A 139,645-nucleotide genomic window follows, 5' to 3' on the forward strand; every position below is an offset into this window, starting at 1 on the left:
AATTGATTTACATTTGCAAACCCCGTACTAATTCCTGATAAACTTTCAGTCTAACATTTCTTCTAACAACTGATCCATGTGTAACTGATTCTTGTTATAATAACTATTCTGTTCTGGCTGTGTCTGAAACTGACAGGGGTGGCTGTGGGTTTATGCTGGCTGTTGCCATGGGAACTGCAACGGACCCGTGCCCTGAGTCATCCTGGCCACGCTCCGTCCCTGCCTGCGTCACCCTGGGGGTGTGGATGCTCCTGCTCTGGTCCCAGCCGTGCTTTCGCCTAACTCCGGCTCACACTGCCTAGTTCAGAGCCACTGCAGTCCCCCCCGGGTTGATGTAATCACCTTCCTGTTCCCATTTCGGCCCCGATGTCTCCCATCTCGCTTTGCCCCTCTCCTGACTCTGTTCCAGCACCCACAGCCCGCATGCGCCGGCCCCGCCCTGCCTGTGCCCGTGCCACGCATTCCAGTTGCGAGAAATCCCCTCCACCCGTGGCTCTCGGTCTCCACTCAACCTTCATGCGCGTGCCCACTGCCTGAGTTGCAGCAAGGGACGCCTCTCGCTGTCCCTCTGCTATTTCCTCAGCGGGACTGGCTGCCGCGGTCCGGGAGCTGCCCCTCGCCTCTTGGGCGGCCGCTCTTGCGGCTTCATGGATTCTCGACACCGAACGTGCCACGGGACGCTCGGGATGCCTGGCCACTGCACCCGCGCCCCTGCCGCCCTGTGTCTGCGCTGTTCCCGCTGCCCCAACTCTCGCCTGCACCGCGGGCTGTTTTGAATTCCCCACCCGCGCAGCTACAAAGGACTTCTCCTCTCCCCTCCTCTTCCCTCTCTGCTCTGCACTCCCTCTGCACCCTCCCTCACCAGAGACGCCACCGCCGCTGACCCTGTCGCCGCGGGTTCGGACTCAAGCAGCGTTTGGTCCCTTCCCCCACCAGGGGCTGCGGCTGTGCTTGGCTTATCTCTCTGTCTGGGGGATTTGCATTGGAGGAGCTCAGGGATTGAGGTTCGAGGCAAACTGAGGAACAGTGGGAACCCGGAGACACAGGGCATGATGACAGACCATCCCCTGATTCTCCACAGGAGGCAATCCTGCTTCCTCTGGATCTGTGGTGAGGAAAACTGCCCCAAGCTGCTGGCTGGGCAATCTTCCCCCTTTGTGTTCCCATACGAGCCCCAGCTGTCCGGCCGGACGTGCCGTGCTGTAGAGCTGTCCTTGTTAAAAGCAAAAGTTTTGCGGCAGTCTTATATTTTTGTCCTTTTGTGGCTCAGTAATCAAGTTACTTATTGATCCTTTGCCAAAAATTCAATCCCAAGAAAAAATATACATCTGTGTGCGAGTGACTACACCACACCTATGATAACAAAGCTTTCATTTCATTTGGGCTGTCTCTACCTGATGGGTAGACGTTTCACCCTATAGGGCTATGTCTCTGGGTCCTTTCGGTGGTTCCCCTGTGGATGGGGATTCCGAGGGGCAGAGACGATGGAATAAAGAGATCTCCAGCCGTAGGCGGGTTGGCTCCGAAGCAGCTTTATTCTCTGAGGGCTAGGTGTCAGGGACTGAGCAAAGGGGTGCAGGAAGACAGCCTCACAGAAGGGGAGCTGGCTCCAAGAGCCCCGCGCAAGGGGCGGGCTGAAACATATATCTGGTCCAGGGTAGGAGGGTCAAGGTATGAGCTGTCCAATGGGGAACAAACTCGGGAGTGGGGTAGGGGAAGATAGACGGGGGAACATCCAATGTGTGTAAGAGGAAGGAGTGGCAACTGGGGAAAGACCAATGGGGTTACATAGAACAAGGAACTTTCCAGAACAGAAGGTGGATACCGCTAATGATTGATGCTACAAAGAGGGGCGGTAACACATAACTGACAGTTTGAGGGGCAGGGACTTAAACTACTTCCCATGGCATTGTTGGGGGGCTACTCTCCACACCCCCTCCCACATCTCCCCCGTTTTTATTTAATAAATAAATGTCCCCTAAAGTTTTAACTAAAGTCTTCTTAAATATAACTAATGCAGCAGAAATAATTAGGATGATAACAAAAATCCATAAGAGTCCTTTGATGACTGAGGCCGCCGATCCAGGGACTCCCCACTGCGTGAACAGTTTGTTAACTGGGTCCACAGCCGAAGTCTCAGTCTTGATGTCTTGAATTTGAGTTTGGATCCGCTGGATATTCGCTTGTATGGAGGTACTTCTCGATGTAAGGTTGAAGCAACAAAGTCCCTCAAAGTCCTCACAACTGTGGCCATGGACTAGTAGCAAGAAATCAATTGCTGCCCTATTTTGTAGGGTAGCATGCCTGGTGGTTTGCTCATCTGCTAACAGATGTGAGAGGGCAGCAGACGACGCGTTGGCATGCTTGCTAATCCAACACTCCAGGTGAGAAAGCTCACCGAGGGCTTTGGCGACTGCATACCATGGTAGGAAAATCGAAGCCGCAACCCTCTTTGTCTTGCCCGAATTATAAATTTCTGAATCACAATTTTGATCGAATTGGTCATAAGATCTTTTAGAGCAAGCCAATTGTCTTTCCTTTTTCCAATCCAAAATTTGAGTTCTGTTGGGAGTGAGGGTAGCGAGCTTGCCAAGGCTGCATGGACCTCCCTGGAGCCGGGACGGGATTCCCGCCCATACTCGGTCCCCACAGATAAGGAACATCTCCCGGGGCAACGACTTAGGGCGAGTGGAGGAAATGGAGATAACTTGGCTAGTATAATTGCACCATGTTTGTGAATTGTATTTTTTACTCCAAGGTGTCACATCTTTCCTATATGTATTTTTGGCCAAGTCAATCCCATGCCAATTTTGACTCGGCCGTCTATAATAGAATTTCACACAATACCTGGCGGAGGAGGACCCCAACAGGTCCAATTCTTGGGGCTCCTCTTTGCTGTTAGGTAAGATTTTCGTCCACTCATCCCAAGTGTCGACAGGGTTTGGTCTCCTACCTGTGGTTCGGAGCAGGTCGGAATTTGAGACTGGCCAGTCCTCAGCAACCAAGGGGACCCCCACCAGGCATGTGGACAATGGGTTGTCCACATTGCCCATGGCCAGACAGAGATTGTCTTGTTGCAAGGACTTTGCCAGCGTGACCCAAACATTCTCCTTCGGCTGTGGGACAATCCAGCCGTCTGCCGTTTGTAGCCACAGGATGATGACAAATGTGGTGATGACGGTCAGCTGGGCGCAGTGGGGTGAGTGGAGTGATTTCTGTTGTTTCTTCTGGGTTGGTGTTCCTTGGGCAGCCATCCTTAGATAGCTAAAGTGCAGAAAGAAAATTTTTAAGAAAAAATGTGGTCTTTTCCCCCAACTCCTGTAACTCCCCCTTTAATTTTAAGTAAAATAACATTTAAGTGGGGTAGGAGCGACGGGTAAGGTAAGAGGGAAGAGGAAAAGGGATGGAGGGAGACGGAGTGTTAGGGAGGTCATCAGCCAAAGGTGGTGCGTATAATCGGGTGATGAGTGTTCTGGTGACAATGTTTGGGTATTGTTTTGCTGCCTTTCTTTTCCTCCTCTTCCAGGCGGCCGCGGTGTCTGGCGGCACTGGAGCGGGTGCTGTTGAGGTGTTCCTCGGTGGGGGATCCATATCGGTAGAGCCTTCTAAGAATGGTTTTACATATCTTGCTGGAATCTACTTGGGGCCTTGTCCTGTGGAAACACAAGCATACCCTCTCCCCCAAGTGATGAGCGGGTATGGGCTGCTCACTTGCTTGGACTCCGGATCCCTTATGAGTACCGGTGGGCGTTCTTTCAGTTGGGCTCTTGTGTTATTATAGAAGTGTCGGAGGACTGGTGGATTTGGCCCTTTTTCCGAGCAGTTTAAAAAGTTTAAAACATAAAGTGCTTTACAGACCCTTTCTATCGGGGTCATGGCAAGTGCTGAATCCTGTTGTTGTTCTAGCAGCTGTTTTATATTCTTGTGAGTCCTCTCGATAATGGCTTGGCCCGTGGGATTGTGGGGAATGCCGGTGGTATGGGCAATTCCCCACTGTTGTAGAAATTGTTCAAAATGGGCAGATGTGAACCCAGGCCCATTATCTGTTTTAATGGCTCTTGGGACCCCCAAGGTCGCGAAAGCCATATATAGATGTTTGATTGAGTCTTTTGTCTTCTCCCCCGTATGGAGAGAAGCAAAAACAGCACCTGAGAAGGTGTCTACCGACACATGCATATATTTTAGTCTGCCAAAAGGGCTGTAATGGGTGACATCTGTTTGCCACAGCTCCAAGGCTCCCAGTCCTCGGGGATTGACCCCCATTGCCATAGATGGTAGGGCAAATGTCTGGCAGCTGGAGCATGTGGCAACAATTGATCTTGCCTGAGCTTGTGATATTTTAAATTGGCGAGCGAGGGCCGGTGGGTTCTGATGGAAAAACGCGTGGCTGAGCCTCGCTTGGGCAAAAATGTCAGGTAAGTTCGAGGAAAGTGCTGGTGCAGTAAAGGTAAGGGGCATGGCAAGTTGGTCCACCCTCCGGTTACCCTCGGCAACAGGGCCTGGCAGGTCTGTGTGGGCTCTGACGTGCATTACATGATATAGTTGCTCTTGGTGGGAGATCAGCCAAATTAAGTCCAAGAGCAAGTGGAATAATTTCTTGTTTGAGATTTCTTTAAGTAGGGCGTGTTCCGCCCTTTCTGCTATCCCAGCTACATATGCCGAATCCATGACTAAATTGAATGGCTGTGGAAATTTTTTGAATGCTCTCACGACTGCTGCAAGTTCAGCAATCTGGGGGGAGCCTTCAACTATTTGGATGTCAGACTCCCACTTCTGACTATCTGGGTCCTTCCAAGTGATCACCGACTTGTGGGACTTTCCTGACCCATCGGTGAACACCGTGAGAGCACCTTTAATAGGTATTTTACTTTTGAAAGACTTTGGGGCCAAATAGTGTGTCTTTAAACAGCTTGTGTTTTGGATAATGAATAGAACTCTGACTGGGATAGCTGTCAACTGCAACTTGCAGATTTTCATTTGTTTGCAAAAGTGACTCTAATTGCTCCAAATTTAAAGGCATGTATATGCACGCCGGGTCACACCCTGCGAGGGTCCGGAGGTGTTGCCTAGCCTTGATGATTATCTTTGCCATCAACTCTACGGGAGTCGAGATCGTTTTTGCAGGCTGGTGTGGAAGGAACAGCCACTCAATGACAAGGAATGGGTCAGTCAGCCCAGCATCCCACTGAAACAGCAACCCATGGAAGTTGGGACAATTACCAAGGATGGCAAGCTCTAAAGGGAGAGACCGATCGACCCGATGTGCCTGGCGGGACCTGATGGCATCCGCGACGCTCTCCAGAGCTCCTTTCGCGGCAGGTGTCAGCTCGCGTGGAGAAGCCAGGTCGCCGTCTCCTCGCAGAAGACTGAAGAGCGGCGCCAGCTCCTCCGTGGTGAGTCCCAAGAGAGGCCGGATCCAGGTGATGGTTCCACAGATTTGTTGCAGGTCCCGCAGTGTCCGTGGCTTGTCGTTGATGGTTAACGACTGGGGTATGATGGTCCTCCCGGAGATGACAAATCCCAAATACTTCCACAGGGCTGACAGCTGTATCTTGTCCTTTGCAATCTCGAATCCCGCAGCCTCAATGGCTGCAATGGTCTTGTTAAGTGTGGTCTTTAGATAACTCTCAGTTTTTGCACAAATTAAAACATCGTCCATATAATGAAGGATTATGGCTTCGGGGAAAATCTTCTGGACAGGGGACAACACCTGTGCCACGAAGATCTGGCAGAGCACCGGAGAATTTTTCATTCCCTGAGGCAAAGTGGTCCATTGATACCTCTTATACGGTTCTGCCCGATTGATGGATGGTACCGAGAAAGCGAACCTGGGAGCATCTCCAGGAAAAAGCGGGATATTGAAAAAGCAGTCCTTGATGTCGATGACTGTGAGCTGCCAATCTCGGGGAAGCATGGAGGGGGAGGGAAGGCCGGGCTGAAGGGGGCCCATATCTTCAATCACTTCATTGACCCTGCGTAGGTCTTGGAGCAGGCGCCACCTGTCTTTGCCGGGTTTTTTAATCACAAAGACAGGTGTGTTCCAGGGACTGGTGGAGGGTATTAAATGTCCCTGGCGCACCTGCTCCTCCACTAGGTTGTTGAGCGCAACCAATTTTTCCTTCGGAAGGGGCCACTGGTCCACCCACACCGGATCATCTGTCTTCCAATTCAACGGTGGGGAGGTGCGCTCCGCAGTGGCCCACACTAAAAATCCCACGCAGGGCAAGGAATATCCAGACGGGCACCCCACTGGGACAAAACGTCCCTGCCCAATAACATAATATTAGACGAAACAACAAATGGCCTAATTGTGGCAATCTGTCCCTCCACGCTTACCAGGTGACGACTCTTGAAGGAGTTGACAGCTCCTCCCACCCCAGAGATTGTGCCGCAAGGGGGCACCAACTCCCAGTCGCGGGGCCACTTTGCTCGGGGGAGGATGGTCACATCTGCTCCAGTGTCTGCCATAAGCTTGAGTTGGATAGATTTTCCCTGCTGAGAGAAGGTGGTGTCAATGAGTGGTCTGTCCTTTGATACGTTTTGTGTGAGGAAAACGTATTTGTTTTCCTCGTCTAAATCTGTGGAGTCCAAAAGGTACATCAGAGCGAGGGGAGACCCCTTATCCAGGGTATACGGTGGATGATGGCACACTACCGACACAGTGATTTCCGACCCTGGTGGAAAACTCACGACCTCTGGGATAATGTTCAGTTCGTGAGGGGTGTACCTGCTGTCGCTGAGAATCAAGATGGTGGTTTCAAGGCCAGAGTAAGGGGGCTCCAGGAACCCTGCAAGAATACGTACTAGGTCCTCGTCTCGGAAGGTGACTGTGATGGAGCTGACGAGGACCCGGCGGCGGCCAACGTCTATATTGCCTGTCCTTCGGAGGAGGCGGAGTCCATCCTCGGGGCTCTGCCGAACCTCTGGAATTGACCGCTGGGCCACTGATCCTCCCGGATGGTAGGGAGGGCAGGGCGCTGAGAGGGGCCACTTGTTGTCCTCGTGCGGCCCCTCCTTGCGCTCCACGGCCCGTTTCCCGCCGGCAGATGATGCTGCAGCTGAGGGTTCCTGTAACCTGGTCTTGGGGAGGAAGCATAAGGCTGATGAAAGCATTCGGGGGGCCAGTAGGGACAGTTGACTTGGATATGTCCAATCTGGCCACACCCGAAGCATCGCACGGTGTTTAAATTCAGCATGGCCTCCCCAATCCCCTTACTCACGGCCAAGGCGACTGTCGTTTCGGTGGATGTCGCCTTCGTGCAGGCTTCCACCATCTTGGCGATCGTTGGCTCAGGGTCTTGGGGTAGTGTGCGTAATACCTTTTTGGTTTCAGCTGTGGCGTTTGTAAAAGCCATTTTTCTTAGCAGTTCTTCCCTCGCAGCCGGATTATCAATTTGCCTGTCGATGGCTTCTTTCAGGCGATCCACAAATTTTATAAAAGTCTCTTCTGGCCCTTGCATCATACTGGAAAAGCTCTGGAGGGGGGTTTTGCCGTCCGGTATTTTGAGCAGGGCGACCCGGCCGGCCTCACGGATGTCATCAAGAATGTTTGTTGGTAACAGTATCTGGTCCTCCGGCCGGCTAAAGTCGCTTTCCCCCGCCAGTGCTTCCAGACCCTCCTCGCCATCTCCCAGAGTCCGCCTCAAATCATATTTTTGTAGGAGAGGCTTAAGCAGCTTTTTCCAATGAATCTCCCATAAAAGAAGTTCAGTGGGAGTAAATAGAGATCTAGCTATGTATAGCAAATCATGCTGCACGAGGGTGTGGCCAGAAAAGGTGAGGTCAAGTATGTTTTTGAAGAATGGTGAGTCTCTGCCATAGTCCTTGGCTGCCTTACGGAGTTCTTTTACTTCAGCGTAAGGCAGCTGTTCCCATTTTACCCTGTCCCCTCTACCCTTTATCACGGGTGCTGCAAATGGTCCAAGGTCTTTTGCGAATTCTAAGTCCCCCTCCTCGATGGCCTTCTCCCTTATCCGTGCCCATCCACCTCCCGACCGAGGTGGAGGCCGGGGGCTGTCGCTGTCCTCATCCTCAGAAGAGGATGAGGCAGGACGGGTCAGGGCCCGGATCTTCTCCCTGACCGAGGGGCCTCGATGGCGAGAGGCCCGGCAGGCCAAGATGGCCTGCTTCCGGTCAGGCCTACTTCCGGTTCCGGTAGCGTGGGAACCGGAAGTGGCTGGAGAAGGGGAGGCGTGGCCGGATCCACCCACCGGGGTGTGGTTTTCTTGAGGGTTGATCCCTCCCACCGGGGGTGTGGCCTTGGGGAGTGAGGGGGCGGGTCCCGACGCTGTCACAGTCGACGCAGGTGGAGGGGTGGGACCCGACGCAGGGGCGGCACCCGACAAAGGAGGGGCGGATGGGGGGGGTGGAGCAGGTAGAGGAATGGCGGGAAGGGAGCCATTTTTTGAGTCAAGAAGAGGCTGCTCGGCCATGTGGCCGGCACCATTTTGAATAACATGTTTGCATAACTCGGGGATGGAACAGCAGGGCTTTAAACCAGGAGATTCGGGGTGTGGGACATGGGGGTCGGAGTGGCTTGAACTGGGATGGCCGGTCCCAGCACAAGAGAGGGACAGGGTGGAACGGGGAGCAGCAGGGAGACGGTGGCAACCCTGTGCCGGGGTTTGGCGGGGTCTGCTGCCCGATCCACCCTTAGGGGAAGTGGGAAGAGGATTGGGGGGGTGGAATGAGGGGTAGGTGAACCGAGACCCAAATTCTCCCCTTTTTGTTTAAATAATGTAAAAATAGAATGAAATAAAGGAAAATAATGACCCACCCTAAAATTCCCTTTGACCTGCTGGTCGTACAACAATCTCCCAACCTTTCCCCAAAAAATTACAGAACAGAAATCATCCCTGGTAGCATCAGGGAAATGATCAAAGATAAAGTTAACAAAAGATTTCAATTCCCTTTTCTTAAAAGAAACATTCCCCAAAACAAGGGAGGCTTTAACTTGGGAATAAAAATCCCTCCTGATTGGAGAAAGGCGGTTGCCCATTCTCCTAAGAAAGCAAAAATCCCCCGGAAGCAAAGGAGAGAAATAAAGCAGAAGGGGCTGGGTCAGTGCCAGAAAGGAAGGGCACGAAACTCACCAAATGGATGCCAGCAGAAAAGAAAAGAACCTCAGTGGGGCGGCAGGAGCATTGCAGGTCCCGTTGGTGCAAAGGCTTCACCCGAAGCTGCTGTTTCAAAGCGACGGGGTGTCTGCAGGTCACCAGGCAGCCGATCTCCTTGAACAAAGAGTGGTCGCCGGTGATACTGGACCCGAGCAGCGCTTTAAGTCCTCAAGGAGTGGGTCACGGATCCTATCTTCTCGGAGGAGTCGATCAGGGCTGACACCCCAGTGGTGTCGGCCAGTTCGGGCGCCAGTTGTCTCTAGGTCCCTTTGGTGGTTCCCCTGTGGATGGGGATTCCGAGGGGCAGAGACGATGGAATAAAGAGATCTCCAGCCATAGGCGGGTTGGCTCCGAAGCAGCTTTATTCTCTGAGGGCTAGGTGTCAGGGACTGAGCAAAGGGGTGCAGGAAGACAGCCTCACAGAAAGGGAGCTGGCTCCAAGAGCCCCGCGCAGGGGGCGGGCTGAAACATATATCTGGTCCAGGGTAGGAGGGTCAAGGTATGAGCTGTCCAATGGGGAACAAGCTCGGGAGTGGGGTAGGGGAAGACAGACAGGGGGAACATCCAATGGGTGTAAGAGGAAGGAGTGGCAACTGGGGAAAGACCAATGGGGTTACATAGAACAAGGAACTTTCCAGAACAGAAGGTGGATACCGCTAATGATTGATGCTACAAAGAGCGGCGGTAACACATAACTGACAGTTTGGGGGGCAGGGACTTAAACTACTTCCCATGGCATTGTTGGGGGGCTACTCTCCACACCCCCTCCCACAGGGCTAAAAAAAAATCTTTGGTGTGTCCTTGGGAAAATTCCTTCCCTCCCCATGTTCTTAATTTCGACCATTCTCACCAAAAGCTGAGTCAGCATGAAGTCAGTCCACAGATGGCACTGTCCATCATCCAGCAGGCCACAGGCGAGGAATCCCAGGCGCGCTTCTGGTTTCTCTCCTCCTGGCTGTCCTCCAGACTAAATGCCTTGGTGAAGGTCAGGTTTTTATCTTGAGCTTTCCGCTCCCTCTCTTCTTGAAATTGCGGAGAGTGTGTGCTGCTCTTCCGTTTTTGGTTTTTTTCTTCTTCTTTCTTTTTCTGCCGATGAAGGTTGGAGGTTGTTTGACGTTTCTTTTTCTTCTTTTTGTTGATGCCCACCCAGGGAGGCCAATTGTGAGAACCCCGGCCTTCCTCTGGAATCTCATGTGGTGGTGAAATTCCTCCTCCAACCTGTGCTTCCAAAGAAAAACTCCGCAGGCTTAGCTGTTCGGTCTCAAGGCAGTTTATTGCTAGTTATCTAACAGATTATGTTCTTGGACTGCGGCTATTTGATCAGTGGCCTGGGTAGAGGCACACACACACACTGACATCCTCTCTGTCTGCTGTCTTCTTCGTCTCTCCCTCTGCCCAGGGCTGCTGCTATCTTTTATAAGATACATTATGTATAACATGTTTACAATTATTCCCCAATACCTACTACCTACGTTGCCAAGTGTTTTTCTACTCTAAACCAATCTGTGAGTGCCAACATTACCAAGAACATGCAGGTAAGGAAAAAGAAGGAGGAAGAACAGAATCAGCCCACTTTCCTCCATCTTAGAACTTCTGACCCCCATGTATAAAGTGAAAACACCCCTGTACATGTGTTAAAACCCCCCTGTACAATACTAAAAAAATTTCCCCTCTACTTTGTAACTACTTTTACTATACTATCTAACCTTTTGTGACTGCTTGTTCCACCTCCAAAGTTGGTAATTAATTCCATGGCTCAAACTCAAAATCACAGCTGCTTTTCAGCTGTCTGCCAGTGTCTAGAATGCTTCTGACCAAGGCCTGGAACCTCTAAAAATGTCTGAGAGACATTTTGAGTTCCCACACCCATGGGCTTGTCTTGTTTGGGTGTTTTGAAGAAATGTGAATGTGCCTTTGTCACTAAATTTCTATACTGAAGAGCTCAAGAAAGAAGAGGCCTCTGGAGTAGTAAAGTTCATCACCAACCTCCAAGGTGCTGAGGATCCATCCCCATCAGAGCAGGAATGAACAGAAATGGGCACAGCTTTGTGGCTGCCCCAGCTCTGGGATGGGCCCTGGGCCTGGAGCAGGAGCAGCTCTGGAGGGCCCCAGGGCCGGGGCTCTTGTGATGGCCTGGGCAGATGGGATGGCAGGAGGGGCTGCAGAGCTCTCAGATCACCTGGAGAGGACAGCAGGACACCCAGGGAGCTCCTTTGCCTTGGCCAGGCCCCTTCCCCCATGGTGGGGCTGAGTCCTGGCTGAGCTGCAGCTGCTGCTGTGCCCTTGGCAGGGGCTGAGGCCGTGGGGCAGTGCCCAGAGCAGCCTGGCCTGAGCAGAGCTGTGGGGCCTGAGCCAGCTGGGCTGTGCTGGGGAGAGGCCCTTGGTGCTGCCCAGAGCTCAGGGCAGCTGGCAGAGCTGGCAGGGAGCTGGGCTGGGCTGGGAGAGCCTGGCACGGAAACCATCAGTGTCCATCTCAGCCTGGCTGAGCGGGCAGGGGCCAAGGACAGCAGAACATGGTCGGTAAGTTCTCTGTGTGGGAGCTGAGCTGGTGAGCCCTTGAGCCCTCCAAAGTGCTGGGGCTGCACCTCCAGCTCCAGAGAGGTGACAGATGGAGGCAGAGACAAATCATTCCTGCTGCATTCTTCATTGTGTTTGCCTGTACAGGTGACCTGGATCCATATGTAGATGAGCTGTTTTGTGTCTGAAAACACTGGTAAAGTAAGAAGAATATTATTTTTTAGCTAAAAATAATGCAGTGGCCCTTTGGTTTCACAGGCCTCAAAGTGTCAAAATGGCCTCCATGGTTCCATGAGGCCCTGCAGGGTCACAGTGGTTTTTTGGTTCCATGATGCCCCAGAGTGTCACAATGGCATCCTTTGTCCCACGGAGTCAGAATGGACCCTTCATCCCTTGGACACCCACAGTGTTCACTGTAGTCCCCTTGATTCCATGAGGCCCTGCCGTGCTCTAATGATCCCTTGGTTTTAGTGTGTCCCAAAGTGTCAGAATAGTCTCCATTGTTCCATGAGGCCTCGCAATGTCACTGTGCTCCCCTTGGTTCCACAGAGCCCCACAGTGGAACAATGGACTCTTGGTTCCATGAGGTTCCTCAGTCACAATGGTCTCCCTGGATCTGCAGCGTCACAATGGCACTTTGGCTCCGTGTGGCCACGCTGTGTCACAATGGCTCATGGTTCCATGAGGCCACACAGTTTAACAAGGGACCCTTGGTTCCACGAGGCCTTGCTGTGTCAGAGTGTCCCCTTGGTTCCCAGAGGTTTCTCAGTGTCACAATGATCTCCTTGGATCTGCACTATCACAATGGACCATTGGTTCAATGTGTCCCCAATGTGCCAAAATGGATTTTGGTTCCATGGGGTTCTGCGGTGTCACCATGGACCCTTTGTTCCATGAGTTTGGGCAGTGTCACAGGTGACTCCCGGGTTCTGTGAGGCCCCGCTGTCACCAAATCACAGAAATATCAGAATGAGGCTCCTTAACTCTAATTTGCTATTTCAGGAGGTTTCATTTATTCAGGCCTGAGGGCTAGTGAGGGATAACCCCTAACCTGACATGGACATGTAATTCTACCCGTGTGTTGCTCATATACAGTCACTAAATGCCAATTACAATTTACCCATTTCCATAAAACCCACCCCAAGTTCTCAGAATCAGTCCTTGTTTTCTCTGTCACTGCACCCTTGAGCCAGATGTCTTCTTCTTCTCTTCCAACTGTCCTTGTTGGGAAAGCAGCCCCTGCATGCCTTGTTCCTGTGCTGAAAGTTCACAGGCAGGGTAAAAATGGAATTAACCATTTTTGGTATCAGCCCAAGGCTTTGTGTGGCCAGGCAGGGGCAGCAGGAGGCAGAGCTGCCAGCAAAGGAAGAGGCCAGCCAGGTGGGGCAGCCGGAGGTGACAACAGCCTGCAGGGACAGAGGCGCAGGGCAGGGACACCGTGGGACAGCCTGGGCTGCAGAGGGCTCAGGGATGTGCAGCAGCTGCAAGGCCCTGACAGAGCCAACCTGTGCAGCCCTTTGGCCATGGCTGCTGGCCCTGGGCCTGAGCCAGGAGGAGGAGACAAGTGACCCTTGCAGCCCTGGGGCCTCAGTGCCTCCTTGTCCCTGCTCAGCAGCCTGGCAGGGGCCGCCCCATGGTCCTGCCCTTGGCATTGCACATCCCCACATGCCAGTGCCCATCCTGGGAAGAGCCCTGAGCAATGAGGGAGGGACAGGATCTGCCTTGCCAAGGACTGGGGCTCAGGCCTGGGCCCTTTGCATTCCTGAAACACATCCAGGTTTGCTCAGCACCAGAGACAACTTTGCCTTGTTTGTCCCACCTGTTATCAGTGCCTACAGTGTTCTGCTCTAACTGGAACCTGGGGACACTTTCTCAGTCCTGTCCCTCAGTGGGACCCATTAAAACTTCAGGAAACTTTGGAGTTTGATTGTAACTTTGAATTCTTGAGAGATTTCTGCCACTCCCTTTCAGGGACTGATGGCCAGGGACTCAGCAGCCAACCCACAGGAGAAGTCCTGATGCTGTGTCTGTGCTGCTGAGCTGGGCCGGGCTCCTGGCACAGAGGCAGCTCCTGGCCAGGGCAGCGCTGCAGAGAGACAGCTCTGGCCAGGAGCAGCTCCTGGGCACAGCCCAGCAGGGCTGGGGCACTGCCTGCAGCCAGCCCGGGCACAGCACAGAGGCACAGAGAGAGGAGAGGCAGTCTGGGCTGGGAGGGTGACTGAGCTCTCACTAGGGGAGAAATCTTCACAGCGTTTGAATGAATCATTCTCTGCCTCTAGGAAAATTCCACTTCCATTCCTGGAGGCTTCTCCTAAGGCTGGCCCGTGCCCCACTTTCCATGATCTTTTGCAAGGCCTCTCCCAGTTCCTCTGGGGCAGAGGATGTAGCCATACGGCAGACAGGGCAGTACCTGCAGGCAGCAAGGGCAGGCAGCAGCAGTGCCAAAGAGGTCAAAGGCAGCCTGGGGTGGCAGGACAGGAGAGACCCCATCAGGGGAGAAATCTGCACAGCCCCTGGACATGCTGAGTCTCTGGCTGCAGAGCAATGCAGGTGAGTTCCTGGAAGTGTCTCTGACAATGCCAGCACTGACAGGACCTGTCAGGGTGGCTCTCCTGGATGACCTGGCATGGAGCAGAACAAGCTCCAGAGCGGGGCTTCCCTGCTGCTCCCTCAGAGGCACAGGACATGTCCCTGCACAGGCAGAGCTGCCCCAGGGCCGTGGGGTGGGGATGGGCTCAGTGAGCGCTGGCAGGGAGTGGAGCTGGGCACAGGGAGACGCTGCTGGCAGGAACAGCCCCCTCAGCAGAGACATGGGCAGGGAGGGACAGGGAGCTGCTGCCACAAATGCCGGGCAGGGGGATGTGCCACCTCCCTGCTGTCCCTGTGGCTCAGACACCTTCCCCCTGCAGCTCCTGCCCAGGCTCCTTTCCCATCCCAAGCAGAGCCCCTGACCTCATCCCACACGGGCTCGGCTGTGCAGAGCCCTGCAGCAGCCAGAGCCCAGTCAGGGAAGGACAAGGCCATGATTTCCATCAGTCTCTCTGTCCCTCCTCCCCTGGCAGGAGCATTGTGACATTTCACTGCCATGCCCAGATGCCTGTGTTGTCCCCATTGCCACCATTGGGTTTTCTGAGGCAGTGCCAGGGTTTGGGGGTGGCAGGTGCCCGTCCAGGCAGGGAGCCTTGGGACCCTGCTGTGGACATGTGTCTGTGGGAGCAGAGTGCCCAGGTGCCCTCAGGGGCCCTTCAGCTGATTCCCTGGGTGTCCTGCAGGGCTGCAGGTGCCCTCCAGAAGGCACAGCTCTCCCGTGGTGTCTCTGGGCTGCGTGGGATCCTCATGGAGGAGACAGCTCAGTGTTAGAGCCAGGGAAATGCTGCTGGACACCTGCACCTGGGCAGCTGCAGTGATCCCTCTGTGCAGCAGCTTGGCAGGAGACAGCTGAGATCCCAGTGAGGCACCCTGAGGGAAGGCGAGGGCTCTGTCCATGTGCTGTCTGACCCCAGAGCCTCTGCTCGCAGCACTGCCCTGGTTCTCTCTAGGGGAACTCCTCTGCATGCCTCTCCTGCAGCTCGAAGCTGCCAGCCCTGATGGCCAGAGCTGCTCCATTGTCCCTGCACTGAGAGACCATCCCTGTGCCTCTCAGACCCACACGATTTCACCTGCAGTGCATTAGAAATGTCAGGGATTTCAAACAGCCACAACCACTCCTGATTGTGGCAGCTGCAGCTGGGTGAACAAATACAAGGAATTCCCTCAGCTCAGTTCTTCAGATGGGCAAAATGCAAACAGCAGAGCTGAAAAGATTTTTGGTGTTTCCAAGTTCATTTAATTGGTGATCACCCAGCATTCTCAGTTATCTCTCACTGCTCAAGAAGAAGGAATCCTCCTGAGCCCTGCTCTCAATTCCTGCAAAACCAAGAGCCCAGGTGAGGGGAATGTAGAGAAGTGTTCTTAAAAGGAGAGACCCTAAATGTTCCATTGCTATGAGATATGAAATAGACTTTGCTCATGGAAGTGTGGCCTGACTTAGTGCTGTAGTTTTCTCCTCAGGAGATAATAATTTCCTGTGGCAGAAATGTCCATCAGCAGCTCTGTCAGCCCCTTCCTCCTGCTGGCACTGGCAGACACGCGGCAGCTGCAGCTCCTGCACTTCTGCCTCTTCCTGGGCATCTCCCTGGCTGCCCTCCTGGGCAACGGCCGCACCATCAGCGCCGGAGCCTGCGGCCACCACCTGCGCACGCCCATGTGCTTCCTGCTCAACCTGGCCCTCAGCGACCTGGGCTCCATCTGCACCACTGTCCTCAAAGCCATGCACAATTCCCTCTGGGACACCAGGGACATCTCCTACTCAGGCTGTGCTGCACAGCTGCTTCTGTTTGTCTTTTTCATTTCAGCAGAGGTTTCCCTTCTCACTTTCATGTGCTACAACATCTACGTGTCCATCTGCAAACCCCTGCACTACGGGACCCTCCTGGGCAGCAGAGCTTGTGCCCACATGGCAGCAGCTGCCTGGGCCAGTGGCTTTCTCAATGCTCTGCTGCACACAGCCAATACATTTTCCATGCCCCTGGGCCAGGGCAATGCCCTGGGCCATTTCTTCTGTGAAATCCCACAGGTCCTCAAATGTTGCAGATGATAGATAGATATGATTGTTCTCTCAGCTAGCCGGATGTCACTTCTGCCCTTGGATGAATCCTGGAGTGAAATGGACTCTTCCATCCCACCCCCCAAAAGATTGTGGCTCATCCCACACCTCTGTACCTGCCCCTAAAACATCAAGTCTGTAACCCCATTGGCCCATGCCTTGTCCCGGCCCATCTGGGAGCCCCTGATAAAGGAGCTCCGAGGGGCCATGCGGTCTCTTGGACTTCTTCCCCCCTTGGAACCTCTCCCCACTCTTGGAACCTCTCCCCCTTCTTGGACTTCCTCCCCCCCTGGGGCTTCTCCTCTCCTAAACCCTCCGTCTGTCTCTCCCCTCCCCTGTCCTCTTAAGCTCGGCCACGTGCTACGCCTGACAGCACGAGGCTCGGGCATTCCTGGATCCCCAATAAACCTCTTTCCCCAAGAGCAAGCTTCAGAGATCTCTGCCTCCCTCCACCCACACTGTGCTGGAGCATGATCCCATCCCACACTCAAACTCTCCTGCTCACACTCTAAACTCAGGGAACTTGAGCTCCTTGCTGTTAGTGCCTTTTTGTCATTTGCCTGTTTTGTGTTCATGGTTTTCTCCTATGTGCAGATCTTCAGGGCTGTGGTAAGGATCCCCTCTGAGTAGGGATGGCACAAAGCCTTTCCCACCTGCCTCCCTCACCTGTCTGTGCTCTTCCTGTTTCTTGCACTGCAGCCTTTGCCTACCTGAAACCCCCCTCCCTCTCCTCCCCATCCCTGGATCTGGCAGTGTCAGTTCTGTACTCGGTGGTGCCTCCAGCCCTGAACCCCCTCATCTACATCCTGAGGAACCAGGAGTGAAAGGATGCCCTGAGGAAAATGATGACTGGCTGCTTCTCTGAAGCTACCTATTGCCTGTTTTCTTCTGCCAAACTTTTGGAATGGAACTCATGACACGCCCAACAGGCCTGTCCAGGTCCTTGGGTAATGTTCATTGTTTTTTTCGCTCATAAAAGTATCCTCAATAACATTTTTTAACCCCCACCATTTAATTCACTGTCTACCTCTTGAATGTGACTTATAAGCTCTGTTAACCAGGTTTGTGCTATCGCTACATTTGAACAAAATAAAGTACCCTGCAGTGCCTGTTTTATCTGGGATCCCAGCTCTGAGGCCTGCATGAAATTAGAGGGGAGAAGGGGAAGAGAGTTCCAGCAGAGCAGCACTGCCAGGGAGCAGCAGGGATTGTTCTTTTTGGAGCTGCCCTTCCCAAATCCACCCTCTCCTTGCCAGCCTTGAGGTGGCTGTGAGGCCGCAGTGCTCTGGCAGCTTGGTCACTGTCCTGCTGCGTGTCCATGCTGTGACCACAGGCAGGGACAGGCCGTGGGCACTGCTGGGACACAGCTGGGCTCCAGCACAGCAGCTCCATCAGCCAAGGGCATCTCCTGAGGGCAGGGTAGGAAGGCTTTGCTCTCCTCCAGAGATGCTGTCAGCAATGTGCTCCAGGAATGCCCTGGCACAGCAAAGCCCAGTGCCTGGGCAGAGGGGGAGTGTGCAGGGAGGGCACACAGCAGTGTCCTGGCACAGCCAGAGCTCCTGGCATGGCCCTGATGGAGCAGCAGAGTAGGGCCTGGGCTGTGTCTTTGTTCTGGGGACAGCCTGGGAAAGTGCCCCACGACAATTGTCCCACACCAGCCCCTGCAACCACCACTGCCAGCACTGGCCTCTCCCCCACCTGCAGGAGGTTGTTTGTCCCTGCATGGAGGGACACCAAGTGACCAGGCCAGCAGGCCATGTTTGCTCTGTACTGGGGAGATTTCAGCAGTGCATCCTGTGTGTGTGGGGAGATGAACCTGAGTGAGCACAAACACCATCAGCAGCACTTGGGGGTGGCACAATTCCAGTGGCACAAACAGTACCTTGAGGCCATTTTACTCTGAGAGTAACATCCTCGGGGAAACCACCTGAATTCTTTGCTGGGCTGTGGTTAGGACAGCATAGAGACAAATATCCTGGGCAGGGAGGCTCCAGGACAAAATGCTCAGGGCAGCCATGGACTGCAAAGAGAGACATTGGATGGAGTGAGGGTCTGTGGGGAGAAAACCCTGCTGCCTCCCTTCTGAACCACCCTGAGGACCTGGATCGGCTGTGCTGTGTTCTGGGCACTGATCTGGGACTGAGGGATGTGGAAAAGGCCTTTGGTGTCAGGCCTGTTGAGAAGGCTGGGCAGTGTCACTGTGGGACCTCTCTCAAACCCCCTGGAAAGGCCAGAGCCATCCCAGAGGGTCCTGGGCCCTTGGGAAGGGCAGCCATGGAACCAGTCTGGGCAGGGAGGGGCACTGGGAGAGTCACAGACTGGTCAGGCTCAGCAGGGAAGGGGATGTGGCAAATCCTCCTGCAGCCATTCCAGGCACTGTCAGGACAAGGCAGGGACTGCAGAACCCACGTGGGAGGGAAGAGAAGGGGATGTTGTGTGCCCAGGGTTCAGCAGGCCTGTGACAGGGTCTGCTGTGGTCTCCTCAGAGCCAGACTGGAGAGAGCTGGGCTAAAGAAGTGGAACATGGGGTGGGTGGGAATGTGGCTGAACAATGAGGGTCAAATGTCATCCATGGTACAGAGTCCTCTTGGCAGCCACGCCCTGGTGACATCCCTCAGTGACCAGCCCTTGACCACCACTGTGGATTATTTCTGTTATCTCTACAAGGACATGAAATGCACTTTCAATACTTTGTGGATGCTGCCAAATGGCAGGGAGTCTGTGACTGAACTCATCTAGTTAATGGTGACTGCTAAACATAACTGGGCAAGATGACTGAGTTGGGTAAATTTGTCTTGCCATCAGGTGCCAAGCAAGCCACAAGGAAAGGAAGAAAAAATGTATGCATGAGAAGAAAGGCAGTTCAACAGGGAAAAAAACAAAACCGACCAAAAAAACCCTCCAAACCCAACTAAAAAATGCACAGCAAGACACACTAACAGAAGAAAAGCAAATCCACAGGAAATTGCCTATCAGCAGAAAATGTTTGACAACCTTGTGGCAGGATAAGATTCTGTATGTGTAGGTGCTGCTTTGAAAGAAAAATCTCTTCAAACAGAAATTAATCCCCTACCCCCCTATTCACCCAGTTCTCTCAGTTGATTGCTGATCATGGTGTCACATGGAATGGAACATCCCTTGGGTCAGTCCAGTCCAGCTGCCGCATCCCTGTTTCCTCAGGAACACTTGCCCTCCCCAAGCCCAGAGGTTGGAGGGCTTGCAGACACACCTCATGCAGGGTGAGCACTGTGACAAGGACAGGAGAACAGAACAACATTTACTCTTATGAAGGACAGCAGAAAAATCCTTTTGCTCCATGTGGTGTCTGTGGCATGGTGGCAGAGGAAACTTTTCCTTTAAACATCCACCCCAGCACCAGCAGTCGGGGTGCCAGGAGGAGCTGTGTTTCCATGACAATCACCTCCAAGGTGGCTTGAACTCTTTCATGGGCGGCCAAGATTTCCTTCTCTGTAGGAGTGTAGTTGGTTTCAGACCCTCTGTAACTTTGGCTCCGGAATCCCAGTGGTCAGCCTCGAGTCTTCCCAGACACCTTCTGCCAAAGGCTCCAGGACAAACCATTGCTCCTGGCTACAGAGTAGAGCACATTCTTGACCTCAGGTCCTGTCCTGACTGGGCCAAGGGCTACAGCATGAGCGATCTCCTGCTTGATCTGGGCAAAGGCTTGCAGCTGCGCAGGGCCCCAGTGAAAATCGTTCTTCTTGTGGGTGACCAGGTAAAGAAGGCTCACAATCTGGTTGTACTCGGGAATGTGCATTCTCCAAAAGCTAATGGTGCATAGGAAAACTTGTGTTTCCTTCTTGCTTGCGGTGGTGTGTTTTTCTTTCATTTGATATTTGTTTAATATCTGTTTCCCCCCCCCCAACCCCCCTTTCCCTGCCCCTTTCCCTAGAACCTTCCCTGTCATTCATTCTAGCCCCCTCCTCAGCTTCCAGATGTTAGTTCTGCCCTAAACTCCTCCCCTGCTATTCCCTCATTGGTTGCTGTTCCTACACCCCTCCTCCTGAATTCTGTATAAAACCTTTGCCCCCCCGCCCGCCGGGGTCTTGGGGCTCATGGAATAAAACCATCTCGTTCACCCCCAAGTCCCGTGTCGCCTTCGTCTGTCCCTGCGCGCCACGAACTGAAACTGCAGAGCTTGCGGGGGAAAGCGGCCGCCCGTTCTCTTCCCTCACCGCCCAGCACGGCACCGCTCGGGGTGCCGCGGCGAGGAGCGCATGCCGCGCCACAACATATGGTAGCAGAGGATGGTTCCCTCCTTCGTCTTGTAAAAAAAAACGGGCAAATTCATGGGGGCGCCCGCCTCACAGAAGAAGAAGGAGGGAAGAGGAACATCTACGGCCGTAAAAGCTCTGCCTGATGCTAAGAGGAGCTGAGCGCCGAGCGAAAAACTGACGCTCCGGGACCCTCTTTGTTCTCGCCATCTTCCCGCCCGGGAGCAGCCGCGCTGCACGGGCAGCCGGGCTGCAGAGCTTTTTGGCGGGCAGACTTACCCGAGGACACAGAGAGCGGTTTTGGCAGCGGCTCGGGGGAACCTGAAGAGGGACTGACCGAGAAGAGGTTCCTCGGTCAGCATCTGCAGCGAGACCACCGGAGGCTGATAGTGGCCGAAACCAAGGCTTCGGGGACGAGTCTTGGTTTAACGGGAACACCCAGGCTTCCGGAAGGGCCAAACCGAAAGAGAAGGAACATCCCCAGTTTTTAGTGCGACTTTTCCATCGAGTCGAGGAGAAGATTCAAGCCATCTCCGTCCGAGCCTGCAAGGTAAGGTAGGCTACACGGGGTGGGGATCGCCCCGACGGGCGGCTGAGTCTGCCACTTTTTTTTTTTCTCGCGTTTTAACCCCCGTCTGCGCCCAGACTGGGGCTGTAGCCGTGCATGTCCCTGGCAAGCGGGTGAGTTTTCTTTTTCTGGGGGAAGCTAGCACTGAGTGCTATCCTTCGCCTAGTCTTCTGTGGGGACCTAGATTAGATCGCTTTTTCTTCTCCTCGAAAAAGTTGTCTTCTCTATCCTCCCCTCCCCATTCTGGGCTGGACGGAGGGGGTAGAAAAGACACCAGTAGGGATCAGCTAAGAGGGCGACACGTTAGCTATAGGAGCGTTGTTAAAAGGGGCCCTTTACACCCACGCATTGCGCCGACATCCAGCTGCGTCGGGCGGCCCCCCCCCCCCTCCTATAAATTTCCCCTTTTTGCTTCTGTGAAGCTCCCTATGCCCCCATCCCGTCGGACTTTCCTAAAACCCTTTCCTATCCTCCCTTGGGGATTGCTGTGGCCGAGCCGCCCCAAGTGCCCTGCTGGACACTGCTCAGGCCAAGTGCAGTGTACCCAGCACCCCCTCCCAAGATGGCGCTGGCCACGCCGCTCGGGACCCATTTCCCGCCTTGACCCTTCTTTTCCGCCCCTGGTTTCCCGCCAGTCCCATCTCTCCCCCAATAGCCCTGCACCGTCCCTGCACGAGGCTAGTCCCTATTGTGGGGAGGCGGGGTTGGATATTCCCCCATCCTTCTTCGGGCTCGTCCTCCGGGGGGAGGGTCGGGAGGGATCTTCTCCCGAGGAAATGGAGCCGAAACCCGGGACTGGGGATCCGTCATTTTGTCTTCCCCCTGAAATGGCGGCGCCCCGGTCCACCCCTTACCGATACCCCCTGTTAATCATGGCAATCACTAATTAAGTGATTGTCTGATTCCCCTATCCTATTCCTTAATGTACCCTACCCAATACTCCTTTTTATTTAACTACGAATTCCTCTTTTTGCTTTTGATTATTTTTGAATAATCTGTTTGTTGAGTTATATTTTATAGAAAAAAAAAATCATCCCAGTTAATTAATACTCAAGATATTATGCCCACCTCTCAAACGGACATTCAAATTGAACAAACCACATCGCTATCTGCTAACTCTACTTTAAGACAAGCGCCGTTATCCGCTGACTCTGCTTTAAGAATTTAAAAAGCTAAACATCACAAGCACCGCGACGAAGCAAATTCTAAATCAGATGAAGTCACAAATCCTGCTGTGCTTTGTACCCTTAATTTGGACTTTGATTTAGGACAATTTTATATATTCCAGATAAAGTTTTTATATATTTCATATGTTGTAATCACAATTAGTTTATAATTTTTTAATGTCTTTCAATTTATGGTTTTTTAATAATATGTAATGTTACAATTTGATTTTATATTAAGTTGTTTTGTTGTAATTATAATTAATTCAGTCTTTTCTGATATTTTTTAACTTAAAGGCTGTGTTTAACCATTATTGCTACAAGAATCACTCAGCTACTATATCGCTTCAGGCTTGCTGCATTGCTGCGAAATTTAAAAATTTATTAGTTATATTTAGTTGATCTTTTATTATATTTAATTCCAATAATTCCATTTAATTATTTTATTCAAATTAGATAGTTGTAATTTTAATCATTCTAATTAAATTTTTTAGTTTAATTTCTGTCAATTATTTCATTCTATTTCAATTATTTATATTATTTACATTATTTTAGATTGTTACTCAGAGCAGCAAAACAGCAAGTTTTGTGCAGTCTTGTGTCTAATTTAGGCTGTTACTACTCTTCCTGCCCTATAAATGCAATAATGTGTCTTTCATGTCCTTTAAATAATTTACAATGTTATCATATGATTTTATATTATTTGCATGTTTTATTAATTTGCTTAAACCACAAAATTCTCCTTCTTTTTGTAAAGGAAAAGAGGGAGATGCGGTGGTGTGTTTTTCTTTCATTTGATATTTGTTTAATATCTGTTTCCCCCCCCCAACCCCCCTTTCCCTGCCTCTTTCCCTAGAACCTTCCCTGTCATTCATTCTAGCCCCCTCCTCAGCTTCCAGATGTTAGTTCTGCCCTAAACTCCTCCCCTGCTATTCCCTCATTGGTTGCTGTTCCTACACCCCTCCTCCTGAATTCTGTATAAAACCTTTGCCCCCCCGCCTGCCGGGGTCTTGGGGCTCATGGAATAAAACCATCTCGTTCACCCCCAAGTCCCGTGTCGCCTTCGTCTGTACCTGCGCGCCACGAACTGAAACTGCAGAGCTTGCGGGGGAAAGCGGCCGCCCGTTCTCTTCCCTCACCGCCCAGCACGGCACCGCTCGGGGTGCCGCGGCGAGGAGCGCATGCCGCGCCACAACACTTGCTGCTTGGTGAAGACATCGCAGTGATCTTATTTGTGACCTCAGTGGGAATGTGACTCTGTCTGTCTTGCAACTTTGCTCCCAGGAACTGGATCTCTTGGGCAGGTCCCTTGACTTTGCTCTTCTTGATGGCGAAGCTGACTTCAAGCAGAATCTGGATGATGGGCTATTCTTTCTCAAACACTTCCATTGCTGTGTTCCCCCACACAAATATGCCATCGTTTTACTGCAGGTGTTCAGGAGCTTCTCCCTTTTCCAGTGCAGCCTGGATCAGTCCATGGCAGATGGTGGGGCTGTGCTTCCACCCCTGGGGCAGTCGGTTCCAGGTGCACTGCACGCTCCTCCATGTGAAAGCAAACTGAGGCCTGCATTCTGCTGCCAGAAGAATGGAGAAAAACGCCTTAGCAATGTTAATAGTGGCGTACCACTTTGCTGCCTTGGACTCCAGCTCGTGCTGGAGTTCCAGCATGTCTGGCACAGCAGCGCTCAGCAGTGGAGTCACTTCATTCAAGGCACAATAATGCACAATCTCCATTCTCTGCCAGACTTGCGCACAGGCCAAGTGGGGTTGTTGAAGGGCAAGTGGGTTTTGCTGAACACCCCTTAGCTCTCCAGCTCATGGATCATCCTCTGGATGGGGATCACAGCACCTCGATATATCCGATACTGCCAGTCGTGCACTGTCGAGGTGGCAATTAGTATTTGTTGCTCTTCCACCCTCAGGGGTCCTACTGCAGATGGGTTCTCTGATAGTCGAGGCAAGGTGTTCAATTGCTTAATGTCTTCTGCCTCTACAGCAGCTATGCCAAAAGCCCTCCTGAGTCCCTTTGGGTCTTTGTAATAGCCGTTCCGGAGGAAGTCTATGCCCAGAACACACGGGGCCTCTGGGCCGGTCACAATGGATGTTTCTGCCGCTCCTTCCCAGTCAGGCTCACCTCGGCTCCCAACAGGGTCAATTGTTGTGATCCCCCCGTCACCCCAGCAATGGAAACAGGTTCTGCCCCCACATGTCCTGATGGTATCAGGGTACAATGTGCACCAGGATCAACTAAGGCATCATATGTTTGTGGCCATTGGATCCACACCATCCAGAAGATCCAGTTTTCCTGTGCCTCTCTCTGGCTAGAGGCAGGGGCCTCTAACCCCGTTTATTATTTCTTTCCTAGGCATACATACTAGTGGTAGCTTCAAGGGGATCTGACAGATCATACCCAGCAGCTCGGTCATGGGAGGCTGAGGCTACCTTCACTTTACTGGAATTCCCTTGGTTAGTGTTTCCCTCCTTGAATGGACGCACCCTCACTGCCAGAACAGAAGTGGGTTTCCCATCTCTCCTTCCCATGTCTTCCCCATGCAAAAAAACCCCCACAAGTCAGCTTGTGGGGTGTATCCTCTCTCTCTAGCTGGGGGTATTGGGCTCTGACTATTGGGCCTGTGACTTGCACTGGTGCTGCACTGATCTTCCTCACCTCCTCCTTCATCTTCCTCATCTCCTCTTTAAACTCCTCTTTGAGTTCCTTGATCACAGCAGAGGCATGAGCCTGCATTGACCATACTCTCACAATTTCTAAACTTGTTGGCAGCAGAACCCACTGTCTCTCGGTTGGTATCAGCAGTAATCGTTGCAATGAAGGTGGTGTATTGACATGGCCCTAGATTTGCCAGACTCCACAGCATTTGCCCTTGTGCACCTGACCTTGTCGGGGTCATTATCATGCTGTCCATCCCTCCCAAAGAGTACCTCCAATACTGCCACTTTTCTCAGCTGTTGGATCCCTTCCTCAGGGGTCTTCCAGCTCATTCTATGGTGGTGCTCCTGCATTCTCTCCTCGTAGACAAACCTCTCTCTGACATTCATTAAAAGCCGCTCCCAGAGGAAAAGGGAGCCTGGCTCCCTTACAAAAATCTGATTCATACCTGGCTCCTGGGTCAAGGGTCCCAAATTCCTTGCCTCACCACCATCCAGTCGCATGCCTGTTCCCATAAGGTCCCAGACCCGCAGTAACCAGGTTGTATAAGCCTCATGTCCCTGTCGTACAATGTCTTTGTGCAGATTACAGAGACTTTTGTACGTCAGGGACTTGGTGATGATCTCAACCATTGGCTCCCCCGTGGGTGGCGAGTGCCCTCCTTTCTTATCCTTGTCTGGGTGTTCTGATTTCATCTCAGACCTCCTTGAGTGTGAATGAGGGCAGTGGGCAGTCAGCAGGGGCTGGCCGGGCGAGCTGCAATGCCTGGGCAGGGAGCTGCAGTCCCTAGAGAGGGCAGAACCAGAGACCATCTGGGCTTAACCGAGAGCTTTGGGTGTGCCTATAAGAGCAAATGAAGAAGCAGCACGGTGCCGAGATTCAGACTGTGCCAGAGCCTGGAGCGCCGTCAGGCAGTGCCGGGATCCCAGGTGTGGTTCTGGTCCCCAGAACCAAGGAATGGCAGCCCCAGCCTCAGAGCCAGTCAGAAAGCCAACCAAGTGAGACCAGAGGGAGGGCACCTTCCAGTTTCTCCTGGGTATGGCTGCAAAACAACCCATGCTGCTTCTTCCTCCACCTGTCTTTGGGGTGTGCTGGTGGCAGAGCCAGCCAGGTTGTGCTCTGCCTTCCAAGGCCTGTTGAGAGCAGGCATGAAAAACGCTGCGTGCACAGCAGAGAGTCCTGGAAGGTGCTGGCAAGAGCATCCTGCGGGAACAGGGCTCTGGGCTCTGGTTGGGAACAGCCTGGTTTTGCTGCCATGACCACAGGCTGGAGTTGAGGCAGGTGAAGAGGCAGTGGGCAGCTTGTGCTTGTAGAGGGCCTGGGGCTGCACCTCTGAGCCTCCACCTGGAAACACACTTGGGGGAATACGAGCTACAGCTGGAATGGCTGTCCTGAGAAGACCGGAAATTGTTCAGCCTCGCCAGCTTTTCTTAAGAGTGTGTTGGTGTTCCCCAGGAAAGCTACACATTTGGGGAAATGCCTTTGGAGGAAAGGGGCTTGCTTCTCAAGGACAGTGCTTCCCAGGGAGCTCCCAGTGATGCAGGTGCAAGGGTCCCCCTTTGGTTCTCTGGGGTCCTTTCAGTCCTTGAGGCATGTTGTGCTTGGCAGAGGGGCAGGGCAAGTGAGAAGGCTGTGAAGAGCAGGTTTGGCATCCGCCTCGACCTGCAGAGACCAACCCAAGCAGTAGTAGCAAGGTGTGATCCCCCGCTTTGGACAGAGGTGTGAGCAGGAGCATCTCTGTCCAGCTGTGAGCCCCAAAGCTCTCTGAGAACTGTGAATTAACAGCCTTTACGCACAAACTTTTCACATCTTCCCTGTCTGCTGTGTTTCAACTCTTGGCTACATGCATTTGCCCTTGCTTGGTAGAAGCTGCTGTGGCCCAGGGCCAGCACAGAGCTTGGCTGTGTGGGCCAGGCAGCGTGGAGAGTCTTGGCTGATCTTGGTGTGTGTCTGGCTGCAGAAAAGGCTTAGAAGGATTGCTTCCCAAGGTGTCCTGCTCCTTGGCTCTCCCTGTGCATCTTGAAGAGAACAAGGTAGGCCTTTCTGGCAGCTGGGCATCAGCAGGCCTTAAAATGGGGGCGTGTTGTGGAGCGAGCCCAGCTGAGACACCTTGAGAGGAGCCCAGGGCTCCTTGCTCCCCTCTGCTGACACCTGAGCATTTGTCTGGTTTCGGGATGACCCTGGCAGTGTCAGGGGTGCTATGTGGACACAATACAGGCAGTCCTGTCCTGCTGAGTCCCAGCAGTGCCTCACAGCAGTTCTGCATCCACGTCAGGATGCTGGCCAAGAGACGTCCTGGAAGCTGAGGCAGCAGATCTGAAGCTTGTGCAGCTGCCTACAGGTCAAGGCCAATGTTGTTCCCTCAGGATATAGCAGTCCTGAGGGGTCTCCCTCATTCAAAGAAATTGGCAGGCAAATGCACTGTCCACCAAAAGCTCTTTTATTGACCTGGTGGGAGGGCAGGGTCTGCACCCCACTCAAATATTCCTCCGTCACGTATAAATTTCAGTGGGTTGATGCAGGAATTGTACCAAACATACCATCCATCTTTACACTGCTGAGGCGATTCGATAGGCAGGGGGTTGGAAATACATTGGGTCAGATTCCTATCCTTGATGCTGATGTCCAGGCGCTGGCCAGGAGCGGTCTCCATGCCCTAAAGCAGCACAAAGTCTTCCTCATGGCTTCCCTGCACAGGGCTGTCTTCACACTTGCCCTTAGTTCTTCTGGTACACTATGTCTAAAGCTTTTTGTCAAGTCACTCTCAGGTCAAGTTAGGCCTGCCAGGTTTTTCTTATGCTAACTGGTGCTGTGTACTTATGTATGGCTGTGCTAATTACCTGTTTACTTTTGGGAATTGCTTGGGCTTACTTATGTCAAACAAAGGCTTTGTTTCATTGCCAAAGGTGCTTGAGGCCACCCCTCTCCTTGTGGCATCAGTTGCTTTCCTGTGGAATGTTCTACCTCCCCAAGAGTAAAGAGGGAGCTGGAGAAAGAGCTTGCCAGGCTGCTCTCCGTCCTTTACCAGCACTCCTGGTTTAGTGGAGAAGTCTGAGCTGAGCCCAGAGGTGCAGATGGAACAGCCGTGCACAGGAAGGCTTGGTGGGAAGGATGATCCAGGATCCATAGGCCTGGCAGCCTGAGCTTGCTCCAGGGGAAGGCCTTGGAGCAGATCCTTCCGAGTGCCATCCCATGGCATGTGCAGGGAACCAGGGCGTCTGCTGGAGGGTGGGAAAGCTCTGCAGAGGGACGGGGACAGCTGGGGCCCCTGACGGGGTGTTGAGGGCATCTGTGCAGGAGTTTGGGGGGGTTGATGTTGGTGGGGTGTTGGGGGAGGAGTTGTCTGGGAGGTGAGAGCTCTAGGCTGGAATTAGAGTCACTTTCAAGGCAGCATCTGTGCTTTGGCACAGCTGTGGTTATGGAGGGCAGAAAGAATATTTATGACTTTTCCTTTTCATGGTCCTGATTCTCCTGAAGGGAACAAGAGGGGAGAGCTGTACTTTATTGGACAATTAGGTATCTGTAGCAGGGGAGGATTAGCCCTTTTGCCATCTACTCATTTGTTTGAGCTACTTTTGTACCAAGGAGTGGACTTTCATTTCTTGAGAGCTTTTAATCCTTAAGAGACCTCGGGTATTATCATCCCTTCATAGAAAACCATTTGCAAACCAAAGAATGGTCCTTGGTTTTGCCCTTTTTTGTGTAGTGTTATGTTCTGTAAAGTGACCCTCAATGGATGAGGTTAAGGCAAATGAGTTGTTACTTTGAGATGGGAAGCAAAATTCCAAATCTTCACCTCTTCAGGCCATCCCAAATAATTTGGGAAGTTTTCAGTGTTTTGGAACTACTTGAGTTGAACAATGGGATGTCAAGCTTTCCTGAATTGAGGATTCTTCCTTGCCAGATTTTCCTGTGCCTTTGCCGCTAAGGTGTTTTTATGCTGAAGGCAGTAACTTCAATGAGAAAATAATTTCAGCATGGAGTAAGAGCTTCTGACAGAGAGCAAGCGCTGCCGGCAGTTGCTCCAGGTGCTCCTGCCAACAGACCCTGCAGGCAGGAGCACAGCCCCCAGTGCACCTGGGCTTTGGCTCCCTCTGGCACAGAAGCCCCCGGGGGCACAGGTCTCTGGGGCAGGACACAGCACCAGCGCTGCCAATGCTCGGGGGGTGGCAAGTCTGCTTGGGCAGGGACTCTGCCTCACCTGCTGGTGTCAGCGCTCCCTGGGCCCCAGGGCTCAGAGCAACATTCCTACCCTGGCCGACAGTTCCTTGTGTGTGCCACACCCGTAGGTTTAGGATGGCCAAGGGCTGGGACGTGTCCCAAGGAGGCCGTGCCAGATTCCATGGAAGGCCCTGTGACCTTCCCAGCATGGCTGCGTCGGCAGCCCTGGGGGCTCCTTCTGCTGCCCTGAGCCCACAGAGCAGGGCAGCGTTTGCTGATGGTCTGAGTCATTCCTGAAGACCCTGTTGGGCTGTCTCAGACACTTGGGGTGAGGGATTCCTTCCAACCTGAGCCACTTTGGGTGGGCCAGGGGCGGCCATAGTGCAGGGGGCAGTGTGTGCAGGGGCCCTTTGTGACACGCTGCAGCATGGTCACTATGGCATGGAACAGTGTGTCAAAGGGACCTTTGTGACACGTGGTGACATAGGAGCTGACGGTGACAGGACCATGCCACAGTGCTCCAAGCACGCGACGGGACAGGACGGGACAGAGCAGTGCTGTGAGGAGCCCCCGCACAGGGCACTCGTTCGTGTCTGACCCAGAGATTTCTGAGGCATTATTCCTGCAGCTGTCGAGGCCAGACCACAGGACTTGCTGACCCGTGGCCTTCCTAGGCTTCAATTCTGCAGGTGCCCTCAAGGGCAGAGCGTGGGACTTGGTGCCCTGGAGGCATCTCCCATCCCTGTCACCAGTGCCCTCGAGGCGAGAGCACAATCCTTGACAGGAGTCTCCTGTCCTTGTGGCAGGAGCCCTCGAGACCAGTGTGCAGGACTTGCTGTCTTGAGCCTTCCTGAGGCTTCTGTCTTGAAGGTGCCGTGCAGGCACAAAAGCAGGACTTGCTGACTCGGAGTTTTCCGAGGTATCTCTCCTGCAAGTAGCCACAGATCCAGTCACTGACATGGAGCAGAGACCCCCAAGACTGCCCAAGCTGGCCTGGGTGGAGAAAGAGGAAGAAGGCCCTGGAGCTGCCCCAGTGCACGAGACTGAAGAGATGGTGCCATTCAAGCAGCTGCAGGAGGGTGAGTGGCAGAGCTGGGTTGCTGGGCTGCATGGCTGGTGGCTGCAGCCAGCTTGGCCACAACCCATCCCATCCCATCCCATCCCATCGCACATGCCCATGGATACGACAGAAGCTGGGCTGGGGCTGAACCACATGGCAGCTCCATCCCTGGGGCATTGCGAGGTTCTCCCTGCCGGGCGAGAACAGGGCTGGGCTGTGTTCTCCAGCCTCTCCTGCAGCCTTTCAGCAGCTCTGGCCGCGCTCGCTCTTTACCAGATGCAGCCCTGGACCGGACACAAGAACAGGAACCCGCCCATGGCCGCTTCCGCAGAACAGCGCAGGTACCTGTGGCCATCCCCATCTGGGCTGGGCCTGCTGGCACTGCTCAGCCCAGCACAGAGTGGTTGGAGCACTCCATGCATTCTCTCTCTCTTCCTGCTCTTCTCCTGCAGACCATCTGTCAATTCATCACGTGCATTAGGCAGGAAGAGACCATTGGTGTGCGCACCGGGATCTTGGCAAGCTTTCACCTCTTCAGTGCTGAGACCAGTGCTGCCATGCTGAATTTGCTGGTGGAGAAGGGTGTCTCCAATGCAAAGCAAGTAAGCAGTCTGGGGCAAGGGCTTGATTGCCCCAGGAATGGTGTGGCACATCTTGCTGGGTCTGCTGGGCTTCCTCAGCCTGTGAGGTCCAGCCCAATGTGGTGGAAAGGGAAGCACTCCTCAGGGGAAGCTGGGCAAGTTGCTGCCCTGGCAGCTCTCCAAGTCTCCCTGTGCCTTCTGTAGGTGCCAGCCATGGTGAGGTACATCCACCAGTGGCTCACGGCCAACAAATCTGCTGAGCACAGGCTGGACAAGGCCCTTCTGGAGCTGACCAAGGAATACCCCTGTGACGTGCTGATCACTCTCTTGCGCTGGGCCCCATCGTGTGACAGGCATGGCATCCCCACCTGCCTTGAGGCCTTAGGCTTCACCGGCCCCCCCACCCCGTAGAGCCTGTCCCTGACAGACAGGTGGAGAGTTCCAGGAGCCTCTGGCCCCTCTGTTTTCCAGTCCTGGCATGTCAACTCCGGAGCCTGCTGCCATGCTCCCTCCCTGCCCCTCAGGGCCTGGGCCCACGTGGGCTGGCTGGCTGCTGCCAGCCAGGGCCAGGAGTCAGAGGCAGGGCTGAGGGCCAGTGCAGGCCCCTGCAGCTGCCCAGGCCACGCTGCTGTGGCTGAGACCCCCCTGACACAGAGCTCTGGCCCCACAGGGCTGCCGTGATCATGTGGGGGACCATCATGTCCTCGAGCAGGACCGCGGAGCCGGCGCTACAGATCCTTCTCGATGTGCTGAGCGCCTGGCCAGAGGACAGCGTGTACACCTCCGATGGGGACAGCACAGGGGTCTTTGCCCTGGCTGTGAGTTTCTGGAAGCGGCCTTTGCCAGCCCCCAGGCCACCTCTCCAGCAGCTTGCTCTCTGCCCTGCCCCCAGCTGCATCTCCCTGCCTCAGGCGCTGGGCTGAAACCTGGCTTGGGGGAAAGGTTCTGGGGCACCAGGCTGGCTGCTCCCCATGTGTCTCCCTTGGCCTCTCCCTCACAGGCTGAGGCCATGCCACATGCATGTCTTGGCACTGATTGCTGTCTCTGGCTGTTTTATTTCTTGCAGGCAACCTTGACACTGTGGAGGCTCTTCAATCTGACCTGGTGTCCACCTGTAGTGCTGGAGTATTTCCCCAACCTCTTTCTGCGTCTGCTCTTCCAAGCTTACATCAGCACGCTGAATATGCCAGAAGAGGTGGATACCTTCTGGAAGAGATGCCAGGAGCAACACGGCCTTGCCGCCCACCCCAACAGGTGCTCCATGCCAGTCTTCCCAGTCTCCCCATCCCTGCCATGCTCCCAAGGCAGGAGCCGGGCCTCCCAGCGTGACCTGGGCTTTGCTCTGCACACAGCTTTGCACTGCAGACCCTGAAGGCCCTGCTCTGCCAAATGCAGTACGAGGACGTGGTGCTAGCAATGGAACGCAGGTGTGCCTGGGACACACTGCTCTGTGCCAACACCCACCACTATGCAGTGGGTCTGCTGGCCAGGTGAGACCTCATTCTCCCCACCGCCCCTCTCCTTTGTGCCCAGATCACCCCACGCAGTCCCTGTGCTCATGGGCGGCAGGGCCTTGCCCTCAAGGGAGGGATGAGCAGACTGGAATGGGCTGGGAAAGGAGGGTGCCCTGGAGCAGCTGCCTCCCAAAGCACCCGTGCTGGGGAGTGCTCGGGAGAAGACCAGACTTCTGTGAGTCAGCCCTGGGAGAGGTTTGGCCACTCAGCTCAGGAGCAATGGTGCCTGTTTCTCCCCACCAGGGAGATGCGCCGTGTCTCCATCATCTGGTGTTGCAGCATGGCATCCTGCCTCTTTGACTTACTCAGCCAAGACAATTCAGACTGGGAACTGCCTGCCCTGGCCTTCCTGGTGGAGGTGAGCCCAATGGCCAGCGCTGCCTCGCTCAGCTGCCTCCCACACCTCTGCCCTCTGGTAGCCGCAGCTGCCAGGGATGGTGCCCTGTGCTGCTGCCTTGGCTCAGCCCTGTGCGGTTCTGAGCTCCTGCCAGCTGGGCACTCCTGTCACTGCTCCGTGCCTTTCAGGTCCTGGACTGCCTGGACTTGAGTGAATACGGTGAAAACGTCCTGCAGATCATGACAAGGCACCTGCAGAGCAAGTCCAGAGAGATGCGTCGCGTGGCGCTCAGAGGCCTCGTGGTGCTCAGCCAGGACCCCTCGATGGTGAGAAGGAGGCAGCAGCTGAAGCTGTGCTGGCAGCGTGGGGCTGGGGAAAGCAGCCCCCTGGGCTTGGCTGGCCTTTGGGAGCTGTGGCAGCTGCTTCCAGCTCTCCAGGGTGGCTGTTCAGCGGCCTGAGTACTCTGGGACAGGCCTTCGGTCTCTGAGCCCTGCAGCAGCAGCAGCAGCGTGAGGTTCCCCAGCCTTGTTTTCCACACAGAACGGAAGAATGTACAGCCTGACTGAAAGCCTTGGCAAACTCCTGCTGGCCGTGGATGAAGACATTGTTGAGATGACCGTCGTTGTTCTCAGCTCTCTGCTTTGCAACAAAGACCTTGCAATAGCCAGCCCCATTGCCCTGCAGCTGGCTGAGGCGCTCTGGCAACTCTTTGACAATGTAAGGCTCTGTGCCCCCAGCCACGGGCACCAGGCGCCAACTGGAAGCCTGGTGCCTTGTGCCTGTGCACAGGGGGTCCTGAAGCAGCTGTTGTGGAGGGGTTTTGCTTCCATTCCAACAGGACAACACCCTTGTGAAGCTGCTCTCCGTTCGCCTCTTCCAAGAGGTGATGAACTTGGTGGTGGCCAAGGGAAAAAAGCCCCTGAAGAAGCCTGTGAGCCAGAGCCTGCTCCCACTCTTCTTCAACTGCCACGATGAGAACTGGCGTGTGGCACAGGTGAGGGCTCCTGGGCGCCGGGGTCCCCATGGCAGGGGGCTCAGCTGTCTCCCCACAGCCTGGCTCCTCCTCATGGGCTCCAGCTCCCTCCTGGCCTTGGAACGGGGACGTGGCTCCTGTGCCCTGGGCTGCGGTGCCATCTCTGGCTCTCTGCCGCTCTGCAGGCCTCTCGGGAAACGCTGCTTTCTGCAGTAAGGTTCCTGAAGAGAAGGGATCTTCAGCAGCTGCTGAAGACGGATCAGATGTGGAGCTTTGCCGAGCGCTTGGTAAGCACAGCCCGGAAGCCCCAGCCCCGGCCTGGAGAAGCCGCCTGCCCACGGTGCCCAGTCTGTGCCCTGGCAGCTGCGGCCCCTGCCCAGTGCTGCCCGCAGGGGCACCGGCCGGCGCCCCACACGCCGCTGCCTTCCCTGGGCCGCGCGGGCTCTGCTCCAGGCTCCTCTGGCCCCAAGGCCGGTGCTGAGGGAGCCCCGAGGCAGCCGGGCTCTGCCGCGGGGCGGCACCGCGGCTCGCCGGGCCCTCTGCTCCCTGCAGAGCCCGGCGCCGGCGGCTGCTGGCCGGGCCTCGGCGCTGTGTGGGCAGGGGGAGCGGCGCCGGGCGGAGGGAGCGCCAGGCCGAGGGGCAGGGCCCGCACCAACCCTTCCCTTCGTGCCCCGCCGCTCTCTGCAGCTGGCAGAGGACAGGAGCCGAGCGGCCGAGCACCTGCGCCGGGCCCTGCCCTACGTGCAGAGCCCACAGGAGCCCCTGCGAGAGGCGGCCGTCAGGTTCATGGGTGAGCCACGAGCCCGGCTCCTTCCCCGCCCCGCCGCAGCTCGGCCCCAGCCCCGCCTGCTGCCCCGGCAGCAGCATCCGCGCTCGGCCATCTGGAGCCCCGCCTGGCCTCGGCGCTGCCGCCGCCCTCTGGCAGCCGTGCCCTGGGGCAGCAGGATGCGCCAGGGGCCCGGGCTGAGCCCTGCCGGGCCAGGAGCCCGTGTGGCCTCGGGCCGGGCAGCGCCCGCGGGCGGCAGCTGTGGCTCTGAAGCCAGCTCACGCTCTCTGTTCCCAAGGGATGGCCGGGCGCTGCCTCAGAGGACAGCAGCAAGAGTTCCGCATCCTCTGCAGGGGTGAGTGAGGCCAGCGGGCTCTCAGCGGGGGCTGCCGCTGGCAGCTGCCTTCCCTGGCCCGGCACGCACCAAGGGCAGCGTGGGCACAGCACACAGACCTTTTGGGGGGCCTGTGGCACATTCGTGGCCAGCACCTTCCAGCTCGCCCTTCTTGTCTCCTGCTTCCTCCAGGCCATGGCAAGAGCTGCCTGGCATGGACGTGGCAGGAGGGTCTCCCCATGTTTCTGCAGACGCAGGCTCTGACGGTGGCTCTGTTCCTCTCTCTCGTAGCCCTTCAGGACATGGCGGATGACGTCAGCCCTGCCATCTCATGCCTGGCCCTTCAAACCCTGTACATCAATTTAGCTGTACAGGCCATTCCCTCCTCCCGACTCCAGAATGTGCAGGATCAACTCCGCCGGCTCTGGAAGTCACGGCCTTTCCCGTGCCGCCGTGGCTGGCTGTCCTGCTGCAGCGCTGTGGAGAACTGATCCGCCAGGCTGCGTCTGCTGGGGCCACCTGAGCCTGCGAGGAACAACTGCCCTCTGCAAGCCCTTCCTTTCACCCCAGAGTAGCATTAATAAATTGTTGTTGTCATACCCGGAGGTCCAGGAGCTTTCTCTTGGTGCCCAGATTTTTCAGGCCAATGGGGAGGAGGGGAAAAAGGGCGCTTGCACTCGGCAAGTTGCCCAAGCCTGTGGTGGGCAAGGGAAAGTGGCCAAAAGCCTTTTGGCCTTTGGTGATCCTTTGGTTGAATGTTTTTCTTCCTGCATCAAGTCTTCGGGAGCTATGGGAACAAGTGTGTTCTGTGTCCATGGAACAGCAGAAAACGCCAAGATGTGTCTTCTTCCAGCACTTCTCTTGGCTCTTCCTTCACACTGCTGGCACCGTCATCAGAGACATGGAACAGCTTCTCTCATGCCAGCGTTATCCCAATCTTCTGCACTTCCCCAGGTTCCTCCCAGCTTCAGCAGGGAAATTCTCTGCTCGTGCCTGTCCATTCCCTTGCCCAGAAGGCAGCACCCACTTGTCTTTGGACATGAGCTGCTGGCCACAACCTGACAGGCAGCAACTGGAGCATTGCGCATCAGATGCTGGGCTGATGTTCTTTCCCAGAAAGCAAGAAAAAACAGAAGGACACAAGGAAACTTGACACTATATCTGTAAGAATGTCATTGTCCTCTGGAAGTCAACAGTGGATGGTGTTTTTGTGTCGCAGATTATCACTTCCAAGCAAAAATCATTCTAGGAAGGAGCAACAGCTTTTGACAGATACCAAGTGCGGCTACCAAGTGCTGCTCCAGGTGCTCCTGCCTGCAGCCACCTGCAGAAATGATCACAATTAGAGAACACCATGCTAAATTAACGAGGACAATTAGGGAACAGCATGTTAATTTCAGGAGCACAATTAGAGATCACCATGTCAAATTTCACGAGGACAGTTAAGAAACACCATGTTAATTCAAGGAGGACAATTAGAGAGCATCGTGTTAAAATTAATGAGGCCAATTAGAGAACACTGTGTTAATTTCAGGAGCACAATTAGAGAACACCATGCTAAATTCACGAGGACAATTAGAGAATATCATGTCAAAATTAACAAGGACAATTAAGGAGCTCTGTGTTAAAAATAACAAGGATAATTAGAGAACACCATGTTAATTTAAGGAGGTAAATGAGAGAACACCATGTTATTTTAATGAAGATAATTAGAGAATACCATGTTAATTTAATGAGTTCAATTAGAGAATACCATGTTAATGTAGGAGGACAATTAGAGAACACCATGTTAAAATTAACAAGGATAATTAGAGATCACCATGTTAATTTCAGGAGCACATACTAAAATATCATCAGAGGCTGTGAAACAGCAGGGCGGAGACACAAGAATAAATAAAATAAAAAAGTAAAACCAAAAAAACCAAAACAAAATAAAATAAAATAATATAAAGTAAAATAAAATAAATTAAAATAAATTAAAATAAAATAAAATAAAATAAAATAAAATAATAAATCCTAACCCTCAGGATGTCTTTGAGCCGGAGAGTGAAGGAGTCAGGCAAAGGAGCTCCCAAAACCTCAGAAATTTTAAAGAATGTTTGAAAACTGAAAATCGCAGATTATATGACTGGCTTTTGGCAAATATTAAAATTAATACATGATGTGTTATGTTGGAAAGATATGCAGTATTAATCTCTTAAATTTGGCTGTAATAATATTTTTTAAATTTGGCTGTATTAATCTCTTTTTCATTTTAATAGCGCAGTATTAATCTCTTTTAAGTTTTGCTGTATTAATCTCTTAAATTTGGCTGCATTCATCTCTTAAATTTCTCCTGTATTAATATCTTTTCAGTTTTGCTGTATTAGTATTTTTAAACTTTTTCCTGTATTAATCTCTTTTAAGTTTTTCCTGCACTAATCTCTTTTAAATTTTTCCTGTATTAATCTCTTTTCAGTTTTGCTGTATTAATCTCTTTTAAATTTTTCCTGTATTAACCTCTTTTAAATTTTGCTGCATTAATCTCGTTTAAGTTTTCCCATATTAATCTCTTCTAAATTCTTCCTATATTAATCTCTTTTCAGTTTTTCCTCTATTAATCTCCTTTAAGTTTTGCTGTACTAATATTTTAAATTTGCCTGTATTAATCTCTTTTATTAACCTCTTTTACATTTTTCCTGTATTAATCTCTTCTAAATTTTTCCTGTATTAATCTATTTTAATTTTTTTCCTGTATTCATCTCTTTTCAGCAGTGTGGCACATACACTTTTTAGCCTAGAGGACAATATTAAAAGAACAGCAACAGACACCAAAATCTCAAAAAAAAAAAAAACCCAAAACATTGTTGCCTCCTTCTCTGGAAATCTCAGATTTTCAAAGATTGATTTACGAGTAAAAGTAAAACTCCTAAAATTTCAACACAACGAGTTTTTCACAAATAACAAAATCATGACTATGCACACGCCTCAGCGCTGTCACCCTGCTGGAATTATTCTCCTTTTTTTATCCTATTACTGTTATTCTTATTATTAATAAACTTTAAAAACTCCAAACCGTCAATTCTGTTCCTCACACTTTCAGACCCAAACTTCCTTACTTTGAACCCAAACTCACTTTTCACACCAAAATTTTCCCCCTGCCTCCCTGGGTTGAATTTTTAAGGTCAGACTCCCATTTTTTAAAAATCCAGATTCTCCTTTTTAGGTCCAAACTGCTCCATTTTTCTGCTCAAACCCTGAATTATGGCCCAAATTCTCCATTTTTGGACCCAAACTCCCCCTTCTGGGGTCCAGACTTCCCATCTGGGCACCGAAATTCCCCTTTATGAGGCACAAATTCCCAAGATTTTTTTGTCCAAATTCTCCCTTTTTGAAACCGAATTTCCCTTTTTCGGTCCAAATTTCCCCTTTTTCTTGCCCAAATCCCCTTTTTGGGCCCAAATTCTCTCTTTTTGGACCCAAATCCCCCTTTTTGAGCCCAAACTTTCCCTTCCTGGACACAAATTCCTTCTTTCTGTGCCCAAATTCCTCCTTTTTAGACCCAAACTCCCGTTTTCACCCCAAAATCTCCTTTTTTGGCCCCAAATTTCCCCGCTCGGACCCGCCAGGTTGAGTGGTACTCCCCGCTCGCTTCCGGAACTGCATTTCCCATCACCCCTCTCTCCAATTTCCGGTGTAAACACCGCCTTCTTTCCTTTTCTCTTGAGGCGACTTCCGGCCGGGTGCCGCGCTGGCGCCGCCATGTTCCTGCAGTGCTACGAGAACGAGCGCGGGGAGCGCGTCTACACCCTGCGGGTACTGGGCGCTTTTTGGGGCGCTTTTGGGGGGATTTAGGGGATGGCTCTGAGGGGACCCGCGGTGTTTGGGTGTCCGCGGTGCGGGCTGGGGCCATGCGGGCCAGTTGGACTGTGCTGAGGGGGGGATTTGGGCTCTCCCTGACGCTCTGTCCCCACAGAAGGTGTCCCCGGACGGGGTCCCCACTCGCTCGGCGCACCCCGCCCGCTTCTCCCCCGATGATAAATTCTCCCGGCACCGCCTGGCCCTGAAGCGGCGCTTCGGGGTTTTGCCAACGCAGCGAGGCCGGACCGTGCTCTGAGGCACCGCAGAGATCCGCTGCGGAGCCCCGAGATGGCCCCGAGCTCCTGGGACGGATCTCCGCCATGAGAAAAGGTCAAATCGCCATGCCAGCGGACTGCACGGAAATGGGGGGGAAAGGAACGTTTTAAAGAGGAGGAAAAATGAAGTATTAAAAGTCGAGGGTCTCTGAGTTTTGGTATCCAAATACCTTGGGTTTTTTTTCCTGTTTTGGGGGTATTTTTGTGGTTTTTAGGGTCTGGGGAGGGAATTTAGAGGGGTATTGGGGGAAGCGCTAACGGGGCTCTATGGGGCGCGGGTATAACAGGGCTCTATGGGGCGCGGGGGATGATGGGAGTTGTAGGTGCGGGTATAACTGGGCTCTATGGGGCGCGGGGGATGATGGGAGTTGTAGGTGCGGGTATAATTGGGCTCTATGGGGCGCGGGGGATGACGGGAGATGGAGTCGCTGCTTTAATGGAGCTGAATGAGACCGCGAGGCATCACGGGAAGTGGAGGCATGGCAGTAAATGCGCGCGATGGGCGCCGCGAGGTATGATGGGAGCTGTAGTCCCGGAAGTGGCTGTAGCGGAGCGGTTGGGGGTCCGGGAGGGCACTTGTGGGTCTACAGGGGCACCCTGTGGGGTCGGGAAGCCCCTGGGGGCACCCGGGGAGCTCTGAGGGGTGTCTGTGGGGCGCAGGACGCGACGGGAATTGTCGGGCCTGAACTCGGCTCTGAGGAGGCTCTGTGGCCGCGGGGCATGACGGGAGCTGGAGTCCTAGCTTTAATGGCGCTCCGTGCGTACCGCGATGCATGGTGGGAGCTGTAGTCCCTTTGGTGGCACTCGAAGGCCTCTGTGTGGTTTGCGGCATCTGCGGGTCCGAGGAGCGTTCGGGGGTCCCGAATGGGCTCAGGAGGCACTCGGGGGTCCCGCAGGGTCTGGGGGGCTCCTGTGGGGCGCATGGAGGCGGATAAGGGGCGCCGGGCCTGACGGGACTTGTAGTCCTGGCTCGGTTAGGCCGCTATGGGGCCGCTGTGCACGACGGGACTTGTAGACTCAAAGTCGATAAAATGGTGCCGGCTCCAGGCCCCGCCTCCAGGTGCTGTTCCCGGGCGCTGATTGGTTGCAGACGGTGATGGGCGGGAGGCTCAACCAATGGGAGGCGGCGGAGGCGGGGGACCAGCCCATTCAACCCCTCCAGTCCCTCCCAGTACATCCCAGTTCATCCCAGTACAGCCCCAGTGCCCCTCCAGTTCATCCCAGTACAGCCCCAGTGCCCCTCCAGTCCCTTCCAGTTCATCCCAGTACAGCCCCAGTGCCCCTCCAGTCCCTCCCAGTTCATCCAAGTCCAGCCCAGTCCATCCCAGTACAGCCCCAGTGCCCCTCCAGTTCCTCCCAGTTCATCCCAGTACAGCCCCAGTGCCCCTCCAGTCCCTCCCAGTTCATCCCAGTCCAGCTCCAGTGCCCCTCCAGTCCCTCCCAGTTCATCCCAGTACAGCCCCAGTGCCCCTCCAGTCCCTCCCAGTTCATCCCAGTCCAGCTCCAGTGCCCCTCCAGTCCCTCCCAGTTCATCCCAGTACAGCCCCAGTGCCACTCCAGTCCCTCCCAGTGCATCCCAGTGCCACTCCCAGTTCGTCCCAGTATCCCCCAGTGCCACTCCCAGTTCGTCCCAGTATCCCCCAGTTCATCCCAGTCCTTCCGCGGCCAAACCTCTGCCCCGCCCCCATAGTTGATCACGCCCTTTTCATTGACCACGCCCATTTTCCATTGGCCACGCCCCCTCCAAGTTCTCCCCCTCCATTTCCAGTTCTTGCGGCTGCTCTGGGAAGGTGAGTGGGGCCCCAGTGATTCCCAGTTCATGCCAGTAATTCCCAGTAACCCCCAGTGATTCCCAGTTCATCCCAGTAACTCCCAGTAACCTCCCAGTAACCCTCCAGTCACTCCCAGTCCATCCCAGTAACCCCCCAGTTCATCCCAGTCTCTCCCAGTTTGCCCAGTTCTCTCCCAGTAGTCCCCAGTTGGTCCCAGTCCCCCCCAGCTCCCCCCAGTTTGTCCCAGTTCATCCCAGTTCTGCCCTGCTCAGGAATCCCAGTGACTCACCGGTCCCCAGTTCCCTCCCAGTTCCCTCCCAGTTTGTCCCAGTTTGTCCCAGTTCCCTCCCAGTTTGTCCCAGTTTGTCCCAGTCCCCTCCACCCCCCAGGGATCAAAGGTCACGGAATGGAGAGGGAACAGCTCCAGGCACTGGTGATACTGGGAGGTACTGGTTTGTACTGGGAGGGACTGGGGGGAACTGGGATGGAACTGGGAGGGAACTGGGAGGGACTGGGGGGTTACGGGAGGGACTGGTTTGTACTGGGAGGGACTGGGACACACTGGCACAGAGGGGTCTTTGTAACTGGTTTATACTGGGAGGGAACTGGGGGGTTACTGGGAGGGAACTGGGAGGGACTGGGAGGGTTTCGGGGGTTACTGGGATGGACTGGTCCATACTGGGAAGATTTTGGGAGTTACTGGTCCATACTGGGATGGACTGGTCCATACTGGGAAGATTTTGGGGGTTACTGGTCCATACTGGGATGGGCTGGTCCATACTGGGAGGATTTCGGGGGTTACTGGTCCATAGTGGGATGGGCTGGTCTGTACTGGGAGGATTTCAGGGGTTACTGGTCCATACTGGGATGGGCTGCTCCGTACTGGGAGGATTTTGGGGATAACTGGGGGGAACTGGGCCCAGTCCCAGCCCAAACTGGTTTAACTGTTGTCCCCTCCCCCTCCCAGTTCTGTCCCTGGCCAGAGGCGACACCCCCAGTGAGTGACTGGGATAGATGGGACAAACTGGGACAAACTGGGACGGACTGTGACAGACTGGGACAAACTGGGAGGGACTGGGACAAACTGGGACACACTGGGAGGGACTGGGACAGACTGGGAAGGACTGGGATGGAAAGCCCAAATTGGTTTATACTGGTCCATACTGGTCCGTGCTGGTCTGTACTGGTCCATGCCGGTCTATACTGGTCCATACTGGTTTTTACTGGTCCCTGCTGGTCTCTCTGACCCCTCCCTTTCCCCCCAGATGCCTCCAGTCCCTTCTAGTTAGGTGAGTGCGGGAACTGGGAGGGTCCCCAATGTCCCCAAAGTGTCCCCAAATGTCCCAAAATGTCCCCAAACTGTCCCCAAGGTGTTCCCAAATGTCCCCAAAGTGTCCCCAGCTGTCCCAGTGTCCCTGTCCCTGTCCCAGACTGGTGTCACCTGCGCGTCGGTGGCCTCACGGTGGCTGCGGTGCTGAGCGTGCTGGGGGTCCTTGTCCTGCTCAGTGAGTGCCACCCCTGTCACTGTCACCTGTGTCACCTTCTGTGTTATCTGTGTCACATTGTCACCTGTGTCACCTGTGTGCCACCCTTGTCACCTGTGTCACATTGCCACCTGTCACTTTCTGTGTTACTTCTGTGCCTTTTGTGTCACCTGTGTGTCACCTGTGCCACCCCAGTCACACTGTCACCTGTGTCACCTGTGTCCCCTCAGGTGGGAAATGCAAGTGCCAGAGCAAGGCCAGGTGAGACCGGGGGACATTTGGGGACATCTGGGGGATTTGGGGACATCTGGGGACATTTGGGGGATTCGGGACCATTCGGGGATACCTGGGGACATTTGGGGACATTGGGGACATTTGGGGACATTGGGGACATTTGGGAACATTTGGGGACATTTTGGGGACACTTGAGGACATTGGGGACATTTGGGGACATCGGGGAATGACACTGGGGACACTTTGGGGGATATGGGGACATTTTGGGAACCTTGGGCACACTGAGGGGGATTTGGGGTTGGAGGATTGGGGACATTTGGGGACATCGGGGACACTTTGGGGACATTGGGGGGTCGGGGACATGGGGGACGGGGTGGGTTGGGGACATTTGGGGGATTTGGGGACACTTGGGGACATTTGGGGGATTTGGGGACACTTGGGGACACTCTGGGGACACTGAGGTGTCCCCTCCCCCCCGCAGCCGTCGCCACCCCACCCCAGAGCTGTCACCTCTAGCTGGGACAAGTGAGTGTCCCCTCCCCCCTGGGGACACTTTGGGGACACCGCGGGACAGTGCCACCACCCTGACCACCCCCCTCTCTCCACAGGAGCCTGAGCTGTCCACGGGTGTCCCCAGATGTCCCTGACAGGTGACACCGGACAGGGGGGAAGGGGTGGCGTTGATTTCCCTGAAATGTCCCCAAAATGTCCCCAGGAAAGGCAATGAATAAAAAATGGGTGAAAAAAACGGATTTTGGTCAGCGGGGGAGGGGACATGGCGACGGCGGGACAGCGGTGGCACCGGGAGGGGACACAAGGCCTTGGGGACATCGGGGCCATGGTGGCCTTGGAGACATCGGGGCCATGGTGGCCTTGGGGACATTGGGTGATGGTGGCACCAGGAGGGGACATCAGGGCCATGGTGGCCTTGGGGACATCAGAGCGATGGTGGGACCATGAGGGGACATCGTGGCGATGGCGGCCTTGGGGACATCAGGGCCATGGTGGCCTTGGGGACATCGGGTGATGGTTGCACCAGGAGGGGACATTAGGGCCATGGTGGCCTTGGGGACATTGGGTGATGGTGGCACCAGGAGGGGACATCCGGGCCATGGTGGCCTTGGGGACATCAGAGCGATGGTGGGACCATGAGGGGACATCGTGGTGATGGTGGCACCAGAAAGTGACACAAGGCCAAGGGTGACATTGTGGTGGCAGTGACTCGGGACATAAAGGCCATGGTGGCCTTGGGGACATTGGGGCCACAGTGGCACCAGGAGGGGACATCGGGGTGACAGTGGCTTTGGGGATGTTGTGTCAGTAGTGGCCTTGGGGACATTGGGACTACGGTGACACCAGGAGGTGGCACAAGCTGTTGGGGACTCCGGGTCGCCGGTGGCCTTGGGGATATCGCGCGAGGGTGGCCCCAGGTCCCTGCCAGTGTCCCCACAGCGTCCCTTAACGTCCCATCTCCACATTGGGTTGGCCACCATGCCCACATTCCACCAGATGCCACCACACATCCCTCCAGGTGGCCACCATCCCCAGCTGCCACCACGCGACCCCTGATGTCCCCTGATGTCACCATCTCTATGGTGATGTGGTGGCCATCATCACCACATTCCTCCAGGTGCCACCACATGTCCCCATGATGTCCCCCAATGTCCCCATCTCTATGGTGGCATGGTGGCCATCGTGCCCATGTACCAACAGCTACCACATGTCCCTTGATGTTCCCCGATGTCCCTGTGCCTTCAGGGACATGGCGGTGGCCCTGGCCATGCCCTCAGGTGCCAACGTCCTCGGTGACGTGGGTGTAGATCTGGGTGGCCCCCTTGAAGCTGGAGGCCACCAGGAAGTGGCGGTGGCCAACGACGACGGGGACGAAGGCACGGGGGGTGGGTGCAGGCAGGTCCTGGGCGGGCTCCAGGCGGCCGCCGGCGCCCAGGCGGAAGACACGGCTCGGGGCGAAGTCATTGCCCAGCAGGACGTAGCGCTGGCCGGCCAGCAGCAGCGGCTGGAAGACCAGCGAGCCGCGTGCTGGCACCTGCTGCACCTCACGGAACATGGAGCCCTCCCAGCGCAGCACCTGGGTTGGGTTGGGTTGGTTGGCTTGGGTTGGGTTGTTTGGGTTAGGTTGGGTTGAGTTGGTTGGGTTGATTGGGTTGTGATGGGTTGGTTAGTTTGGTTGGGTTGTTTGAGTTGGGTTGGGTTGTGTTGGTTGGGTTGGGTTGTGTTGGTTGGGTTGGGTTGTTTGGGTTGGTTGGGTTGTTTGGGTTGGGTTGGTTGGGTTGGATTGGCTTGGTTGGGTTGCTTGGGTTGTGTTGGGTTGGGTTCGTTGGGTTGGTTGGGTTGTGTTGGTTGGGTTGGTTGGGTTGGGTTGGTTGCGTTGATTGGGATGGGTTGGGTTGGATTGGTTGGCTTGGGTTGGGTTGGGTTGGTTGGGATGGTTTGGGTGGTGGGAACATGGGGTGGGTGGTGGCACCATGGGATGGGTGGTGGGACCATGGGGTGGATGGTGGGACCATGGGATGGAGATGGGACCATGGGGTGGGTGGTGGGACCATGGGATGGGTGATGGGACCATGGGATGGGTGGTGGGACCATTCGGTGGGTGGTGGGACCATGGAATGGGTGGTGTGACCATGGATTGGATGATGGGACCATGGGGTGGATAGTGGGACCATGGGGTGGGTGGTGGCACCATGGGATGGGTGGTGTGACCATGGATTGGGTTGGGTTGGAGCCCTCCCTGCATTTCTCCTGCACTTGACATCAGGGGTCAGAGGTGGGATCTTGTGGCCCTGATGGGCCCCCATGGCCATGGAGTGGCCATCATGACCCTGGTGGCCCCACATGTGACCACTCGTGGCCCCAGGGCCCCCCCCATGTCCACATGGCCTAGATGGAACCCCATGGACCCATGACCCTGGTGACCCTGCATGACCCTGTGACCTTGATGGACCTCCATGACCACATGACCCTGATGAACCTCCATGACCACATGACATTGATGGAACCCCATGACCCTGGTGACCCTCCATGACCCCATGACCTTGATGAACTCCCACTACCACATGGCCTTGATGGATGTCCATAACCACAAGGCCTTGATGGACCCCCATGGATCCATGACCCTCGTGACCCCCTCATGACCACATTGCCTTGATGGACCTCCATGACCCCATGACCTTGATGGACCCCCATGACCCTGGTGACCTTCCATGACCCCATGACCGTGCTGGAACCCCATAACACCAATCCCTGCTGACCCCCCGTGACCTTGCTTGACCCTCACCAACCTACCCCGACCCCACCACCCACCCAACCCCACCACCCTCACCTTGACGTCGCCCAGGAACATGGTGACCCTCCATGACCCCATGACCTTGATGGAACCCCATGACCCTGATGGACCTCCGTGACCCCATGGCCTTGATGGAACCCCATGGACCCATGACCCTGGTGACCTTCCATGACCCCATGGCCTTGATAGACCCCCATGACACCATGACCTTGATGGAACCCCATAACCACATGGCCTTTATGGACCCCCATGACCACATGACCCTGGTGACCTCCATGACCCTGTGACTTTGATGGAACCCCATGACCCCGTGACCTTGATGGATCCCCATGACCCCATGAACCTGGTGACCCTCCATGACCACATAGCCTTGATGGAACCCCATAACTACATGACTTGCTGACCCCCTGTGACCACATGACCTTGATGGAACCCCATGGACCCATGACCCTGGTGACCCCCCCATGACCACATGCCCTTGATAGACCTCCATGACTGCATGACCCTGATGACCGTCCATGACCCCATGACCATGCTGGAACCTCATAACCCCAATCCCTGCTGACCCCCCGTGACCTTGCTGGTCCCCCACCAACCCACCACAATCCCACCACCCCTTCCAGCCCACCGCCCTCACCTTGTCGCCCAGCAACCTGGTGACCTCCATGACCCCATGACCTTGATGGAACCCCATGACCACATGACCCTGATGGGCCCCCGTAACCACATGGCCTTGATGGACCCCCATAACCTCATGACCCTGGTGACCCTCCATGACCCCATGGCCTTGATTGACCCCATGACTTTGATGGACCCCCATAACCACATGTCCTTGATGGACCCCCATGACCACATGACCCTGGTGACCCTCCATGACCCCATGACCGTGCTGGAACCCCATAACCCCAATCTCTGCTGACCCCCCATGACCGTGCTGGTCCCCCACCATGACCCCACCTTGGCGTCTCCCAGGAACCTGGTGAGGCACAGGAAGACGCTTCCGCGTAGGCGGAAGTGCTTGGCGGCGTAGGCGTCAGGCATGTGGGGGATGTCGGTGAGCGGCGCGAAGGCCTCGCCGCTCCAGCGGTAGACGAGCGGGCGGCGCGCGGCGCCGCAGAGCACCAGCGCCGGCCGCCCGCCCAGCTCCAGGAACTCCAGGTGGGTGTCGCGCTGCCACGGCCGCAGTGCCTGGTGCGGGTAGAAGCCGCCGGCGGCCCAGCGGAACACGGTGCTGGCGCCACCCTTGGAGCTGTCGGCCACCCCCAGGTAGAGGTGCCCGGCCAGGCGTGCGGCGGCCACGGCGTGGGGCCGGCGCAGGCGGCCAGCGCCCAGGGCCTGGTGGCGCACGAAGGCTGAGCCGGGGCCGCCCGAGCGCCGCCACACCCAGGAGCCGCCGCGCAGCTGGGCCACCACCAGCAGCAGCGTGTCCCCCAGAGGGACCGGGTGGCAGGCCACCGGCGAGGAGCCTGGGGGGACAGAGGGGGACGTCGGCAGGGACACAGGCACATCGGGGACAGCAGGGACATTGGGGACATTGGGGACCTTGGGGACACCAGGGACCTTGGGGACACCGGGGACCTTGGGGACACTGGGGACCTTGGGGACATTGGAGATGTTGGGGACCTTTGGGACCTTGGTTATTGGAGACCTCGGGGACATTAGGGAACATTTGGGGACATTTAGGGACATTTGAGGAGCTTTGAGCACCTTGAGGACCTTGGGGACATCGGGGCAATTCCTTTGTTCTCCCCAAGGTCATTTCAGGGACCCTCTGCCCATTTCTGGGGGGTCACCACAACTCCTGGTGTCCTCGGGTCCCTCTTGATGTTCCTCACTCAACTTTAACCATTCCCACCCCAACTTCAACCATTCCCACCCCATTTTCCCCATTTCCCTACAATTTTCCCCATTTTCACCTCATTTTCACCCCATTTTCCCTTTTCCCACCCCATTTTCCACATTCCCACCCCATTTCCCCCATTTTCACCCCGTTTTCCCCATTTTCACCCCATTTTCCCCATTACCACCCCATTTTCCCCATTTTCCCCCATTTTCCCCATTCCCACCCCATTTTCCCCATTTTCACCCCATTTTCCCCATTTTCCCCCATTTTCCCCATTCCCACCACATTTTCACCATTCCCACCCTGTTTTCGCCATTTTTCCCATTTTTTCACCATTTCCCCCGTTTTTTTCCATTTTCCCCATTCCCCCCCTTCTCACCCTTTCTGCCAATTTTCTTTTATTTTTGCCATTTTTCTCCCATTTCCCCCTCCATTTTACTCCATTTTCCCCACTCCCTCCATTTTCTCCCTTTTCCCCCCATTTTTTCACCATTTTCTCCCTTTTTCCCCATTTTACCCCATTTCTCTCACTGTTGGTGATGGTGGGGGAACAGAACCTCCCCCCTATTTTTTCATCATTTTTCCCCCATTTTTCCTCATTTTTATCCCCTTTTCCCACTTTTTTCTTGGTTTTTTTTTCACTGATTTATCCCTTTTCTCCCCATTTCCCCCATTTTTCCCAATTTTTCCCCATTTTTCTCCCATTTACCCAATTCCCTTCCTATTTTTTCCCATTTTTTCACTGTTTTCCCCCATTTTTCCCCATTTCCCCCATTTTTTCATTTTTCAACATTTTTTTTCCATTTTTCCTGATTTTCCCCCTTTTCCACCATTTTAACCCCATTTCCCCATCTATTCCCATTTTTCACCATTTCCTCCTTTTTTTCAACATTTTCTTCCCATTTTTCTCCATTTTCCCCCATTTCCCCCATTTTCTCATAGTTCTTTCCATTTTTTCACCATTTTCCCATTTCCACCCATTTTTACCCATTTTTTCACATTTTTTTCCACTACCTCCTCTTTGCCCCCATTTTTTCCCCATTTCCCCCATTTTTTCCCATTTTTTCCCACTTCCCCCCATTTCTCTCGCTGTTCATGATGGTGGGAACACAGAACCTCCCACTCCATTTTCCCCTCATTTTCCCCATTTTTCCTTTGTTTTTTCCCATTTTCCCCCCAAATTTTCCCACTTTTCCTCCCATTTTCACCAATTTATCCCCCATTTTCCCCATTTCCCCCATTTCTCTCACTCGTGTTGACAACACGCTGGGTGCAGAAGCTCCCCCTGAGCTGCTCCCACTCCCACCCCATTTTTCCCCATTTTCCCCCCATTTTTTCCCCATTTCCCCCATTTCTACCCTGTTTTTCCTCCATTTCCCCCCATTTTTCCCCCATTTTCCCCCATTTTTCCCCTTTTCCCCCATTTTCACCCCGTTTCTCACATTTGACGATGCACTGGGCACAGAAGCTGCCTCCCAGCTGGTCCCACTCCCAACCCATTTCTCCCCATTTTCCCCCAATTTTCCCCATTTCTCCCATTTTTCCCCATTTCCCCCCATCTTTCCCCCATTTTACCGTTTTCCCCGTTTTTCCCCCGTTTCTCTCACCGTTGACAACACGCTGGGCGCGGAAGCTGCCGCCCAGCTGCTCCCACTCCCACCCCATTTTCCCCCATTTCTCCCCTACTTTTTCCCCATTTTTCCCCATTTTCCCATTTTCCCATTTTTCCCCCATTTCTCACTGTTGACGACGCGCTGGGCGCGGAAGCTCCCCCCCAGCTGGTCCCACTCCAGCAGGGCGCAGGCTCCAGCCGCCGGCTGTGCCAGTGCCACCCCCGGGTGCCCCCCGAGCATGAAGGGCTCGGCCCCGAGCGAGGAGAACGGCAGCGCCTGGAACGGCCGCAGCTCTGCAGACACAGGGACAGTTGGGGACACTTGGGGACAGTTGGGGACATCCCCGGAGACACAGCTGGGGACATGGGGACATCCCTGGGGACAGCTTGGGGACATCCCCGGGTGTCCCCCGAGTGATGGGAATGGCAGCGCCTGGAACGGCCACAGCTCTGTGGACATGGGGACAACTGGGGACATGGGGACAGTTGGGGACATCCCTGGGGATATGGCTGGGGACATGGGGACATCCCTGGGGATGTCCCTGGGGACATGGGGACATCCCCGGGGACATGGGGACATCCCTGGAGACACGGGGACAGCTTGGGGACATCCCTGGGGACACGACTGGGGACACAGGGACAGCCCCAGGCCCTCCCCATCCAATTCCCCCTCCAACACAGAATCCTCCGTCCCAGTCCCTCCCAGTATATCCCAGTATGAACCAGTACAAGCCAGTCCCTTCCCAGTCCATCCCAGTCCAACCCAGCACATCCCAAGTTTGTCCCAGTCCATCCCAGTTTGTCCCAGTTCCCTCCCACTTCTCCCCAGTCCCCCCAGTCTCTTCCCAGTTCCCCCCAGTCCCTCCCAGTCCTTCTGAGTTCCCTCCCAGTATAAACCAGTCCCCCCCAGTTCCCTCCCAGATTGTCCCAATCCCTCCCAGTTTATTCCAATCCACCCAGTCCCTTCCAGTTACCCCCAGTCTCCCCCAGTTCCCTCCCAGTTTGTCCCAGTCCCTCTGAGTCCCCTCCCAATTACTTCCCAGTCCCTCCCAGTCCCTTCTCAGTTCCCTCCCAGTATACACCAGTCCCCCCCAGTTCCCTCCTTGTCCCCCCAGTCCTTCCCAGTATAAACCAGTCCCCCCCAGTTCCTCCCAGTCCATCCCAGTCCCATTTTCCCTCCTAAAATCCCATTTTTACACCTAAAATCCCCTGCATTTTCTCCCCCCAGTCCCTCCCAGTCCGTCCCAGTATAAACCAGTTGCCCCCAATCCCCTCCCAGTCCCCCCCAGTCTCTCCCAGTATATACCAGTTCCCTTCCAGTCCCATTTCCCCCCCCCCCCCCCAGAATCCACATTTTTATGCCTAAATTCCCCTGGATTTTGTCCCCCCAGTCCCCCCCAATTCCCTCCCAATTTGTCCCAGTCCCTCGCAGTTGCTCCCAGTCCCCTCCCAGTCCCTCCCAGTTGCTCCCAGTCCCTCCCAGTTCGTTCCAGTCCCTCCCAGTTTGTCCCTGTTCCCTCCCAGTTTGTACCAGTTTCCTCTCAGTCCCCTCCCAGTCCCTCCCATTCGCAGTCCCTCCCAGTCCTTCCCAGTCCCCTCCCAGTCCCCTCCCAGTCCCTCCCAATCCCTCCCAGTTTCCTCCCAGTCCCTCCCATTCCATCCCAGTCCCCTCCCAGTCCCCTCCCAGTCCCTCCCAGTATAACCCAGTCACCGTGGCGCAGGCACTGGAGCTGCCGGGGCCCGAGCAGGGCCAGGGCGGTGCCCGCGGTGCCGGCGGGGCCGTGGCAGCGAGCGCCGCCCTCAGGGCCGGGCCGGGAGCGCAGCCAGCGCAGCAGCCAGCGCAGCGCGCAGTCACAGCGCAGCGGGTTCCCGCGCAGGTCCCTGGGGACAGGGGACAGAGGGGACAGAGGGGACAGGGACAGAGGGGACAGCGAGGGGACAGGGACAGAGGGGACAGGGACAGCGAGGGGACAGAGGGGACAGGGATGGGACAGGGATGGGGACAGGGGACAGGGACACGGACAGGGGACAGGGGACAGAGGGACAGGGGACAGGGAGGGGACAGTGGGACAGAGAGGGGACAGCAGGGACACCATGGGGACACCACGTTGGGGACAGTGGGGACAGCACGGGGACACCAGGGACAGCGTGGGGACAGCACGGGTTGTCACGTTAGGGACACCACATTGGGATCACCGCGTTGGGGACACCAGGGGACACCACAGGGACACCATGGGGTTGGCACATCATGGACACAAGGGTCAGTGTGTTGGGGACACCACAGGGACACCACGCCGGGGACACCGCGTTGGGGACACCACGGGGACAGCGTGGGGACACCATGTTGGGGACACCATGGGTTGGCACGTTGGGGACACCAAGAGTTGGAACGTTGGGGACACCATGGGTTGGCACGTTGGCATGAAAGGGCAGAGAAATGGGGAAGAAAAACAGCAGCAAAATGAGAAAAATGACAAAAAGTGGCACCAAAGTGACAAAAAATGTCACCAGGTGTCACCAGAGTGGCAAAAAGTGGCAGCAAAGTGACAAAAAATGGCACCAGGTGTCACCAGAGCAGCAAAAAGTGGCACCAAAGTGAGAAAAAATGTCACCAGGTGCCACCAGAGCAGCAAAAAGTAGCAGCAAAGTGATAAAAAGTGGCACCAAAGTGACAAAAAGTGGCACCAGGTGTCACCAGAGTGGCAAAAAGTGGCAGCAAAGTGATAAAAATGGCAACAAAATGACAAAAAGTAGCACCAAAATGCAAAAAATGGCACCAAATGGCACCAGAGTGGCACCAAATGGCAGCAAAGTGACAAAAATGGCACCAAATGGCAGCAAAGTGACACCAAAGTGACACTAAATGGTCCCAATGTGACAAAAAATGGCACCAAAGTGGCACTAAAGTGGCAGCGGGTGGCACTGGGGTCACCAGGTGTCACCAGAGCGGCAAAAGGTGGCAGCAAAGTGACAAAAAGTGGCACCGAGTGGCACCAACCCTCCCAACCCCATAATGTCTCCAAATGTCCCCAAATGTCCCCAATGTCTCCAATGTCTCCAAATGTCCCCAAATGTCCCCAATGTCCCCAATCCCCCCAATGTCTCCAAATGTCCCCAATCCCCCCAATGTCCCCTCGATGTCCCCAATGTCCCCAGTGTCCCTGATGTCCCCAATGTCACCCACAGGTAGCCAAGGTTGGGCAGCTCCTGGAAGAGGCCGCGGGGCAGCGACTCCAGGCGGTTGTCAGCCAAACTCCTGCAGGGACAGAGGGGACAGAGGGGACATCGCTGGGGACATTGGGGACATTGGGGGATTGGGGACAGTGGGGACACTGGGAACTTCGGGGACATTTTAGGACATTGGGGACATTGGGGACATTGGGGGGATCGGGGACATTGGGGACATTTGGGGACCCTGGGGATATTGGGGACATTTGGGGACATTTGGGACATTGGGGGGATCGGGGACATTGGGGACACTGGGGACATTGGGGACATTTGGGACATGGGGACACTGGGGACACTGGGGACATTGGGGGATTGGGGACATTGGGGACATTTGGGGACATTTGGGACATTTAGGACATTGGGGGGATTGGGGACTTTGGGGACATTGGGGACATTTGGGGACCTTGGGGACATTTGGGACATTAGGGACATTTGGGACATGGGGACACTGGGGACATTGGGGACATTTGGGGACATTTGGGACATTTAGGACATTGGGGGGATTGGGGACTTTGGGGACATTGGGGACATTTGGGGACCTTGGGGACATTTGGGACATTGGGGACATTTGGGACATGGGGACACTGGGGACATTGGGGACATTTGGGACATTGGGTACATTGGGGACATTGGGGACATTGGGGACACTCACAGGAACAGGAGCCCCCGGAGCCCCCTGAGAGCCGCGGGGGGGAGGGAGCGGAGCTGGGAGTCCTCCAGGAACCTGCCCAGTACGGACCAGTATGGACCAGTTACAGACCAGTACAGACCAGCATGGACCAGTTAGAGACCATTACAGACCAGTTACAGACCAGTATGGACCAGTTAGAGACCAATATAAACCAGTATAAACCAGTACAAACCAATATAACCAGTCCCTCCCAGTTTGTCCCAGTCCCTCCCAGTACAAACCAGTTGAAATTAGTCCAAACCAGTATCCCCAGTCCAAACCAGTCCGTCCCAGTCCTCCCTGTATAAACCAGTCCAAATCAGTATCCCCAGTACACTCACAGCTACTCCAGTGCCCCCAGCCCCATTCCCAGTACAAACCAGTCCAAACCAGTATAAGCAGTCCAAACCAGTATAAACCAGTATAACTCACAGATACTCCAGTGCCCCCAGCCCCATTACCTGTATAAACCAGTCCAAACCAATATAACCAGTACAAACCAGTCCAAACCAGTCCTTCCCAGTCCAAACCAGTCCAAACCAGTTTGACTCACAGGTACTCGAGCACCCCTAGCCCCTCGAAGGCTCCATCCCCGACGCTCCCCAGGCGTCCCGAGGCCACCAGGCTGGGCAGGGACAGAGGGACAGAGGGACATGGGGACATCGAGGGGACATTGGGGACACTGGGGGGGTTGGGAACATTGGGGGAGTTGGGGGCATTGGGGGGATTGGGGGGTTGGGGGCATTGGGGGACATTGGGGACATTTGGGACAATTTGGGGACATTTGGGACAATTTTGGGACATTGTGGGACAATTTTGGGACATTTTTGGGAGATTTTTGGGTCAAATTTGGGGACAATTCTGGGACATTTGACGACATTTTAGGGACAATTTTGGGGTCAATTTAGGGAAATTTGGGACATTTTGGGGTCAGCTCTAGGGACAATTTTGGGACATTTGGGGACAATTCTGGGACATTTTTGGGCGATTTTCAGGTCAATTTTGGTGACAATTTGGGACAATTTGGGACATTTTTAGGACATCTGGGGCAATTTTGCGGACATTTTTGGGACCTTTCGTGGCAATTTTGGGACAATTTGGGTCATTTTGGGGTCAACTCCAGGACAACTGGGGACATTTGGGGACATTTGATGACATTTTGGGGGAAATTTGGGACAATTCTGGGACATTTTTGGGAGATTTTTGGGTCAATTTTGGGGACATTTGGGGACAACTTTGGGACAATTTAGCTCATCTTGGGGTCAACTCTGGGGACAATCTGGGGACATTTTGGGGACAATTTTGGGACAATTTGGGACAATTTGTGGCAATTTTGGGACACTTGGGGGCATTTGGAGACATTTAGGGAGAATTTGGGACATTTTAGGGACATTTGGGGACGTTTGAGGAAAAATTGGAACTTTGGGGGAAATTTGGGGACAATTTGGGGACGTTCAGGGACAATTCTGGGACATTTTGGGGTCAACTCCAGGGACATTTTTGGACATTTTGGAACAATTTGGGAGATTTTGGGAGATTTTGGGGTCAATTAGGGGGAAATTTTGAGGCATTTTGGGGACAATTTGGGGACATTTGAGGCAATTTGGGGACACTTTAGGGACAATTTTGGGGTCAATTTGGGTTGAATTTGGGACATTTTGGGAACAATTTTGGAACATTTGGGGACATTTTTGGGTGATTTTTGGGTCAATTTTGGAGACAATTCTGGGACATTTGACAACACTTTAGGGACATTTTTTGGGGTCAATTTGGGGAAAATTTGGGACATTTTGGGGACATTGGGGACATTTGAGGAAAAATCGGAATTTTGGGGACAATTTTGGGATAATTTGGGGTATTTGGGGGGATTTTGGGATATTTTTGGACATTTAGGATATTTGGGGGGATTTTTTGGGGGATTTTGTGGGTTTTTTTGTTCTTTTTGGGGGATTTTTTTGTGTTTTGGGGATTTTGGGGCTATTTTGGGACATTTTGGGGGGTTTTGGGGATATTTTGGGACATGTTGGGAGTTTTGGGGGATATTTTTGGGGATTTTGGGCTCATTTGGGGCAGTTTGAGTTGGTTTTGGGTGATTTGGGGGATTTTGGGGTGATTTGGGGACATTTTTGGGACATTTTGGGGGTTTTGGGGTGATTTTTTTGGGGATATTTTGGGACATTTTGGGTTGTTTTTGGGGTGACGTTTTTGAGATATTTTGGGGTGTTTGGAGGGATTTGGGGACATTTTGGGACATTTGGGGGTGATTTGGGTAGATTTTGGGATGCTTTTGGGGCATTTTGGGGTGGTTTGTGGTTGTTTTTTGGGGCATTTGGGGATATTTTGGGGATTTGGGGTATTTTGGGATATTTTGGGATATTTGGGGGGATTTGGGGGTTTTTTGGTTGTTTTGGGGATTTTGGGGGATATTTTCGGATGGTTTTGGGGTGATTTTTGAGGTGTTTTTAGGATATTTTGGGGTATTTTTGGGGTGACTTTTTTGGGGACATTTTGGGATGTTTTTGGGGTGATTTGGGGATATTTTGGGATGTTTTTGGGGTGACTTTTTTGGGGACATTTTGGGATGTTTTGGGGATTTTGGGGTGCTTTTGGGCCATTTTGGGATGTTTTTGGGGTGATTTTTTTTGAACACTTTGGGATGTTTTTGGGGGATATTTTGGGGTTTTTTGGGGGGATTTGAGGCCATTTTAGGGCTATTGGGGACTCACAGCAGCGTCAGCGCCGGGAGGTGCCGGAAGCTTCCCTGGGGCAGCTCCTCGATGTCCCAGCGGAGCAGTGAGCTGGGAAAAATGGGAAAAATGGGAAAATTGGGGAAAACCAGGAAAACTGGTGAAAAACAGGAAAGACGGGAAAATCGGGGAAATTGGGGGGAAATGGGAAAAATGGGAAAATTAGGGAAAACCAGGAAAATTGGGGAAAAACAGGAAAAACGGGAAAATTGGGGGAAAAACGGGAAAACTGGGGGGAAAATGGGAAAACTGGGGGAAAACCGGGAGAAATGGGAAAAAATTGGGGGGAAAAACCGGGAAAACTGGAAAGTTGGGAAAATTGGGGGGAAATGGGAAAAGTGGGGGAATTTGGGGGAATTTTGAGGAATTTTGGGGGAATTTGGGGAAAAATTGGGGGAAATTTTTGGGGAAAATTGGGAGAATTTTGGTGGGAAATTGGGGGAATTTCGGGGAATTTGGGGAAATTTTAAGAAATTTTGGGGAAATTTAAGGAAATTTGGAGGGAAATGGGAAAATTGGGGGAAATTTCAGGGAAATTTGGGGAATTTGAGGGGAAATTTGGGGAATTTTGGGGGAAATGGAAGAATTGGGGGAATTTGGGGAAATTGGGGAAATTTCGGGGAATTTTGGGGGGAATTTTGGGGGAAATTGGAATATTGGGGGAATTTTGGGAGGGGAAATGGGGATTGTTGGGAGAATTTCGGGGGAAATTTGGGGGAAATGGGAGAATGGGGAATTTGGGAAATTTCCAGGGAATTTTTTGGGGGGGGGGTCCCAAATTTGGGGGATTTTGGGGTTTGGGGGTCCCAAATTCGGGGGGATTTTTGGGGATTTTGGGTCCCAATTTAGGGGCCCATGGGGTTTTGGGGTCCCAAATTTGGAGGATTTTGGTGTTTGGGGGTTCCCCAATTTGGGGGAATTTGGGTTCCCAAATTTGGGGCATTTTTGGGGGTCCCGAGGAGGTTTCGGGGTCCCAAATTTGGAGGATTTTGGGGGCTTCAGAGGAATTTTTGGGGTTCCAAATTTGAGGGATTTTGGGTTTTGGGGGCTTCCAAATTTGGGGGATTTTGGGGGGTCCCGGGCAAGATTTTGGGGGGTCCTGGGGGATTTTGGGTTTCCAAATTTGGGGGATTTTGGGGGGTTCCGGGCGGGATTTTGGGGTTCCCAAATTTGGAGGATTTTGGGGGGTTCTGGGTGGGATTTTGGGGTTGCAAATTTGGAGGATTTTGGGGGGTGCCGGGCGAGATTTTCGGGGGTCCTGAGGGATTTTGGGGGCTCCCGGTCAGGATTCTGGGAGGTCCAGGGGGATTTTGGTGTTCCAAATTTGAAGAATTTTGGGGGGTCTAGGGAGATTTTGGGGGTTCCAAATTTGGGGGATTTTGGGGGGTTCCGGGCGGGATTTTGGGGTTCCAAATTTGGAGGATTTTGGGGGTTCAGAGGAATTTTTGGGGTTCCAAATTTGGGGGATATTGGGGGTTCCCGGTCGGGATTTTGGGGGGTCCCGGGGGGGGATTTTGGGGCTCCCCAAAATTGGGGAATTTTTTGGCTCCCAAATTTGCCGGGACTGTTCCAAAGGAGGGACAACCGGGGGGAGGGGGGAGGGGGGGGGGAAAGAAGCTCCAGAGAACCCCAAAATCTCTTTTGGGGGGGATCCCTGAATTTGGGGGGGGTCCGTGAATTTGGGGGGGGAGGGGCACTCACAGCGTGGCCAGGCCCGGGGGGAGCCCCCGGGGGACGCCCCCGGCCCCCCCCCGGCAGCGGGCGGTGGTTCGGTCGCAGACGCAGCCCCCGGGACAGGCCACGCCCCCTTTGGGGACCCCCCCAAAAACCGGGACCCCCCCAAAAACCCCCGGCAGCCCCCCAAAAAACGAAACCCCCCCAAAAAATAACGGGAGACCCACAAAAACCCCCGGGAGCCCCCCAAAAACCCCCGGCAGTCCCCCAAAAATCAACGGGAGCCCTCCAAAAAACAAAACCTCCCCAAAAATCCCCGGGACCCCCTCGGGAAGCGCCAGAAGTGCCCCGAGAAGGAGCAGGGGAGACATTGTGGGGGAGGAGGGGGGGGTCCCAAATAAAGGAGGAAATTCCCCAAAAAAATCCCAAAAAAAAGCACATTCACCAAAAAAATCCCCAAAAAATTCCCCAAAAAAAGCACAAAAATTCACAAAAAATCCAAAAAAATCCCCCCAAAATTCCCAAAAAAAGCACAAAAAAGCACAAAAATTCACAAAAAAATCCCCCAAAAATCCCCCCAAAAAATACCCAAAAAAGCACAAAAATTCACAAAAAATTCCCCAAAAATTTCCCCCAAAAGTTCCCCAAAAAAAGCACAAAAAAGCACAAAAATTCACAAAAAACCCCCCAAAAATTCAAAAGAAAGCACAAAAAAGCACAAAAATTCACAAAAAATTTCCCAAAATATCCCCCAAAAAGTTCCCCAAAAAAAGCACAAAAAAGCACAAAAATTCACAAAAAAGTCCCTAAAAAAGTCCCCAAAAAATCCCCCAAGAAATTCCCAAAAAAAGCACAAAAATTCACAAAAATTTCCAAAAAAATCCGCAAAAAACTCCCCCCAAAAAAAAGCACAAAAAAAGCACAAAAATTCACCAAAAAATCCCAAAAAATCCCCCCAAAATTAAAAAAGGCAAAAAAATTCACAAAAAAATCCCCAAAAAATCCCCAAAAATTTCCCCAGAAAAGCACAAAAAAGCGCAAAAATTCATAAAAAAATACCAAAAAAATCCCCTAAAAATTTAAAAAAAACCAAAACACAAAAAAGCAAAAAAATCCCCAAAATTTCCAAAAAAATTCAAAAAAAGCACAAAAAAGAAAAAAATTCCCCCCCAAAAAAAATTCTCAAAAAAGCACAAAAAAATTCCTAGAAATTCCCAAAAAAGGGGAAAATTCCCCCCCAAAAAATCCCCAAAATAGCAGCCAAAAATTCCCAAAATTCAAAAAAATTTCCTAAAAGAGCACAGAAATTCAAAAACAAATCCCCCAAAAGCACAAAAAAAATCCCAAAAATTTCCAAAAAACCACAAAAAATATCCTGAAAATTCCCAAAAAAGCACAAAATTTTAAAAAATCCACAAAAAATGCCCCAAAAAAATCCCAAAAATCAGAAAAAAATCCCAAAAACTCGAGAAAAAAATCCCAAAAAATCACAAAAATTCCCCCAAAGGACGCACAAAAAAAAAAAAATCCCTAGAATTCCCAAAAAAGCACCAAATAAATCCCAAAAATTCACAAAACCCCCTAAAAATTTACCAAAAAAAAAAAATCCCCCCAAAAAACAGAACAAAATCATAAAAATTCCCCCCAAAAAAGCACAAAAGAATTTTCCAAAAATTCACAAAAAACCCAAATTTCCCAAAGAAAATCACAAAAAAACCCAAAAAATCCTCAAAAAGCACAAAAAATTCCCCAAAAAGCACAAAAAATCCCTCAAAAAAAATCCCCAAAAAAGCACCAAAAAAATTTTCCAAAAAAGCACCAAAAAATCCCAAAAATTCACAAAAATCCCCAAAATTCCCCAAAAAATTCCAAAAAAAGCCCCCCAAAAAATCCCAAAAAAATCCTGAAAAGGCACCAAAAAATCCCCAAAATTAAAAAAAAAACCCAACAAAATCCACCCAAATTTGGTTTAAATCCCTTCAAAACCCCCCAAAATAATAATTAAAAACTGCTACAAAAAAAACCCAAAAACACCTCAAATTTGTTTAAATGCCCCCAAAATACCAGAAAATAAAAAAATTCAGTTCAGCAAAAAATCCTAAAAAAATCCCAAAAACCCAACCAGAAATCCCAATAAAATCCCCCAAAATTTGGTTTAAATCTCACAAAAAAACCCAAAAACTTTAAAAAAATCCCCAAAAAAAAGCTCAAAAATTCCTAAAAATACCGAAAAATTCCACCCAAAAAAAAAAAAAAACCACAGAAATTTTTTTTTAAATCTCCCCAAAAATGTCCCAAAATCCCGTCAAAAATTCCTACAAAAAAACCGGAAAATTCCCCCAAAATCCTCCGAAATTTTGTTTTAATTTCCAAAAATCCCCCACAAAAAATCCCCCACAAAACCCCAAAATAGTCTAAAAAATTCCTTTGAAAATTGAAAAAAATTCCCCAAAATTCCCAGAAAAACAAAACAAAATAAAATAAAATAAAATTTAAAATAAGAATATAAAACAAAACAAAACAAAACAAAACAAAACAAAATAAAATAAAATAAAAATGAAAGACCAAAAAAAGACCCCAAAAACACAAAAGCCCCGAAATAACCCCAAAATTCCCAAACCCGCCCTAAATTCGCCCCCAAACAGCCCCGAAAATCCCCCAAAAAATCCCAAATTCCGCTTCCCGCCGCCCCTCCGAGCCCCTCCCGGTCCTCGCGCCCGGAAAGTGACGAAAATTCCCCGAATTTGCCCCAAAATTCCCCCGAAATTGCCGCGAGTTCGGCTCCGGCGGCGCCGCGCGGGGGCGGCGGGGGGCGGAGCTGGCCGAGGAGGGGGCGGGGCTCTAGGAGAGCCCGCCCACTGCGGGCGGGGCCATGTCCAATAAGGAGCGGGTTGCCATATATGGAGGGGCGGCCGCGGCGGGGAGGCCACGCCCGCTCCCGGCACAAAGCGCTGCTTGTCGGGACTGGGACAGAGCGGCTTTGTACTGGTTTGGACTGGGAGGAACTGGGGGGGACTGTGGGGGAGCGGGGTGTGGGGAGTTTTGTGGATGAATGGCTTCGTGAGAAAGGACATGACTACGTGCAGTTAGTGAAGCAGTAGCTGAAAGTTGTGTAGTGCAGCAATAGCAGATGTAGCAGCAATATCTTATGTCCTTGGGTAAGCTGGTTCCAAACAGTAGAATGGTCAGCAAAAAGATAAGTGTAAGGGAAAACAAAGCAAGCTTAGAAAGCCTCAAAGGCGGGGTTGACCTGTTTTTGATACACCAATGATGAGCCTAAGTTTTGCAATATGCATGAGTTTCATTATAACGGGTATAACTGTACATGCGTGCTTGGAATAAACTGAGACTTGTTGACGTTATAGAATGGACTTGTCTCCTTTCATTTTTTCCACACCACAGCATCACCATGGTTTCCTTGGATACGCAATATCTCTATGGACCATTGGTTCCATGCGGCCCTGCTGTGTCACAGTGGTTCCGTGGTTCCATGAAGCCCCACTGCATAGCAATGGAATCTTGGTTCTGTGAGGTTCTGTGCGGTCACAATGGTGTCCCTGATTATGGAGACCCTTGGTTCCACAAGGTTCCATGATATCACAATGGTCTCCTTTGTTCCAGACTGTAACAATGGACCCTTGGTTCCACGAGATTTCATGATGTCACAATGGTCTCCTTAGTTCTGGAGTGTAACTATTGACCCTTGGTTCCACGAGGTTCCACGTTGTCACAATGGTCTCCTTGGGTCTGGACTGTAACAATGGAACCCTGGTTCCATGAGATTCCATGATGTCGCAATGATCTCCTTGGTTCCATGAGGCCTTGCTTTGTCACAATGGACCCATGGTTCCATGAGCTTCCGTAGTGTCACCATGGTCTCCTCGGATCTGCATTGTCACAATGGACAACTGGTTCCATGGGACCCTGCTGTGTCACAATTAACCCTTAGTGCCATTGGGTTTTCTAGGGTCACAATGGTCTCCCTGGTTCAACGACACCTTGCAGTGTCACAATGGCTGCTTGGTTCCCTGAGCTTCCATAGTGTCAGCCATGGTCTCCTTGTTTCTGCAGTGTCACAATGGACGCTTGGTTCCATGAGCTTCCTAAATGTCACTGGTCTCCTTGGTTCCATGTGGCCCTGCTGTGTCACAATGGTCCCATGAGTCTATGTCCCTTGGTTCCATGAGTTTCTCTACTGTCAGCAATGGTTCCTCTGTTCCAATGTGGGCCCACTGTGTCACAATGGACCCTGGGTTCCATTAAGTTCTTCAGCATCACAATGGCCCTTTGGATCCATGAGGTTCCTTCGTGTCACCACGGTCTCCGTGGATCCACATTGTCATAATGGACAATTCCTCCCATGCAGTCCCACTGTGTCGCAGTGACCCCTTGTTTCCATGAGGCCCCACTTTGTCACCATGGACCCTTGGTTCTATAGGTTTTATCCTCTAATAATGGACTCCTTGGTTCTGTGAGTTACCCTGCATTTTACAGAGGTTTCTTTGCTTGCCACAAGGCCCGGCTGTGCCTCAATGCACCCTTGGTTCCATGAGGATCTGGAGGATCACAAAGGATCCTTGGATCCACAGCGTGTTGAGGAGTTTCTCGTGGAACAAGGACATGCTATCCTTGATGCTGTTCCTTTGCAGGAGCTGGACAACCCTGGCCTGCAGATTACAGAATTACTTTAGTTACTTTAAAGTACTTCGGACATCCTTGGAAAGACAATAAGCCTTGCACAAACACAATAGCCAATGCTGGGTGCTGAGCAGTATATGAAAGCTCTAACGTACTATAACCTGATCAGATGCTTGTAGAATAACAGCCAATCAATAAGTGACAATAGCAAATAAATATTCATTGGTTAACATAATATGATTACATTTATTACGTTAACCAATGAATGTTAATTTGCTATTGTATTATGTAAGGTGATAAAGGCATAAAACATGAAAAAATTAGACAATAAAGGAGGATGACATCAAGCCATATTGGTTTGGGTGTCATTACTCCAACTGGGTCTCCGTGGGACCCTCTTCAGATTGTCATCAACAAGAGGTCTTGATTTTCATACCTACTAGAAATGGATTAGGAAATGCTGGGGATCCATATCAACTGAGGATTGATGATATCAATCTATAAATAGGAAAAGTAAAGAGGACAAAACAATTCCCTCTGCACTGTTTTCAATATAGTAGGTTGACTTTGAATACACTTCCGCAATCTGTTGAATTAACCACTGAAGAATTGAAGACTTGAATTATTCCCATGGGCTTGTCTTGTTTGGGTGTTTGGAAGAAATATGAATGAGACTTTGTCACTGAATTTCTATACTGAAGAGCTCAAGAAAGAAGAAGCCTCTGGAGTAGTAAAGTAAATCACCAACCTCCAAGGTGCTGAGGATCCATCCCCATCAGAGCAGCAATGAGCAGAAATGGGCACAGCTTTGGGGCTGCCCCAGCTCTGGGATGGGCCCTGGGCCTGGAGCAGGAGCAGCTCTGGAGGGCCCCAGGGCCGGGGCTCTTGTGCTGGCCTGGGCAGATGGGATGGCAGGAGGGGCTGCAGAGCTCTCAGCACCTCAACCAGAGGAGAGAAGGACACCCAGGGAGCTCCTTTGGCCTTGGCCAGGCCCCTTCCCCCATGGTAGGGCTGAGTTCTGGCTGAGCTGCAGCTGCTGCTGTGCCCTTGGCAGGGGCTGAGGTCGTGGGGCAGTGCCCAGAGCAGCCTGGGCTGAGCAGAGCTGTGGGGCCAGAACCGGCTGGGCTGTGCTGGGGAGAGGCCCTTGGTGCTGCCCAGAGCTCAGGGCAGCTGGCAGAGTTGGCAGGGAGCTGGGCTGGGCTGGGAGAGCCTGGCACAGAAACCATCAGTGTCCATCTCAGCCTGGCTGAGCGGGCAGGGGCAGGACTCAGCCCAGGCCTTGTGGGGCAGGGCCAGCGCCCAGGCAGGCACTGAAAACAGGCAAGAGCCCCAGAGAGGAGGCTGCTCTGTGGCCTTGGGGCACGGACAGAGCAGGGAGGGGCCCAGGACATTTGTCAGCGCCAGCCTCTGTCTGTGCCAGCCCTGGGCAGCCCTGGCTGCTGAGCCCAGCTCTGCCCTGGGCTGAGTTTGGCTGTGGCCCAGCTCCATCCTCCTGCGGGGCTCAGGGCCTGTTCCCGGCCATGGCCAGCCCTGGCCGCCTCTCTGCCAGCCCAGAGGCCGGCAGAGCCCGGGCAGGGCTGTCTGTGCAGCCCCACAGGTGCCACGGGCTCGGCAGGAGCTGGCAGAGGCTGCCCAGCAGGGAGGCCATGGGGCACAGAGCCCCAAGGCTGCCCAGGGCCCCACGGCACAGGGGCCGTTCCCAGCCGCAGTGCTCCTGTCCTGGGCTGGGCTGCACAGGGGCTGTGGCACCATGGCTGGGCCAGCACAGGGCCACAGAGGGGCCACGCAGCCGCTGCCGGGGCTGGCAGCAAGGCCGGGCACAGACAAGGAATTGCTGAGCATGGCCTGCGCTGGCCAGGGCTGCCTGTGCCCAAGGCAGAGCTCAGCTGCCCTTGGGGGCTGCAGGAACACTCAGGAGCCCAAAGAGCCTCCATGGCTGTGCTGGAGACCAAGGCTGGAGCAGGGAAATGCAGGGATGCTGTGCCATGGGTAGAGCATGGAATTCCAGCACACACCTCAGCTCTCTGATGATCCCGGCACCGTGCTGAGCCCTGTTCCAGACTGGAGCAGAGCAGATGTTGATGGCACAGGAGCCCTGCAGGGCTGGCAGGGACCTGCAGCTTGCAAGGTGCTCTGCTCTCCCTCAGCTCCTCTCTGAGAGATCCAGTCCCAGCTCGGCACCTCAGGGCACAAGTGGCACTGCCTGGTCATGGGCACACAGCTGATGCCTGCCTGGAAGTGGGCACAGGTTTCAATATTTTTACTTTTCATATTATGGAAGCAAATTTTTATTATCTGGGTTACTTCAGTACTTTTAAGAAAGACCAAAGTTTTCTGTCCAGGAACAGGAATTTCCTGTACTAATGGCAGGAGGAGAAATACTGACATTGCCTTCTACTTGTGTCGCCAATATTCTGTTTATTCCTTGCTCTCCCTCTTCATTCAGGTGTTTCCAGCTCTCCTGTTTAAGTGGCCATGTCTAAGGACATCACTTCACTAGGCCAGCTGCATCTATGTACTTCCTGCTGCTCCCAGATTTCCTTCATCAGATGCTTTCTGGTCATTCAAATGCCTCTCAAATCATTGGTTTCATGCTTTGAGCTTCCGGGATTTGCCCAATCTTTCCAAAGTTAATATAAATATCATATCAGTCAACATCCTTATTGTGCTTATATCTATCAAAGAACTCCCTTTTCTTATGTCTTTTTCTGAAGCTGTTCCTGTATGGAAATCCCTTGGGGATGGCGAATATGTCAGATGCTGCTGGGACATCACAGAGAGCTGAGGGAAGAGCTGTGATGCTTATTAAACTCTTCAAATGTTCAACTTGTGTTTGTTGGCAAGAAACCTTTCTGTGCCTCTGTCACCAGTCCCTGAGCCCAAAGGACACAAACCTGATGAGTTGTGGTTCCCACTGCAGGGGCTGCACTTGGACCTTGGCTCTGCACAGGAGAGCTCTTCATCCACTTTCCCTCTTTTCCTCCTCTGGCCATGGAGGGAGCTCCTGATTTCAGCCTGTGACTCGGGTGTGCAAAGAGCAAATCTGGGCAGAATCGGGGCAAGGAGGGTTGGGGGGACCTTGGGATCGGTGCTGGGCACAGAAGGTGTTTTCCACTGCTCTGAGACTGCCTGCTGTGCACAGTGGATTTAATAGCCAGCAGAGGAATGACTTGCACTTGATGGAGCTGTGCCTTCCCCAGGCTTTGTTGGCTGGCAAGAAATGAACATCCCTCTGTGTCTGGGGCAGCTCCTTCTCCAAGGAAAGCAGGTGGGAGTGGGAGCCAAGGGGCTGAAAGCTGCAGGTGCAGCCTGGGCTGGAGGGAGCTCAGATTTGCACAAGGCTGCTCTGAGTGCCAGGGCTTGGATGGGCGAAATGGTGGGGTGGGGATAGGGACAGAGTCTGATGGATTGTCAGCCATAAAGGGTCTTGATTTTCATATCAATTTAAACTGCATGGAAAGGTACTTGGATTCAGTGTCAATTGGAGATTGCACATATCAATGTATTAACTAAAAAAATCAAAAAAGGACCTAAAAAATGGTTTCTCACTCCCTGTGTAAATAAAATTCATTCACTTCAACTACACTAATGGAATCCGCCTAACCAACCACAAAGGATTTGAAGGCTTAAATCAAATTATTCCCAGAGGCTTGGCTTGTTAAGGTGTTCTGAATGTTAATGAGCCCTGGGCCACTGAATTCCTGAACTGAAGAGCTGAAGGCTGAAGAAGCCTCTGGAGCAGTAAAATTCAGCAGCAGCCTCCAAGTTGCTGAGGATGTCAGCAGCCCCCACTGAGGCCATCCCTGCCCAGAGACCCTGGGGGAATGGGCAGACAAGGAGAGCGTCCCTGGGGCTGGGGCAGCAGAACTCATGACACCTACCAACCCCTGGATTCCAGCAGTGTCCAGATGGAAATTCCAAGAGGAGGTAGGGTCAAGATGTGTGCTTGCCTTGTGGTCAGCCTTAAATACCCCTTGGTGTTACTGGGCCCTTCCCCCAGGTGGGACTTGGGGTCATTTGGTCACTCAGGAGCTGGGCTGGTGCTCCAGAGGTGGCTGTGGAGCATTGCCTGTGCTGTGCCACGGACTGGCAGACACTGCTGGGCTGGGATAGAGGCTCTGGGGGGATTGGGGTTCCAGGGCAGGGCAGGGCTGGGGTTCCAGGGCAGGGCAAGGCTGGACCTGCCCATTCCTCCCCCTGCACATGAAATATTTCCAGCCAACAATCTCCTCCAGTCTGTCACAACAGTCAACATTGGAGGTGAAATCCCAATATGGCAATTGGCACCTGCAGGAGAAGGACAGTTCTTTTCCATAGGAAGGAAAGCCCAGAGCCCCAGTGCTTGGAAGACAGGGGAGAGCCTCACTAGGCCAAGGCCAGCCAGACTTTTCAGGAATGGCAGATTTTGTCCTGGGTCAGTCTTTGAAGATAGGGAATTTTGGAGACAATCTCAATTTTGGCCATGGCACCTGGAGAAGCAATACAATTCTTTCCCAAAGGAAGGAAAGTGTGGAGCCTTCCCCCGTGTTTTGGAGGCAGATAAGCAGTGACCCTTACCAAACGAATGCTTGCCAGATTTGTCCTGGCAATATGTCCATGGGAACAATCCCTGGATATAAGGAAATGGAGGTGAAATCCCAATTCTGGCCATGTGTGCCTAGAGGAGGAGAGTTCTTTTCCATAGGAAAGAAACCCCGAGCCCCAGTACTTCAATAGCAGATGAGAAGAGACCCTCTAGGTGCCAAGCTGTCAGGGAGTCCCTGGAGGCCAAACCAGCCAGACCTGTTCTGTGTTCCCTTGGTTCCTTGGGGCCTCGCAGTGTCCCAGGGGTCACCATGGTTCCCCAGGCCCCACAATGACATGGGACTCCTCTGTTCCATGAGGCCGCAATGTCACAATGGACCTTTGGTTCCCTGCAGTCCTGCAGTGTCACAAAGGCCTCTTGGTTTCATGAGGCCCCACAGTGTCACAATGGTCCTCATGGTTCTGTGGGGACCCCCGGGGTCACAATGGTCTCACTGGTGCCATGAGGCCTTACAGTGTCACAATGCTTTGTTTATTCCGTGGGGCCTCATAGTGTCCCAATGGTCTCCATGATCCCATGAGTCACCTCGTGTCACAATGGTCTCCTTGGTTCCACGGTGCCCCACAGTCTCACAAAGGCCCCTTGGTTCCATGAGGCTGTGAAGTCTCTTAATGGTGTCTCCATGATTCCATGAGGCCTTGCAATGTCACAATGGACCTTTGGTTCCCTGGGGTCTCGCCATGTCACAATGGTCCCTTGGTCCGATGACATCCCAAAGAGTCAGTTCCCTGAGGCCCTGTGGTGTCACAATGGACCCTTGGCGCCTCTCAGTGTCGCAATGATCCCAACATTCCATGGAGTCACACAGCGTCAGTATGGTCCCTTGGTCCCACAAGGCCGCAGTGGTCACAATGTTCCCTTGGTCTCACAGGCCCCACAGTGTCACAATGATCCCTTGGTCTCACAGGCCCCACAGTGTCACAATGGTCCCTTGGTTCCATGGCTCCTGTGCTGGTGCATTCCCCCCTCCCCTTCTCAGGCCGCCCTGCCAGCTGAGAAATGCTCGCTGGGCCTCAGCCTTGGCCAGCAGCCCCTGGGCTCATCTCCTCTGGAGCTCATCACAAACACGCTCTGCTCCAGGCACTGCTGCTGCCCAGCCAGCTCCTGGCTGCTTCAGGAGCAGCCCTGGGAACTGTTTGTGTTCCCTTGGTGGCACAACATCCCTGTTCTCAGCCTGCCAAAGAAAGCTGCTGATGCCAAGTGCGGCCAGGGTGAAACATGGCTGGGACTGCAGCCCCTCTCTTGGGGCCCTACAAACAGCGCTCCAAAAGGAGCCCTTGGAGCTCTCCTGGGCCAGCGACTCCCTCTGAGTGGGGCCTCTCCGAGCCGGGAACTCTCCCGTTTGCTGCACTCGGGGATCCCAAAAAACGAGGGAGCCTGGGCCGATCCCCCCAACTCCTCGAGGCTCAACCCTTCCCTGCTGGGGAGATGCCAAAACATCCTCAGGGAGCATTTCCCTGCCCTCAGGGGAATTTCTCACAGGTGCCCTGCACTGACTCTCTGTGTCTGTGTGCACACAGGAGTGCCTGTGCTGGGGAAATGTGGCAGAAATGCTGCTCTCTGAGGGGTCTGAGTGCCTTGAATAGCTGAGCCAGTCAGGCCTGTAAGTGAGGTTAAATCACAAGGTCTAAGCTAAGTTAAATGCTGGTAAGAGTTGTTCTTTTGCCAAGTTCCAATGTTTAATATAAGTTATCATCTAATTTGAATATTGTTAAATGCTATTCCTTTGCTAAATTGCAAAGTCATGGGTTATTAATTAGGTTAAATACACTTAACCTCTGTTCTTTTGCTAAATTGTGAAGTTGAAGGTATTAGTTTATGTGAAGGTATAATTACGTCCTCTTAAGTTTGAATACAGTAAAGCTTTTAGGCCATATTCCTTTCATCGTTGCCCTCACTGTCCTTGTGTCACACACACACAGGGACACTTCTTGGTTCATTTCTGGTTTGATTGCGTGGATTTTGTTTGGTTTTGTTGTTGCTTTGTTTCCTTGGTGTGCCTGAAGTGTCCAGTCAGGAGCAGAGTGACTCTTGCCAAGGAACTTTGTGCTGCTCTCACTTTAATATTAAATCTGGTTTTTGCTGATCCCTTGCCAGGGATTTTTGCAGCACTCTCAAACCCTCGTTGGTAACAGGGTGAAAGAGCCCTGGCCCAGGCTCTAGCGCTGGGGGACATGGGGACGCTGCCAGGGGGTCCCTGTCCCCCTGTCCCACCCCCCATGGCTCCAGCCCCCGTCCCTGTGTCAGGCTCTGGGGTCCATCTTGTGGAACATCCTCTGGGGGAGGCTGCAGTGCCGGGGGTGGGGGGACCCAGGTGGACAGGGGACCCCGCTGTGCACAAGCAGTTGGACTTCTGGGGGGGGAACTGGGAGAGGGGCTGGGGCAGAGTGACCTCCCCAGTGACTTCACAGAGTCCCTGTGATGTCACAGAGTCCCTGTGATGTCACACAGGCCCTCTGATGTCATATTTCCCCTGTGATGTCACACAGCCCCTGTGATGTCTCACAGCCCACTCTGAGATGTAACAGGCCACCTGTGATTTCACACAGATTCCCTGTCATGTCACAGCCTGCTCTTTGAGGTCCCAGTCTGCCCTGTGATGTCCCAAAATCTGTCCTGTGATGTCACATCACAGCCTGTGATGTCACAGACACCCTGTGATGTCACAGCCAGCTCTCTGATGGCACAGCTACTTGTGTGATGTTATGCAGCCTCGCTGTGATGTCACAGCCTGCTCTGTGATTTCACAGTCAGGTCTGTGATGTCACAGCCCACTCTATATTGTCTCAGCCTTCTCTGTGACAGCACACAGCTACTCTGTGATGTCCCAGAGCCTTATCTACAATGGCAGAGTCTTCTCTGTGGCCTCACAGCCAGTCTGTGATGTCACACAGCCAGCCTGTAATGGCACAGCTGATTTTGTGACATCACAACCTCCTCTGTGATGTCACAGCCTGCTCTATGATGTCACAGCCTGCTCTGTGATGGCAGAACTCATTTATCAAGTCACACAGCACCTCTGTGTGCTCACAGACCCACCCTGTGATGTCACAACACCTTCTGTGATGTAACACAGCCACCCTATAATGTCACAGCACACACTCTGACCTCACAGCCTGCTCTGGGATGTCATAAAGGCATCCTGTGATGTCCCATCCTGCTTTCTGATATCACATAATAGACCAGTGATATCACTGTTGACTATATGATGTCACAACCTGGTCTGTGATGTCACACAATCACAGAATCACAGAATTACTGCGTTGGAAGAGACCTTTAAGGTCATAAGTCCAACCCACACACTAACACCACCTTCGCAAAATTATGGCACTGAGTGCCACATCCAGTTTTTTTTTTAAACACATCTCATGATGATGACTCCACCACCTCCCTGGACAGACTATTCCAGTACTTTATCACCCCTTCCATAAAAAACTTTTTCCTAATATCCAACCTAAATTTTTCTTGGTGTAGCTTAGGACTGTGTCCTCTTGTTCAGTCACTTGCTGTGAGGAGAAAGAGACCGACACCCACCTGACTGCAACCACCTTTCAGGGAGTGTAGACAGTGATAAGGTCACCTCTGAGTCTCCTCTTCTCCAGGCTAAACAACCCCAGCTCCCTCAGTTGTTCCTCACAGGACTTGTGTTCCAGACCCCTCACCAGCCTTGGTGCCCTTCTCTGGACATGCTCCAACCCCTCCATGTCCTCCCCAAACTGGGGGTCCCAGAACTGGACACAGCACTTGAGGAACAGTGCCAGGACAGGGGAGGAATGCCAAGTACACCAGTGCCAAGTACAGGGGAAGAATGACCTCCCTGCTCCTGCTGGCCACACCATTCCTGATCCAGGCCAGGAGCCATTGGCCTTCTTGGCCACCTGGGCACACTGCTGGCTCATGTCCAGCCTGCTGTCGACCAGTGCCCCCAGGTCCCTTTCTGCCTGGGCACTGTCCAGCCACACCATCCCCAGCCTACAGCGGTGCAGGGGTTATTGTGGCCAAAATACAGGACTTGGCACATGGATTGATTAAACTTCATCTTGTTGGACTTTGCCCATCCATCCAACCATTCCAGGCCTCCCTGCAGAGCCCTCCTACCCTCCAGCAGATCCACACTCACATCCAGCTTGGTGTCACCTGGAAAGATGTCCTTGGTTCCAAGGGGCCCCTGAGTGTCACAATGTCCCTTTGGTTACACCAGGCCCTGCACTGTCACACTGGTCTTCTTGGTCCCATGGGGCCCCAAAATGTGACAATGGACTCCTTAGTTCCATGGGGTTTCTCAGTGTCACAATGTTCTCCTTGGTGCCGCAGTTTCACAGTGGCCCCTTGGTTCCATGGGGCCCCAGGGTGTCACAAAGGCCCCATGGTCACATGAGGTCCCACACTGTCACAATGCTCTCTGTGCTTCCACAAGTTCCCTCAGTGTCACAATGGACTCCTTGTTGCCATGAGCCCACAGCGTCACAACGACCTTCCAGATTCCCTGAGGCCCCAGAGTGTCACAGTGGCCCCTTGGTTACACAAGGTCCTGCAGTGTCACAGTGTCCCCTTGGTTCCATGAGGCCCCACAGTGTCAGAAGGGCCCCTTGGTTCCACTGGGCCCTGGACTCTCCCAATGCTCTCCTTGGTTTGGCAGTGTCACAAGGGTGAAACCCCTCGGTCACACGAGGCCCTGCAGTGTCACCATAGCCTCTGTGGTTCCACCAGGACCCAGTGTCACGGGGACTCCCTGCTTCCATTTGGCCCCAGAGCACCACAATGGAGCCCTGGTTCTATGGGACTGCACAGTGTCACCATGGTCCTCTTAGTTCCACGAGGCCCTGCAGTGTCACAATGGCCCCAGAGTGCCCCAATCATCACAGAATGACAGAATCAAATAGGCTGGAAAAGACCTTTGGGATCATCAAGTACAACCAATGCCCTAATACCGCCTTGTCACCCAGACCATGCCACTGAATGCCACTGGAGAGGGACAGTGACTCTACCACCTCCCCCCTGGCCTGCCCATTCCAATGCCCACTCACCCTTTCTGTGAAGAACTTCTTCCTCTTGTCCAGCCTAAACCTCCCCTGGTGCAGCTGGAGGCTGTGTCTTCTTGTCCTGCCCTCCAGCAGATCCACACTCACACCCAGCTTGGTGTCACCTGCAAATTTGGGGATAGTGGGCTTGATCCCCTCACCCAGACCATCATTGAAGATGTTAAACAGGGCTGGGCCCAACATAGATCCCTGGGGGACAGCACCAGGGACTGGACACCAGCTGGGTGCAGCACCATCCCCACCCCTCTCTGGGCCCAGCCTCCAGCCAGCTCTTCCATCCTCCAGCCAGGAAGGAACCTGCCCAAGCCGTGGGCTACAGCTTTTCCAGGGAATGCTGTCAGAGACAGTGTCCAAGGCTTTGCTGAAGTCCAGATGGACACATCCATGCACGGGTGGGTCACCTGGTTATAAAAGGAGATCAGGTTGCTCAGGCAGGACCTGCCCCTCTTAAATCCACGCTGGCTGGCTCTGACCCCTCGGCCATCATGTGGGTGCCCTGTGGTGGCTCTCAAGGTGATCTGTTCCATAACCGTCCCAGACACCGAGGTCAGGCTGACAGGCCTGGAGCTCCCCAGATCCTCCTTCCAGCCCTTCTTGGGGGTGGGCTCACACTGGCACCTCCAGTGCTCTGGGACCTCCCTGCTGAGCCAGCACTGATGGTAAATGATGGGGAGCAGTTTGGGGAGCTCATCCACCAGCCCCCTCATCCCTCTAGGATGGATCCCATCTGATCCCATACACCTGTGAGCATCTGAGTGGCTCAGCAGGTCACCAGCTGCTTCCTCCTGGATTACAGGGGGCTGTTCTGCTCCCTGTGCCCATCTACCAGCTCAGGAGAGCTCTTGTCCTGAGAACAGCCTATCCTAATATTGAAAATTAAAAGAAACAAGATGTTAAGGAGCTTGGCCTATTCCTTATCTTTAGCTACTATATTTTCCACTGCATCCAATAAAGAGTGGAGGTTCTCATTATCCCATAAATTGCAACTGAGTTATTTGTAGAAAAGTTTTCTAATATTTTTCACAGAAGTGGCCAGGTTAATCTATTATTGAGATTTCACCTCTTTCCTCTTTTTTCCTGCATGACCTAACAACATCCTTAAATGCTTGCTAAGTTGCCTGACCTTCTGTCCAAAGTTAATGCACCCTCTTCTTTCCCCTGAGTTCCCACAAAAGCTCCATGGGCAGTCAGGGCAGTCATTTTCCTCACCAGCTCATCTTTTGCCACACTGGGACAGGCTGCTCCTTCCCCCTTAAGATTACTTTCTCAAAATGTACCCTTTGTTCCTGAACCCCTTTGTTTTTAAGGGCTTTTTCCCTTAAAAATATCAGTACCTGATTTGGTACTCCTCAAGTCAGCATCCTAAATAGGCCAAAGACTGCCCTTCCTAATTCCAGTGTGGAAGTTTTGTTGCTGTCCCTCCTTCTTTCACAGATCATTGAAAACTTGATTATTTCATGGTCCCTGTGCCCCAGGCAGCCTCTGAACCCCACATCTGCCACCAGCCCTTCTCTGTTTGTGAGCAGCAGGAGACAGAGCTTTCCTTGGGAGTGGAGTGTTACAAAAATTGGGTAAAACAGGAAACTCAACACCAGTGCAGCTTTAAGAAGCAGCATTCTTTATTCAGCTAGATGCATGGGGGATAGCTCCTCCCAAAGCCGAGCTTGCTGAGTACAGGAAAGTTTCTGTTCATGTTCTGTATTTTGCACACATATTCATTGATTGTCCTGGACTAAACACACATCTGATAAGCATTTTTCCAGAATCATTAACATATTTCCCCTCCCCATTACCCATGCTGTCTTCTTCCTGGGGATCTTCCCTGGTGGTCTCTGGTGCTCGTGGACCCAAATGTTCCCGTGGGCCTGGCTGAGCTGGCAGGACACTGAGGCTGGTGAACTTCCAGTTCCCCTTCTCCCACAGTTGGCATTGTGTGGTTTCCATAGGCCTGGGGAGTTGGAGAACAAGCTCCAGTTGTCAGCTCACCTGGTGGAGACAATTCATCATCTGGTGACATGAGGTCACAGAGTGGACTGTGACATCACAGAGTGGACATCAAGCAACTACAGCATCATTGACTGTCTGTGTGACATCAGATAACAGGCTGTGACATAACAGCAGACTATGATATCACAGAGTGACATCAGAGACCAGCTGTGTGGCATTAGAGATCTGGCTGTGACATCTCAGAGAAGGCTGAGACATCACAGAGGGGCTGTGTGACATCCCAGGAGGGCTCTGTGAGGTCACTGGGTTGGTCACTCCGCCCCAGCTCTCCCTCACAGTTTCTCCCAACAAGTCCAATGCTGTTCATACCCAGCGGGGTCCCTGTCCCCTGGTATCCCCACGGTCCACCTGGAGCCACAGGCTCCACCCAAGGATGTTCCATAGGATCCACCCCAGAGCCTGACATGGGGACAAGGGGCCAGGGCTGTTTGACCAGGACATCAAGGATGTGGATTTTCCAAGTCCCTGTGGCCTGAGTTGAGTTCCCCAGGGCAGGAAAGATGTCTGGCAGCTGGAGCAGGGCTAGGGAAGGGCCTCCAAGGTGGGGCTGGAGCCCTTGGGCTGTGAGCAGAGGCTGAGGGAGCTGGGCTTGTCCAGCCCGGAGCAGGGAAGGCTGAGAGGCTCCTCATCCCTGCCTGGCAGTGCCAGTGAGGAGGGGATGGAGAACACAGAGCCAGGCTCTTCACCAGGGGCCTGGTGGGAGACAAAAGCCAATGGGTGGAAGGGGAAAGAGGGGAGATCAGCCAGGCCAGGAGAAGATTAAATGAGTCAGGTTGGTTTCAGCATTTCCTCAACACCAAAACCAGCCTGACCTCCCTTCTTCATCCACCACTGACAGCTTTGCAAATCAGGAATTGTTTGAGCTCTTTTGCCCCCACTCCAGGATGAGCATCCTGATGCAAGAACTTAACTGTGTTTATATCTATCAGAGAACCATGTAAGTCTAAAATCAGTTTTAGTATGGAAATCACTTGTGGATGGTGGACTTATCAGATGCTGCTGGGATGTTGCACATAGCTCAGGGAAGAGCATGATTGTTATTAATTTGTGTCCTGTTCTACCATGGTCTGTTGGCCATGAAGAGAAACTTTCTGTGCCTTTGAGTCTCACCAGTTCCTGACTCCCAAAGGACACAAACCTGATGAGTTGTGGTTCCCACTCCAGTGGTGGTACTTGGAGCTCCCTCCATCCCCAGAGCAGAGCTCCCTTGTCCCAGAAAGTCCCTGGAAATGCAGGGATGAAGGAAACAGGACAGGCTGTAGGGATCAGGGGCAGGGCACAGCCAGGGATTTGGGGTGGTTGTGAGCCCAGGGCAGGACCTGGCCCTTGGCCTTGGTGAACCTCATCCCACTGTCCTGGGCCCATGGGTCCAGCCTGTCCAGATCCCTCTGCAGAGCTTCCTGCCCTCCAGCACAGCCACACTCCACCCAGCCTGGGCTCACCTGGAACTGACTGAGGGTGCCCTCGATGGCCTTGTAGAGATCAGCAATAAAGAGATTTCACTGACCTGGCCCCAGCCCTGATCCCTGGGGACACCCCTGGATGTGACTCCATTCCTCAGCTGCTCTGAGTGCCAGGGGGTGGATGAGGGAAATGGTGGGGAGGGGGTAGGGACAAAGCGTGATTGATTGTCAGCCATGAAGGGTCTTTGTCACTGTTGAGGCAGGACGGGAATTAAGAGGCTCTGACTCAGAAGGCTGTTGAGAGTAAACTCCGGTTAATTCAAAATGCACTGCTCTTTTATACAGAGCTCTGCAAAGACCAAATCCATTGGTTCTGAAGTGAAAACAACCCACCACCATTGGTGCAGTGTGGAGAGTTTTGTGGATGAATGGCTTCGTGAGAAAGGACATGACTACGTGCAGTTAGTGAAGCAGTAGCTGAAAGTTGTGTAGTGCAGCAATAGCAGATGTAGCAACAATATCTTATGTCCTTGGGTAAGCTGGTTCCCAACAGTAGAATGGTCAGCAAAAGGATAAGTGTAAGGGAAAACAAAGCAAGCTTAGAAAGCCTCAAAGGCGGGGTTGACCTGGTTTTGATACACCAATGATGAGCCTAAGTTTTGCAATATGCATGAGCTTCATTATAACAGGTATAACTGTACATGCGTGCTTGGAATAAACTGAGACTTGTTGACGTTATAGAATGGACTTGTCTCCAGTCATTTTTTCCACAAAAATGGTGACCCGATCGACGTGATAGACGCCACGCTGGAGTGACGAAAAAGGGTTCGGGTCCTGATGCAGCCAGGACGGCAAAAGTGCTGAAATGAAATAGAGTGCACCGTGCCCCAGGTGACTGCAGAGGCAAGCCTGGCTGATACGTGCTGCCGACGACCTCAGAGGGCTGCAACAATGCTGACAATACAGGTATGGAGAGGCAAGCAGCATATGATTTATTTACAGCATTCTTGCAGAGAAGGCAGATTAAAGGCATTGATTTGCATAAAGATCTGCCAGGGTTATTAACATATGGGTATTCTAAGTGGTTCTTTGTAAATACTCATACAGTACATGAGTTGTCTGAGTGGCGTAAGTTCGGGGATAAACTGTGGGAGGAAGTTTTAGATGATGATAAGACAGCTAAAAAGTTGGGAAAGTGGTGGAAGGTAGTTCACAATGAGTTATTGCAACATCAGGCAGAAAAGAAAGCTGCTGAACAGAGAACTTCTGCACTAGAGAAAAATAGAGGTTATAGCGGGGAGGATTGGTTGCCTGGTGTTTCCATGCCACCTGCTGTATCTACAGTGGAGTTACCTCCATTGCGACCTGTGTCTGAGGACACGGAAACAGAGTCACATTGTGAGCCCACGGCTCCTCCAGCCCCCCCAGAACAGAGATCGTCGGTTTGTCGAGGTTTGTCTGTCAGTAAGCTGATCCCTAGGACAGAGTCTGACCTAACGGAGGCTCTGGCCAGGGAACAGAGGGAAGCTTGGGCAACTCTGGCAAGAGAGGAGCTGGACAAAGGAGATGGGCAGGCTTTGGAGCTAGCAGCGGAACTAGCTTGTCCTGTAATTTTTCAGCAGCAGGCAGGTGGAGGGCTAACAGCTCAGATTACACTGTTAGATTGGAAGTTGTTGTCACAATTGCGAGCCACAGTGAGTCAATTTGGAGTTACTAGTGAACCAGCTAGGCAGATATTGGATTATGTTTGGAGTACTAATATATTACTGCCAGGAGATCGTAGAAGTCTTGCTAAGATTATTTTCTCGCCACATCAGAGGCTTTTGTTTGGTGCACACTGGCAGGCAGAGGTTAATGAAGCTGTAGCTATACAAAGGCAGCCTGGAGATCCTCTTCATGGAGTAACTGTAGATGAATTGATGGGCTTAGGACCATATTTTCACACTGAGGCACAAGCTATGCTAGGACCTGAGAAGTGTCGAGAGGCAATGAGACTAGCTCGAAGGGCTATAGATAAGGTGAAAGACCCGGGAGGTTTGCCAGCGTATATGGGAATTAAACAAGGAAGGGATGAGACTTTTGGAGCGTTTATTGATTAGGCAGCGGCAGCAATAGAAAGAGCTGGAGTGCCTGAGTTTATGCGTGGGTCATTGTTGAAGCAGTGTGCTTTGCAAAATTGTAATGCTTCTACAAGAAGTGTGCTAAACACATTAGGAGCTAATTGGACTATAGAAGATACATTAGAGAGGATGGCTACTATACCAACGGGGCAGCAGACATTTTTAGTTGAGGCTATTAAAGAGCTGGGGGAGGGGTTAAAAGAGCAGGCAAAAGCTTCACAGACACAGGTGTTAGCTGCTCTTGCACCCCTCCAAGCATCAGTAGCAACCCAGGGAAATATTTACGGCAGCCGTATGAGATGTTTCCGATGTGGAGGGACAGGACACGTTCGGCGAGAGTGCTCTGCTGCTGGAGTATGGTGTCCTAAGTGCAAATCGGATACTCATAACATTGCTGCCTGTAAGAGGAGACCGGGAAATGCCCGAAACAGCGCGAACAAGAGCAGCCGCGCTCCGACACAAATAGCTGCTCCAGCTTTTCCAACAGTGACACCTTGCATCCAGCCACAAGAGAGAGCCTCAGGATGGACTTGGCAGCCGCAGTAGAAGTGACTTTAATGACACCTCAGCCGCAGAAGGTCCCCACTGGAGTTAATGGACCTGTTATAATCGAGGGCAGGACAAAGGGAGCTTTGTTATTGGGAAGATGGTCGACCTCTATGTTTGGATTATTTGTGCTGCCTGGTGACATTGATGCAGACTATACTGGTGAAATCATGATTATGGTTCATACTCCATTTCCTCCTATTCAGATTAATATAGGACAAAGGATTGCTCAATTGGTTCCTCTGGAGCAAGTTACTAAGGCTGTATCCTCACGGAAGGCTGTGAGCCGTGGGGGAGATGGATTTGGATCTACAGGAGGCCTGACTATTAACTTTGGATCTGAACGACAGGCCAAGAAAAGAGGTTTTGTTCGAGTATAAGGGACAAAAATGCATGCTTACAGGTGTGGGATGAGTAGGCTCCTCAGCACGGTTGGGGTGTAGAGAGGCAGAGATCTCTGAAGCTTGCTCTTGGGGAGAGAGGTTTATTCAAAGATTCAGGAATGCCCAAGCCTCGTGCTCTCAGGCGTAGCACGTGGCTGGGCTTAGGAGGACGGGGGAGGGGAGAGAGAAACGGAGGGTTTAGGAGAGGGGAAGCCCCAGGGAGGGAGGGAGTCCAAGAGGGGAGGAGGGAGGAAGTCCAAGAGGCCGCACGGCCGCTCGGAGCCCCCTTTTCAGGGGCTCCTAGGTGGGCTGGGACAAGGCATGGGCCAATGGGGTTACAGAATCCGATGCTTCAGGGGCAGGTACAGGAGTGTGGGATGAGCCACAGTCTTTTGCAGGGTGGGATGGAACAGTCCATTTCACTCCAGGATTCATCCAAGGGTAGAAGTGACATTCGGCTAGCTAAGATAACAATCATATCTATCTATCCTCTGCAACATACAGGTTTGTTGGATATGGGGGCGGATTCAAGTATTATTACACCACAGTGTTGGCCTTCACATTGGCCCTTACAGCCAGCTGCTACGGCAGTAGCAGGGGTTGGAGGTTTAACCCTTGCAAGTCGCTCGCTGCCTCTTACTGTCTCGATAGATGGCAAAGTCATAAAGGCAATATTTTCTATTGTTCAGTTGCCACCCACGGTGCAATGCCTAATTGGGTGAGACATTTTGGCACAGCTAGGGGTTGTCCTGACAAATGAGCACCCTTTGGGATAATAGCCATTGCTTGGACTTTCCCGATTCCCATAATTTGGAAAAGTGATGAGCCTACATGGGTAAAGCAATGGCCTTTGAAAAGGGAAAGTCTGAAACATGCTCAATGCTCATGCCCTGGTCACTGAACAATATCAACAAGGATATCTGAAATTGTCTACGAGTCCTTGGAATACCCCTATCTTTGTGATAAAGAAAAAGTCAGGGAAATATTGTTTGCTACATGACTTGCGAGAAGTTAATGAACAGATGGAGCCAATGGGTGCACTACAGCCAGGTCTGCCTAATCCAGCAATGTTACCTGAAGGATGGCCTCTATTGATAATAGATCTCAAGGATTGCTTTTTTACAATAGCGTTGCATGACAGGGATACAAAGCGCTTTGCATTTACCTTGCCAGCTCTGAACAGAGAAGGTCCAGATCAAAGATTTGAATGGACGGTTTTGGCTCAGGGCACGCGTAACAGCCCTACTTTATGTCAACCTTACGTAGATTCTGCATTACAACTATTGAGGCAACAGTGGCCGCAAGCTATTATTTATCACTATATGGATGATATTTTGATTGCTCAACCTAAGTCATTTACGAGTCAACGGGTTAAGCATGTACAAAATTTGCTGGGATGTTTTAAGCTCATTGTGGCCCCAGAGAAAATACAGTTAACTCCTCCTTGGAAATACCTGGGATGGACATTGTCTCAAAGCTTGGTTACGCCTCAGAAATTAGAACTGAAAACACAGATTGTTACTTTAAATAATGCTCAGAAATTACTAGGTGATTTACAATGGCTTAAACCTATAGTGGGCCTTCCAAATGAACTGTTGGATTCTCTTCGACCCTTATTGAAGGGCACAGACCCAACAGCACCAGTGACCCTTAATCCTCAGCAGAAAAAAATTCTTCAGCAAATTACAGACTGTGTGGTTCAGGGTCGCGTACATCGACGAATACTGGGAATCCTGCTTAATCTCACTATATGGTGTGGTGAAAAACATTTGCTGGGGGCTTTAACCCAGCTAGAAACAAAAACGGGGGAGATCAGGGTGTTAGAATGGATATCCCCTCCACTTCAGCAAACAAAGACTTTAGTTCAAAAAAATGAACTGTTAGCAGCTTTGGTAAAACAGGATTGTGAGAGAATTTTGCAGGTTGATGGGCGAGAGCCTGAACTAATACAGCTTCCTATGAAAAAGGACTCTTTACAATGGTATTTGGTCAATAGTGAAGAACTGCAGGAAGCTCTGCTAGGAGTAGGAGGTGCTGTCATAACTGAAAGTATCAAAAATCCTCCATTACAGTGGATTGGAAAATTGAGTTGGATGGTTCGGCCACAGCGAGAAAAGGAGCCGATTCCTGGTGCAATAACGGCATACACAGATGCAGGGAAAAGGTCAAGAACATCAGCAATTACATGGCAGGAGCAGGGAGTCTGGAATCATGAAATTCTTACTGCAAATGACTCAGATACCCTTCAGACCTTGGAGTTAGCAGCTGTGGTATGGGCTTTAACAGTCCTGAAGGGGCCTTTGAATATTGTTACAGATTCCTTGTATGTAGTTGGTGTTGTGGAAAGAATAGAGGACGCTGCTATCAAGGAAGTACGAAATCAGAGACTATTTGAACTGTTCATACAACTTCAAAAAGCAGTAAAAATTCGAGAACATCCTTATGCTGTCATACATGTAAGAAGTCACAAATGGGAAATTGGCTTGGGAGAGGCTAATGCTCGAGCAGATAAGCTCGTCACAGTGACTCAAACTTCTCCTTTATCAGGGCAAAGGCTTGCTAGGGAGGCACATTCTATGTTTCATCAGAATGCAAAAGGGTTACAACGGGAGTTTGGAATATCCCATGCAGATGCCACTGCTATAGTGAGAGCTTGTCCTATCTTTAGTCATCATAATGGGGGTCATGGCATGGGATGGGGAGTTAACCCACGAGGTCTTTCATCTAATGAACTCTGGCAGATGGATGTTACTCATGTAAATAGTTTTGGTCGCCTGAAATATGTTCTTGTTACTATAGATACATATAGTAAATACATCTGGGCAACAGCTCAAGCTGGAGAAAAAGCATTACATGTTATAAGGCATTTATGTAGTTGCTTTGCAGTAATGGGAGTGCCAAAGCAGATCAAGACAGACAATGGTCCTGCATACATTAGTGGCAGGGTGGATAAGTTTTTAAAATAATGGGGAATTAAGCACATTACAGGAATAGCACATTCTCCCACTGGACAAGCAATTGTAGAAAGGGCAAATGGAACTTTGAATAGATACTTGAAAAAACATAGGGAGATTGGAGACGTCCAGGAAAGATTAATGAAGGTGCTCTTTGTTCTTAATCATTTGTGTATATTTGGGGATTCAGAGGCACCACTTGTAATGGTACATTATGGACAAAAAGAAATGAGCAAAAAGGACAAAGAAGTATGGGTCACGTATAGGGACCCTAAAACAGGTATTTGGCAGAACCCAGCAAAGGTCCTATATTGGGGAAGGGGATATCTTTGTGTTTCCACCCCTACAGGTTCACTCTGGGTGCCAGCAAAGTGGACCAAACCAGCTCTGGATGAGTCGTCTCTTAGCTCGCCTGACGGATCAGGACCAGAGGAGGATTGAAGAGAAGCTGATTCGCACAGTGGGACCTATTCTTCAAGAGATAAGAGGACTTTCCCCAGTGATTGATCAACTTTTGCCTTCAGAATCAACTTTTACGGCAATTGTTACAGCTATTGAGGCTTTACAGACTGTTCATATTCCGGGAGCAAAGAATCTTGAGTGTCTTAGTTGTGGGAATTTTAATTGTAACAGTTGGATTGCTTTTGTTTGTGGGGGTTGTGGAAAAACATACTGGGAAAATCAAGTATTCTTAAAACTACATTTTTGGTGTAAACATTGTGATTTTCGAAAACTAGGAGATTCTTGGCAGAGAGATTTAATTCGAGACACAGGCTTAGGAATTGCTATAACTTTATAGTTATTTGAAGCGCCAGAACAAAAGATATTAGCTTTTTATAGGTGGGAAGCAGAACACACTTGTGATAGGTTAATTAGGCAGGCAGATTCAAAAATTTTATCAACAAGGTGTCAAAAGCAAGTGAAGGTATCTATAAGATCTTATTTAGGAAAACCAGTAGTAGGAAATACAGACATAGAATTAGATAAGCTTATTAAATATGTTCAGACATTAAAATTCAAGCAGAAGAAATCATGGGGGTGATAAGGTGGATAATCTATCTTGTTCTTTTGACTAATCTTTGTTGTGGACTAATACAATTTAATCAGCCCAGAGAAAATATTTGGGTAACCTTGGCTAACATGACTAATCAAAGTTCGTTATGTCTTAGCTTGGGAGGAGTGACAAATCCATTTCTTACCTGCGGTGGTGTGTTTTTCTTTCATTTGATATTTGTTTAATATCTGTTTCCCCCCCCCCCAATCCTCCCTTTCCCTGCCCCTTTCCCTAGAACCTTCCCTGTCATTCATTCTAGCCCCCTCCTCAGCTTCCAGATGTTAGTTCTGCCCTAAACTCCTCCCCTGCTATTCCCTCATTGGTTACTGTTCCTACACCCGTCCTCCTGAGTTCTGTATAAAACCTTTGCCCCCCCGCCCGCCGGGGTCTTGGGGCTCATGGAATAAAACCATCTCGTTCCCCCCCAAGTCCCGTGTCGCCTTCGTCTGTCCCTGCGCGCCACGAACTGAAACTGCAGAGCTTGCGGGGGAAAGCGGCCGCCCGTTCTCTTCCCTCACCGCCCAGCCTGGCACGGCTCGGAGTGCCGCGGCGAGGAGCGCATGCCGCGCCTCAACATATGGTAGCGAGAGGATGGTTCCCTCCTTCGTCTTGTAAAAAAAACGGGCAAATTTGTGGGGGCGCCCGCCTCACAGAAGAAGAAGGAAGGAAGAGGAACATCTACGGCCGTAAAAGCTCTGCCTGATGCTATGAGGAGCTGAGCGCCGAGCGAAAAAGATTGAGGCTCCGGGACCTCTTTGTTCTCGCCATCTTCCCGCCCGGGAGCAGCCGCGCTGCACGGGCAGCCGGGCTGCAGAGCTTTTTGGCGGGCAGACTTACCCGAGAACACAGAGGGCGGTTTTGGCAGCGGCTCGGGGGAGCCTGAAGAGGGGCTGACCGAGAAGAGGTTCATTCCTCGGTCAGCATCTGCAGCGAGACCACCGGAGGCTGATAGTGGCCGAAACCAAGGCTTCGGGGACGAGTCTTGGTTTAACGGGAACACCCAGGCTTCCGGAAGGGCCAAACCGAAAGAGAAGGAACATCCCCAGTTTTTAGCGCGACTTTTCCATCGAGTCGAGGAGAAGATTCAAGCCATCTCCGTCCGAGCCTGCAAGGTAAGGTAGGCTACACGGGGTGGGGGTCGCCCCGACGGGCGGCTGGGTCTGTCACTTTTTTTTTCTCGCGTTTTAACCCCCGTCTGCGCCCAGACTGGGGCTGTAGCCGTGCATGTCCCTGGCAAGCGGGTGGGTTTTCTTTTTCTGGGAGAAGCTAGCACTGAGTGCTATCCTTCGCCTAGTCTTCTGTGGGGACCTAGATTAGATCGCTTTTTCTTCTCCTCGAAAAAGTTGTCTTCTCTATCCTCCCCTCCCCATTCTGGGCTGGACGGAGGGGGTAGAAAAGACACCAGTAGGGATCAGCTAAGAAGACGACACGTTAGCTATAGGAGAGTTGTTAAAAGGGGCCCTTTACACCCACGCATTGCGCCGACATCCAGCTGCGTCGGGCGGCCCCCCACCCCTCCTATAAATTTCCCCTTTTTGCTTCTGTGAAGCTCCCTATGCCCCCATCCCCTCGGACTTTCCTAAAACCCTTTCCTATCCTCCCTTGGGGATGGCTGTGGCCGAGCCGCCCCAAGTGCCCTGCCGGACACTGCTCAGGCCAAGTGCAGTGTGCCCGGCACCCCTCTCAAGATGGCGCTGGCCACGCCGCTCGGGACCCATTTCCCGCCTTGACCCTTCTTTTCCGCCCCTGGTTTCCCGCCAGTCCCATCTCTCCCCCAATAGCCCTGCACCGTCCCTGCACGAGGCTAGTCCCTGTTGGGGGAGGCGGGGTTGGATATTCCCCATCCTTCTTCGGGCTCGTCCTCCGGGGGGAGGGTCGGGAGGGATCTTCTCCCGAGGAAATGGAGCCGAAACCCGGGACTGAGGATCCGTCATTTTGTCTTCCCCCTGAAATGGCGGCGCCCCGGTCCACCCCTTACCGATACCCCCTGTTAATCATGGCAATCACTAATTAAGTGATTGTCTGATTCCCCTATCCTATTCCTTAATGTACCCTACCCAATACTCCTTTTTATTTAACTACGAATTCCTCTTTTTGCTTTTGATTATTTTTGAATAATCTGTTTGTTGAGTTATATTTTATAGAAAAAAAAAAAATCATCCCAGTTAATTATTACTCAAGATATTATGCCCACCTCTCAAACGGACATTCAAATTGAACAAACCACATCGCTATCCGCTGACTCTGCTTTAAAACAAGCGCCGTTATCCGCTGACTCTGCTTTAAGAATTTAAGAAGCTGAACATCGCAAACGCCGCGACGCAGCAAATTCTAAATCAGATGAAGTCACAAATCCTGCTGTGCTTTGTACCCTTAATTTGGACTCTCATTTAAGACAATTTTATATACTCCAGATGAAGTTTTTATATGTTTCATATGTTATAATCACAATTAGTTTATCATTTTTTAATGTCTTTCAATTTATGTTTTTTTAATAATATGTAATGTTACAATTTGATTTTATATTAAGTTGTTTTGTTATAATTATAATTAATTCAGTCTTTTCTGATATTTTTTAACTTAAAGGCTGTGTTTAACCATTATTGCTACAGGAATCACTCAGCTACTATATCGCTTCAGGCTTGCTGCATTGCTGCGAAATTTAAAAATTTATTAGTTATATTTAGTTGATCTTTTATTATATTTAATTCCAATAATTCCATTTAATTATTTTATTCAAATTAGATAGTTATAATTTTAATCATTCTAATTAAATTTTTTAGTTTAATTTCTGTCAATTATTTCATTCTATTTCAATTATTTACATTATTTACATTATTTTAAATTGTTACTCAGAACAGCAAAACAGCAAGTTTTGTGCAGTCTTGTGTCTAATTTAAGCTGTTACTACTCTTCCTGCCCTATAAATGCAATAATGTGTCTTTCATGTCCTTTAAGTAATTTACAATGTTATCATATGATTTTATATTATTTGCATGTTTTATTAATTTGCTTAAACCACAAAATTCTCCTTCTTTTTGTAAAGAAAAAGAGGGAGATGCGGTGGTGTGTTTTTCTTTCATTTGATATTTGTTTAATATCTGTTTCCCCCCCCCCCAATCCTCCCTTTCCCTGCCCCTTTCCCTAGAACCTTCCCTGTCATTCATTCTAGCCCCCTCCTCAGCTTCCAGATGTTAGTTCTGCCCTAAACTCCTCCCCTGCTATTCCCTCATTGGTTACTGTTCCTACACCCGTCCTCCTGAGTTCTGTATAAAACCTTTGCCCCCCCGCCCGCCGGGGTCTTGGGGCTCATGGAATAAAACCATCTCGTTCCCCCCCAAGTCCCGTGTCGCCTTCGTCTGTCCCTGCGCGCCACGAACTGAAACTGCAGAGCTTGCGGGGGAAAGCGGCCGCCCGTTCTCTTCCCTCACCGCCCAGCCTGGCACGGCTCGGAGTGCCGCGGCGAGGAGCGCATGCCGCGCCTCAACACTTACCTGCCTAACAGGTGTTCCTGTCTGGAGACCAGAGGAATTTTGTAGGTTGATAAGGAATCAAACACTTTGCAAGAATTTTGCAAATGTGAAAGGGCCAGACAAGAATATTGGTTACACAGAAGCTCAAAAAGATGGCTATAGGCAATGTTTGTTGGTACTGTCACTTAAAGAAACATTGCAATCTCCACCAGAGGAATTAGATCTCTTTGGAAGTGCTAATGCTAGTTTAGGGAATGTTTCAACAGGAGGATGGTTTAGCTTTGTTCCATTGGATTTGCAGAATTTAAATAACCCAAGAGACAAATGGGCTTCTCTGGACTCTTCACTGGACTCAGATAGGATAGCATCACAGTTATATTCTAACTGTGATGGTTCCAAGATAACCAAACCCTTAAGGTTGCCAAAGGATGTGTTTTTGATCTGTGGAGATAGAGCTTGGAATGGAATACCAGTAAAACCACAAGGGGGACCCTGTTACCTAGGAAAACTAGAGCTGTTCCATCCTAATATATCCTTCCTAATGCAATGGGACAGGCTAGGGAAGACGAGGAAAAAGTGTGATATGCACGATTTACAATGTGATCAGGTTGGAAAACCTCAATTTTGGAGTACATTGAAACAGGTAATAGTGGCAACAGTGTTACCAGGAGGAGCTGCCAGAAAGGCTATGGTGTTAGCTGAAAAATTGGGATGCTGGGCTAAAGATGAACTTAACAAAACATCAGAGGTTTTAGCTATGCTTGCTATGGATGTACAAAGTGTAAATCATGCTGTACTACAGAACAGAGCAGCCATTGATTTTTTGTTGTTAGCTCAGGGACATGGATGTGAGGAATTTGAAGGAATGTGTTGCATGAATCTCTCTGATCATTCTGTATCAATACATGCTAAGATTAAAGAACTACAACAGGGCCTTCATCAATTAAAAAAGGAAGATGGTCTAGGGATAGAAGAATGGCTTAAAAGCTTAGGGATCGGTCCATGGCTAAGAACTTCTATTATGTATGCAGTGCAAATCTTGATTGTTGTTTTACTACTCTTGCTGATTTTGACCTGCCTGTTTAGCTGTCTTCAGAGGTTGGTAGAACGCATGATTCAAAAGATGTGGACAAGTAACTTAACGGTCCAAAACAAAAACAGGGGAAATGTGGAGAGTTTTGTGGCTGAATGGCTTTGTGAGAGAGGACATGACTATGTGCAGTTAGTGAAGCAGTAGCTGAAAATTGCGTAGTGCAGCAATAGCAGATGTAGCAACAATATCTTATGTCCTTGGGTAAGCTGGTTCCCAACAGTAGAATGGTCAGCAAAAGGATAAGTGTAAGGGAAAACAAAGCAAGCTTAGAAAGCCTCAAAGGCAGGGTTGACCTGTTTTTGATACACCAATGATGAGCCTAAGTTTTGCAATATGCATGAGCTTCATTTTAACAGGTATAACTGTACATGCGTGCTTGGAATAAACTGAGACTTGTTGACATTATAGAATGGACTTGTCTCCTGTCATTTTTTCCACACCACAGCATCACTATGGTCTCCTTGGATACGCAGTATCTCTATGGACCATTGGTTCCATGAGGCCCTGCTATGTCACAGTGGTTCCTTGGTTCCATGAAGCCCCACTGCATAGCAATGGAATCTTGGTTCTGTGAGGTTCTGTGCGGTCACAATGGTGTCTCTGATTCTGGAGACCCTTGGTTCCACAAGGTTCCATGATGTCACAATGGTCTCCTTGGTTCCAGACTGTAACAATGGAACCCTGGTTCCATGAGATTCCATGATGTCACAATGATCTCCTTGATCCAGACTGTAACAATGGACCTGTGGTTCCACGAGGTTCCATGATGTCACAATGGTCTCCATGGTTCTGGACTGTAACAAGAGAGCCTTGGTTCCACGAGGTTCCACGTTGTCACAATGGTCTCTTTGGGTCTGGACTGTAACTATGGAGACCCTTGGTTCCATGAGTTTCCTAATGCCACAGTGGTCTCCATGGCTCTGGAGTATAACAATGAACCCTTGCTTCTACAGTGTTCCACGTTATCACAATTCTCTTTTGTTCTGGTCTGTAACAATGGACCTTTGGTTCCACAAGGTTCCACGATGTCACAATGGTCTCCTTGGTTCTGGACTGTAACAATGGAACCCTGGTTCCACGAGGTTCCATGATGTCACAATGGTCTCCATGGTTCTGGACTGTAACAACAGACCCTTGGTTCCACGAGGTTCCACGTTGTCACAATGGTCTCTTTGGGTCTGGACTGTAACTATGGAGACCCTTGGTTCCATGAGTTTCCTAATGCCACAGTGGTCTGCGGTGGTGTGTCTTTAATTTGATATTTGTTTAATATCTGTTTCCCCCCCCCATCCCTAATCTCCTCCTCTCCCCAGTGTCAGTCTTCCCTAGCTCTCCCCTAACCCCCTCATCTCCAAGTTGCCAATCCTCCCTTTCCCTGCCCCTTTCCCTGGAACCTTCCCTGTCATTCATCCTAGCCCCCTCCTCAGCTTCCAGACCATTCCCTGTCTATTTAGTGAGGCTCAACACTCTATTGATCCATTTGTACTATTCCACTCCCCTGTTTCCCCTGATAAGTTTGTGATTTGTTAGTTCTGCCCTAAACTCCTCCCCTGCTATTCCCTTATTGGTTACTGTTCCTACACCCGTCCTCCTGAGTTCTGTATAAAACCTCTGCTCCCGCCCCCGAGGGGGTCTTGGGGCTTGCTGAATAAAACCATCCTGTTCACCCCCAAGTCCCGTGTCGCCTTCGTCTGTCCCCGCGCGCCACGAACTGAGACTGCAGAGCTTGCAGGGGGAAGCGGCCGCCCGTTCTCTTCCCTCACCACCCAGCCTGGCACGGCTCGGAGTGCCGCGGCGAGAGGAGCGCATGCCGCGCCACAACAGTGGTCTCCATGGCTCTGGAGTATAACAATGAACCCTTGCTTCTACAGTGTTCCACGATATCACAATTCTCTTTTGTTCTGGTCTGTAACAATGGACCCTTGGTTCCACAAGGTTCCACGATGTCACAATGGTGTCCTTGGTTCTGGACTGTAACAATGGAACCCTGGTTCCATGAGATTCCATGATGTCACAATGATCTACTGGGGTCCACTAGGTTCTATGGTGTCACAATGGTCTCCGTGGCTCTGGATTCTAACAATGGATCCTTGGTTCCATGAGATTCCATGATATCACAATGATCTACTTGGTTCCATGAGGCCTTGCTTTGTCACAATGGACCCATGGTTCCATGAGCTTCCGTAGTGTCACCATGGTCTCCTCGGATCTGCATTGTCACAATGGACAACTGGTTCCATGGGACCCTGCTGTGTCACAATTAACCCTTAGTGCCATCGGGTTTTCTAGGGTCACAATGGTCTCCCCGGTTCAACGACACCTTGCAGTATCACAATGGCTGCTTGGTTCCATGAGCTTCCATAGTGTCAGCCATGGTCTCCTTGTTTCTGCAGTGTCACAATGGACGCTTGGTTCCATGAGCTTCCTAAACGTCACTGGTCTCCTTGGTTCCATGTGGCCCTGCTGTGTCACAATGGTCCCATGAGTCCATGTCCCTTGGTTCCATGAGTTTCTGTACTGTCAGCAATGGTTCCTCTGTTCCAATGTGGGCCCACTGTGTCACAATGGACCCTGGGTTCCATGAAGTTCTTCAGCATCACAATGGCCCTTTGGATCCATGAGGTTCCTTCGTGTCACCACGGTCTCTGTGGATCCACATTGTCATAATGGACAATTCCTACCATGCAGTCCCACAGTGTCTCAGTGACCCCTTGTTTCCATGAGGCCCCACTTTGTCACCATGGACCCTTGGTTCCATAGGTTTTTCCTCTAACAATGGACTCCTTGGTTCTGTGAGTTACCCTGCATTTTACAGAGGTTTCTTTGCTTGCAACAAGGCCCAACTGTGCCTCAATGCACCTTTGGTTCCATGAGGATCTGGAGGATCACAAAGGATCCTTGGATCCACAGCGTGTTGAGGAATTTCTCGTGGAACAAGGACGTGCTATCCTTGATGCTGTTCCTTTGCAGGAGCTGGACAACCCTGGCCTGCATATTACAGAGTTACTTTAGTTACTTTAAAGTACTTAGGACACCCTTGGAAAGACAATAGGCCTTGCACAAACACAATAGCCAATGCTGGGTGCTGAGTAGTATATGAAAACTGTCATGTACTATAACCTGATCAGATGCTTGTAGAATAACAGCCAATCAATAAGTGGCAATAGCAAATAAATATTCATTGATTAACATAATATGATTACATTTATTACGTTAACCAATGAATGTTAATTTGCTATTGTATTATGTAAGGCGATAAAGGCATAAAACATGAAAAAATTAGACAATAAAGGAGGATGACATCAAGCCATATTGGTTTGGGTGTCATTACTCCAGATGGCTCTCTGTGGGACCCTCTTCAGATTGTCTGCAACAAGGGGTCTTGATTTTCACACCTACTAAAAATGGATTAGGAGATGCTGGGGATCCATATCAACTGAGGATTGATGATATCAATCTATAAATAGGAAAAGTAAAGAGGACAAAACAATTCCCTCTGCACTGTTTTCAATATAGTGGATTGACTTTGAATACACTTCTGCAATCTGTCTAATTAACCACTGAAGAATTGAAGACTTGAATTATTCCCATGGGCTTATCTTGTTTGGGTGTTTGGAAGAAATATGAATGAGACTTTGTCACTGAATTTCTACACTGAAGAGCTCAAGAAAGAAGAAGCCTCTGGAGTAGTAAAGTTCATCACCAACCTCCAAGGTGCTGAGGATCCATCCCCATCAGAGCAGCAATGAGCAGAAATGGGCTCAGCTTTGGGGCCACCCCAGCTTTGGGATGGGCCCTGGGCCTGGAGCAGGAGCAGCTCTGGAGGGCCCCAGGGCCGGGGCTCTTGTGCTGGCCTGGGCAGATGGGATGGCAGGAGGGGCTGCAGAGCTCTCAGCACCTCAGGCAGAGGGGAGCAGGACACCCAGGGAGCTCCTTTGGCCTTGGCCAAGCCCCTTCCCCCATGGTGGGGCTGAGTCCTGGCTGAGCTGCAGCTGCTGCTGTGCCCTTGGCAGGGGCTGAGGCCGTGGGGCAGTGCCCAGAGCAGCCTGGGCTGAGCAGAGCTGTGGGGCCAGAGCCGGCTGGGCTGTGCTGGGGAGAGGCCCTTGGTGCTGCCCAGAGCTCAGGGCAGCTGGCAGAGCTGGCAGGGAGCTGGGCTGGGCTGGGAGAACCTGGCACAGAAACCATCAGTGTCCATCTCAGCCTGGCTGAGCGGGCAGGGGCCAAGGCCAGCAGAACATGGTCGGCAAGTTCTCTGTGTGGGAGCTGAGCTGGTGAGCCCTTGAGCCCTCCCAAGGTCTGGGGCTGCACCTCCAGCTCCAGAGACGTGACAGATGGGAGCAGAGACAAATCATTCCTGCTGCATTCTTCATTGTCTTTGCTTGTACAGGTGACCCGGATCCATATGTAGATGAGCTGTTTTGTGTCTGAAAACACTGGTAAAGTAAGAAGAATACTATTTTTTAGCTGAAAATAATATTTCATGCATAACACACTATTGGAAAGAAAAGACACATACGATCAGAAGAGCATCTGAGTTTTTCAGAGGGAGAGAGACTCATTGATGTCTCAGTGGTCAAACCTGTTCAAATACTTTCTTCAGGGCTTCCTTGAGATAAGAGGTGACCACCAGAGGCCAAGGCCAGCCAGAGCTCTCTGTCCTGGCAACTTTTGTCTGGGAGAACCCTTGCATATAGGGATTTTTCAGGAGGAGTATCGATTTTGGCCATGGGCACCTGGAAAGATGGATGGTTCATTTTAGTAGGAAGGAAGGCACAAAGCTCCAGGTCTCCAGGGGCTGATGAGAGGCAGCCCTAGGCATTCCAAGATCAGCCGGACCTGTCAGGTGGTCCCTGGGAGGCCCAACCGGCCAGACCCATTCCATGTTCCCTTGGTTCCACCAGGCCCTGTAATGTCTCAATGTTCTCCTTGCTTCTCAATGTCTCAATGGCCCTGCGCTTCCATGAGGCCCTGCAGGGTCACAATGGCCCTTTGGCTCCAATGGGCCCAAAGTGTCACAATGGTCTCCATGATGCCATGGGGCCTTGCAATGCCACAATGCTCTCCACAGATCCACAATGCCCCGCAGGATCACAATGGCCCTTTGGTTCCACGAGCCCCTTAAATACCTGTGATGACCTCTTGGTACCACCAAGCCCTGCTGCTTCACACTGGCCCCTTGGGACCATGTGGCCCAGCAGTGCCACAGTGATTTCCTTGGTGCCACGAGGCCCCACAGTGTCACAGTGGTCCCTTGGATCAATGGGGTCCCCACCATGTCACAATGCTATCCACAGGAAGAAACCAAGGAGCCCCAGTGTTTCCGAGGCTGATGAACCGCAGCCACCAGGGGCCAAGGCCATGCCTGTCTGTCTGTCCTGGCAGCTTTGTCACACTGGCCTCTTGTTTCCATGTGGCACTGCAATGTCACACCGGCCCCTTGTTTCCACGGGGCCCTGCAGTGTCACAATGGTGGTGTCATATTGGATCCTTGGTTCCATGAGGCCCAGATGTGTCACACTGGCCTCTTGTTTCCATGGGGCTCCATAGTGTCACAATGGTCCCTTGCTTCCATCAGGCCTTGCAATGTCACAAGGGTCTCCTTGGTGCCGCAGTATCACAATGGACCCTTGGTTCCATGGGGACTCACAATGTCAGAAGGGTCTCCTTGGTTCCATGAGGCCCTGCAGAGCCCCTTGATTCAACAAGGCCTCAAGGTGTCACGATGGCCTCCAGGCTTCCAATGGGCCCCGCAATGTCCCAATGGACCTTTGGTTCCATGGAGTCCTGCACTGTTCCATGGTTCCTGAGTTCCATGAGGCCCTGGAGTGTCACAATGGACTCCTTGGTTCCATGGTGCCACACAGTGTGACAAGTGCCCCTTGGCCTGCCATGTCCCCATGGTGTCACAATGGCCCCTTGCTTCCATGAGGCCTTGTAGTGTCACAATAGCCCCTTGGTTCCATGGGGCCCTGAAGTGCCGCAGTGGCCCTTTGGTTTCACAGGTCTCAAAGTGTCAAAATGGCCTCCATGGTTCCATGAGGCCCTGCTGCGTCACAAGGCACCTTTGGTTCCATGATGCCCCAGAGTGTCACAATGGCATCCTTTGTCCCACGGAGTCAGAATGGACCCTTCATTCCATGGACACCCACCATGTTCACTGTAGTCCCCTTGATTCCATGAGGGCCTGCCATGCTCTAATGGTCCCTTGGTCCCAGTGTGTCCCAAAGTGTCAGGATAGTCTCCATTGTTCCATGAGGCCACGCAATGTCACTGTGCTCCCCTTGGTTCCACAGAGCCCCACAGTGGAACAATGGACTCTTGGTTCCATGAGGTTCCTCAGTCACAATGGTCTCCCTGGATCTGCAGTGTCACAGTGGCCCCTTGGCTCCATGTGGCCACGCTGTGTCACAATGGCTCATGGTTCCATGAGGCCACACAGTTTAACAAGGGACCCTTGGTTCCACGAGGCCTTGCTGTGTCAGAGTGTCCCCTTGGTTCCCAGAGGTTTCTCAGTGTCACAATGATCTCCTTGGATCTGCGCTATCACAATGGACCACTGGTTCAATGTGGCCGCAATGTGCCAAAATGGATTTTGGTTCCATGGGGTTCTGCTGTGTCACCATGGACCCTTTGTTCCATGAGTTTGGGCAGTGTCACAGGTGACTCCTGGGTTCTGTGAGGTCCCACTGTCACCAAATCTCAGAAATATCAGAATGAGGCTCCTTAACACTAATTTGCTATTTCAGAGGGTATAATTTATTCAGGCCTGAGGCCTAATGAGGGATAACTCCTGATCTGATGCAGACATGTAATTTTACCAGTGTGTTGCTTCCATACAGTTCCTAAATGCCAATTACGATGTACCCATTTCCATTAAACCCACCCCAAGTTCCCAGATTCAGTCCTTGTTTTCTCTGTCACTGCACCCTTGAGCCAGATGTCTTCTTCTTCTCTTCCAGCTATCCCTGCTGGGAAAGCAGCCCCTGCATGCCTTGTTCCTGTGCTGAATGGTCACAGGCAGGGTAAAAATGGAATTAACCGTTTTCGGTATCAGCCCAAGGCTTTGTGTGGCCAGGCAGGGGCAGCAGGAGGCAGAGCTGCCAGCAAAGGAAGGGGCCAGCGAGGTGGGGCAGCCAGAGGTTACAACAGCCTGCAGGGACAGAGGCGCAGGGCAGGGACACCGTGGGACAGCCTGGGCTGCAGAGGGCTCAGGGATGTGCAGCAGCTGCAAGGCCCTGACAGAGCCAACCTGTGCAGCCCTTTGGCCATGGCTGCTGGCCCTGGGCCTGAGGCCACGAGGGGACATGGGACCCTTGCAGCCCTGGGGCCTCAGTGCCTCCTTGTCCCTGCTCAGCAGCCTGGCAGGGGCCGCCCCATGGTCCTGCCCTTGGCATTGCACATCCCCACAACCCAGTGCCCATCCCGGGAAGAGCCCTGAGCAATGAGGGAGGGACAGGATCTGCCTTGCCAGGGGCTGGGGCTCAGGCTTGGGCCCTTTGCATTCCTGAAACACATCCAGGTTTGCTCAGCACCAGAGATACCTTTCCCTTGCCTGTCCCAGCTGTCATCACTGCCTCCAGTGTTCTGCTCTGACTGGAACCTGGGGACATTTTCTCAGTCCTGTCCCTCAGTGGGACCTATTAAAACTTCAAGAAGTTCTGAAGTTTTAATTTTGAGTTCTTGAGAAGTTTTTTGAAGACACATTCAGGGACTGAGTCTGATGTAAACAACACCAAAGCCCTGAGAGGGTCATTAAAATTTTCCTATTCCAGTTGTGGAGAAAGATTTCTAAGTGCTTGTAAGAAATACACATTCCTATTTTAAAGGGTGTATTTTATTACATTTCTCTTTAGATCAGAGGTGATTGCAGCATTCTGTGATTGATATTGAGCCAGAGTCTCCCCTCAGGAGCTCTGGCCTGCTCAGAGAAGCTGTGCCCTGAGCTCTGGCCCAGCGTGGACAACCTTGCTCCACATTGCCCCAGCCCATCCTGTCTGTCCTCACTCACCTGGGACCTGCTGTGCCTGCAGAGCTGGCTGCACCTAGCCTAAGAGGGGCTTTCCCTTTTTCTATGTTTGGAGCAATCTAAAACTCCTGAGTTTCCCTATGAAAAAGACACCCTCCTTAGGTGTGTGCCAGCCCAAGGTGCCACCAAAACCATCCAGACCAGCCCTCGACCAGCTGTGAGGGTGGATCATCAGCCCCAGCTGCACTGGGCACTGCAAGGAGCTGTGGCCATGGGCACTGCACTGACCCCACTGCTGGGTTTGGCTGCCACAGCAATCCAGAGAAATTAAACTGTCCTTGGAAACACTGGGGAGGACTGGGACATACTGGGGAACACTGGGAATGCTGTGGGAGACACTGGGACATACTGGGAGTGATACTGTGGGGATCTGGGACAGCCTGGGAACATGAGGAATGCTGAGGGGGAATCTGGATGGACTGGGATGGACTGTGGGGGTACACTGGGACACACTAGTACATACTGGGTGTGAAACTGGGAGTGAAACTGGGAGTGAAACTGGGGGATACTGGGACAAACAGGGAACATTGTGGGGAAGACTGGGCAACACTGGGGCATATTGTGGATGACATTGGGAGGAACTGGGAGGGCCTGGGAATGAACTCAGGTGTATTGGGAGGGACTGGGCTGTGCTGGGAGGGCCTGGAGGGGCACTGGTGCTGTACTGGGCTGTACTGGGGATGAACTGGGCTGTACTGGGAGGGACTGGAGGGGCACTGGGACTGTACTGGGCTGTACTGGGAGGGACTGGAGGGGTTCAGCTGTTCCCGTCCCCTCCCATTGACCGAGGCTCCCGCCCATCACAGCATCCAACCAATCAGCGACAGGGATCGTGGCTTTGGGGGCGGTGCCTACAGTCAGCGCCATCTTTCCTTTTGCCTACATCTCCCATCATGCCCAGCAAGCCAATAGAGCCTCATTGGGGCCGGGACTACAACGCCCGTCATGCCCCGCGCTCCACAGAACCCCGGTACCGCCCCCATTTGTCCCGTAAGTGCCCCCCAGACCCTCCGGGATCACCAAGTGCTCCTCCATTCGGGACCCCCCAAAAGCGTCCTCGGATCCCCTGAGTGCTCCCAGCCCCACAGATGCCCGGTACAGCCACTTCTGGGAATTCCTCTCCTCTCATCCCCCGCGGCCCCAGAGCCCCTCAGAACACAGTTCCGCGCCTAAAATTCCTGCTGCGCCCTGCGCTCTAAGGAACCCGGTTAAATCTCCCCAAGCTCCCCCCGAGTGCTCCAGAGCCCCCGAGGACCTCACGTCGTGGCTCGGACGCAAAAGTGTCCCCCGAGTGCATTCCCGGTCCGCAACACCGCGTCCGAGGCACTTCCGGGACTACAGCTCCCACCATGCTCCGCGGCGCACGCCCAGCGCTGTTCCAACCGTGACTTCATCTCCCGTCATGCCCCGCGCCCCACCGAGAGCCGCTGTCACCGAGCCTGGAACTCCCGTGATGCTCCGCGGTCCCGTTACACTCCATTGTACCCGCGCCTACAACTCCCGTCAGCCCCCGCGCCCAGCGAGCCCCGCCCGAGCCCCCCTGGTCTCCCCCGGACCCCGAAGGGCCCCAAATTCCCCTCCCTGACCTCCAGGGCCCCCCTGGACCCCCGAGTGCTCCCCCGGACCCCGAACTGCCCTTCAGAATCCCTGAGTGCCCCTCTAAGCGCCCGCCCGGCTCCCCCAGGTGTCCTCCAGACCCTCAAGTTCTCTCTGAATTCCCTCCCCAGACACAAAACTGCCCCAAATGTGCCCCAGAAATGTCTCCATGGACCCCAAAGTGGCCCCTTTTACCCTGTCTGAGAAAATAATACAAAAAACGACAAAAAGCTTAAAAACAGGAGTTATAGCGCAGAGGGCAAAATCAATACCTGAAAGTGGTCAATGAATTAATGAAGGGAATCGTGATACTTAGAACCCATGACCAAAAAATTTTTTGTTTCCTAAAACATATACATTTTTTGTATAAATTTTAAAAATTACGTGTTAAAGATACAGAATATTATTATTATACATAAGAAAAAATAATTATAACTGTATTTATTAATTAACCTTTATTTATAAAGAAAAATGCACAATTTTTTAATGCTTTGGGCTGTCAGTCCCAAGCAGGCCCTGTCAGACATGGTGAGGCTGGGAGTGAGGAGCAGCTTGTCCAAACAGGGTCAGCCCTCAAGGAGCTCATTCTTCTCCATGCCCAGCCCTCCTAAGGAGCCATTGAGCATCAAGATCACCTGGGAAATGATTCTATCAACTCTTCTCTGAACAGAAAAAGAAAAGAATATTCATGTGATTAAAAAAAAAAAAATCAGGAGGTGGATTTTGAAGTTTCCCTCCTGAACAGAACTGCAAACTGCACAATCCCTGGAGACTTGAAGACAATGGAAGGAAGACAAAGAGCTCCTGAGGGCTTTCTGTATTTTATGGATGTCCAGGGTGGATGTGGGGCTGGGTCCAGGAGCCTCAGGCACTGAGAGAAGGATGAAAAAGCTGCTGAAGGAGTCAGAAGCAAAACTCCAAGTCCTTTGGATCATCCCTGGTCCCCAGTGAGGGCAGGGACTGCCAAAGGCTCCCCAGGCACTGGAGAGAGCAGATCCTGGAGGCCAGGACTGCAGGGAGCCCAAGGCTCAGAGCAGGGAACTGCAATGCTGAGCAAGGCCTGGGCTGGCTGGGGGAAGCAGAAAGGCCAAGCCCTGAGCCCAGCCTGGCACAGCAGGGCCCGTCCCTGACGGGTGGCTCGGGGCTGTTTGTGGGGCAGGGGGATGTGAGGGGCAGCAAGGACAAATGCCATAAATCTGCAGCCCCTGCAGCCTCCTCACGGAGGGCGAGGGAGAATGTGAAAAATGACAATCCACTTCGTTTTTAAAATTTTAAAAGTTTAATACTAATAAAATGGTTATAAAATAATAATAATACAATTACAGTAATAAAGTTTAGAGTTAGGACAATTACAAGACAATAAAAAGCAAAGAATTATGGATGTCTGGGTGCTCTCAGACACTAAATCACGAAAAGCATGCCTTGTGAACAAAGGAATAATGTTACAAGCAACAGCCTGTTGCATATTCATATATCTCATCCATGATGCATAAATTCCTTGCAAATTAAGAACATTTCTGCTTTTTGTCAACTTCTTCTCCTTAATCCTGTTGGTTCCACAAAGATGGAGAGAAGGCAGAAGAATGTTTGTCTTTTCTGATAAGGAGGCTGTGACTTTTTATGGGCCCCCTTCGCTGACATCTCTGTGTGAGGAGTTTCTTGATTATCTCATCTTCCTGCTTGAGCTTTTAACAAATCCTACATCACAGAGTTTCTATTTTAACATTATGTTGTAACCTAAAACTACATTTAACTCACTATGTAAGAAATTAATACAGCATAACTTTCTAACATTACACATATAATATTCATTGTAACATTTGCGAAAAGCCAATCATAAAATATGCAATTTCACAGAGAAGCAAAGTGCAGCCCCTCACAGGGAAGTTCCTTCTGTGGGGCTCCCGAGGCGCTGCCCGAGCCCAGGGACAAAGGCCTGGGTGCCTCTGGCCCTGCCAGCCCTGCCCAGCCCTGCCCATCTGTCCTGGGGCTGTGTCCCCTGTGCGCGCTGCTCCTCTGCCCTGGCCGGCTGCACTCGCCCATCTCGCTGTGCCCCAGCATTTCTCACCCAGCGTTTCTGTGCCCTCCCTGGGCTGCCTGCACCCAGCGCTGCCGGCTCCTGGCACACAGAGCCAGCCCATGGCCCAGCCCCATGCTGGGACACCACCAGCACCAAAATTCTACCCTGGCAGGGACTTTTCTTCCTCCTCAGCTCCAGGCTGAACCTTCCAAGCTGTGCTTTGGGCAGGTTTCCTTCTCTTCCCACTGCCAAGGAAAGCTCTGTCTCCTGCTGGTCACAGACAGGGAAGGGCTGGTGGGAGATGTGGTGGTCAGAGACTGTTTGGGGCACAGGGGCCATGAAATTACTGAGTTTTTAAATAGTCTGTGAAAGGAGGGCCATCAATAAATCTTCTACCCTAGAGTTACAGAGAGCAGACTTTGGCCTATTCAGGATTGATTTGGGGAGTACCAAATCAGGTACTGATGTTTTAAAAGGAAACAGCCCTTAAAAACCAAGGATTCCAGGAAGGATGGACACAGTTCAAGAAAGAAATGTTGAAGGAGCAGCAACAGACTGTCCCTCTGTGCCAAAAAGCGAGTTAGCAAGGAAAAAAAATGGCCTGGCAGGTCATGGAGCTTTGTCCAGGAACTCAGGGGAAAAATTAGGGTGCATCACCTTGGGAGGGAGGACCAGGAAACTCAGGACATGTTTAAGAATGTTATTAGGTCATGCAGAAAGCAAAATAGAGCGGTGAAAGGTCAATTAGAACTTAACCAGGCCACTTCTGTGAAGGAGAATAACAATGTTTTTATAAATACATTAATGGCAAAAGGAGCGGTAAAGACAACCTCCATTTGGCGGGTCAAAAAAAAGGTTCCATGAGGCCTCTGGGTGCCACAATGAATTCCTTGGTGCTGCAGTGTCATGATGGAGCCCTGGTGACACAAGATCCTGCAGTGTCACCAGGGACCCTTGGCTCCATGGGGCAACACAGTGTGACAATTGTTGCCTCAGTTCCCAGAGTCCTTGCAGTGGAGCAATGGCCCCTTGATTCCATTGTCCCCAGGCTCTCCTGCTGGGGAAAGCAACTGAGTGATGAAGCATTTGCTGCATCTGAACACTGAGGTCCATCTTGCCCCCTCTTTTCCTTATTGCCATTGTTCCAACTGCACATTTCTCAGAGGATAACCAGGGATTTTGGGACAAAACCACATTTTTTTGATTGGGAATGTCCCTGGGGATCCCCATTACCAGGGTGAGGTTGCTCTAGAGCAGCTTCTCTCTCTCCTGGCAACCTTTTTCCTCCTCCCCAACCTCCTCCTCCTCTGCCTCCTCCTCCTTCTTGTTACCTTCATCCCCACTGTTCAGAGCATAATTCCAAGAGAAAAGCCAGTGATTTTGGGGCAGAAAACTGCTTTTCTGAGAGGGAACCTCCACAGTGGTTCTGGTCCTGTCAGGGCACCCTTCCTCCCTATCCTCTTCCTCCTGCCCCGCACTGAGGGCACACCTGAGCTTTGCCCAGAAGAGGGGCCGCGCAGGGAGCTCGGAGGGCCAGCGCAGGTGTGTGCACCGCAGCAGCACACGGCGCATGCGGTGGAAGGCCAAGAGCTCGGCCTCGGGGATGTCCTCGAGGAAGATGAGGACGAGGACATCGCGCAGATCATCAAAGAGGCGATAGCTGGCCATCTGGATCTCCAGTGAGCACCATTCGCTGCGCAGGTACCCGTGGCTCACCACGCACACCGTGTGCCGGCTGTTGTACACAGCATCCACGATGTTGTCCACTATGGCGCGGCCGGGGCGAAAGTCACGGTGGTGCAGGCAGAGCCGCAGGGCTCCGCGCTCCAGCTCAGGCACCAACTCCTCCAGCACCCACCGCTCATCCCCAGAGTTGTAGGACACAAAGGTGTCGTAGGTGTAGCGCCGCTGCTCCCGCCGCCAGCGCCCACGTGCCCACGCGTGCAGCAGGAACAGCTGGTAGCGCAACCGACAGTACCCACGGTGGTACAGCAGTGGCAGCACTAGCAGCAGCAGCACGGCTGGTGCTGTCCCTGCAAACAGGTACCGCCCCATGTCCAGGTAGCACACGCGTGTGTCAAAGGAGTGCAGGTACGTGGAGGCCCCACCCGTCTCACCGCAGGTGTAGTTATACAGGTAGACCACCTGCACGGGCCCACCTTCCAGCCAGGCAGGCAGCCAGGCATTGGCACAGCTGCAACTCAGCGGGCACTTGCGCAGGTCCAGATAGTGCAGGGCGGGGAGTCGGGTGGCCAGAGTCACATCCAATGTACGCAGCTCGTTCTTGGCCAGGTGCAGCTCCTGCAGTCGTGTTAGGTTGCCGAAGACCTCGGGGCCAAGGCTGCGCAGTCCTGCACTCTCCAGGTTCAGGCTGCGCAGCTGGCTCAGGTTCTTGAAGACGCCGGCAGGCAGGTGGCCCATCCCGCCGTTGCTGTCAGCCAGCGTCAGGTTCCGCAGCTGTGCCAGGTCATCGAAGGCATCGTCAGGGATGGCTGAGAGTGAGTTCTGTGCCAGAGAGAGTGAGCGCAAGGCACCGAGGCCCTGGAAGAAACGTTGTGGGACTACACGCATCCCATATGGCTGCTGTGCCTGCAGATTCAGGTCATAGAGGTTATGCAGGTAGCGGAAAGGCGGCAGCTGCCGCAGATGTCGGCTCAGGTAGTGCAGCGCGTTGGCACGCAGGTCCAGCACACCCAGCGTCAGCTGCACCGGCTGGAACGTGGCCGCTCTCACCTCCAGCAGCCGGTTGCAGTCCAGGTAAAGTCGGCAAAGCCGCGGGAGGCCCTGGAATGCCTTGGCTGCCAAGTGCTGCAGGTTGTTCCCACCCAGGTCAAGCGTCTGCAGCTGGTCAAGCCCCTTGAAGGCGCCAGGGAAGAGCATGGCCACGCGGTTGTTGTGCAGGTTGAGGTCTCCCAGCTGGTGCAGGTCAGCAAAGGAGCCGGGCAGGAGGTCAGTGAGCAGGTTGTTGTCAAGGCGTAGGTGCCGCAGGTCGTGGAGTCCACGCAGCGCTGCGCGGTCCAGCCGTGCCAGCCCGTTCACATCCAGCCGCAGCTGCCGCAGCGCCGGTGCATTGTCAAAAGCACCCGCACCAGCCACCAGGATGCGGTTGAAGCGCAGGGACATGTTGTGCAGCTGCTGCAGAACTGGGGACCCGTTGCACGATGGCAGCCGCTGCAGCAAGTTGTGCTCAGCCACCAGCTCGCTCAGCTCTGCGCGCTGTGCCTGGTTCAGCAGCCGCCCTACGCAGCCCAGGTGCTGCAGCCGGTTGCCAGATAAATCCAGGGCACCCAGCACCGGACACTCGGCCAGAGCCCCATCGGGCATTGCTGTGAGCCCCATGCGCTGCAGCTGCAGCCTCTGCAGCTGCTGTCCTCTCAGCTGCTGGCACAGGTATTCCAGGCCGCTCGTGCCTACCTGTAGCCCTGACACGTCCACCTGGTGCGGGGAGATTCCAGGCACACGCAGCAGCTGCACTACGTCCAGCGGGTTCCCAGCCAGGTGCAGGTATGTCAGGTTGCTCAGGCACAAGCGAGCAAGTGGTGCAGGGTCTGAAATGTTGTTGTAGGACAGGTCAAGCTCATGCAGCCCTGAGGGCATCACCCCAGGGGTGGCCCCTGAAAGAGCTCCCAGGGAGTTGTTGCAGAGGTGCAGGACCCTCAGCGTGGGTGGCAGCCCCGGGCCCAGTGTCGACAGCATGTTTACACACAGGTCGAGCAGGTCTAGGTGCGTCAGATTCCCCACAGCCATGGCCACGGGCTCCAGTGCTTGGAGCCGGCCATCCCGCAGCCAGAGCGTGGTGAGTGCGGCCAGTGGCTGGAAAGCCCCGGGGGCCACTTTCTGTAGCGGATTGTGGTCCAGCCGCAGCGTGCTCAGATTTCCCAGCCCAGAGAACACACCTGTGGCCAGCACTGACACCTTGTTGTGGGCCAGGTCTAGGTGCACCAGTGCTGACAGCCCCCAGAAAGCCCCTGGGGCCAGGCGTTCCAGCTGGTTGTGGGTCAGATCAAGGATGTAGAGCTGCGGCAGGTGAGCAAAGGCACCAGGGGGCACCTGGCGCAAGATATTGACAGAGAGGTTGAGAGATGTGGCAGTGGAGGGGAGGTCACCCACTGCAGCCCCCACGGTGCTCAGGAAGCGCTGGATGCAGCGGAACAGACCAGGGTCCCGCAGTGCCTGGATGAAGTTACGGAAGCCATAGGGAGAGACCCCTGCAGGTACCATCACCAGTGTCACCAGTGTCACCAGCAGCGGGGTGCACATCCTGACTCACCCTGCGGAGATCCTGGATGCAGTAAGGGAGAGAGGAGGAGGAGGCATGTCCTTGGTACCACAGAGACCACCCTCGAGGCCCAGGGACCACACTTGGGGCTCAGGGATCCCCACCACCCTAGGGATCCCCTTGTGAACCAGAGACCCCACCAGCATCCCAAAGACCCAACTCAGGGCCCAGGGACCCCCGATCCACACCCCAGAGACCCAAACAGAACACCGGGACTCCCACTCTGTGTCCAAGGACTCCTCATCCCCACCCCAGGGATTCATAGACACACTCCAGGGACCCCCACCAGAGCCCAAGGACCTCCCCTAGGGCCAAAGAACCTCCACACGCCTCAAGGACCCCTTGCCCCCCAGCCCCCAAGGATTTTGGGCACCGCCCTGCTTCCCGTCAAGTTCCCACCATGCCACTGCCTCTGCTTTGGGTGATTTTGGGGTTAGAAATGGGAAGTTTGGGGTATTGCTTTTTGTCACAACTGCCCCACCCACCTCCCAGTGACGTTGGTGGGGGAGGCCCCTGCCCAGATGGATTTAGGGGTCCCCAAGGGGCTGGCAGGGCTACGAGTCCACACAGCTGGGTCACCCCGCCTCGGTGCAGACTCCCGGAGTCTGGGGGGCCCCTGGGACACCCAAGCCTCTTTTCCCCTGCCGCGCCGTCCCCCTGCTGCCACGTGCTGCTCTTGGTTCCTATTCCCCTTCCTTAGACCCAACCAGCTGGTTTTGGTTCCTTCAGGGAAAATACTGGGCTGTACTGGGTTCTACTTTCTTATACTGGGCTATACTGTACTATATTGGTCTATAGTGGGCTGTGCCGATTGTAATGAGTTATCCTGGACTCTACAGGCTGCTAGTGGGCAGTACTGGGCTATACTGGGCAGTACGGGTCTATACTGGTCTGTACTTGGCTGTACCGGGCAGTACTGGGCTGTACTGGGCTGTACTGGGCAGTACTGGGCTGTACAGATCTGTACTGCGCTGTACTGGGATTTACTGCTCTGTACTGGTCTGTACTGCTCTGTACTGGTCTATACTGCTCTGTACTGGTCTGTATTGTTCTATACTGGTCTGTACTGGTCTGTAGTGATCTCTGCTGGGCTGTACTGGTCTGTACTGGTCTGTACTGGTCTATACGGGTCTATACTGGTCTGTACTAGTGTGTACTGGTGTATACTGGTCTGTACTGGTCTGTACTGGTCTATACTGCTCTGTACTGGTCTGTATTGTTCTATACTGGTCTGTACTGGTCTGTAGTGATCTCTGCTGGGCTGTACTGGTCTGTACTGGTCTGTACTGGTCTATACGGGTCTATACTGGTCTGTACTGGTCTGTACTGGTCTATACGGGTCTATACTGCTCTGTACTGGGCTGTACTGGGCTGTACTGGTCTATACAGGTCCATACTACTCTGTACTGGCCTGTAATGGTCTATACTGGTCTATACGGTTTATACTGCTCTGTACTGGTCTATACTGGTCTGTACTGGCCTATACTGGTCTGTACTAGTGTGTACTGGTGTATACTGGTCTGTACTGGTCTGTACTGGTCTATACTGGTCTGTACTGCTCTGTACTGGTCTATACTGCTCTGTACTGGTTTATACTGGTGTGTACTGCTCTATATTGGTCTGTACTGGTTTATACTGGTGTGTACTGCTCTGTACTGGTCCGTACTGGTCTATACTGCTCTATACTGCTCTATACTGCTCTATACTGCTCTATACTGATCTGTATTGGTCTGTACTGGTCTATACTGGTCTGTACTGATCTATACTGCTCTGTACTGGTCTGTACTGGTCTGTACTGGTCTGTACTGGTCTGTACTGGTCCATACTGGTCTGTACTGGTCTGTACTGCTCTGTACTGGTCTGTACTGGTCTGTACTGGTCTGTACTGGTCTATACTGCTCTGTACTGGTCTATACTGGTCTGTACTGATCTATACTGCTCTGTACTGGTCTGTACTGGTCTGTACTGGTCTGTACTGGTCTGTACTGGGACAGAGTCGCGGCCCCGCTGCGGCGCAGGGGGCGTGGCCTGATCTGGGGGTGTGGCCTGCCCAATGACGTCACCCGGGCGGGGCCTGCAGGGGCGGGGCCCGCGCAGCAGCGGGGCTGGGCGGGGCCTGCGGGAGGGGCGGGGCCGAGGCTGAGGGCGGGGCCCTGTCGGGAACGGGGGCGCCGGGAGAGTGGGGGTCCGTCAGAACGGGGGGCGCATTTCGGCCGGGGGGTTACGGGCGGGCTCGGGGGACTGGGGGGCTGCAGGGACCGGGGTGCACGGGGCAATGATGGGGGGCGGGCGGGCGGGGCTGCAGGGACTGCGCTGTGCCGGGGCTGCAGCTTCCGCCCCGACCCGAGCGCTGGTGGTGCGGAGTCCTCAGCGAACGCGGGGCGAGCACCCCACATCTGAGCCCAGGAAGGCCTCGGCCCCCCGGGCCATGGGCTGGAGCTGGAGTACGAGATGGTGCCGAGCACCGGGGATTCCTGCCGGGCGCGGCACCTCTCGGCTGATGAGTTCGGTGCGGCCGCGGCAGGGGAAAGGCCGTGCAAGGGGGACTGGTGTGCATCGAGATCGGGGGGTATATTGGGGGTTATGGGGGTCTGAGGAGGCTTATTGGGCTCTGGAGGGGATGAGGGGTTGGTGTACATCAGGGTCTGGGGCTACATGGGGAGTTATGGTGGTCTGGGGGGCTGCAGGGATTGGGGCACTTTGAGATGGCGATGTATATAGGGTCTGGGGGACTGTTTAGGGGTTTGGGGGTTTGTAAGGATTGGGGTGCATCAGTATGGGGGATATATTTGAGGTTATTGAGGTGTGAGGAAGCTGAAGGGGTTGGGGTACATGGGGAATTGTGGTGGGGCTGCAATGCAGGGGTCATCTGTGGATACCCTGGTGGGTATTGGGGGCTTCATGGAGTGAAGCCCTTCTCACCCTGCCCCCCACCTTCCCCAGGTGTCCTGGAGACAGACATCACCCTCGTCCCCATCATCATCCTCACGTTACTCATCAGCGAGCAGCTGGGGGAGATCTGAGCTTCAAGGGGTCTGGGGGAGGCAGTGCTCTGAGAGATCCTGTGCTCCCCCCTCGAGTCCCCCCAGACCTGTCTAGGGTGGCAGCCGCTCCACACCACCTGAAGAGGCTCATGGTGGCTGCCAGCATGGAGCATGAAGGGGGAGCCTGTGGGGCTATGGGCAGGTTTGTGGGGTCCAGCAGCAGCTGCAGGGACTGGAGAGCATCGGGCTCTGGGGAAGTTACATTGGGATTTGGGGGATCTTCAGAGACTGGGAGGTTCAAGGTCCAAGTGGCATATTAAGATTTGATGGGGCTGGAGGTTCTGGGTGGGTTTGGGGGGGCTTTCCCAGCAAAGTATAGGGGGTATGGGGGAGCACAGGGGCACTTTGAAGTCATGGGAGTTAATGAGGGGCTTGGGGGAGTACAGGAGGTGTAGGGGTGCCCAGACCCTCGTGTTGGGGATATGATGAAGGGGGGTGCCCAGCCCTCCCCATACCCCCATGCTGGCTGCTCCCTCCACCCCATCAGCTTCCTCATCTTCCTCCTCGTGCTCATCCTGCTGGGCAAGTGCTTTTCCATCACAGGTACCACGGAGGGTATGGGGAGGTGACTGGGGAGCACGGGGGCAGCTGTGGGTCACTATGGGGCAGTCAGGAGTCCCTATAGAACATTTGCAGGGGGTCTGTGGGGTAGTTTGGGGGTCTCTATGGGGCACCCAGAGGGTTGGTGCTTTCAGAGACCACATCAGACTGGGGAACTCCATCCAGCTCTCCATGAACATCACCCTGTACAGTATCACCCATATCACCCTGCTCGCCTACTAGGCCCAGGTGAGACCCCTAAACCCACCTGTATTTTTGCTGTATATAGAGGGTTTGTGGGTATTTGGGGGGTATTTTGGGATGCAGGGGCAGTTCTTTGCCCACAAGGAGGTACATTTTGGGAGGCAGTTCTTTGACCACCATGAGGTGCTTTATAATTGAGGTTCAGGTGAGATGCATGTGCCCAGCTGTATTTGGGGAATATGGGAGGCATTTGAAGGGATATGGGGTATTTGGATGGTGTTTGCTTTGTGAAGTTTCTCTTTGGGGGGAGAGGCAGTTTTTTGACCCTGGTCAGGTGATGTACCCCTACAAGTCACCTGTGGGGCACAGGCTCATTGTGCTGCAGTTCAGGGCCTTCAGCTGGTTGTGCAGTGCCATTTCCATCACTGTCACCATGGTCCTTGAGCACCGCTACTTCTACCTGCCCTTCCTGGGGGCTTATGCCCTCTGGTGACTCCTGGGGTACCTGGAGGACACCTGAGGTCTCTCACACAAGGGTCTCTCAAGAGGGTCTCATGAGGCTCTCACAGGGGTGTCACAAGGGTCACTCTCATAGAATTCTCAAAGTGGTCTTGCAGTCAGAAAACTCTTTAAGGAAAAATGCCACTCAGTTTCCACTGGGCGAGTCCTCAGGCAGAATTGAAGGGCTGATGTTACTTCAGACCCTCTGGAAGGGACCTCCAGGTCATATTTACAAGAGGCGAGCAACAAGTACCATGATCAGAGCTGGAGGGGCCCTGGCTCCAGCCAGGTGTGGGAAAAGGACAATGGGGTCTGTTGGATTGTGTGGATCCATGGCCTGGCACAGCAGAGCCACAGGAGCACAAGGCCTTAGTTGACATGGGTGGATAATGTACCCTGATGCCATCATGCAGGGGCAGAATCCATCTCTGTTTCTGGGATGACAGGGGGTCCCAACAGGGACTATACTGGGGGCTGAAGTGCTCCTGACTGGGCATGAGTGGCAGAAAAACGCCGTTGTCACTAGATTAGAGGCTCCATGTATCCTTGGCATAGATCACCTCAGGAGAGGTATTTCAAAAGGCCAAAAGGACACCGCTGGGCTTTGGGAGAGCTGCTGTGGAGAAAGAAGAAATTAAGACAGCTGAATCTCTTGTTTGGTCTTTCAGAGGACCCTTCTGCTGTGGGACTGCTGAGGGTTGAAGAACAGCAGGTACTGATGGCCAGCCCAGCAGTGTCCCGTCGGCAACATGGCACCAAGTGGAACTTCAGGAGGCTGTCCATGAGCTGATCCGGGCGCTGGAGAGCTGGGCGTGCTCAGCAAGACTCGCTCACCCCTCAGTAGCCCCACATGGCCCCTGCCTGAGTCCCATGGAGAGTGGACACTGGCAGCGGGCTGTCATGGCCTGAATGAAGTCCCACCATCACTGAGTGCTGCCATGCTGGACGTGTTGGAACTTCAGTGTGAGCTGGAGTCCAAGGCAGCAAAGTGGTGCCACAGCAGAGAAAGCTTTTGAGAAAGGGGATAATTCAGATCCTCCTGAAGGCTGGTTTTGCCATAAAACAGAGTAAAGTCAAGTGACCTGCCCAAGAAAATTCAGTTTTTAGAAGTAAAATAGCAAGATGGACATTGTCAGATTCCAGCGGATGTGGTCAACAGAATAGCAGCCATGTCCCCACTGACCCACAGGAAGGAAACACAGGCTTTCCTGGCACTGTGGTATTTTGGAAAATGCATATTCCAGGTTACAGTCAGATTGTAAACCCTCTCTATCATATGACAGACATCGAAGAAGATTGATTTCAAGTGGGGTCCTTCACAGCAACAAGCTTTTGAACAAATTAAAGAGGAGATTCTTCCTTACAGTAGCCGTTGGAGCAGTCAGGAGAGGACAAGGTATGGAAAAAATGCTCCACACTGCAGCCAGGGAGAATGGTCCACCCTGGAGCCTCCAGCAGAAGGGACCTGGGGAAGTTGGAGGACCACCCTATGGTTCTTGAGTCTGGGATACAAAGGATCTGAGGCCAGCTATACCCATACAGCACTCTGCAGCTTATGAGGAGGTTCCATCTGTTTCAGAAGGGACTGGCACTGAAGCACAGCTCCCACTGGCACCCGACTGCCAGTGCTGGGACGGGATGTTCAAAGGGAATGATATCTTGGAAGTCATTACAAACTGGCCCTGTGGCAAAATTTTCAGATTATCATCAGAAGGGGAAGAGGTGAAGGTGGCACGTGCTAGGGAGGCCCTGACTACCAGGAAATGAAAAGCATCACTCTCTCTTTCCTGATGGTTCCTGCCATATTGTAGGGATGCATCAAAAATGGAAAGCTGCTGTGTGGAGTCCTACTCCATTAACCCCTTTGCCTCCTAAGAGATAAAAAAAAGGGAAAACAATACAAAAAGGTGACTGTCACTAGGCTATACTTGCCACCTTGGTGTGTCAGAAAAAAACTCTCAGAGGAGGTTTTGCTGATTAGACTGGTCCTCAAAGCTTCGAGGGTTGTCGGCCACCCCCAGAGAAATCCCCCAGAAAATTGGGATTTTTCTCTCTGGAACAGTGACTGTGATTTGGAATCCAGAGGAGATCCAATGGAGATGCTTCCAAAAGGCTCAGTGAAGCCTCAAGGTCAGGGCCCAGTTGTGCATCAATTGAAAATGTGGGTGTTAGAGTAGTGGTTGCTGCTGCCTATAATCTATCTCCTGCAGAAAAGCAAGTTGAGATAACCTTCAGGTAATGCAGTCAGACCCTCACTTAGCACCCACCACAGCTGGCTCAGCGACAGAGGCAAGAAAGGCCTTTTTGCTCTTTTTGAAGGGTTTTATTCCAGTGGAGGATATCACATGTGGCTGAAGGGAGCCCAGCAAGGTAAAAGAGGGGGACCACGTGGAAGAGACAGCTTGAGAAGGGGAAGGGGTGGGGGATGGAGCTAAGGGCTGGGCAGAGGGGTTTGGTCTCCAGGGAAAGGGGGGTGGCCACCAGGGCTACCGATCCAGTGAGGGGACAGGGAAAGGAGAAACCATTGGAAGTTGACACAGAGGCCCAAATGCGAGACTGCTTTTCCCCCCAGGAGGACTGGCTCTGTGGTGAGCAGTTACTGCTGTTGCCAGGGCTGAGGACTTGGGAGCGAGGTGGGAGAGTTCATGGGATGCTACATGCTACATGGCAACTTACGGAAGCCACTGAAGGACAAGGTGGCTCCAGGCACGTTACAGAGCTTAAAGCCTAAAGCCGTCTAGCTAGCTTTGGACATGGCTGAATGAGAGAAATGGCCAACTCTGCCTCGGCACTGACTCATGGATGGTGGCAAGTGCTCTGTGGGGTGGTTGGAAGGATGGAAAAAGGACAATTGGCAGCACAAGGGAAACCCATTGGGGCTGCTGGGCTGGGGCAGGACATCACTGCCCAGGGGACAAGCTGGTTGTGAAAGTCCCTCCTGTGGGTGCTCACGTACCCAAGAGTCGGGCACTGAAGAGCATCACAGCAATGGACAGAGGGATGGGGCTGCCAGGATTAAAGTGTCCCAGGTGGGTCTGGACTGGCCACACAAGGCTGAGTTATTTCTGGCTCAGTGGGCCCACGATGCCTAAGGTAGCCAGTGTGTCAGGGGCAGATGAGAGGCTGTCCGGGCGAAGTAAAGACCTTCCTGTCCTGGAACATTTTGTGTGGCAGCAATTCGTGGATGGATCCAAATTTTGAGCTTAGCGCCAAATTTAGGAGGTTGGGCTCAGAAAGTGAATGAAAGCACATTTCCTTGGGAGGAGAAACACTTAGTCTTACTGTTAGTGCTGCAGATGATTGTTGGCCCAGGAAAGGAAAAGGCAAACAAGACCTATCTCTCCAGACACCTATTCTGTTGGAGAAATCCTTGGACATATTCATTAGTAGAGGTGGTTTCCAAATTCCTCATGTGTGCTCCTGAAAGGGAATGACAATATTTTTCCTTGGAAAATAAAGCACTAGTCACAGTGTTTTAGGATGAAAACGTTTTGCTGGCCTTCACCTCTGCCTGGCAGATGATCATCTGCAGCACCGTCAGTCGGACAAGGTGTTTCCCTTCACAAGAATAGGTGCTGTCATTCACGTTGAAGAACCTAGCTGCAGCATTTGGAGCCGAGTTCCAGTATTGAATACATCTAGGGCTCTAGACATTGCTCTCACACCAAACAGACTAGGGCAGGAAACTCTTGCTGGCATTTTCCTCCCCTCTCCAGTTTATAATCTGAGGCTAACTGCTTTCCTTCCCATGCAAAAGCACTGTCATTCCATTTCAGGAGTCAAAACTTTTGTAAACCACCTCCAATATTGAGTATGTCCAAGGATTGCTGCCAAACAAAGGCTCCAGGACAGAAAGGTTTTGCTGACTTGTCTCTCTACTAGGCAGATGATCATCTGTGGCACCAACATTAGGACTGGGAGTTTCATTTTCTAGGAAAGGTACTGTCATTCACTTGGAGGGCCCGGGTTCTGACATTTGGATTCAAGCTCCAGTATTGAATGTCTAAGGATTGCTGCCACACAAAGCATGTGAGAACAGAAAGCTGTTGCTGGCTTTTACCTTCACTTTGCAGTCATGCGAACACCACCAGCAGGACTATGTGTTTGCCTTCCCAAAGAAAGGTACTGTCATTCATGTCCAGGAGCACAGTTACAGCATTTGGAGCCACACGCCAATACTAAATACTTCCAGTGGATGTCTAACACAAGACGATCCAGAGCAGAAAGGTCTTTGTGGCCTTTACCTCCCCTGAGAAGCATATCTGCGCAAGAAACAGTGGGTTATGTCCTTTCCTTCCCATGGAAAATCACTTTATTCCTCTTCAGGAGTCCACCATCTTACTTTGGATACAACTTTCCAACATGACATATATCCAAGGATTGCTCTCACACAATATGTGCCAGGTCAGAAAATTATTACTGAATTCTACCTCCCTGGGCAGCATGTAATCTGCATGTTGAACCCTGGGCCTAGGGGCTTTCCTTCCCCTGTAAAAGTGTTTCAATCATCTTTAAGGAGCTCATCCACTGAAATCTGGATACCACCTCCAGCACTGAAAACATCCAAGGATTGCTCCCACACAAAATGTGGACAGACAGGGTGTTAGCATTCAGGAACACACATAATCACGGGATATGATTATCTGCAGGTGCTTTTATTGAGAGCTCTGGGAATCAGGGGTACAGACCCAAATCTGACTCCAACATGGCTTTTGAGCTGAATGTATTTTATATTCTATCGTTATATAATCTACATATTAATTATTAAACTTATATTGTTCTATTGTATACATTGACATGAGTTTCTCATGATCTTTCTGAGGCCCCTGACCACAGTTTCTCATGATTATTCTCACGATTAAACAGTAATTGTATTTAATTACTAAACAATCATCACATCTAACAGTCATATCATTTATCATGTACTAGCTACACAGGTGCAGTTCTAGCAAGGTACAAAGCCTTCATGTACCTAGGGCATTTTTTTTTTTTTTTCAGGGCCTACAAAGCTTAATTTTCCATTTAACCCTAAATCCCCTTGATTTTAAAACCCCTTTACTATCAAGATCAGTGAAAGCTTTCTGATCTGGCAGCTTTTGTATGAGAGTCATCTCTGGGCACATATAATATGGGAGGTGGTATCCACATTTGAATAATCGCTTCTGGATGAGAATGAGAGTTCTTTTCTGTAGGAAGGAAAGCACGTGGCCCCAGTGTTTGTGATGCTGATGAGAGGCTGCACAGGGGAGCCAGGGAACGCCAGCCAAGACCTCTCTATCGTGGCACCTTTTTGGTGGGATCCATCCTTGGACATAATAATGGAAGTGTTACCTAATTTGGGTAATGGGTAAAATCCCTGGTCATACTCAATTAATTGCACTTACAACTGACAAGCACATGTGGTCTAGAATGCATGTATTAAGTTACCTTACTTCCTAGCTTAAATAAAAGAAGTAATTCTACCCTGTGGGTTGAACGTGTTAATTTAAACTTGTTAAATTTGCTTCCTGCTGGCAGGGATTGCTCCGGCAATAAGGATAAGCTGTCCTTCGATGGTTAGCTTGATCTTCAGTGGGGGTGTGCTGGAATTGTTACCGATACCATTCCTGGTTAGAAACAGTATGTGTCTCCAGGACAGGTTACCCCTTAGTGGCTCAAGTTGTTTAATCACTCAGAATAATGACAAAAGTCCTTTTTCCAACTCAGAATTCCCCTGTTCCATCTCTTTAAATGCGGTTGAGTTGAATGGTGAATATTTCTTTGGTCTTTCATGGTGCTAGGCCTTGATATCCTTCAGGAGGAATCTCAACTTCTATTTTGTGAAGTGCTTGCCCACTGCTGTTGCTGCTTCCAGTGTTTTCAGCGGGGTCTTCTGCAATGGCAATGTCAACAGCAAACACTGGCTAAACACTGGCAAGTTCTATGAGACTGGAGTGTGTTAAAATGGTCACTGGCCACTGTCTCAGACAGGAGAGATAGAAGTGGGACTGAGTGGTAGTTCCTTTCTTCTCTTAACCTGTCACCACCCCCTCAATGCCCAGGCACATGGGTGCTTATATTGTGGCTGTTAGGTTTACAGCATTGGCTACGTCAGCTGTTAGTGGGGACAAACTGGTCAGGACTTCCGAAATTCCACTTCTCCCTGCAGCAGAAATCCAGCACGGGGATACTAGCAGTGCTTGGACCAGGGGTGCAGGTGCCACATGGAGTCAGCACAGTCTCTGGACTCCTTTTAGGCTTTGGGCCAATGTTCAAACATTAACGCTGAGTCCCTGCCATCAGGCAGACAACAGATTTGATTGTTCAGAATATCAGATTTGACTTTTCAAAACACTGCAATATTGTCATTGTGATCCTTGATTGCAAAGCAAGTAGCCAATATCCACATCTCATCCAGGACCTATAAATTAACCTTAGCAGCTTGGCAGATAACATTTGCTCCTTTTAGTAAAATGATTTTGACACTTGGCATCTGGGTCATACACCCAGCTTCTCGGCATCCTGCTTTGTTAGTGCTGAATGCTGTGTTCCTGTATCTGTTAGAAATGTAATTAGTCATTGGCAAGAGCCAGTGTGAATGTGGATGTGTGGGTCATTAGTACGTATGTATTGATGGGGTTTGTATTGATGTGTTGATAGAGATTAGTACATATGTATTGATGGGGTTTTGTATTGATGTATTGATAGGGATTAGTACATATGTATTGATGGGGTTTGTATTGATGTATTGATAGAGATTAGTACATATGTATTGATGGGGTTTGTATTGATGTATTGATAGGGATTAGTACATATGTATTGATGGGGTTCCACTTACTGCATTTCAGTCTCACTTGGCTTGTGCCTGGGATGCTTCTGCCAGTCAGCCACCTGAATGGACTCTGCACAACACGGGGAATTGGGAGCTTGCTTAAGCATCACCTTTACCATTTCTTTCAGTTTTCATATTTTCTCCTTTTCCTTCTGGAAATGTTTATGCAAATGTTCAATTCAGTAACGGGGATAAATCAGGTTACCTCTCAAGTCTAGTTTCTCTCTTCTATACTTTTCCCTATTCAAATTCTCAAATAATTGTCTTTCTTTACACTCTGCCGAAGCAATTAGGGTCCTGAGATGATCTTTCTCAGTCATAAGTTTGTCCACTTGGATTCTCAGTTTTTCTCCAGTCTCCATCTCAAAAGCCAGTGGTGACTTTGATACCTCATTTTTTGTGTGAGTCTTATTTTTGGTGAGCCTCCTTAACTGCAGCCGGCAGCACCCAACTCGCTGAGGATGGCAAAAGTTGTTTCTGAGACTCCAATTAACAACATTAGCCTGTGGGGCCATAGTAATTATAGGTCTCTCAGGAGTTCCAACTCCCACATCAGCATTTTATCCTGCTTGTGGCAAGGGAGTGCTGATATGCGGATGAAAAATTGAAACTTTACAATTTTAATAAAGATTTGTTGGGAAACGGTAGTTTTATTTTTTTTTTTTCTAGGGCTGGACACACACCAGGATTTCCCTTGCTGCAGGGATCTCTCTTTAAAGGGCATGAGCGCCCCTTGGGGATTCTCAATCTTTTCTTTATCTTGCACTAATTTACATATATATATAGAATCTTATAATAGGTTCATGCATATTCATTCTGTTGATTTTGCCTTACAATTTACAGTTGGCCCTTTGTACAGAGAACTCTCTAATTCCTTTGTCTCTTTTTTCAGACTTCTTTTTCTCTTAGTTTTAGAGTTCAAGGGGCCCCTCTTATCTCTTCACCTTGGAGATTACATTCTTTTCTCCTTGGCTGGGACAGTTTTACAAGCACAGCAGAGTTAACAGACTAAACAGCATATTTCACTCATGTTAGCAAGCCACTATGCAGTACACTTCACCTAAAGCCAGATGGATTTTCTACCCTGTTAAATCTTACTCTGTTTCAGTGCGATTTTCCTTTTCCCCTAGCACTATATCCTCCAGAACAGTAGTGGATTTGTTTATTTTATTTATCACTTTATTTATTTTTTTAAATTTAATTTATCACTTTATTTAAGTTATTTTTTATTTATTTATTTAATCACTTTATTTAATTTATTTATTTTATTTATTTATTTTTATCACTTCAAGTTATTTTATTTATTTATTTATTTTATTTATCACTTTATTTAAGTTATTTATTTTATTTATTTATTTATTCATTTAATTTATCACTTCTTGAGAAATCCCATTCTGCATTCCATCGTGCACTGGGACCCCGGTGCTCTCTTTTGAGCACTCCACTTCCTTGCTGCCATTCCAATCTCCTGATTGTTGCTCTCTTTACTGACTGTTCAGTAAAGAAAAAATAATTAAAAAATCCTTCTGATGTCAAATGTACATAGCAAATCACTAAGGGGCACTTACTAATTCAAAAATTTACATTAAGTAAAATAATTTACTTATCATCTTAAGGAAAGGGGGGAACGAGACAGAGTGAACAGTGTAGAAATCCATTTGGATTTAAGTAAAATGTGCCACTTTGAGCTTGCTAAATGTGCTGTTTAGTCTAATAACTGCAGCACTTGCAAAACTACCCTGGCTAAAGAAAAAGAATGCAAATTTCCACACTAAAATATAAGAGGTAAGAAAGACTCCTCAGACCTTAAAACAAACAAAGCAAAGTGACCAAGAGTTCTTTTTGTACTTTCTGACAAAAAACCTGAGTATAACTAGCTATAAGTATAATGTGAAATCAGCAGAGGTGAGGGCTCCTGGGCGCCGGGGTCCCCATGGCAGGGGGCTCAGCTGTCTCTGTATACACAGATGCAGGCGGATAATCACGAAAAGCTGCTCTCACCTGGAATGAGCAAGGACCATGGAATCATAACATTTTAGAGGGACAGAAATCAGACACTTTGCAGACTTTAGAACTTTTAGCTATTGTTTGTGCATTTTGTCGATGGATGCATGACCCTATAAATGTTGTGTCTGATTCCTTGTATGCAGTTGGAGTAGCACAGCGGTATTGAAGATGCATTGCTGCGAGAAGTACAGAATCAATGCCTGATTCCACTTTTTGCACAATTGCAATCAGCTATTAGACAAAGATCTTCTCCATATGCTGTTTTTCACATCAGGAGTCACAAGTGGATGGAAGGATTAGGGGAGGGCAATGCTTGTGCTGATCAGCTGGTATCAGTGACTGTACCCATGGAGAATTCTACAAAAGCATGCAATGCTCATGCCTCATTTCATCAGAATGCAAAAGGGCAACGACGTTGCTTTGATATTACCATGGAGGAAGCCCGAGGAATTGTCAGAGCATGTCCAGACTGTAGTCATCACAATGGACCAGGTCTTGGCCTGGGGGTAAATCCCCGAGGTCCAGGCCCCACTGAGTTGTGGCAAATGGACGTGACTCATGTGAATGAATTTGGGCGTTTACGTTATGTCCATGTGGTCATTGACACCTACAGTCACTTCATTTGGGCCTCCCCACAAGCTGGAGAGAAAGCAATTCATGTTATTCAACATTTAACACTGTGCTTTGCTATCTTAGGGGTACCTAGAGTTATTAAAACAGATAATGGTCCTGCATAAGTAGGGAAGAAAGTTAATTGCTTTTGGCAGCAATGGGGTGTTAAGCATATTACAGGAATACCACACTCTCCCACAGGACAAGCTATAGTAGAAAGGGAAAACCAAACTCTAAAACAGTATCTTGCAAAATTTAAGATAATTACTGATCCTCAGGAAAGATTGGGAAAAGCATTGTTTACTTTAAATCATCTTTGTATATTTGGTGTTCATGATATGCCACCTGCCTAGGTACATGGGATACTTGCAAAACAGAAAGGTGTTGATAAGCCAATGACCATAATGCATAGGCATCCTGCTACAGGGATAGGTCAGGACCAGCACCTGTAAATGATATGGGTAGAGGTCATATGTGTGTGTCTACACCTACAGGGCCCTTGTGGGTTCCCAGGAAGTGGACACGTCCTGTTTCAACACGGCTGCCAACACCTCTGCCGAAGACCGAAGACTCCACAGACGACGACTTCCGCTTGAGCCTATTCTACAGGAAATAAATTATGCTTTAAGGAACAAAATGATACTTTTGACTCTGATACTGTCAATTTTGTTGCAAGCTAATGCTTGGGCTCCTGCACAACCAAGAACAAACATGCGGGTTACTTTAGCTAAGCTGACAAATCGGAGTGCTGTCTGTCTCTATCCTCACCTGGAAATCCATTCTCTACCTGTCTGGTAGGGATACCTGTTGACAATTGGCCTTGCCCTCAGAACACACCATCTTGTAAGGTGACAAATCCCCAAAATAATGTGGATAATTGGGATTCTTGGGTTCCTCACCTTCCCCCTGCTCCTCTTGAACCACAAGAGTTAGAGCTTTTGGGATCAATTCAAGCTGATGCATGCATTGTTTTTAATTGGACTGGTATGGAGCAACAAAATCCTGACAAGTATCCGGTATCAGTAAATTCCAGTCTCCCAATATATAGAAATTCTTCCTATTGGTGTAATTACAATTCAGCACATGTTTCAGTTTCTTCCAGTTCTCCACTGCAGCTACCTGCTGGGTACTTTCTCATCTGTGGAGATTGTGCCTGGTCTGGTATCCCTTCTAAACTCAAAAGAGGTCCTCGCACAATTGGTTGACTGTCTCTACTGACACCTACTATGTCCATGATATTACAGATGTACCTACAACATAGACAAAAAAGGACGACCCATGCATTTCAGAGCAATTGTAGGGATGATGCTAAGTTTTGGTCCACAGAAGCAACTGTTACTTCTTCTATATTTGTCCCTGGAGCAGAAGCAGCTAGATCACTTACATTGTTAAACAGACTAGGTTGTTGGCTTGCCAACATCTGCTGCATTATCTAGTCTCTTGTTGGATGTAGATTCTATTTGGCATGCTACTTTACAGAATCGTGCTGCTATTGACTTTTTACTATTGGCTCAGGGACATGGCTGTGAAGATTCTGAGGGAATGTGCTGCATGAATCTGTCTGATCATTCTAAGTCGATACATAAGCAGATTAGTGAATTGCACAGGCTTACTGCTCAGTTACAACAACAACATGGCTTTGGGTTAGATGACTGGATAAAATCATTAAGTCTAGGACCATGGTTTTGCTCTATCATTCAATATCTGATTATGCTTGGTTTAGTGATTTTGCTGATTATATGCTTGCTATATTTGTGCTTGCCTTCAGAGAGCTATGCACCAAATTGCCTCATCAGTCACCGATCAGGCAATGTTGGTGCAAGAGAAAAAGAGGGAATTGTTGGAGAATGGTTGCAGAGAGGGGTCATGGATCAATGGAACAGTTATTCATTGATACCTCTCTCTAAGACCCCAGAATCAGAATCAGCCTGTGTCTGGCCTGGGAGCAGAGCTTGGGAAACCAGCTCTGTGTCTAGGCCTGGGAAACTGTACAAGGTCTGTCTAGGCCTGGGAAATAGAACAAGGTCGCAATGAGATAATAAGGACAGGCATAGCCTTGAAGATATGCTCTGTCCTTGGAAGGCATGACTTAGCAATGAGAACTTGGCTTGGAGAACTTAGCTACAGCTGTAAATGCACATAGGAGAAGTAAAACAAAGACCTTTGTAAACTTGACCAATGAGAGCTGTTGCTGACTTTGCTTGTAGCAAACCCTATATAAACTGACAGGATTTTTGAATAAACAAAGCTTGCTTATCAATCATACCGATTGTGCTTCCCTCTGCCCGTGGCATCATTTAATGCCGACATTGAAATCCACGTGGCTGGCTCTGACCCCTCGGCCATCCTGTGGGTGCCCTGTGATGGCACTAAGGGTGATCTGTTCCATAACCTTGCCAGGCACCGAGGTCAGGCTGACAGGCCTGGAGTTCCTCCTTCCAGCCCTTCTTGGGGATGGGCTCACACTGGCACCTCCAGTGCTCTGGGACCTCCCTGCTGAGCCAGCACTGATGGTAAATGATGGAGAGCAGCTTGGAGAGCTCATCCATCAGCTCCCTCATCCCCCTAGGATGGATCCCATCTGCTCCCAGAGACACCTGTGAGCATTTGAGTGGCTCAGCAGGACCCCAGCTGCTTCCTCCTGGATTACAGGGGGGTTGTTCTGCTCCCTGTCCCCATCCAGCAGCTCAGGAGATCACTTGTCCTGAGCACAACTTGACTTACTCTTGAAAACTTGTTGCTATCATGCTGGCATGGTAGTGTGGAGGAAGGTTTTAGAAAGGCCTTGGGAATGGTAAACTGAGGAAAAGGATACATTCATGTATGCCCCATTGTTTTAGAAAGGCCTTGGGAATGGTAAACTGAGGAAAAGGATACATTCATGTATGCCCCATTGTTTTAGAAAGGCCTTGGAAATGAGAAACTGAGAGAAAAGATACATTTATGTATGCTCCACTGTCTCGGGAAAGTCCCGCTTCAGCATTCCTCTGTAAACCCCCTTCTCCCCACCCCTGAGCAGTTCCCATTGGACCTGGCCCCTGGGGTGGTTCTGATGTGCCTTAGCTAGACACTGTCTCTATTGTTTAGACCTTATCTCTTAATTTTGCTGAATAAAACTGTATCTGGGCAATAGTCCGAGGCCTTTGGTCCCTGCTACCGTTCAGGCAATACAATCTCTCTGGACAAGCATACCATTGGTCTCTCTTGGTCTCTTTATCTCGAATCCTAGCGGTGACCGAGGCAACACTGCCGCTCGGACCATGCTAACCCAGACGCTGCCTGGTAAGCCCAGGGCAGCGGGACCGCGGCAAAACCCCAGCCCCGAGAGGGGACAGCTAGCCGGAGGGTCTGGGGGGGCCGGGGAGGGGCGGGGCACAGCGGCGAGAAACCCCCGAGAGCAGCAAGTGGCGATCCAAAGAGAAGCAAAAAAACTGAGGCAAAGGGGTTAAGTACCTCAGCCTTTTCCTCATCCTTGGTAACCATATCCCCCACAATAAGAAATGGGGGTTGTCCTTACCCCACCTTTTGCCATAATGTAGTTATAAAAACATTTTTATTCTCCTTCACAGAAGTGGCCTGGTTAAGTCCGAATTGACCTTTCACCGCTCTAATTTGCTTTCTGCATGACCTAATAACATCCTTAAACATGTCCTGAGTTTCCTGGTCCTCCCTCCCAAAGTGATGCATCCTAATTTTTCCCCCGAGTTCCTGGAAAAAGCCCCAAGCTCTGCCAATGCTGGTGCCTGTCACCTGCCACAGAGACCTGTGGCCCCGGGGGACTTGTGTGCCAGAGGACAGCCAAAGCCAACGTGCCTAGGTGTCTATGTGATCCTTTCTGCAGGTGGCTGCAGGCAGGAGCACCTGGAGCAGCACTTGATAGCCGCACTTGGTATCTGTCAAAAGCTGTTGCTCCTTCCTAGAATGATTTTTGCTTAGAAGTGATAATTTGCAACACAAAAACACCATCCACTGTTGACTTCCAGAGGACAATGACATTCTTACAGAGATACTGTCAAGTTTCCTTGTGTCCTTCTGTTTTTTCTTGCTTTCTGGAAAAGAACATCAGCCCAGCATCTGATGCGCAATGCTCCAGTTGCTGCCTGTCAGGTTGTGGCCAGCAGCTCATATCCAAAGACAAGTGGGTGCTGCCTTCTGGGCAAGGGAATGGACAGGCACGAGCAGAGAATTTCCCTGCTGAAGCTGGGAGGAACCTGGGGAAGTGCAGAAGATTGGGATAATGCTGGCATGAGAGAAGCCGTTCCGTGTCTCTGATGACGGTGCCAGCAGTGCAAAGGAAGAGCCAAGAGAAGCGCTGGAAGCAGACACATCCTGCACTTTTCTGCTGTTCCATGGACAAAGAACTCACTTGTTCCCAAAGCTCCCAAAGACTTGATGCAGGAAGAAAAACATTCAACAGGAGCACCAAAGGCCAGGGGGCTTTCGGCCACTTTCCCTTGCCCACCGCACGCTTGGGCAACTAGCCGAGTGCAAGCGCCCTTTTTCCCCTCCTCTTCATTGGCCTGAAGAATCTGGGCACCAAGAGAAAGCTCCTGGACCTCTGGGTATGACAACAACCATTTATTAATGCTACCCTGGGGTGAAAGGAAGTGCTTGCAAAGGGCAGCTGTTCCTCACAGGCTCAGGTGGCCCCAGCAGAAGCAGCCTGGCGGATCAGTTCTCCACAGCGCTGCAGCAGGACAGCCAGCCACGGCGGCACGGGAAAGGCCGTGACTTCCAGAGCCAGCGGAGTTGATCTTGCACATTCTGGAGTCGGGAGGAGGGAATGGCCTGTACAGCTAAATTGATGTACAGGGTTTGAAGGGCCAGGCATGAGATGGCAGGGCTGGCGTCATCCGCCAGGTCCTGAAGGGCTGCGAGAGAGAGGAACAGAGCCACCGTCAGAGCCTGCGTCTGCAGAAACGTGGGGAGACCCTCCTGCCACGTCCATGCCAGGCAGCTCTTGCCATGGCCTGGAGGAAGCAGGAGACAAGAAGGGCGAGCTGGAAGGTGCTGGCCACGAATGTGCCACAGGCCCCCGAAAGGTCTGTGTGCTGTGCCCACGCTGTCCTTGGTGCGTGCCGGGCCAGGGAAGGCAGCTGCCAGCGGCAGCCCCCGCTGAGAGCCCGCTGGCCTCACTCACCCCTGCAGAGGATGCGGAACTCTTGCTGCTGTCCTCTGAGGCAGCGCCCGGCCATCCCTTGGGAACAGAGAGCGTGAGCTGGCTCCAGAGCCACAGCTGCCGCCCGCGGGCGCTGCCCGGCCCGAGGCCACACGGGCTCCTGGCCCGGCAGGGCTCAGCCCGGGCCCCTGGCGCATCCTGCCGCCCCAGGGCACGGCTGCCAGAGGGCGGCGGCAGCGCCGAGGCCAGGCGGGGCTCCAGATGGCCGCGCGCGGATGCTGCTGCCGGGGCAGCAGGCGGGGCTGGGGCCGAGCTGCGGCGGGGCGGGGAAGGAGCCGGGCTCGTGGCTCACCCATGAACCTGACGGCCGCCTCTCGCAGGGGCTCCTGTGGGCTCTGCACGTAGGGCAGGGCCCGGCGCAGGTGCTCGGCCGCTCGGCTCCTGTCCTCTGCCAGCTGCAGAGAGCGGAGGGGCACGAAGGGAAGGGTTGGTGCGGGCCCTGCCCCTCGGCCGGGCGCTCCCTCCGCCCGGCGCCGCTCCCCCTGCCCACACAGCGCCGAGGCCCGGCCAGCAGCCGCCGGCGCCGGGCTCTGCAGGGAGCAGAGGGCCCGGCGAGCCGCGGTGCCGCCCCGCGGCAGAGCCCGGCTGCCTCGGGGCTCCCTCAGCACCGGCCTTGGGGCCAGAGGAGCCTGGAGCAGAGCCCGCGCGGCCCAGGGAAGGCAGCGGCGTGTGGGGCGTCGGCCGGTGCCCCTGCGGGCAGCACTGGGCAGGGGCCGCAGCTGCCAGGGCACAGACTGGGCACCGTGGGCAGGCGGCTTCTCCAGGCCGGGGCTGGGGCTTCCGGGCTGTGCTTACCAAGCGCTCGGCAAAGCTCCACATCTGATCCGTTTTCAGCAGCTGCTGAAGATCCCTTCTCTTCAGGAACCTTACTGCAGAAAGCAGCGTTTCCCGAGAGGCCTGCAGAGCGGCAGAGACACGGACATGGCACCGCAGCCCAGGGCACAGGAGCCACGTCCCCGTTCCAAGGCCAGGAGGGAGCTGGAGCCCATGAGGAGGAGCCAGGCTGTGGGGAGACAGCTGAGCCCCCTGCCATGGGGACCCCGGCGCCCAGGAGCCCTCACCTGTGCCACACGGCAGTTCTCATCGTGGCAGTTGAAGAAGAGTGGGAGCAGGCTCTGGCTCACAGGCTTCTTCAGGGGCTTTTTTCCCTTGGCCACCACCAAATTCATCACCTCTTGGAAGAGGCAAACGGAGAGCAGCTTCACAAGGCTGTTGTCCTGTTGGAAAGGAAGCAAAACCCCTCCACACCAGCTGCTTCAGGACCCCCTATGCACAGGCACAAGGCACCGGGCTTCCAGGCGGCGCCCGGTGCCCGTGGCTGGGGGCACAGAGCCTTACATTGTCAAAGAGTTGCCAGAGCGCCTCAGCCAGCTGCAGGGCGATGGGGCTGGATATTGCAAGGTCTTTGTTGCAAAGCACAGAGCTGAGAACAACGATGGACATCTCAACAATGTCTTCATCCACAGCCCACAGGAGTTTGCCAAGGCTTTCAGTCAGGCTGTACATTCTTTCGTTCTGTGTGGAAAACAAGGCTGTACAACCCCACGCTGCTGCTGCTGCTGCAGGGCTCAGAGGCTGAAGGCCTGTCCCAGAGCACTCAGGCAGCTGAACAGCCACCCTGGAGAGCTGGGAGCAGCTGCCACAGCTCCCAAAGGAGCCAAGCCCAAGGAGCTGCTTTCCCCAGCCCCACGCTGCCAGCACAGCTTCAGCTGCTGCCTCCTTCTCACCATCGAGGGGTCCTGGCTGAGCACCACGAGGCCTCTGAGCGCCACGCGACGCATCTCTCTGGACTTGCTCTGCAGGTGCCTTGTCATGATCTGCAGGACGTTTTCAGCGCATTCACTCAAGTCCAGGCAGTCCAGGACCTGAAAGGCACAGAGCAGTGACAGGAGTGCCCAGCTGGCAGGAGCTCAGAACTGCACAGGGCTGAGCCAAGGCAGCAGCACAGGGCACCATCCCAGGCAGCTGCGGCTACCAGAGGGCAGAGGCGTGGGAGGCAGCTGAGCGAGGCAGCGCTGGCCATCGGGCTCACCTCCACCAGGAAGGCCAGAGCGGGCAGTTCCCAGTCTGAATTGTCTTGGCTGAGTAAGTCAAAGAGGCAGGATGCCATGCTGCAACACCAGATGATGGAGACACGGCGCATCTCCCTGGGGGGGAGAAAAAGGCACCATTGCTCCTGAGCTGAGTGGCCAAACCTCTCCCAGGGCTGACTCACAGAAGTCTGGTCTTCTCCCGAGCACTCCCGAGCACGGGTGCTTTGGAGGCAGCTGCTCCAGGGCACCCTCCTCTCCCAGCCCATTCCAGTCTGCTCATCCCTTCCTTGGGGACAAGGCCCTGCCGCCCATGAGCACAGGGACTGCATGGGGTGATCTGGGCTCAAAGGAGAGGGGCGGTGGGGAGAATGAGGTCTCACCTGGCCAGCAGACCCACTGCATAGTGGTGGGTGTCGGCACAGAGCAGTGTGTCCCAGGCACACCTGCGTTCCATTGCTAGCACCACGTCCTCGTACTGCATTTGGCAGAGCAGGGCCTTCAGGGTCTGCAGTGCAAAGCTGTGTGCAGAGCAAAGCCCAGGTCACGCTGGGAGGCCCGGCTCCTGCCCTGGGAGCATGGCAGGGATGGGGAGACTGGGAAGACTGGCATGGAGCACCTGTTGGGGTGGGCGGCAAGGCCGTGTTGCTCCTGGCATCTCTTCCAGAAGGTATCCACCTCTTCTGGCATATTCAGCGTGCTGATGTAAGCTTGGAAGAGCAGACGCAGAAAGAGGTTGGGGAAATACTCTAGCATTACAGGTGGGCACCAGGTCAGAATGAAGAGCCTCCACAGTGTCAAGGTTGCCTGCAAGAAATAAAACAGCCAGAGACAGTAATCAGTGCCAAGACATGCATGTGGCATGGCCCCAGCCTGCGATGGAGAGGCCAAGGGAGACACATGGGGAGCAGCCAGCCTGGTGCCCCAGAATCTTGCCCCCAAGCCAGGTTTCAGCCCAGCGCCTGAGGCAGGGAGATGCAGCTGGGGGCAGGGCAGAGAGCTAGCTGCTGGAGAGGTGGCCTGGGGGCTGGCAAAGGCTGCTTCCAGAAACTCACAGCCAGGGCAAAGACCCCTGTGCTGTCCCCATCGGAGGTGTACATGCTGTCCTCTGGCCAGGCGCTCAGCACATCGAGGAGGAGCTGCAGCGCCGGCTCCGCGGTCCTGCTCGAGGACATGATGGTCCCCCACATGATCACGGCAGCTCTGTGGGGCCAGAGCTCTGTGTCAGGGGGGTCTCAGCCACAGCAGCGTGGCCTGGGCAGCTGCAGGGGCCTGCACTGGCCCTCAGCCCTGCCTCTGACTCCTGGCCCTGGCTGGCAGCAGCCAGCCAACCCACGTGGGTCCAGGCCCTGAGGGGCAGGGAGGGAGCATGGCAGCAGGCTCCGGAGTTGACATGCCAGGACTGGAAAACAGAGGGGCCAGAGGCTCCTGGAACTCTCCACCTGTCTGTCAGGGACAGGCTCTACGGGGTGGGGGGGCCGGTGAAGCCTAAGGCCTCAAGGCAGGTGGGGATGCCATGCCTGTCACACGATGGGGCCCAGCGCAAGAGAGTGATCAGCACGTCACAGGGGTATTCCTTGGTCAGCTCCAGAAGGGCCTTGTCCAGCCTGTGCTCAGCAGATTTGTTGGCCGTGAGCCACTGGTGGATGTACCTCACCACGGCTGGCACCTACAGAAGGCACAGGGAGACTTGGAGAGCTGCCAGGGCAGCAACTTGCCCAGCTTCCCCTGAGAAGTGCTTCCCTTTCCACCACATTGGGCTGGACCTCACAGGCTGAGGGAGCCCAGCAGACCCAGCATGATGTGCCACACCATTCCTGGGGCAATCAAGCCCTTGCCCCAGACTGCTTACTTGCTTTGCATTGGAGACACCCTTCTCCACCAGCAAATCCAGCATGGCAGCACTGGTCTCGGCACTGAAGAGGTGAAAGCTTGCCAAGATCCCGGTGCCCACACCTGTGGTCTCTTCCTGCCTAATGCACGTGATGAATTGACAGATGGTCTGCAGGAGAAGAGCAGGAAGAGAGGGAGAATGCATGGAGTGCTGCAACCACTCGGTGCTGGGCTGAGCAGTGCCAGCAGGCCCAGCCCAGGTGGGGATGGCCGCAGGTACCTGCGCTGTTCTGCGGAAGCGGCCATGGGCGGGTTCCTGTTCTTGTGTCCGGTCCAGGGCTGCATCTGGTAAAGAGCGAGCACGGCCAGAGCTCCTGAGGGCCTGCAGGAGAGGCGGGAGAACACAGCCCAGCCCTGTTCTCTCCTGGCAGGGAGAGCCTCGTGATGCCCCAGGGATGGAGCTGCCATGTGGTCCAGCCCCAGCCCAGCTTCTGTCCTATCCATGGGCATGTGGGATGGGATGGGATGGGATGGGATGGGATGGGATGGGATGGGATGGGATGGGATGGGATGGGATGTGGCCAAGCTGGCTGCAGCCACCAGCCATGCAGCCCAGCAACCCAGCTCTGCCACTCACCCTCCTGCAGCTGCTTGAATGGCACCATCTCTTCAGTCTCGTGCACTGGGGCAGCTCCAGGGCCTTCTTCCTCTTCCTCCACCCAGGCCAGCTTGGGCACTCTTGGGGGTCTCTGCTCCATGTCAGTGACTGGAACTGTGGCTACTTGCAGGAGAGATGCCTCGGAAAACTCCGAGTCAGCAAGTCCTGCTTTTGTGCCTGCACGGCACCTTCAAGAGAGAAGCCTCAGGAAGGCTCAGGACAGCAAGTCCTGCACTCTGGTCTCGAGGGCCCCTGCCACAAGGACAGGAGACTCCTGTCAAGGATTGTGCTCTGGCCTCAAGGGCACTGGTGGCAGGGATGGGAGATGCCTCCAGGGCACCAAGTCCCACGCTCTGCCCTTGAGGGCACCTGCAGAATTGAAGCCTAGGAAGGCCACGGGTCAGCAAGTCCTGTGGTCTGGCCTCGACGTCAGCTGCAGGAATAACGCCTCAGAAATCTCTGGGTCAGACACGAACGAGTGTGCTGTGTGGGGGCTCCTCACAGCACTGCTCTGTCCTGTCCTGTCCCGTCGCGTGCTCGGAGCACTGTGGCATGGTCCTGTCACTGTCAGCTCCTATGTCACCACGTGTCACAAAGGTCCCTTTGACACACTGTTCCATGCCATAGTGACCATGCTGCAGCGTGTCACAAAGGGACCCTGCACACACTGCCCCCTGCGCTACGGCCGCCCCTGGCTCACCCAAAGTGGCTCAGGTTGGAAGGAATCCCTCACCCCAACTGTCTAAGACAGCCCAACAGGGTCTTCAGGAATGGCTCAAACCATCAGCAAACGCTGCCCTGCTCTGCGGGCTTAGGGCAGCAGAAGGAGCCCCCAGGGCTGCCGATGCAGCCTCGCTGGGAAGGTCACGGGGCCTTCCACAGAAGCTGGCACGGCCTCCTCGGGACTCGTCCCAGCCCGTGGCCATCCCAAACCTGCAGGTGTGGCACGCACAAGGAACTGTGGGCCAGGGCAGGAATGCCACCCCCCGAGCTCTGGCAGCGCTGGTGCCGTCTTCTGCCCCAGAGACCTCTGCCCCTGGGGGCTTCTGTGCCAGAGGAAGCCAAACCCAGGTGCACTGGGCCTGTGTTCCTGCCTGCAGGGGCTGTTGGCAGGAGCACCTGGAGCAACTGCTGGCAGCGCTTGCTCTCTGTCAGAAGCTCTTACTCCATGCTGAAATTATTTTTTCATTGAAGTTACTGCCTTCAGCACAAAAACACCTTAGCGGCAAAGGCACAGAAAAATCTGGCAAGGAAGAATCCTCAATTCAGGAAAGCTTTACATCCCATTGTTCAACTCAAGTAGTTCCAAAACACTGCAAACTTCCCAAAATATTTTGGATGGCCTGAGGAGGTGAAGATTTGGAATTTTGCTTCCCATCTCAAAGCAGCAACTCATTTGCCTTAACCTCATCCATTGAGGGTCACTTTACCGAACATAACACTACACAAAAAAGGGCAAAACCAAGGATCATTCTTTGGTTTGCAAATGGTTTTCTATGAAGGGATGATAATATCCTAGGTCTCTTAAGGATTAAAAGCTCTCAAGAAATGAAAGTCCACTCAGTGGTACAAAAGTAGCTCAAACAAATGAGTAGATGGCAAAAGGGCTAATCCTCCCCCTGCTGCAGATATCTAAATGCCCAGTAAAGTACAGCTCTCCCCTCTTGTTCCCTGCAGGAGAATCAGGACCATGAAAAGGAAAAGTCACAAATATTCTTTCTGCCCTCTGTAACCAAAGCTGTGCCAAAGCACAGATGCTGCCTTCAAAGTGACTCTAATTCCAGCCTAGAGCTCTCACCTTCCAGACAACTCCTTCCTCAACACCCCACCAACACCAACTCCCCCAAACTCCTGCACAGAAGCCCTCAACACCCAGTCAGGGGCCCCAGCTGTCCCCGTCCCTCTGCAGAGCTTTCCCACCCTCCAGCAGATGCCCTGGTTCCCTGCACATGCCGTGGGATGGCACTCGGGAGGATCTGCTCCAAGGCCTTCCCCTGGAGCAAGCTCAGGCTGCCAGGCCTATGGATCCTGGATCATGCTTCCCACCGAGCCTTTCTGTGCATGGCTGTTCCATCTGCACCTCTGGGCTCAGCTCAGACTTCTCCACTAAACCAGGAGTGCTGGTAAAGGATGGAGAGCAGCCTGGCAAGCTCTTTCTCCAGCTCCCTCTTTACTCTTGGGGAGGTAGAACATTCCACAGGAAAGCAACTGATGCCACAAGGAGAGGGGTGGCCTCAAGCACCTTTGGCAATGAAACAAAGCCTTTGTTTGACATAAGTAAGCACAAGCAATTCCCAAAAGTAAACAGGTAATTAGCACAGCCATACATAAGTACTCAGCACCAGTTAGCATAAGAAAAACCTGGCAGGGTGTCGTGGTTTGACACAGAAAGAGAATTTTTTCCGGAAGGAAGTGGTCAATTTAGATATTGACCAATTGAAGATGGACACACCTCTGAGAACACAGAGGGGTTAAAAGCAGAATTCCCAGGGGAACTCGCTCTCTTTGGTTCCGGTCAGCGTGCAGTGCAAACTCTCCCCTGCCCAGCCACGAGCTGGGTGGGGAAGGGGAAGCCCCATGGCCTGAAAGGAAGGCCAAGGATGGAGTGACTGGAACCGGGCTGGCCCCTGCAGATGGAAGGGTGAAAGAAATCTGGGATGTCTCCATCCCCCCCCCCCAGGGTTTCTCTCCCGAGAGGGAGAGAGAAAGAGACAGCGGCAGTCCTGTCAGCAATTCCACCGCGAGGAAGGAGGAGCGGGGGGAGCTGCAAGGTGCCCAGTGCGTGGGAGTTGCTGGATGTCTGGGCATTGAGCCATCCCTGGGAGTTCGGACTTTTAACCCTTCCTTGAGAAATGAAAGCTTGTGAATTTTTTTTCCTTCCCCTCCTCAGTTTGAAAGAGAGGAAGAGGGACACCTTGGACCCTGGGATGTTGGAAGGAGGAATTCTGGATGGGAGGGGGACAAGGAGTGGCTTTTGGCTGGACTTTTCCGTGTTAGCCACAACCTGAACCAATCTTCTCCTCCAAGAGGGACTGTGTTTTGGGAGGATGCCAGTGAGTCAAGAGACCTGATTCAGCTGGGAAAAGACAAGACTGCAGTGAACGGAGAAAAGGTTAGGCGGTTTGTGGTGGCGTCCCCCTGTCCTGGAAAGGAAAGGGAAGAGAAGAAGATCTCTGTTCTTGAGCCCTCGGCCCCAGGGGAAAATGGGGGGGACTGTGGTCCCAAACAATGAAAAACTGAACTGTTGTTTTCTCCCCTCTTGGCAGGGCATCCTTGAAAGGAAAAATCCTAAAAGCAGTCTGTCCATCCATGCATTGGTGGTGAGAGCACTGTGCATGGAAAGGAGAAGGGTCACCATGGCAAACTTTTCTCCGGGTGGTGCCATGTGTGACATGGAAACACAGGATGTGGAGCTGTGTTTCTTGGGGGGTCTGTGGCACAGGAGAGACTCTGTTCCCTCGATGGACTGAGTATCGATTGTTTGGAGGGTGGAAACCTGATTGGGGTCCAGATTGTGTCTCACTGTGGTTTGTTGGAGTTGGGTGGTGGGGGGAGGAATATTTTGCAAGGTTTTCACTTGATCTTTGTGTGGGTTTTTTTTCCCCTTCTTTAGTTTTCTCTTTTCTTTTGTAGTAGTAGCTTAATAAAGTTTTTTTTTTCAGTTATTAAGCTTGGGCCTGCTTTGCTCTGTTCTAGATTCCACTTCACAGCATTCAAGGGAGAGATCACATTTTCATGGGGGCACTGGCATTGTGCCACTGTCAAACCATGACACAGGCCTAAACTGACCTGAGAGTGACTTGACAAAAAGTTTTAGACAGTGTACCAGAAGAACTAAGGGCAAGTGTGGAGTCAGCCCTGTGCAGGGAAGCCATGAGGAGGACTTTGTGCTGCTTTAGGGCATCGAGACCGCTCCTGGCCAGCGCCTGGACATCAGCTTCAAGGATAGGAATCTGACCCAATGTATTTCCAACCCCCTGCCTATCGAATCGCCTCAGCAGTGTAAAGATGGATGGTATGTTTGGTACAGTTCCTGCATCAACCCACTGAAATTTATACGTGTCGGAGGAATATTTTAGTGGGGTGCAGACCCCCGCCCTCCTGTCAGGTCAATAAAAGAGCTTTTGGCAGACCGTGCATTTGCCTGCCAATTTCTTTGAATGAGGGAGACCCCTCAGGACTGCTATATCCTGAGGGAACACCATTGGCCTTGACCTGTAGGCAGCTGCACAAGCTTCAGATCTGCTGCCTCAGCTTCCAGGACCTCTCTTGGCCAGCATCCTGACGTGGATGCAGAACTGCAGTGAGGCACTGCCAGGACCCAGCAGGACAGGACTGCCTGTGTTGTGTCCACATAGCACCCCTCACACATCCAGGGTCATCCTGAAAACAGACAAATGCTCAGCTGTCAGCAGAGGGGAGCAAGGAGCACTGGGCTCCTCTCAGGGTATCTCAGCTGGGCTCGCTCCACAACATGCCCCCATTTTAAGGCCTGCTGATGCCCAGCTGCCAGAAAGGCCTACCTTGTTTTCTCCAAGATGCACAGGGTGAGCCAAAGATGCAGGACACTCTAGGAAGAAATCTTTCCAAGCCTTTTCTGCGGCCAGACACACACCAAGATCAGCCAAGACTCTCCATGCTGCCTGGCCCACACAGCCCAGCTCTGTGCTGGCCCTGGGCCACAGCAGCTTCCACCAAGCAAGTGCAAATGCATGTAGCCAAGAGTTGAAACACAGCAGACAGGGACGATGTGAAAAGTTTGTGCGTAAAGGCTGTTAATTCACAGCTCTCAGAGAGAGCTTTGGGGCTCACAGCTGGACAGAGATGCTGCTGCTCACACCTCTGTCCAAAGCGGGGGATCACACCTTGCTGCAGGTGCTTGGTCGGTCTCTGCAGGTTGAGGTGGATGCCAAACCTGCTCTTCACAGCCTTCTCCCTTGCCCTGCCCCTCTGCTAAACACAACATGCCTCAAGGACTGAAAGGACCCCAGAGAGCCAAAGGGGGACCCTTGCACCTGCATCACTGGGAGCTCCCTGGGAAGCACTGTCCTTGAGAAGCAAGCCCCTTTCCTCCAAAGGCATTTCCCCAAATGTGTAGCTTTCCTGGGGAACACCAACACACTCTTAAGAAAAGCTGGCGAGGCTGAATGATTTCCAGTCCTCTCAGGACAGGCGCTCCAGCTGTAGCCCATATTCCCCCAAGTGTGTTTCCAGGTGGAGGCTCAGAGGTGCAGCCCCAGGCGCTCTACAAACACAAGCTGCCCACTGCCTCTTCACCTGCCTCAACTCCAGCCTGTGGTCACGGCAGCAAAACCAGGCTGTTCCCAGCCAGAGCCCAGAGCCCTGTTCCTGCAGGATGCTCTTGCCAGCACCTTCCAGGACTCTCCGCTGTGCACGCAGCGCTTTTCATGCCTGCTCTCAACAGGCCTTGGAAGGTAGAGCACAACCTGGCTGGCTCTGCCACCAGCACACCCCAAAGACAGGCAGAGGAAGAAGCAGCATGGGTTGTTTTGCAGCCATACCCAGGAGAAACTGGAAGGTGCCCTCCCTCTGGTCTCACTTGGTTGGCTTTCTGACTGGCTCTGAGGCTGGGACTGCCATTCCTTGGTTCTGGGAACCAGAACCACATCTGGGATCCCGGCACTGCCTGACAGCGCTCCAGGCTCTGGCACAGTCTGAGTTTCGGGCACCGTGCTGCTGCTTCATTTGCTCTTAGGCACACCCAAAGCTCTCGGTTAAGCCCAGATGGTCTCTGGTTCTGCCCTCTCCAGGGATTGCAGCTCCCTGCCCAGGCATTGCAGCTCGCCCGGCCAGCCCCTGCTGACTGCCCACTGCCCTCATTCACACTCAAGGAGGTCTGAGATGAAATCAGAGCACCCAGACAAGGATAAGAAAGGAGGGCCCTCGCCACCCACGGGGGAGCCAATGGTTGAGATCATCACCAAGTCCCTGACGTACAAAAGTCTATGTAATCTGCACAAAGACATTGCACGACAGGGACGTGAGGCTTATGCAACCTGGTTACTGCGTGTCTGGGACCTTAGGAGAACAGGCATGCAACTGGATGGTGGTGAGGCAAGGAATTTGGGACCCTTGACCCAGGAGCCAGGTATGAATCAGATTTTTGTAAGAGAGCCAGGCTCCCTTTTCCTCTGGGAGCAGCTTTTAATGAGTGTCAGAGAGAGGTTTGTCCACAAGGAGAGAATGCAGGAGCACCACCATAGAATGAGCTGGAAGACCCTTGAGGAAGGGATCCAACAGCTGAGAAAAGTGGCAGTATTGGAGGTACTCTTTGGGAGGGAGGGACAGCATGATAATGACCCTGGCAAGGTCAGGTGCACAGGGCAAATGCTGTGGAGTCTGGCAAATCTAGGGCCATGTCAAGCACCACCTTCATTGCAACAATTACTGCTGATACCAACCGAGAGACAGTGGGTTCTGCTGCCAACAAGTTTAGAAATTGTGAGAGTATGGTCAATGGCCTGATGCAGGCTCATGGCTCTGCTGTGATCAAGGAACTCAAAGAGGAGTTTAAAGAGGAGATGAGGAAGATTGGAGATTGATTGCATTATTGTGCCTTGAATGAAGGGACTCCACCACTGAGCGCTGCTGTGCCGGACAAGCTGGAACTCCAGCACGAGCTGGCAGCAAAGTGGTACACCACTATTGCCATTGCTAAGGTGTTTTTCTCCATTCCTCTGGCAGCAGAATGCAGGCCTCAGTTTGCTTTCACCTGGAGGGGCGTGCAGTGCACCTGGAAACGACTGCCCCAGGGGTGGAAGCGCAGCCCCACCATCTGCCATGGACTGATCCAGGCTGCACTGGAAAATGGTGAAGCTCCAGAACACCTGCAGTACATCGATGGCATCATTGTGTGGGGGAACACAGCAATGGAAGTATTTGAGAAAGAACAGTGCATCATCCAGATTCTGCTGGAAGTCAGCTTCGCCATCAAGAAGAGCAAAGTCAAGGGACCTGCCCAAGAGATCCAGTTCCTGGGAGCAAAGTTGCAAGACAGACAGAGTCACATTCCCACTGAGGTCACCAATAAGATCACTGCAATGTCATCATCAAGCAGCAAGAGGGAAACACAATCTTTCCTATGCACCATTGGCTTTTGGAGAATGCACATTCCCGAGTACAACCAGATTGTGAGCCTTCTTTACCTGGTCACCCACAAGAAGAACGATTTTCACTGGGGCCCTGCGCAGCTGCAAGCCTTTGCCCAGATCAAGCAGGAGATCTCTCATGCTGTAGCCCTTGGCCCACTCAGGACAGGACCAGAGGTGAAGAATGTGCTCTACTCTGCAGCCAGGAGCAATTGTTTGTCCTGGAGCCTTTGGCAGAAGGTGCCTGGGGAGACTCGAGGCTGACCACTGGGATTCTGCAGCCGAAGTTACAGACGGTCTGAAGCCAACTACACTCCTACAGAGAAGGAAATCTTGGCTGCCCATGAAAGAGTTCAAGCCACCTTGGAGGTGATTGTCATGGAAACACAGCTCCTCCTGGCACCCCGACTGCTGGTGCTGGGGTGGATGTTTAAAGGAAAAGTTTCCTCTGCCACCATGCCACTGACACCACATGGAACAAAAGGATTGTTCTGCTGTCCTTCATAAGAGTAAATGTTCTGTTCTCCTGTCCTTGTCACAGTGCTCACCCTGCATGAGATGTGTCTGCAAGCCCTGCAACCTCTTGGCTTGGGGAGGGCAAGTGTTCCTGAGGAAACAGGGATGGGGCAGCTGGGCTGGACTGACCCAAGGGATGTTCCATTCCATGTGACACCATGATCAGCAATCAACTGAGAGAACTGGGTGACAAGGGGGGTAGGGGATTAATTTCTGTTTGAAGATATTTTTCTTTCAAAGCAGCACCTACACACACAGAATCTTATCCTGCCACAAGGTTGTCAGACATTTTCTGCTGGTAGGCAATTTCCTGTGGATTTGCTTTTCTTCTGTTAGTGTGTCTTGCTGTGCTTATTTTTAGTTGGGTTTGGAGGGTTTTTTTGGTCGGCTTTGTTTTTTTCCCTGTTGAACTGCCTTTCTTCTCATGCATACAATTTTTCTCCCTTTCCTTGTGGCTTGCTTGGCACCTGATGGCAAGACAAATTTACCCAACTCAGTCATCTTGCCCAGTTATGTTTAGCAGTCACCATTAACTAGATGAGTTCAGTCACAGACTCCCTGCCATTTGGCAGCATCCACAAAGTATTGAAAGTGCATTTCATGTCCTTGTAGAGATAATAGAAATAATCCACAGTGGTGGTCAAGGGCTGGTCACTGAGGGATGTCACCAGGGCCTGGCTGCCAAGAGGACTCTGTACCATGGATGACATTTGACCCTCATTGTTCAGCCACATTCCCACCCACCCCATGTTCCACTCCTTCAGCCCAGCTCTCTCCAGTCTGGCTCTGAGGAGACCACAGCAGACCCTGTCACAGGCCTGCTGAAGCCTGGGCACACAACATCCCCTTCTCTTCCCTCCCACGTGGGTTCTGCAGTCCCTGCCTTGTCCTGCCAGTGCCTGGAATGGCTGCAGGAGGATTTGCCACATCCCCTTCCCTGCTGAGCCTGACCAGTCTGTGACTCTACCAGTGCTCCTCCCTGCCCAGACTGGTTCCATGGCTGCCCTTCCCAAGGGCCCAGGACCCTCTGGGATGGCTCTGGCCTTTCCAGGGGGTTTGAGAGAGGTCCCACAGTGACACTGCCCAGCCTTCTCAACAGGCCTGACACCAAAGGCCTTTTCCACATCCCTCAGTCCCAGATCAGTGCCCAGAACACAGCACAGCCTATCCAGGTCCTCAGGGTGGTTCAGAAGGGAGGCAGCAGGGTTTTCTCCCCACACACCCTCACTCCATCCAATGTCTCTCTGTGCAGTCCATGGCTGCCCTGAGCATTTTGTCCTGGAGCCTCCCTGCCCAGGATGTTTGTCTCTATGCTGTCCTAACCACAGCCCAGCAAAGAATTCAGATGGTTTCCCCGAGGATGTTACTCTCAGAGTAAAATGGCCTCAAGGTACTGTTTGTGCCACTGGAATTGTGCCACCCCCAAGTGCTGCTGATGGTGTGTGTGCTCACTCAGGTTCATCTCCCCACACACACAGGATGCACTGCTGAAATCTCCCCAGTATAGAGCAAACATGGCCTGCTGGCCTGGTCACTTGGTGTCCCTCCATGCAGGGACAAACAACCTCCTGCAGGTGGGGGAGAGGCCAGTGCTGGCAGTGGTGGTTGCAGGGGCTGGTGTGGGACAATTGTCGTGGGGCACCTTCCCAGGCTGTCCCCAGAACAAAGACACAGCCCAGACCCTGCTCTGCTGCTCCATCAGGGCCATGCCAGGAGCTCTGGCTGTGCCAGGACACTGCTATGTGCCCCCCCTGCACACTCCCCCTCTGCCCAGGCACTGGGCTTTGCTGTGCCAGGGCATTCCTGGAGCACATTGCTGACAGCAGCTCTGGAGGAGAGCAAAGCCTTCCTGCCCTGCCCTCAGGAGATGCCCTTGGCTGATGGAGCTGCTGTGCTGGAGCCCAGCTGTGTCCCAGCAGTGCCCACGGCCTGTCCCTGCCTGTGGTCACAGCACGGACACGCAGCAGGACAGTGACCAAGCTGCCAGAGCACTGCGGCCTCACAGCCACAGCAGGGCTGACAAGGTGTCATGGTTTGACACTGGCACAAGGCCAGTGCCCCCATGAAAATGTGATCCCTACCTGGAATGCTGTGAAGTGGAATCTAGAATAGAGCAAAGCAGGCCCAAGCTTGATAACAGGAAAAAAAAACTTTATTAAACTACCACTACAAAAGAAAAGAGAAAATTAAAGAAGGGAAAAAAAAAACACACAAAGATCCAAATGAAAACCTTGCAAAACATTCCTCCCCCCCACCACCCAACTCCAACAAACCACAGTGAGACACAATCTGGACCCCAATCAGGTTTCCACCCTCCAAGCAATCGATACTCAGTCCATCGAGGGAACAGAGTCTCTCCTGTGCCACAGACCCCCCAAGAAACACAGCTCCACATCCTGTGTTTCCATGTCACACATGGCACCGCCCGGAGAAAAAAGTTTGCCATGGTGACCCTTCTCCTTTCCATGCACAGTGCTCTCACCACCAATGCATGGATGGTCACTGCCTTTAGGATTTTTCCTTTCAAGGATGCCCTGCCAAGAGGGGAGAAAACAACAGTTCAGTTTTTCATTTTTTGGGACCACAGTCCCCCCCATTTTCCCCTGGGGCCGAGGGCTCAAGAACAGAGATCTTCTTCTCTTCTCTTTCCTTTCCAGGGCAAGGGGGTGCCACCACAAACCCCCTAACCTTTTCTCTGTTCACTCCACTTTCGTCTTTTTCCCAGCTGAATCAGGTCTCTTGACTCACTGGCATCCTCCCAAAACACAGTCCCTCTTGAAGGAGAAGATTTGGTTCAGGTTGTGGCTAACATGGAAAAGTCCAGCCAAAAGCCACTCCTTGTCCCCCTCCCATCCAGAATTCCTCCTTCCAACATCCCATCCCAGGGTCCAAGGTGTCCCTCTTCTTCTCTTTCAAACCGAGGAGGGGAAAGGAAAAATTCACAAAGCTTTCATTTCTCAAGGAAGGGTTAAAAGTCCGAACTCCCAGGATGGCTCGATGCCCGGACATCCAGCAACTCCCACACAACTGGGCACCTTGCAGCAGCTCCCCCCGCTCCTTCTTCCTTGCGGCTTTCTCTCTCCCTCTTGGGAGAGGAACTCTGGGGGGGGAAAATGGAGACATCCCATATTTCTTCCACCCTTCCATCTGCAGGGGCCAGCCCGATTCCAGTCCTTTCACCACCCTTGGGGCTTTCGGCCTACCTTTCTCAGGCCATGGGGGCTTCCCCTCCCCCACCCAGCTCGTGGCTGGGCAGGGGAGAGTTTGCACTGCACGCTGACCAGAACCAAAGAGAGCGAGTTCCCCTGGGAATTCTGCTTTCAACCCCTCTGTGTTCTCAGAGGCGTGTCTACTTTCAATTGGTCAATATCTAAATTGACCTCTTCCTTCCAGGAAAAATTATCTTTACGTGTCAAACCACGACACAAGGAGAGGATGGAGTGGGAAGGGCAGCTCCAAAAGGACCGATCCCTGCTGCTCCCTGGCAGTGCTGCTCTGCTGGAGCCCTCTTCCCCTTCTCCCCTCTAACTTCATGCAGGCTTCAGAGCTGGGATCCCAGATAAAACAGGCACTGCAGGGTACTTTATTTTGTTCAAATGTAGCAATAGCACAAACCTGGTTAACAGAGCTTATGGGTCATATTCAAGAGGCAGACAGTGAATTAGATGGTGGGGGTTAAAAAATGTTATTGAGGATACTTTTATGAGCTAAAAACCCACTGAACATTACCCAAGGATCTGGGCAGGCCTGTTGGGCATGTCATGAGTTCCATTCCAAAAGTTTGGCAGAAGAAAACAGGCAATAGGTAGCTTCAGAGAAGCAGACAGCCATCATTTTCCTCAGGGCATCCTTGAGCTCCTGGTTCCTCAGGCTGTAGATGAGAGGGTTCAGGGCTGGGGGCACCACCGAGTACAGAACTGACACTGCCAGATCCAGGGATGGGAAGGAGAGGGAGTGGGGCTTCAGGTAGGCAAAGGCTGCAGTGCAGAGAAACAGGGAGACCACGGCCAGGTGAGGGAGGCAGGTGAGAAAGGCTTTGTGCCGTCCCTGCTCAGAGGGGATCCTCAGCACAGCCCTGAAGATCTGCACATAGGAGAAAACCATGAACACAAAACAGGCAAATGACAAAAAGGCACTAACAGCAAGGAGCTCAAGTTCCCTGAGTTTAGAGTGTGAGCAGGAGAGTTTGAGGACCTGTGGGTTTCACAGAAGAACTGGCCCAGGGCATTGCCCTGGCACAGGGGCATGGAAAATGTATTGGCCGTGAGCAGCAGAGCATTGAGAATGGCACTGGCCCAGGCATCTGCTGCCATGTGGGCACAAGCTCTGCTGCCCAGGAGGGTCCCGTAGTGCAGGGGTTTGCAGATGGACATGTAGCTCTTGTATCACATGAAAGTGAGAAGGGAAACCTCTGCTGAAATGAAAAAGACAAACAGAAGCAGCTGTGCAGCACACCCTGAGTAGGAGATGTCCCTGGTGTCCCAGAGGGAATTGTGCATGGCTTAGGGGACAGATGTAGCCCAGGTCGCTGAGGGCCAGGTTGAGCAGGAAGAAGAACATGGGTGTGTGCAGGTGGTGGCCACAGGCTCCGGCGCTGATGGTGAGGCCGTTGCCCAGGAGGGCAGCCAGGGAGATGCCCAGGAAGAGGCAGAAGTGCAGGAGCTGCAGCTGCCGCGTGTCTGACAGTGCCAGCAGGAGGAAGGGGCTGATGGAGCTGCTGTTGGACATTTCTGCCTCAGGAAATTATTGTCTCCTGAGGAGAAAAATACAGCACTGAGTCAGGCCACACTTCCGTGAGGAAAATCTATTGCATATCTCATAGCAATGGAACATTTAGGGTCTCTCCTTTTAAGAACACTTCTCTACATTCCCCTCACCTGGGCTCTTGGTTTTGCAGGAATTCAGAGCAGGGCTCAGGAGGATTCCTTCTTCTTGAGCAGTGAGAGGTAACTGAGAATGCTGGGTGATCTCCAATTAAATGAACTTGGAAACACCAAAAATCTTTTCAGCTCTGCTGTTTGCATTTTGCCCATCTGAAGAACTGAGCTGAGGGAATTCCTTGTATTTGTTCACCCAGCTGCAGCTGCCACAGTCAGGAGTGGTTGTGGCTGTTTGAAATCCCTGACATTTCTAATGCACTGCAGGTGAAATCGTGTGGGTCTGAGAGGCACAGGGGTGGTCTCTCAGTGCAGGGACAATGGAGCAGCTCTGGCCATCAGGGCTGTTCTCAGCTGTCCCTTGCTGGCAGCTTCAAGCTGCAGGAGAGGCATGCAGAGGAGTTCCCCTAGAGAGAACCAGGGCAGTGCTGAGAGCAGAGGCTCTGGGGTGAGACAGCACATGGACAGAGCCCTCGCCTTCCCTCAGGGTGCCTCACTGGGATCTCAGCTGTCTCCTGCCAGGCTGCTGCACAGAGGGATCACTGCAGCTGCCCAGGTGCAGGTGCCCAGCAGCATTTCCCTGGCCCTAACACTGAGCTGTCTCCTCCATGAGGATCCCACGCAGCCCAGAGACACCACGGGAGAGCTGTGCCCTTCTGGAGGGTACCTGCAGCTTTGCAGGACACCCAGGGAATCAGCTGAAGGGCCCCTGAGGACACCTGGGCACTCTGCTCCCACAGACACATGTCCACAGCAGGGTCCCAAGGCTCCCTGCCTGGACGGGCACCTGCCACCCCCAGACCCTGGCACTGCCTCAGAAAACCCAATGATGGCAATGGGGACAACACAGGCATCTGGGCATGGCAGTGAAATGTCACAATGCTCCTGCCAGGGGAGGAGGGACAGAGAGACTGATGGAAATCAGGGCCTTGTCCTTCCCTGCCTGGGCTCTGGCTGCTGCAGGGGCCCTGCACAGCCGAGTCTGTGTGGGATGAGGGCAGGGGCTCTGCTTGGGATGGGAAAGGAGCCTGGGCAGGAGCTGCTGGGGGAAGGTGTCTGAGCCACAGGGACAGCAGGGAGGTGGCACATCCCCCTGCCCGGCATTTGTGGCAGCAGCTCCCTGTCCCTCCCTGCCCGTGTCTCTGCTGAGGGGGCTGTTCCTGCCAGCAGCGTCTCCCTGTGCC

General features: G+C 52.4%; 6 protein-coding genes and 2 long non-coding RNA genes across 45 annotated transcripts in view; 4 read left to right on the forward strand and 4 right to left on the reverse strand.

The window, feature by feature from the left end:
* LOC146764518 (uncharacterized) overlaps positions 1 to 3,266 on the reverse strand; it is a 3,818-nt gene extending 552 nt beyond the window's left edge. Inside the window, exon 1 of the mRNA XM_085564461.1 lies at positions 1 to 3,266. This exon is cut by the window's left edge and continues 552 nt beyond it. Within this exon, the coding sequence (XP_085420587.1) occupies positions 1,890 to 3,254 (1,365 nt within the window). The 5' untranslated portion in view covers positions 3,255 to 3,266 and the 3' untranslated portion in view covers positions 1 to 1,889.
* Positions 3,267 to 38,349: 35,083 nt separating this feature from the next.
* NOP10 (NOP10 ribonucleoprotein) lies at positions 38,350 to 38,902 on the forward strand. Its single transcript, XM_021550501.4, has 2 exons — positions 38,350 to 38,430; positions 38,591 to 38,902. The coding sequence occupies exons 1-2, from the start codon at positions 38,377 to 38,379 to the stop codon at positions 38,729 to 38,731; spliced, it is 195 nt and encodes a 64-aa protein (XP_021406176.1). The 5' UTR covers positions 38,350 to 38,376; the 3' UTR covers positions 38,732 to 38,902.
* Positions 38,670 to 60,176, reverse strand: LOC116184718 (leucine-rich repeat LGI family member 4-like). 2 transcript variants are annotated; one of them, XM_085564571.1, is made up of 9 exons: positions 57,349 to 60,176; positions 55,627 to 55,698; positions 53,454 to 53,525; positions 52,883 to 52,954; positions 52,187 to 52,258; positions 50,714 to 50,883; positions 49,132 to 49,296; positions 46,505 to 47,013; positions 42,976 to 44,329 (listed from the first exon to the last, which is right to left on the reverse strand). In XM_085564571.1, exons 1-9 carry the CDS (start codon positions 57,690 to 57,692, stop codon positions 44,027 to 44,029), a joined length of 1,779 nt encoding a protein of 592 aa, XP_085420697.1. In that variant the 5' UTR covers positions 57,693 to 60,176; the 3' UTR covers positions 42,976 to 44,026. The 2 variants fall into 2 exon arrangements, with proteins under 2 accessions (XP_085420698.1, XP_085420697.1); XM_085564572.1 differs by lacking the exons at positions 42,976 to 44,329; positions 52,187 to 52,258; positions 52,883 to 52,954; ... (1 more) ...; positions 55,627 to 55,698; positions 57,349 to 60,176 and adding an exon at positions 38,670 to 39,660 and having other exon boundaries at positions 49,132 to 50,838.
* LOC110481739 (FXYD domain-containing ion transport regulator 3-like) lies at positions 39,658 to 44,023 on the forward strand. 35 transcript variants are annotated; one of them, XM_085564581.1, is made up of 8 exons: positions 39,658 to 40,540; positions 40,912 to 40,968; positions 41,490 to 41,519; positions 41,788 to 41,811; positions 41,893 to 42,027; positions 42,237 to 42,267; positions 42,722 to 42,765; positions 42,849 to 42,982. In XM_085564581.1, the coding sequence occupies exons 1-8, from the start codon at positions 39,867 to 39,869 to the stop codon at positions 42,892 to 42,894; spliced, it is 1,041 nt and encodes a 346-aa protein (XP_085420707.1). In that variant the 5' UTR covers positions 39,658 to 39,866; the 3' UTR covers positions 42,895 to 42,982. The 35 variants fall into 35 exon arrangements, 31 of the variants coding, with proteins under 31 accessions (XP_085420707.1, XP_085420713.1, XP_085420714.1 ...); XM_085564587.1 differs by having other exon boundaries at positions 41,915 to 42,027; XM_085564588.1 differs by having other exon boundaries at positions 41,953 to 42,027.
* Positions 60,177 to 75,925: 15,749 nt separating the features above from the next.
* On the forward strand, positions 75,926 to 78,319 carry LOC146764519 (uncharacterized). The gene has a single exon (XM_085564566.1). The coding sequence runs from the start codon at positions 75,965 to 75,967 to the stop codon at positions 77,093 to 77,095; it is 1,131 nt and encodes a 376-aa protein (XP_085420692.1). The 5' UTR covers positions 75,926 to 75,964; the 3' UTR covers positions 77,096 to 78,319.
* A 20,940-nt stretch (positions 78,320 to 99,259) lies between these two features.
* Positions 99,260 to 103,500, reverse strand: LOC144247992 (uncharacterized). The gene has a single exon (XM_077789794.2). It carries the CDS (start codon positions 102,519 to 102,521, stop codon positions 99,510 to 99,512), a length of 3,012 nt encoding a protein of 1,003 aa, XP_077645920.2. The 5' UTR covers positions 102,522 to 103,500; the 3' UTR covers positions 99,260 to 99,509.
* A 951-nt stretch (positions 103,501 to 104,451) lies between these two features.
* LOC144248005 (uncharacterized) lies at positions 104,452 to 112,291 on the forward strand. 3 transcript variants are annotated; one of them, XR_014950757.1, is made up of 3 exons: positions 104,557 to 106,127; positions 106,280 to 106,373; positions 107,498 to 112,291. It is a non-coding gene; the product is annotated as an uncharacterized LOC144248005 (long non-coding RNA). The 3 variants fall into 3 exon arrangements; XR_014950756.1 differs by having other exon boundaries at positions 104,620 to 104,725; positions 105,484 to 106,373; XR_014950755.1 differs by having other exon boundaries at positions 104,452 to 106,373.
* A 23,427-nt stretch (positions 112,292 to 135,718) lies between these two features.
* Positions 135,719 to 139,118, reverse strand: LOC146764520 (uncharacterized). Its single transcript, XR_014950769.1, has 2 exons — positions 136,788 to 139,118; positions 135,719 to 136,684 (listed from the first exon to the last, which is right to left on the reverse strand). It is a non-coding gene; the product is annotated as an uncharacterized LOC146764520 (long non-coding RNA).
* Positions 139,119 to 139,645: the final 527 nt, after the last annotated feature.

The sequence above is a fragment of the Lonchura striata genome, chromosome 33 (assembly GCF_050655825.1).
Source record: "Lonchura striata isolate lonStrDom1 chromosome 33, ASM5065582v1, whole genome shotgun sequence".
Lineage (NCBI taxonomy): Eukaryota > Metazoa > Chordata > Aves > Passeriformes > Estrildidae > Lonchura > Lonchura striata.

Excerpts from the sequence above, each read along its gene's own strand:
- NOP10 (XM_021550501.4), top strand. The coding sequence starts at position 38,377 with ATGTTCCTGCAGTGCTACGAGAACGAGCGCGGGGAGCGCGTCTACACC. Across the intron at positions 38,431-38,590 it reads AGCGCGTCTACACCCTGCGG|AAGGTGTCCCCGGACGGGGT; the intron begins GTACTGGGCGCT and ends CTGTCCCCACAG.
- LOC110481739 (XM_085564573.1), top strand. The coding sequence starts at position 39,867 with ATGGGAGGCGGCGGAGGCGGGGGACCAGCCCATTCAACCCCTCCAGTC. Across the intron at positions 40,541-40,911 it reads CTTGCGGCTGCTCTGGGAAG|GGATCAAAGGTCACGGAATG; the intron begins GTGAGTGGGGCC and ends TCCACCCCCCAG. Across the intron at positions 41,812-41,914 it reads CTCCAGTCCCTTCTAGTTAG|TGTCCCCAGCTGTCCCAGTG; the intron begins GTGAGTGCGGGA and ends ATGTCCCCAAAG.
- LOC116184718 (XM_085564571.1), bottom strand. The coding sequence starts at position 57,692 with ATGTCTCCCCTGCTCCTTCTCGGGGCACTTCTGGCGCTTCCCGAGGGG. Across the intron at positions 50,884-52,186 it reads CTGCCCAACCTTGGCTACCT|GGACCTGCGCGGGAACCCGC; the intron begins GTGGGTGACATT and ends CCCTGTCCCCAG. Across the intron at positions 44,330-46,504 it reads GGTTCCTGGGAGACGCCAAG|GTGCTGCGCTGGGAGGGCTC; the intron begins GTGGGGTCATGG and ends AACCCAACCCAG.
- LOC146764519 (XM_085564566.1), top strand. The coding sequence starts at position 75,965 with ATGGAGAGGCAAGCAGCATATGATTTATTTACAGCATTCTTGCAGAGA.
- LOC144247992 (XM_077789794.2), bottom strand. The coding sequence starts at position 102,521 with ATGTGCACCCCGCTGCTGGTGACACTGGTGACACTGGTGATGGTACCT.